The sequence below is a fragment of the Electrophorus electricus genome, chromosome 15, assembly GCF_013358815.1.
Source record: "Electrophorus electricus isolate fEleEle1 chromosome 15, fEleEle1.pri, whole genome shotgun sequence".
NCBI classification, from domain to species: Eukaryota; Metazoa; Chordata; class Actinopteri; order Gymnotiformes; family Gymnotidae; genus Electrophorus; species Electrophorus electricus.
In genome coordinates, this window is record NC_049549.1 from 4,574,340 (window position 1) to 4,701,716 (window position 127,377).

The window sequence follows — 127,377 nt, forward strand, 5'->3', positions numbered from 1 at the left end:
ATGCCCATTTCTGAACACTTTGTCTGGTTTGACAGAGCTTGTATCAGATTTCCATGCCATATTTGGGCAGTCATCCTCTACTGTGGGACAAATGCAACCAGTATATATTGTTATCAGGTATAAAGTGGCCATCCCAGCTCTTCTCAATCACTGCAGAAAGTTTTATTTGATATTGGATTTTTTGATAATAACATTTGCATGATGATCCTACTATAGATCAGACTGTATTAAGATTCCAAACACCTTAAACAATGGTAGCTATTGACCAGACTAAAGAGGAAAGTTCCTCATAAATGCCAGTCAAGGTATTGCATTTTGTTTTATTTAACGTTATTTGAATATCCAGAACCCACCTCTCTGAATTATCCAAAATCCCTTGAGGGGATGTTATATTGGTACCTTGACATAAATACATGAGATTCAGATCATCCATGTATTTCCAATGATTCTCAAAGTGCCTAGCTGTGCTATTTATAAGGGTGAGGATAATCGGGAGTCCCAGTAAGATTCCTCGGGCCACGCCTCTGTTGAGCTCTTGCCAATCAGAGTGACTGTCTTGATACCAAAATCATTGCCTTTGGCCAGAGACAAAACGGCACACCCATGTGACTTTAATGTAGATCTGACACCTAGCAGCGAGATGCGCTTCATGGTAACACTGATTTGCTGTCAAATGTAAATATGGTGTAAATATGTCACATAAACAGCCAGAGCAGATATGGTCCTTAGTAGGTAATGAGGTTACACCCATACCCACTGCAGGTATTGTTGGACTACACTTACAAGAGGATATAGTTTCTTTAATATAAACTGAAACTCCGCCACTACATCTATCTATATAAACATCTATCTGATAAAAAAGTCTCAAGACGATCATGAGGGAACCAGGTCTCTGATACTGCTATAATATCAACATTATTTGTTTGTAAATTAGTGTGAAATATATCATCTAATTCCCAAGACATCTGGGGTTTGTAAGCAAAAAGGTTGGCGATGCTTGTTTAGATCTAACATCTGAAGGCCAGTCATTGAACAGTCATCAAACAGGAGTTACTCACCACACTAACTGATTGTGGCTTTGATTTAACTGCAGATAATTTTTTTATTTGCCTCTGTATGTTGACACCTCCTTTTTTAACTCTTGGTCGAGTGTCCTTCCCCTGGACTGCTTCCTAACAATGGGCACACAATGCTAAATTACTAAATCTCAAATACTTAATCTAACACTCATAACCCAAATAAATAACCTTTGTGAAAAGCATTTATTGAAGCCTAAAAAGCTGGCACTTACTTATGTCAGTGAAGATTTGAATACTTGCAATACTCTTTCAAATAACACATACAAGAGAAAAAAAAAAGCACTCAAGTCAAAATGTAGTGAATTAAAATGTAATGAATACTAAACTATGAAACAAAAAAAGAGACATTTATCTCATTCATAACATTTGCTAGCAAATTATTATTAAGGCTTATATTTACTTAAAATATTTTAGACGTTCCATGTGCAAATATATGTTTGCATATGGAACCTCTAAAACAGTCAGTGATTGTTAAATTACACTTTTATCAGTCACTAGCTTGCCACTTCCTTTTATATCAGCACATATGTTTACATTATGCGAATCACGCCTTTAGTGTTTTGGATACCACAGAGCACTTGGCACCAGTGTTAGACTAAAACAACAACAACAACAACAACAACAACAAAAACAAAGAGAAAGGTGAAAGGAAGCTCATTTGACTCTCTCTTATGCTAAAGAAGATTTAGAGCTGACCATCCTAGCTTTAAGCCAATAGCTTGCTTATGCAGCATCATTTTATGACATTTTAATGTCAACACTATATTAAAATATTCCTTGTCTTCAAAACTTTGAGAAACCCAAATAATCATAGACACTGCAGGATTTCTGTCATTGGTAATTGTGAAGTAGCCATTTCCAGAACATCTTCCAGAATATCTTCCAGTAGGCGGAACCTCCCTGCTCAGAACAGGCTGCGGAGCTGGTAGAGGAAGTGCTCGTGCTTGCTCTTGTGATTCTGAGCTCGTGAGTCCACGCAGGCCCAGGCCAGACGCTTGCAATAATTGTAGAAATGTTCCTCAGCTTTCTTCAGGCTGTGGTTCAAGTCCACCGTGCCCTTCAGACTGCACACATAGACTAACTTTAACTCCAAACTAGCCACGCATGCTAAAATGCATTTTGAGCAATTACCTGTATTTTATATAGTAAATATGTAGAATATGTTTCAGATTTTACTGTATGCATGTCATACACTAAAGTCACTAAAACACTAAGGTTGGGATAATCAGCGAAAGCAACACTAAGAAACAGAATCAAAAGAACTGATTCCACAGAGGCCAGCAACCTGTTAGTGAACTTGATGAGTTGGACCTCATTCTTGCAGCTAAGCAGTGCTTCCCTGTTCTCCAGCAGGACAGTAGCGCAGATGAAGAGGTCGAACGTGAACTCTGTTGTGATGGCCTGAGGTTCCATTACTGCTTCGTCCTCTACAGTATTGTAAGGACAAATATTATAACAGCCTAATGAAGCAGGTTATTGTTAAGGTCATTCAGCACACTGCATACCAGCCCAGACATGGGGGCTGAAAGCCCTAGACATGACTAATATAGGTTGCTGCACAGTGACCAATCAGAATTAAGCATTCAGAACTCCTGAATGAATCACCATATTAATGTTGCATGAAATATCAACCATTTCACTACGAGTTATACTGTGTATGACTATGTATGTGACAAATAAATCAAACTTGAAACTTGAATATGGACCTGGTGGCATAACAAAGGTATGACCTACCACCCCTAAAGCCTAAGAAAAAGAAGATGCAATTCAAATGGACACTTTCCAGAAATTACATAACTTACAATATCTTACACTATGTTTTAATTATTCTCCTTTATTGCTTTGCAGCTTTTTTATATCCATCTAGTTTATTTAACAGCTTTATTTATCCATGACCATTCTCTTTATATTTGTACCACACACAAACACACATGGGGTAGCTTGATTCTCATGCACTTTGTAACAATAGTGAAGAAATATTGAGGTCTAGGTTTGTAGTTTCTTATTATAATAGTCATTAAAGTTAACAAATAGTTTGTCAAAGATTTTTTTTTTAACTATTCGCCACCAAGAACATTAGCAGAAGCCCATGCTGTCATTATCAGGACCGAGGGCATGTTGACCCTTACCAAGGCTCCGCGTGGAGGCCAGCCTCTCCTGAGAGAGTGCCCGGCCCAACTGCTGAGAGATGAGCTCCAAGTGATCGCAGCTGAGGATCTCCAACAACCGGAGTGCATCGCTGTGCTCAAACTCCCGCTGGAACCCCAGCAGAAGCCACCTGCAGAGGTAGCCTCACGCATGGAGGCGGTCGTGTGTACTTTTAGGACGAAGTGACATGGGAACAGGAGGAAGAGGCTCTAGAAGAAGCAGTGCAGAAGCAGACAGAAGGGTGAGAGAAGAGGTGGGGGTGTACAAACCTGTGACAGAACATTAGTCTGTCCATGCTTTCTGTGACTAGGTGAGAATGGAGGAGGGGATCCAACTCTTTCAGCAGTGCTGCTTCCAGTTCTGGAAAAAAACCCAAACAAAAGCAGGACCACTGTTTACAGAGACACAAACAGCAGGAGGAATTTCAAGTATTTTACACAAAGAGAAAATATGTTTACAACTTTGTGATTTTTATACACATCCTATGCAAGCAGATTTGATACACGACAAATGAGGAAAATTGAAATTAGTTACATTTGTGGGGTTTTTAAAAAAAATGTTTGGTTTTTTTTATGAGCAAACAAACCGATCTTGCGGTGTAGGCCTTCAGCACAAAAGTCCTTAGAAAACTTTTCCATGTAACAGGAAAAGCTCCAGAATGTGTCCACTTCTGCATCAAGAACCTCAAGGAAACGACTACACAGATCACTCATACCCTGGGCATAACTAACCTCTGAGAGAGAGGGAGAGAGAGAGAGCGAGTAAGAGAAATAGCGATAAAGAGAAACAGATAATCAATATACACCAGTGGTAACACTAGATGTCTCCATTGCGCAACTATATAGTCTTATTATCTAGACTACATCAGAGGTTAGTCATACAAGAGATTTTCTAAAGGCAGCATGATTAATCTATGACTGCGAACCTGCAGTCTAACAGCTTCCAAACTGGCTCGAAACATAGGGCGCTTTACCTGGGTGAAAAGCAGCATAGGTAATGAGGATATCTCTCAGCACTAGCAGGTTGCCCAGACCTTCATGCCTGTAGGATAATCACCTGACACATTATAGGACTTTAAACCTTATGGCTTTTATTGAGTCAAGCCAAATGTGAGCAAGCAGCAATAAACCTAAGTATTTCAGTATTGGGGAAAGAGCAATAAAGAAAATGAATGAATGAAGAAAAAGAAAATGACAGACACAAAAACTGAACATTTTAAACAATCAAGCATTGAGGTTAAAGCTATTCTGACATTTAGAACAAGGCTCAGAAATAAACCTGGTCGTGAGAATCAATGAAGGAAAATACTGCGACTGAAATGCCTTGATCTCCAAAACACAATTACATTCAACTAAATGTAATTAGTAGTTGACAATTACATCCAACTAAATGTAAATTGGTAGTTATCTGTTATTTAACAGATACAAAGTCAGTTTCTATATCTGGAATTTTAAACCAATGTATATCCTTAGGGTCATCACAATAATTTTAACCATATACATATGGTCATTTATCAAACTATACAATCCAAATCCACAATTACCAACTCAAGTAGCAGCTATAGTTAACACAGTTAATCTGTTAAATCATAGCCATAACATGTATCAACAGCCATAAAATTATGGTAAAAACAATTACTGGTATCAGACACTGACATAAATGAGGCCATTTAAACCCTCAGCATTATTAATCTCTGGCATAAAGCATGACGCAAAACAAAGGAAAAGAGAAGGACTGAAGCGTCCAGGAATAACCCTTAGGTGTTGTTCTTTACCTAGTAAAAAACAACATACACCTGCAATCCTGAGACGTTTTTACACTTTATGGTGCAACAGTCTGTTAAAAATGCTAAATTATCTGTGGAGGTTTACTTTAGCAAAATGCTTTAAATTACTTTAAGCCCTTAATTTCTTTATATGTAAACTGTGTTACTGAAACATGGCTATTTAAGATTTTTTAGGGCAGTATACATGTTGCCAAAATAGTTTTGAAGTAGAGAATCTTTCAAATCATTAGTCTGTTTATGTCTAACTATCTTGTAGTGCGATGTGAACACATTTTCTTTGACATGGGAGACTGGTACTTGCTATTTTAAGCCTCAAGGTTGTTTGATAATGTGGAGTGGCAACAAGGACATCTTTATGTCAATAAATGTTGTTTGCAGTTCAACAGTTACCATCACTACACATTTTGTGCTTAACTACATGCAGCATAGTTAGATTTTCTGTTCCAGTTGTACCAAAATAGGAGCAAGTTAATTGAAAGACATGTTTTTTACTTTTCCCATCTACCATTTTGCCTGTGTTCTCAGTTAAGATTTTACTGACCCTGGACATACAGGATATGATTGTTTTAGGGAAAAAAGCACTTTGATGATTTTAGGTAGAAAAACAGAAAGACTTCTACTCAAACGTGGGTTTGCTGGTATTGAGGGCTTTGTGTGTTCACCTTTAGGATAGTGCACAGGGGAGTCACACAAGTGGCCTAATATTAAAGGGTATGCAGGCTGTGACATTTAAAGAGAGCCCAACAAAAATACACCATTGCTTCTGATTAAAATTCAAATTATAGATACAGATTTCAAAGGAGGTAAAAATCAATAAAAATAAGGAAGCAAGAAAATGATAAATGACCCACACTTACATGTAGTATGCAACATCTCTGTCAGTTCGAGGTACATCTTTATCAATGATACGTATAGCCTCTTGAAGCTCTTCCAGATCAAAGGTCACCCGTTCAAATAGCACCTTCAAGTAAATGCCCCAAATACAAACAACACAAATAAGTAGCCAAATTTCTCATGTCTGAAACATCATAATTATTGTAAAAGGATAATCAGAAACAGAAACACACAACAGGTTGTCTTTAATTTTTACAGAAAGAGCCTAAGCCCAGGGCAAAATTTGTGTCTAATAGAATTTGCTGATATGAACAATGCAAAAATAACAAGAAGCAATCATTAGGGATTTTCAGTTGGCTGCTGTGTTAATGGCAATAAAGGCAATAAGGAAAAGGTACAATGACCACACATGTACACTAATACCAGCTTCTTGAAGTGCAAATCAAAGCTTCAAAATGATATGGAAGAATTAAAGTACAAACATGCCCTGATTCTTGCCAATCATCATTTTTCACCTCTCTAACACAGAATAATAAAAAATAATCATGGTTTCCTGTGCTCATTAACTGCCCTAGTCCAAATCCAGGTCTTATCTGAAAATGGCTATTGCTGACATCATGCTGAGAGCTTCAGAGTTTCGCAGAGGTTGGTAGTTTTACATGTGCCTGAAGCTCCAGGAAGGAAAGCATTTCCCTGAGCTCTTCCGACTGGTGCTGCTGCTTTCCTTTCTCCGTCTCCTGCCTCTTCTCAAAATACTGTACTGCTGCTTCCAGCTCAGCTGACAAAGAAAAAGAAAAGGGGAGCTACACTTATGCGAAACGACATCTGGACGTTGATGGCGAAACAACAAGATCTTTCATCAACACTGACAGTAAATAGTCACAGCTAACTGTGAAGCCTTTTGGAACGAGGCTCACCATCAGTGCCGTTGAGATAAAGACGAACGGCTCCAGGAAGCAGTCGTTGCCATCTCCTCTTCATGACATGGTATCGGACAGCCATCTGCTCCAGCAGCAGGGGGCGCTCCAGAGCTGTGGAGCTGCAGGGATACATCCCAAATAGGAAGCGCCATACTGGCCCCCGCTCTGCCGGCGACAATCCTCCTAAAGCATTCAGAAAGGAAAGGTCTAGTACTTTATGGTAGGTGCAGGTTGGGTTCAGTTATACATTGTTGCTGGAATTCAAAAGTGGTAGATAAATGGCATACAACAGTCAACATAAACTGTTTGGAAATTAAGCTTGAAATGAATCAATGTAGACTGAGAAAGAAAGCAGCAGTACCTCAACAAAGCAATAGTGGAAAATAAACTGGAATAAGCAACAAAAAGAACTTGCCACAGAGCAATTTTCATTCAATTGATTATGAGAAAAACCATCATCAGTCAGGATAAGAGCAAAACAAAGCATTTGGTAATAAAGAACAACTAAACCTATACAGAAATATACCTTATTGGCCCTTAAACTGGAATTTGCATCAGGTGGAATTTAATGAATGAATTACAATAGGAACTTTTCAATTTTGAGGTTCCTTTACACTGAATGAACCCTGTAATGAGGACATTCTAATTGGATCATTCTACATAAAGACATTGATCCAATTCAGCGCTTCATTATGCCTGTATCGTCTACTGAAAATGAGCTCTCAGAGAATAAAACAAAATATAAGCCCCCTTGTCTATAAACACTCCTCATCTTAAAGATCTTAAAACTCTTATTACATAAAGTTGTTGGACTTACATGTTCAAACATAGCTAACGTAATGTTGTCATGGCAGAGGACTTATTTCAGGACTGCAGGCCACTGTAAACAGCATGTGCTGTGCTCTGAGATTTGCACGCTAGTGTGATGCTCTAAAGACCAAACTGAGAACTGCCAAAACAGCATTGTGCCCAGCATTGGCAGAGACTCCCGACAGCTTCAAAGCACACAAAGCTTACTTTGGAACACTAGGCCCTGTTTGTATACAGCTTTACAGATTGCTAAAATAGCATTAAGGAGTTTGCAAATCAAGTGATGTTTGGATGGCTGTATCACCCCCCACCCCCGTCCGTACCCTAAAGCAGTGTATCACTTGACTAACTTTTCTCTAGAGCTGAAGAATGAGAACTGTTGATACATTTAAGGAAGACGCTAAACATCTTAAAGATCACAAACATTTTTGCAGCAGGTGGAAGTTTTCCTGCACTGATGCAAGAATTCACAATTCAGTTCACAATTCACACAGAATTTCTCACATGCATGTTTGTTGGATATAAGGAAGGCCTACATGACCTATATTCATTCTTTTTCTTTGTTGCAATTTAATTAAAATCAGCATATTTCCATTTTTGTTATGATGCTCATGGCAACTAAAGTATCGCCCCAGTATCTCCCAGCTACCAGTGGACTGTGCTGTTTCTGTGGGATCCATGTTAAAATGTATTTTAGACACCCATCTTAAAAGAGTTATATGTGTTGATTAGCCATAAATCCGCTCAGTTTACTCAGGAACTGTATGGCTCTACTAGCTTCTTATCATGGTTTACATTCACACTCTTAATCGGGGCTCGCAGTTACAGGTCTGAACAAGGTTCTAGGAGATTTAACTTTAATTTTTCAAATTTCTGAGAGAGAAAAGATTCTCTAAATAATGTCCTTTTACAGTCTATGCAGAATATCGTGTTCACATTACAGATTTATTCATAGAAAGAATATTTTTCACAAAAAAAAGGTCACTTCTCACAAATTAACTGTATATAATAGCAGCCTCTTGCATTTGAAGTTCCTTCATCATCATCTTATATAAGGAAAACAAAATTATAGAGCAACTGGGAAATCATGTTTGGACTGGATACCGGATGCATGCGGAATAGACATCATGCACTCGTTGCAGGTGTACGATGAGTCTACATGCCACTTTGTGATTGACATTTTCTAGAGCTTGACTAATAGTTGGTTTTTGACCATAGGACTTCTGCTGCAACCCCAGCAACACTTCTGTGCTTGACAAATTTGTACTCAACACCCACAACGTTTATTCCGTGTTGAGTATAGTTCACTACTGGAATAGTCTAGTTGTGAGATATGGAGCAGTGATGATCATAGCAAACACAGCACAAGCATGCCGATGAACTGTGTATGCCTACAGACAGAACACAGTCTGCTAGCGGACTCGGTAGCATACTCTACCTCCGACTATTTCAAACTCATTTTTCGAATATCCAACTGGGGAAAATGTCGGTTCTTTATTTTCAGTAACGTGGGAATTACAATTACCGTTTTTAAATATGTACATGCGTAATCTTGACTCGTCCACTCTTCCCTCGTCGTCCATCACACCTGGAAGTTTGACGTGCTGAGAAGACGTTGCAGGTGATTTCACGGGTGCAACGCGTGAGATGAACACGTCGTGGCTGTGGGAGTTGCAGTCGATATTCGATGACTTCTCCGAAGAGAAAAGTCCGTTCATTTTCTTCCCGTCCCATATAGGAATAGAATTGTCCGAACAAAGATTACTTTTCCGTTGCTGTTTACAAATATCACTAGGTGAGGTCATCCTGGTTTCACCGGTGCATTTCATATTTCCCCTGACTGAATAGGCAGGAACCTAAAGACCATCACACTGTACACTTGGATTTATATAAATGTTCACTGCAATTTGAGAACAAGTGTCTCCACAAAAACAAAGAAGTTGCGCTCACAATGACAACCCAGTAGCGTTACGTTCATTCTGTGAACGGGCGTACAAACTGGCAAGTTTCCATTGGTAAACTAGACAGTTGGCACAACCCACTTTCCGTCATATGACTACAAAATGCTATTTGCTAAGTTTTAACTGGGTTCAAAGCTGGAAAATGCTATTAGAAATATTCTATCCCCCTCTTGTGGTGAGATATTTCACCCGTTGTATGTGTAAGTTGTTTCTCATTACGTTGTTTCATCGATCATGTATTCATAGTAAATTAGTTTATTCAGTAGGCTGTTCATATAGACATTTAATGCAGTACAAATCTAGTAATATTTAGAGAACTCATTATCATGGTGTCCATTTTAGTGGCCTATGTCTAGACAGAGGCGTTGAACTCGAATTCATACCTGGCGAGAGAAAATCAGAAGTCAAACAAGGAAATTAAAACTTTTTAATTTTGTGTATATGCTGCATATAAGGAACATCTGACACAATCTGTGGGTGTTCATAAGTTTGTGGGTGGTCGTACGTTTCAGCAACAAAGGAAAAGTGTCACTTGGCGAGAAACAAAATACATCGTTGTGTAACAGAGAGAAGAAACCTTATTCTACCTTAAACTACAAAAAGGTCACCTTAGACTATCACATAAATGGGACCACTAAATAACAGCGGTTGTAATATGACAACAGTGTGTAAGTACATATAACCAAAGCTGTCACTAGCTTTAATGACACTAGAACAAAAAAAGCAACGTGAAAGGGGCGTCATCTTTTTCTTTTCGTTAACTGCGTCTGTTAAAAAAAGTAAATCATTAACAGCAACACCAGCGCCAACAACAGTAGCAACAATTACATCTTGCAAATAAAATGTCACGTTGTTTTAAATTCTGGTTATCATTACCGAATATCAGAACCACACAATGTCCAGTTTATAGAAGCATGCGATTTACCAGTCTGTACTGTAGTAACCGTGATAGCACTGGCCATCGTAGTCTCTGCATGGACGGTAAGATTTATTCCAGTGCCGGTGTGTTGAAATGTCCTGTGATTAATCCGGCAGAAGAAATTGCAGTAGTACAAGCCGGAGTCGTTAAGGTCCAGCAAGGGGAGTTCGAAACGAGCGCTCTACAGATTGCTGCCGGTATGCTCACCAAAGCGTCCTCTGTACTGCGAGATGTGCAGACGCCCATCTGCACTGCGCCTATACCAGGCCACGAGGCACTTGGTAATCCTCTCACCTCCATCTGCGTGCGTCTCGCACGACGTGGTGGCGTTTTCACCCGCCGTGCGAAGCGCCGTTTTGGGCCGCTGTTCCACGTGAACTTCACCGCAGACCCATGTTATTTTGCATAAAGGACAGAGGATGTAAGAATATAACAAAGTCAAACACATTGCGGTTTACACACAGTCACACCTGTCTGGCCTCGCAGTTCCCCGCTCCTCATCGCATGAATTTATGTTCTTAAACTCAAACCTTGATTTAGCCACTGGTTACTTATAATTAACTATCAGAATTTGGTGGCTGGAACTTCCTGTTAGATCTTAGAGTGAGATCGCAAAAAATCATGTTTTAGAATAGCATAATAAGAAACTGTGTATCTTATTATATTTTCATGATCTTATTCTCAGCCTTAAGAGACATTCTGCTCTACTACCTGTAGAAACGGATTAGAACGTGTCATAAAGTGTCTTACAGCGCAGGAATAAAAGAGATACCATACTGATGCATAATAATTATTATTTTTAATCAGTAACCAAACATGTATATTACCTGCGAGATGGACTACAGCAAAGAAGAAATATGTATGGTAACATATCTCTGTAGAGAGTCATCAGGAGTCACGACTTGCATTACCACTTCATATATTTTTCACCAACTTACTCTTTAGACATCCACTTCTGCTGATAGTATTCTCCTATGGGTGACATGCATAATTAATTCAAATAAACCCCAATACTATTTACCTTCCTCTTAGAAATTGTGTTTTCATAGTACGTAGCGGTACAGCTATCTACAGCGGTGCTTTCACATATCTCTCAAAGCGATCACTTTTTTCTTCACGTCACATTTCATGTTACATTGTTTCTGGTGCCACATAGCGATAAGAAACATCAAATTAGGCACTTGTATAGAATAATCATTTTCTCAATTTTGTGCTGGTGTACCCAGATTGAGTAGGGATATCTACATGATATCTACAACGAACAGACAAACAAACAAAAGACCCTGCCTTTTTTTCACATAAAAAAACAACCCAGTGTTTCCTAACCCTTACTGATTATGAAGCAACAGGAAGTCTACAACATTAAAATTGCTAAGCTAAAATTCCTTCCTGTGTTCTCCAAGGTATCAGTTCAGTGCCGTAGGGCTAGAAAGAATGGTATGGTAGTTTTTCCTCCTCAATGTGTTTTCTCTTACAATTCTGCTTTTAGTCAAATTCATGAATACCATTGTGTCATTTATCTAAGGGTTATACAACCTTATTAGTATTAGTTGTTGCAGTTGTTAGTACTACTATATATGTAATTTCAGGTTACTTGAGCAATAGGTTTTTGAATCTTTTAAAAATTCTATATAGCTCACTGGTTTTGTGCTTTTGATTATCCATAGATGGTACCTTTACAGTGGATAAGAATAGTTTTTTTATGGTGCATGCTAATAGATGTCACTATCTCCAAAGGTAAGACTTTTTATTAACCTTTTTATTTTTTATTTAAATACAGTATTTTAAAACTTAAAAAAAATACAGTATGAATATTCAACACATTATATGTTCCATATAAGGAAAATGGAATATCACGTTGCAACCACAGACAATTAATGCCACAAAGTCCAGTAACATCAGTATTACCTGCCATGTGACATATCCTGAAGAATGCAAAGAAATTCAAGGGTTCTGGAAGGAACATGGAAACGCAAGTATGATAATAAACAGCAAGGACAAAAGGAGGTTTATTCTGCATCATAATGACTCATTTGTGATTAGGCATTTTCGGGGAAGAACCAAACTCCTTGGAAATCTCCAAAACAATAACTGTTCTTTGTCAATCATCAATATCCAAGAAGAAGATAAGGGGAAGTACTACTTTAGACTGGAGAGTAAACATGATAGTTATAGCTTTCAGAAAAACCTGGTTATAATTAATGGTAAGTGAATCTATAAATTTGTCTGCAAAACCCAATATCCACTGGCAAATTGTTAACCATAACCCTATATATATATATATATATATATATATATATATATATATATATATATAAAGTAGCAAAAGTGTATAATCTACAATTAGAGTTCTTAGCGTGCACACACACACACACAAATGCTAAGAAAAGTAATATTTAATTAAAATTGTCAAACTAATAAGGTGTACTCAGACTTTTGACCACTGAAACAATTAAATAATTGAATTGCATTTACATCTATTAAAATATTATTACATCATTTCTTATGTGACATCATATTTTGTATCCAGTCATAGGTCTTACTCCTGATTCTACAAAGCAGACCTTTCCCGGTTAGTTTCATTTGGTTATTTTACACTGCTTTACTTAAGGCTGCACAATCCTCCAGTCCCCCACCAAAATAATAATTTGTTGCCAAAATAAATCTATATTGTGCTTCAAGTTTTTTGAGCACTAAACTCCAAATAACTAAAACTGGCACGACAGCAAAATCCGACCAATTAGAACATTTAAAATTCTTACCATGTAACATTTTACACTCATAGTTAGCCCTATTTTTAAGAATTTGAAATACATTTAATAATATTAATAATCTTTAGATCCATTTGTCCATTTTTATGATGGTGTTAATCAAACTGTGTCTGATTCATAGTACTAAAATATAATTTCTAAAATAGCAACATTCAGACATTCAAGTTCATTTATTTTCCTGTATTACAGACCTTAAATCAACTATGGATCCAATTTCAACTATGGATCCAATTTCAACTATGGATCCAATTGAGTGTAAGCATTCAATCCACCACAGAGTGAAGTTAACCACTCTTCTTTTTAAGCCACTGGCCATGCAGCACTGACCAGCATGGGGATCTTCAACTCTGCATCTGAAATCGAAACTTTAAATGCATTCTTCATACTGCATTTGAGATCCATACTTAATCACCTCTGGCCTATCATTTTAATATTAGTTCATCATAAAGGATTTCACTATTTGTAACAGTCAAACTATCCCTTCACATCCCTAGTATCTACATGATGTTTCACTGTTCAGTCCATATCTGAGTGTAGCAATATCATTTAAGATCATGCCCAACTGGTTATTCTTGAACACTGATGGCATAAATGATTCCTCAGACTGTACTGATGATGAAAGCCTAGATTGCAATCAAATTTGATTAAGTACACAGTTGTTATGGAGCTGTTTGTATCTGTTGATCTTTGTATCTGTTGAACAGCGACTCCAGTGTCTATTGTCATTTCTGTGTCTATTACCATTATTGTGGCTGGAATTGTAGCTGTGCTTGCATTTCTCTGCAGACGAAGAAGAAGGTGGGTCTACTTTAGACAATCTTCTGTATTTTTTAACTATAGAAATTATTAATTAATTCTGTTGTTATGAGTGTTTAATACTTTTGAGTGATTAATACTTTTCTCTTACTGTACTTTGGGTGATTTAATTGCAGTTGTAATATAACCAATTATTGTATGTTTAGCAAATTAACATTATAAGAATTATTATCTTTCAGAGGAAGGAACACTTTCAAACATGACTCAAATTACTACAAAAATTTTGAAATGCCTCATGGAACACAACCTGATATGTGAGACACTACTTTCATAATTTGAAATATCTGGTAAATCTGCATATAGCCTTGGAATTTATAGCCTCGGAATATATCAAGGGACATAAGTTATCACTTTAGTAACTGCAAGCTTGCTGCAACATAGTTTGAAATGAAGGATTTGCTGTCTATCAAGTGTGATCTCCCTAGCTGCAACCTGTCTTCATCTCTCACAGCACAACTCAAATCTAAAAATATAATACATTTTCATATCATATTATTTTTAATCTTTGCATTATGAGTAATTAGTAATAAAACTAACCTGACTGCAAAATAATCATAATCATCCTCACACAGGCAAGACATGAACGAGAAGGATAACAAAGAACAGGAGCCACCACACACACCTAAAGATGAACCTATTTATAACAATGTACAGGTAGTCTATTTAAATCCAACATCAGCCATAACATATTCAACTCAAAGTAATGTTATTTAACAAAACTAACCAAACACAGACCTTGAAACAATGACAATGTACTTATTATAAAGTGAGAGGTAAGGAGATCACATATGCTGAAATATACATTCTATAACATTCAGTGGAATTGTTATGGATCACCTTGAAAATGAAATGTAAATATAAAAGCAGATCCCATAGGGATTCACTGTTGTATCTGGCATGTTTTCTTGACAGGAGTATCACGAGGAGGCCATGCTGGACTGTGATGAAATGGACACTTTATACTGTAATGTTGGTGTACTGATGTCTGATCTCATAAGCTCCAAGAACTACAGTGGTCAAGATATATAGATATGATTCTACTACATGCACATCTGCTGTATACTGAGTAAACACATCTATTTTAGAATTTACTTTAATCTGCATTCTCAAATGGTAATTATTTAATATTATGTAAGTATTAAATATTACTTGCTTGCTAGTACTCATGCATGTATGTCAACGTAGATGACATTTTGTAAAATGATTACTGTATATTTTTAAAATATTGTTTAATCTAGAGTGTGTACTTTTTTGGTATATTTCTCATGTTTATCTACTATTATTATATTTTTATGATGTATCTTAAGCTATGTGAAATAATACATTAATCAAGAGATTTTAAATGTTATGAAACAGAACACATCTAATTGATGATTGCATATTGTTTGTTGAAGTTCATTGATTACAAAATTCAAAGAGGACTGAAGAGCATATTGCAATGTTGTTAAAGGTTTTTCATTTAATAATAAAAATGAGTGCACGAACCATGGTGTATATTCAGTTGACTCAATATTGACATTATATATCATAGACTGTATAGAATCACAGTGTCCCAGTCCTGAATCAGACTCTGTTCTAATGGTCTCATCTACTGGCAAGATCTACTGTTCAACTTTAAACTCTGCCCACTGGTCCAGACTCTCTTTTCTCATTCTTGTACCTACATATCTTTCACATTAATTTTAGTGCTACCATTACTTAATCATTCACAGTAGCTACTGAATAATGTGCTTTAATACTAATAACTATATAATAAAACTGGAGTTTAAGAGGTTTGTCAGACTTCAGTCAGTTTTACAGGGTCACATCCCTTTTTTAACTTCATCTGACTTCACACTCACCGCCTAGAAGTGTTGAAAAACAGTTGTCTTTTTCTTTACACTTGCAAGATTATTGGGCAATGAGGATATTTAAAAAAAAATTGTTAATCAACTGTCTCAAATGTATTGAGTCCTTTAAAAGAGACAAATACTTGTTGAAATGACTTTAAAATAAAGGTTTATGACTACATGTTGCTTTTTATAGCCCTTGGACACAGACCTGAAATTACTGCACATTTTGCTGTTGTGCTGCAGAATGAAGAATGGCAACGAATAACAAACTTCGTATAATTTGAGGCCCACTGACATTTTCTGATGAAGCCAAAGAACAGAAACCAGGTAATAGTGTTAGGCAGACGCACTGATGGACCCCAGGCAGTGATCACGCACTTGCCCTTTTGACCTCTGAACAGATGAGTGACCCTTTTTCCCAATTTTACAGTTTAGTTCGCAAGTTTGACGCATGACATCAATTCTCAGTTAAAAGCATGTAATGCCTGCCAACAGCATTTGAGTTCTAATTCTGTGAGACGCAGGAGCCTTTGGCTCTTCCTTGTCAGAGACACCATGGTTAGCACACGCACATCGAATGCCTGTAGTGTAGCTTTCACGCTTGTGGGGTCGCCTTGTCCTGTCTTCACCGCTGACAGCTGCAGAGCGAGAGAGTTTGCTCTAAGACTCAACACTGTCACTGTTGTGGAAAAAAATAAATAAATCTAATATTAAAACATCCCAATACAACCAGCCTGCTGTATGCAATGTAGTGCTCCACTAACAAGCAAGCTAATCAGGCACAGAATAGCATTATTAAATGAAACCAAATGTACTGTAGACCGGTAGGCTAGTTCCTTTGTCATGCAACTAAAACAAATAAATATGTGTTATGTGGTTAATAGTTTATGCAATCATTTGGATACTTACTCCTGTCATACGGGTAGATGTAGACGTAACGCGTGGTGGCCCGAGTGCCGCAGGCCGAGGGGCAGGACGCACAGACTAGCGACTGGGACATACATTTATTTACATAAACGACAGTGGCACTGATACGTATTACAAACAATAAACACAAACGTAACGATTGACATTAAACAAACACGATGAACACACATACGTTTCAACAATAAGGAAAGAACATTGACACGCTACGTCAACATTAACCAACACTCTCCACACTTTGACACGGGTTTATAGACATTTAGATGAACGCAGGCGCAGGTGTGTGCAGGTGTGGTTACAAACAGAACAGCCCTCCCACTGCATGTGGCTGGCCAAACCCTGTGACTCGGGGGAGGTGAGTGTTCCGTGACAGTAGACAAGGCAAGCCAACTGATTATCATTTTAATACAATAGTTCAGGGCCATTACAATTTTAAATCTGATTAAAATTAAATTAAAACTAAGTAAAGATAAAGTTCATCAAATAACCCATTAAAAATTGTTTGCAGAAAAAAGTAGCTTGAAGTTGAGCTACTCTACTGTCAGTTACAGTCTGATGGGGTTTACTTAATGTAGTGTCTTTGTCACCAAGCAGTCCTACCAAAATAAACATGATATCATAATGTTGGTCTATTTTTGGAAGATTAGCCCTTAATTGTCATGCATAATGTTTATTGGTCTCATTTACCAATATCAGTTTAAAGCCAACAAAGGACAGGCTAAGAAAACAGAAAGAAAGGAAAAGCTTCAGCGGGCCGCCCAGGGTAGCTCTCTTCTCTTCTGGATCAGGCCATCTAGCATTAAGGAGAAGAAGGAGGAGGGAATGATATTGCCACCTGATACAGAAGCCATCACAGATGAAGAAGAAAGCACAGAGTCCAGAGCAGAGTCAGTTTCAGGGACAACTACAGAAACAATCTTCTGACACATTAGATCAAGATGAGGGTGAGACGGAGGCTGGACCCCTTATAGCACAGGGAGGATATGAGCAAAAGCAAGCTGTTAATGCAGGAGAGGAAGTACATCGCAAACATAGTTGATAAACATTTCACATCAGGTGCAATGAGAATTACATTTCTATGTGCTGCAACACAGTCCTCTGTCTAGAGGCTGGTATATGATATGGTAACTAGACATAGCATATCTCAAAAATGCTGAAAAACATTGGTTCTCTGGAAAAGTATGTCTGGAGTACTCAAATACTCTTTTTTCAATACACTGTTTTAGTTGTCAGCTTTCAACCAGCACTCAGTCACAGAAATCCTCATGACAAGCATGGTCAGGCCAACTACCAAAAAAGGCACTCCAGACATTCTTTGATGTATAGCAGGAAGAATGCATTTCCTGCCATGACAGTGTCAATGTAGAATGTAGAATGAATGCAGAGTGAAAGTCACCAAGACAAAGCCCCAGGTGTCTGTGCTGTCTAACAGAAGCCAAAAAGACATATTTGCAGCACTGGGCCCTTACATCAGGAAGGCGAGATACAAAGTGAAATAAAAGGGGTGGGAATGTACTCCATCCTATTGGATGAAACCTCTGATGTTTTAAACCATAGGCAAGTGTTATTTGTAGTATGATATCTTCATCATATACAAATAAAGGGGAGACTCATTGGGGTGTGTAATGTTGATACAACTACAGGCCAGGAGCTGGAAAGTGCTATGCCTTCCCTTCTGTAGAAGACTGGTCCAGAGATAAAGAATACATGTGGCCAAGGATATGATGGAGCAGCCAACGTGAGTGGCATGTATAAAGGTCTTCAAGCCAGAATACATGCATGCAACAAAAAACAAAGTGCACTATTTGAATCTGGTCCTGGTGGAAGCCTCAAAATCTAACAAGCAGTTTGTGTATACTTGTTGCATACTTTTTGCACTGGCTCCCCAAAGTGCCTAGCTGCACTGATGAAATAGCAGCAGTCTTTGCATCCTCTACACTGAAGCTCAAGAAGCTCTTAGATATCTGATGGGCCTTCAGAGAGAGAGCACCGAAAGTCCTTCGGAATATTATGAAAGCTCTTACGAAGCTCCTTGATGACATCAGTGCAAGTGATTCACCTAATCTGGCCCTAGGGGATGATGAGATGCATAGAAATGGGATCAACTTTATTCTCTGCCTGGAAAGCATCACGTCAGAGACCACTGTCAGGGCCAAGAGAATGTTCTAAGATATGTAGACGTTAGCTGCTACATAGATAGTTAACCGCCTTCACAATCTGAGTTCTGCTAAGGATGGTGACCTGTTTGATGAGAAGTTGTAAGCATTCTTATCTACAAGAGGATTTGAACTAAGTGGACAAGCAATGATGCTGATGTCATTGCTCATCTGCTTGCTGACGCAACAGCAGGGAACAATGAACTGTGGCTTGCTCAGAATCAATTGGATCAACAAGAAATAACTTTGTGTCTTTGTTGGTATTGTATAAATGCTGAACTGGATTACAGATACAAAGTCACCTACCATGTGTCACATATATAGTGTTCTGGTGAAGCAATATGACCATATTGCATACATCACCTCCTTTACCAGTGGAGCTAAGGAGATTGTACAGCATCTCCAGGACGAACTTAGAGACTAGAATGACCCACACTTACCGGAAGAGCTCCGGAAAGCCTGGATTATATGTGGAAGAGAACTGCAATACCTCTCACAGCTCACATTCCCACAGTGCTATTTAAGCCCAGAAATGGATATTCCAGAATCACATCACGCATGGCAAATCACTATAGTCTCTTTAGGGTAAGAACCCTTCACATAATGGTCCTTCATTCCTCTGCTGCAGAACATTAAACAATGTGAATTTCTGTGGGGCCTCATAAGAACTTATCTCTTCTGTACCAAAGGCAAGAGCTACTAGAGAAAATGGCTCTTCGTGAGGCAGCAAGGAATGTGCCATCAGTTGGCAACCATAAAGCGACAAAACTTACACTCCTACATTTCACCATGTATCTGATGTATTTGATACAAAGCATCCTGTGATTAAACTCATTATTTCTGAATCTGATGACAAAGTGAAGCATCTACATAAGAATAAGTGTTCAGACACTTCTGAAAAAAAAAAAAAAGCTGTGAAATGTCATCAGCACAAATGCAGTGTTCCAAAGGTGGAGAGCAAAGCCACAGCCACCTACAATGACAGCTCTTCCCCCATGTAGACTTCAACTTTTTAAGCCTGCTTTCTTTTTCACTGACACTATTTTGGCCCATTTGTAATCAAAATAATCCAAAGGAATGAAAAGAGGTGGGGCATCTTGATCAAGTGTCTAATAACACTTGCAGTATACGATTCTGTACTCTCTAGTACTGATACATTCATTCCCGATGGCCTGAGACAATTTAGTTTCTCACAGAGGAATTCCATCAGAGCGGTACTAACTCCACCAGAGGGACTAACTTTAGAGGAGGAGAACGCGAGTTGAAGCTTTCAAAGAAATGTGTGCTACATTACAAGAGAAGCATGTCAAGCAAAACATCACATTCAACTTCAGTCCTCCTGGAGCGCCATACTTTAGAGGAATGTGGGAGCATGAAATATGGTCTATTAAAGTAGCCTTGCAAGTATCATTTAGGACCCAGACCACACTTATCCCAAGTAGAAAATCCAGATAACAACAAATGACCATGGTCATGATTCTGATTGGACAATGGGAACTGGCCCATCAGCCACTTTACAGAACTTTTGTCAGGGGAAGATGGAGCAGAACTGCTGCTCATGTGCGGGACAAAAACTTACGTCAGATGAAGGACAAGGCTAGTTCGCCTACCTGATTAGATTTGAAAGTAGAAAAATGTTCATGTGCAGTCAACAAACTGTTCAGTGTGGCCAAGCACCATCTAGAGGGCATTGTCAGGAACTGCACTTTTAAATTCAGGCTTTTTGGTCTTGTGTTACAATTACTCTAATGTGTATTTGTCATTTCTTAAAGACAAGCTTCCTCACATGGTCACACAGATAACCAAAATAAAGAAAGGAAGTTTTACATTATACATGATTTCTTCAACTCTCTGAAATAATTCGTTGAATTTTACAATTTAAAAATGGCATCCAATATGCACAAACAAGCCTAGATTGATTGAGATCAACCTAAACATAAATAAAGATTTTTCTTGAAGTCTTGCTCTCCTTCTCCAAGTGTCCAGCTCAGATTCAGTTCACTGGACTTCAGATGTTGGCATAAATGGCATCATCAGTAGCACATTCGTATGGATTGTCCTCTACATCCAGCTGCAAGAGTAAGAAATGGTTACGTTTATATGGATAGAGCACACAAAATTACAAGCCTCTGGTCACTAAATTATTTAAATAAATTGAGTGGCGGTAAGAGTTAGTTTCTTCTGTTTCATTAGTGCCTTTTTGTATAGTTTTATGTTGTTTTATTTATTTTAGAGCCTCCATGACTGTAATTGTGATCCTGGGATGCTGGGAGGGTGTCCAGATGGTAATGCATTGTTACTGCATTGTAATATACACTGTATTGCCAAAAGTATTCGCTCGTCTGCCTTTGCATGCATATGAACTTGAGTGACATTCCAATCTTAATCCATTGGGTTTAACATGATGTCAGCCTACCCTCTGCAGCTATAACAGCTTCAACTCTTCTGGGAAGGCTTTTCACCATGTTTAGGAATGCGTTTATGGGAATTTTTGACCATTCCTCCAGAAGGTCAGAGTGAGGTCAGACACTGATATAGGATGAGAAGGCCTGGCTCTCAGTCACCTAATTCATCCCAAAGGTGTTCTATCAGGTTGAGGTCAGGACTCTGTGCAGGTCAGTCAAGTTGTTCTACACCAAACTCGCTCATCCACATCTTTGTGGACCTTGCTTTGTGAACTAGTGCGCAGTCATGTTGGAACAGGAAGGGGCCATTCCCAAACTGTTCCCACAAAGCTGGGAACATGAAATTGTCCAAAATCTCTTGGTATGCTGAAGCATTAACAGTTCCTTTCACTGGAACTAAGAGGCTGAGCCTAACTCCTGAAATCAACCCCACACCATAATCCTCCCTCCACCAAACTTTGCACTTGGCACAATGCAGTCAGACAAGTACTGTTCTCCTGGCAACCGCCAAACCCAGACTCGACAGAGAAGTGTGATTCAGCACTCCAAACAACATGTCTCCACTGCTCTAGAGTCCAGTGGCGGCATGCTTTACACTACTGCATCTGACGCTTTGCATTGCGCTTGGTGATGTAAGGCTCGGATGCAGCTGCTCAACCATGGAAACCCATTCCATGAAGCTCTCTACGCACTGTTCTTGAGCTAACCTGAAGGCCATATGAAGTTTGGAGGTCTGTAGCGATTGACTCCGCAGAAAGTCAGCGATCTCTGCACACTACGAACCTCAGCATCCGCTGACCTTGCACTGTCATTTTACGTGGCATACCAATTCGTGGCTGAGTTGCTGTCATTCCCAATCACTTCCACCTTATTATAATACCACTCACAGTTGACTGTGGAATATTTACTAGCACGGAAATTTCATGACTGGGCTTGTTGCAGAGGTGGCATCCTATCACAGCACCATGCTGGAATTCACCGAGCTCCTGACAGAGACCCATTCTTTCACAAATGTTTGTAGAAGTAGTCTACACGCCTGGGTGCTTGGTTTTATACACCTGTAGCCATGGATGTGATTGGAATACCTGAACTGAATGATTTGGATGGGTGAGTGAATACTTTTGGCAATATAATGATTAAAGTCTCATCTTTTACAGTACAGTTTTGCAGTTTCTCTTGCTGATAGTGGTGGAACCCACTGGTATATAGGAGTGCTATGTATTGGTGTTTTTCCTTTGTGTGTATTTTCTTTAGATCTGTTGTGGACCTCATCATTTTTTATTGGTTTGGTGGTGTCACTGGGTTAAACTCCTCATGGTGGTGATGCCGAGTTAAACTGCTCTCATTAGACGTCATAACAGCTGATGTAAAGACAGCTGGACAGAAGTCGTTACATTACTTAGGACAGGATGTCCTTGAAATTGGTGTGATATGAAATGACCTCCATATTAGAGGAATGGTGTGTGCGTGGGTGTATGTATCTAAAGAAAGCTCAAAAATGATGCTTCAACAAATGCACTCATTATGTGAACCAGTAGTTTTCTTTGTACTGATACATCAAAATGTATTTATCACATGGCCAACCTTGTGTGTCACGTGTCACGGACTGTCGCCAGATCAGTAAGCATGAGCACCTTTGCCTTGTTTATTCTCTCTTATTTAAAGCCCATAGTTACTGTCCTCCAGTGCAGTGCATTGCTCGCCTGTACAGAGCCTAGAAGGCGACGCCTGCAAGCCAGCTTCCACATCGCTGTACAATGAGTGGTTATTGTCAGCTGCTTGTCAGTTTCCTTTCTATTAATGGAGTTAGCTCTCCGCTGGGCATATTTTTGTTCTTGTTATGGAGAATCAGGACTTTGTAAGTGCACTTGCTTCTCGTTCTCTCCCTGCTGCCGTCACAAAATGTTATCCTATCCTGACTGCTTGGTGTGATGCTCTTACAAATATCCGTACATTTATGATAAATGCCCCCTATGTTCAAACATCACAAAATGACCATGTAGTGAATTTGAAAATTCAAAGTCATTTTGTGCCGGACTTGGCTTCTTTGATGAGAACTTTCCTGTCATGCTCTTTATTGTGTCCCAGAGTGTTTTGGGCTCTTTGTTGTAACAGCATCTTCCAGAGAGTTCCTCCATTTTACACTGTCAGCTTCTCTCTTAGGTTTCCCCTCAGTTTGACAGGACCTCAGTACTGGACACTAAATGCCTTCCTCATGGGATTTATCATCTGTTTAATATTCTCACTAATATGCATCATCTTGTTTAGGTGGCACAGACATAGACCTTAATATTTCCTGTAGGAATAACTGTTCCGCACACACGTATTGTCACTTGTAATTGTGGTAATCCAATGTACCCTGCTGACATGTGTTCCAATATGTATTTTCAAACCAACCTTTTAGTTGACTCATACTGTCTTGAGTCCACAACCTAACCTCTCTTTCCAGGGTGTTATTGTTTTAAAATTTTGATTAATGTTAGAATTAAGTAGACCACCAAATAAAGTTGTTCCCTTTAAAAAAAAATTCCGCTAAATACACTGTTTACTTAAATTCAACCGTATCCCTACTCTTATGAGACACATTGTGCGTATTTAGCACTACTGTAAATGCTGTGACAGATTAGTGTGGTACATGTTTTAGACTCCTTAACATTCCACAAAAGCAAATGACTTTCAACAAATGCAAAGATGATTTGTTGTGATCTGCCTACCGCCATGTTGCTATACACATGCTGCGTTCCTTTGTAGTTTGGGGGGGAATCTTCACATTTTCTGCAAACCGAAGGACAAGTTATTATGATATGAATATACCCAATCCATGTAAAGTGACCTCTGAAACCAAGAGCAATGCTAGCATGCTGACTAATATGCTACTGATATAGTGACTTTTCATTTACAGTAAACATCACTGGACAAATGTCGTTAATTCAAACTGCTTACAGCTTGCTCTGTAACAGGTAAGTATCTCTGCTGCAATTTTGACACAAGGATGTCCTTGCATGTACCTTTGTGAGTCAGCCTGGCTTGGGGTGACATTCATTTCTGTCTTCAGGTGTGTTGCATTCTGCTCTATTCTGCTAATTTCTCACAAAAGACATGTAGCATTATTTTCTCTCCCACAGCTTGTTCATATATTTTTAGAAGTGTGTTAATGTAGTTATTTGAAAAGAGTGATTCATTCTTACCATTTTCTTTTCATTATCCATATGGAGATGCCAGTTATGGTTACAACAAGTGCAGAGACAGCAAGTGAAATGTATATAAGGTTTCCTATCAAAAAGGAAACACTATTAACACTGTCAGGTTGGAGATGAACACTTGAAATTCTATATTATACTAAACTTCTCACATGGTGCATTCATCATCTAGAAGACTGATTTGAAGTCTCACCATTGTGAGGCACTTGTAAAGTCAGGGTAGAGCTGCCCTCACTGTTGCTGGCACTGCAGTGCACAGTGTCTGTGAAGCCTAGTATCCCCTGTAGAGTTCCAATAGTAAGAGAGCCATTTGTCTCTATGCTGGTATTGTGGAGCTCTTTGGATGGGTCTGAACCCCACCACTTGATGTAGCTGGCAGGATGGGAGTTCACCTTGCACAGACATGTTACTACTAAGATCGCCGAAGTACACGAGGAGGCAACTTCAATTTGAGGAGGATCTGCGAAGGATAATTTCAAAAGGTGCTTAAATTTAGACTACTGGTGACATAAAAAGGTCAATGATGGTGATTATTTCATAATGTAACACATATATAAGTGTATCTGCCTTAATTGTATCTACAGATTTGTGAATGTGCAATGGTGCTCGAACCCAGGTCAGGACACCAACAGCCTACTGGGTGAGCTACCACGCTTTAACAATGGTGTACCCGTGTGCAAAACAGTTAGATCTAAGAACAGGTAGAACAGGAGAAGTAAAAAAAAGAAAAAAAAGAAAAAAAGTGGGGAGTTGAACCCTGGTCACTTTGCTGCAAGGCAAACGAACTCCAGCTAGACTGAGGCCGCCATCATAATGACCTGCGCGTATATCGCACTTCAAAGGAATGGAGCATGACAAAACGAGAGGAAAAACTAAACACCACGCTGAGCGTGGAAAATGGGAGAACAAAAGATGCTACGGAAAGAATGGCAGTACCGATGCACTGGGGAAAACCAAATTAAAACTTCCCAAACAAAACCAGAAAACAGGGAGAAACTTTAATGGCTAAGGGGAGCGACAGACTCGAGAGGGGAAAACTGGAGAAGGGAGGGGACGTGTACAGACACAGACACTCTCACAGAGGTGTAGCACAAGGGCTCACAGACCTCAGATCCCAAAGTTACCAGCTAGGAGCTTGGCTCAACACTTTAGCAAAAGCCCAGCACTGAGTGACTGGGTCACTGGGCTTATACAGATCTAGCACAGCTGTCAGGCATCAAGCCTGATAGTGTGCCTGACTCAAGGCCTCCCTCTGGTTACTGGAGGGGGCCACGGCCTGGTGCCAACCCTTACAGAATGAAAGTGTATGCAAAGCACTAAGGATTCCAAGATCACCTCAACAATTTCTGGAGGATCAATAATACATATATACTGTGTAGCATCAGTCACTATATTCTGAAAAAATTTACGTACAAATAAACAGAAACAAAGGCTCCATAATTTAATATATAATCAAATGCTGGGGAGTTGAACCAATAGGCCTTCTTAGAGATAAAGGCAAACTGGAATTTTACATGTATTATTTGACAGTTAAAAGCCTGCTGATGCTCATAAATGTTGATTAAATGCAGAAATTCCCCAATCTCTATTTCATAATAGATGATTCCGACAAAGATTTGCCATATAAACATACACTAGATTTTATGTTTGACTCACATTTGACATTCAAAGTTGTCTGGATGTTTACTCTCTTCCCTCCTGGAAACTCAGCTGTGCAAATGAGAGGCTGGTTGTGGTCCACTTTGGAGGGTATAAAGCTCAGAGTTGAAGTCATTGTCCACTGACCCTTGGTCTGCTCCTGTGATTGGCTATTAAGTATTCCTCTGTAATTCCATGTGATGTGAGGTGGGTCTGATGGACAGGAGTGAGACACAGAGCAGGAAGTTGTCACCTTCTTCCCTGACCTCATTTCCATCCCTGAAGATATGGTTGGGCGTGCTGGAGAATCTATGCATGAAAAATAAAATAAAATTTAAAGGTAGTGCCATGAAAATAAATCATAAAACAAAAACACAAACCTCAATGCCAAGTTCAACCACACATTTCACAGACATAAAAATACGGGCCAAACAAAATTTGACCTATATAAACATAAGCACCTGTAACATATATACACAATTTTGGAACCTCAAACATTAAATTGAAACAAGTAATTGCAATGAATTTTCACCATAGTTAATCTGGAGCAATTATTTTGAACCCTGTTTATCCTTCTTGGTTTGATTTCTTTGGGTGGATGGGAACACTGGTCACAATAGGCTGTGGGCCAAATCCAATGAAAAGAGACTATGTGGACACAGTGGTCTTGTTCTGGTTCCAAGAATATTCTGACTCCAGTTCAATCCAGCTAGAATGTAATGTGCATTGTGGCTGAGACATACACTAATATTTCCTTTGATTGTTATTTAAACCTTTGTCTGACACCCACCTTTTACTAAAAGGGAGACTTTACTTTGAGTAAAGGAATATTTGTTGTAATCTTCGATCTCAATCCGGAACATGAAAGTGCCTTTATCTGTGTGATGCAGTGGGTTGATTTTCAGCGAGCAGTTTCTGTGGCTTAAGTCACCCGTGAGGCTTGTACGTCCCTGGAACATTTGACTGATTTTGGAGGTTACTGAATGGAAAACCTTCTCATTAAAGTCTGTTAACCAGATTCCAGTGAAGTCCGAGGCCTTTTTGCTTGGACCAGGATAATTAAAGTGGCAGGGAATCACCACACACGAGCCTTCCAAGCCAACCATCAAGGGAGGTATTTTAACTCTCCATGAGTCACTCTCAATGGGGGACACTGAAATGACACACAATGAGTATATGAAGTGTTCACCGTGCTACAACATGTGAGTATGAGCATTCAGGAAGACCAGACTGTGACATGACAAATCAGTAATCACCACATGCTTCTAAAATCATGCCTGAAAATCCAGCCTTTTTCATTATCATAAATAATGCAGCGTCAAGTGGGATCTTGAAATTAAGGTTTAACAACAACAAAAGGCTTAATTAAAATTAAGATGCAGTTTTATAACTGTTGGGGATTATTCCATTAGCATTGCTTCAAATGAAATCCAAAAACTTCTGAAACTCAATAAGTTAAATAGAATACAATTTTAAAAATATTAAAACACTGTTTAAAAGTTGTTGTAAGGACATTTAAAGGTGTCACAGAATGGAAAACTGTATTTAGCTTGGCACATTTCAATAAGGAGAGCTCAGTACATGAACTCACATTCTGTGAACCTCACACTCTGTTGTCACCCCATTCAAATGTTAATCTCACATAAGCAAAAGTGGGTTGTAAAACAAACCAATTCCATAAATATTAGACTGTTAGTCTTGATTGATTAAAATATTGCACCTAAAATGTGCATACATCAGCCCAAATTCTACTCCAGGCAAACCTTCTGCTGTTCTGCAGGTATACAGATATCAGAGAACAAATTAAAAATACTGAATAAATATATTCTATGGTATCTTTAATATTTGGTGAGGTTAACATTTCTTTGATGTTTATTTTAAAAACTTGTATAATTTTCTCTACTTACCCTTAAGCCAGAGGACATAAAAACACAAATACCACCAGTAAAAGAACATCTTCCTGTCTTACTGTTCACCTGGGAAATAGTTATCATAGAATTTCAGGAGCAATACAGGGCAATTGGAATTATACATCATTATACATATACATAATAATGTAATTACTTTATTTGGAACAATAATAAACAAAAACTCAGGTTTAAAATTTTCTTTGCTGTTCTGGTACTGCAAACCATATGTGTAGTTTTCTTGTGGGGTCCAAATTTACATACCTGCTCAGAAAGGTTTTGTCTTTATTATATTTATACTATTTATGATAGCTAAGGATACTTTTCTGAATAGACAACTACAGCACTTTTAAAAGTCACTCTGGACAAGTGCATCTGCTAAAGTCCCTAAATGAAAATGTAAATAAAACAATCAGATACCTTTTGCACCCAGTGATTGGCAGTATTCTTGAATTCAGAACATAGTTGTTATCCTTGGGTGCTTTGTTCCCTTTTTAGGGCCAGTGTTATGTCTTTATTTTAGGCCTTAACACTTCCCGTTTATTCTAGTCTTAGTTTCCCTTATCATTCATCTAGCCCATGCAAATGTGTCATCAAATGAACCCTGAGAGAGAGTAATAGTATACACTAACAGTCAAAATGACTTATTTGTTGATTTGATTGATTGATTTGACATCTGTCAATCACCCCCACACATACACACACCACCCCGACCCCCCCACCACCATATTTCTTATAAAATTCATATATATATATAAATTATTATTATTGTCAAGCGCAAGGCACGTGGTTTGGCCAGCCACGTGCAGTGGGAGGACTCTCGTTTGTGGCCACGCCTGCACACACCTGCACTTCGTTTTAGTCTGTGTGTATTTAAACTCACGTCAGGGTGTGCGGCGTTGCTGGTCATTGTCGAAGTAACGTGTCGATGTAACGTGTTGATGTAACTTGTTAATGTTTCTTCGTCATTGTGAAAGCTTAAGCGTGTTCATTATGTTTGTTTAAATGTCACTCGTTTCATGTTCATGTTATCATTTGTAATACGTGTGAGTGCCGCTGTCATTTATTTAATAAATGTTCGTCCTTGTCGAGGAAGTCTGCGAGTCTTGCTCCACGCCCTGTGGCACTCGGGCCGACACGAGTTACATGACACGAGTCATGATATGATGTGACATAATATTATATGAAAACATGTAATAATTTATTGAATTGAGAAATAATCAAGTGATTAAAGTAATTAAAAGTTATGAGTCTTAAATGAATACATACCTCCCAGTCATTAATGTCCGCTCTGCTCCGCTGCCGGTCATGTACGGATACTCAAACATGCGTATGGGTCTCAGTTGTGTCTCTCTCTCTCTCTCACACTCACCCACTCACTCACTCTTCCCCCCCATTGGCTGATTCTCTAAGGAAGTCACACCTCCTCCCAAGTCCTTCCTCCTAACATACAGGAATACACCTTCTGTCAAAAATTGACATAAGCCCCCCTCATACAACCCTCCCCACTCACACATCCCTCCCCCTTCTCCTACCCATACAGGAATACACTTTCTGACAAAAATTGATATAAGGTGTCCGTCCCCCAAAAACCAAACTCCTCCCAGGGTCAGTAATACACTAGGCCAGAAAGTTCAAATTTTACCGCCTTTTTTTTTTACCCAACCAAACAGACCTGTGTATTAGAGGTTTCTTTAACTGAGAAATATTAACGTGATTAAAGAAAATTTAAGTTTTCAGTCTCATACTATACCAGTCTTTCTCCACTTTCTCTGTCTGTTCATTATCCTCTCTGACACACACTCTGCAGTCAGGGGTCATTGACACTCTCTCTCTCTCTCTCTCTCTCTCTCTCCTCCTCCTCCTCACATCTTATCTGCCATATGCACTCAAACAGGGCAATAAGCAAACCTTTCACAAAACATCATAATGTTTCCATTTATTTTATTTTTTTTTCTGTGATCTCTCACCAAATGTGTTTACTCTATAAGTTTTATCACACAAGGTTCTTGTCCATTTTGTCCATTATCACACATTGGGCCCTTAACATTTTTCAGTGCATTCCACATCTGAGAGTGGTGTTGGGGATGGGTGGATTGTAATTTACAGCTTTTGTCTGAAAACCATCTCTTTTCCCCACCGACCTTTCTTTCTTAAAACTGTGAAACTCTTTTGATCGATGGCTGTTCTTATTCTCATGGCTAGCTAAATAGAGAAACTTTAACTTTGAAGTAGGTGATTCTATTTATTTAATTTATGCATTAAATTATGTAACATCAATGCGTTTTGTTATAAAGGACACCATCATGATGATCTCTTCTGCTCACAGTCTATAATTCTGTTCTATGTATTTCCGTAGGTTCAGATGTTCACGAGTTCCTGTTGAATCTGTGGAGAGAATTGCTGACCAAGGTAATTTCTTGAACTTTTATACATTTTAATTTGATGTAATTTATTTATCATTTTAATTTTTGTTATTTTTTATCAGCAGATATAAGGACACAAGATGATGAAACAGTTCATATACTGAATGAATTGATACAAGGTAATCCATTCTAGAGCACGTCTAACATATGTTAAAAGACTGCTTTTTGTCGAAAAGCTTATACAGTGCTTTAATTTGTCACATAGAGGCAGAAGGGGTGAATCCCTCTACCGTCATCCACTATTCATCGAGCCCCCCGACGGAGCTCACAATTCTTTCATGGAACCTCGTACAACCGGCGACGTCTACACATATGCGTATGCAGAGGTCACTGTGGCTCATAACGTCTAAATAACTCTAGGCCTATTCAAGTTGTTCAACCACTAACATGTAGGCCACTATCACCACGTAAGTATCATTATAAATGCATGATTAATAATCACATATATACTAGAATGATTGGATCAGTTTTTTTTCCCTCTAAGATGGCTCAGACGACGAGGATCAGGAGTTGAGTCTGTTCGACTGGGCGGCTGAACTGAATCAGTGCTTGGCTGTGTTAAATGAGAGACTCTTATTTGGTGAATGTACTCAACAGTCGAGTTCACAGAATTCTTCTTCAACCAGTTTTAATAAGGATGAACAAGAGTCCTAGAACATATGAAACTGATGTAGAATTTCTCCCTTCAGATAATGATGAAAACCGTACGGAAACGGAACAAACGGGGTATGGGGTAGATCCTGACATTAGAATAATTTGTAGAGAAAAGTTCAATAACAAAAATTAGGAGGAGAGTTCATTTTGTCTCAATGGATAACGTTAACAGTTTTGCAGAATTTTACAATTATATTCTAGAGATTATAAACGGCATGATGGATACCGTTAATGAAATAGCTGGTCCGAGAGATGCTGTACATTTTCTAGTTCAAGGTCCTAATGTGAATGTTTCATTACAATTTGAGTTGAATAACAGAGCCGTGGAACTAGACTCTTTTCTAACCATGCTCAAGAAAGCTATGCAGAGCAATCTTGAGATAATGGCAAGTGATAGTGTGGAACTGGTGATCCAAATAGTGCACCCACCCAAAGGCTGTGTTAGGAGTAAAATAGCGCACCTCTTCAGATCAGACGTTTTCCAAAAGAAGATGAGACATCTGTATGTTTTTCACAACACTAACAACAATCTATGCTTTGCATTATGCATTGCACAGCATTTGAATCCTCAGGGAGTATCCCAATACATTGAAAATGTTGTTAGTCAGATGCAGCGGGGTGTAAGATTATTCGATAATGATGCAGTTAGTTTTAACGATATAAACCGATTTGAGAAGTTATTGAATTGTAAAATAGTTGTGTTGTATCACACGTTCAACAAAAGTGGCTGCTCTTTGTTTTTAAACTAGGAGGACACCCCACGAGAATACCATTTTCTTATTCAAACACGACAACCATTACTACGGTGTTAAAAATATTGAAGGTCTTCCTCATCGGGTTTCCTTACGTCTGTCGTTTCTGTTACAAAGAGTTCACATGTATGAGAAAACACAAATGCGAGTATTACTGTAACGTATGTCTTGATCCTGAATGTTATAGTTATACTCAGAATACATTGCAGTGTTCAGATTGTCTAAGACTGTGTAGGTCAGATTACTACTACGATAAACACAAAGAAGAGATGCGAAACTTGTTGGGAGATACATATTCGTTATACAGAATAGGATTCTACTGCCCGAAATGTGGAATGGTAGAACATCTGAGCCCCTTTAGCAAAGGTCAAAAAGAACATAAATGTGCTCAGCCTTGGTGCAGAGTTTGTAGAGAAAAAATAGAATTAGAGGTTAAACACGAATGTTTCATACAACCGTTACAGGTAGAGATGGCAGACGAACGTTACATATTTTATGATATAGAGTCCATACAGGAAATGGGCGTGCATATAGCTAATTCTTTATGCTGCGTGGGGTTTAATGAGGGTGTGTGGATGGCTTAAGGGGATGTGTAGATCGAAGCCTTTTTAAAAATGTTCCGTCAAAGAAAATTCGAAGGGTACACATTCGTAGCATATAACACTAATGGTTATGATTCCTATCTTTTGTTGAATTATCTGGTGAAATCATAGTGTTAGGGGGGAAAATTTTGTGCTTTGAAGGTACCGCTTATCAGCAGAGATTCATAGACTCTCGTTCCTACCTATGAAACAGCGCTATTTCAAAAGCCATGGGGTTTATAGACGCAAAAAAGTGTAAGGGTCGGTACCAGGCACATTACTAATCAGGCTTGATGCCTGACAGCTGTGCTAGATCTGTATAAGCCCAGTGACCCAGTCACTCAGTGCTGGGCTTTTGCTAAAGTGTTGAGCCAAGCTCCTAGCTGGTAACTTTGGGATCTGAGGTCTGTGAGCCCTTGTGCTACACCTCTGTGAGAGTGTCTGTGTCTGTACACGTCCCCTCCCTTCTCCAGTTTTCCCCTCTCGAGTCTGTCGCTCCCCTTAGCCATTAAAGTTTCTCCCTGTTTTCTGGTTTTGTTTGGGAAGTTTTAATTTGGTTTTCCCCAGTGCATCGGTACTGCCATTCTTTCCGTAGCATCTTTTGTTCTCCCATTTTCCACGCTCAGCGTGGTGTTTAGTTTTTCCTCTCGTTTTGTCATGCTCCATTCCTTTGAAGTGCGATATACGCGCAGGTCATTATGATGGCGGCCTTAGTCTAGCTGGAGTTCGTTTGCCTTGCAGCAAAGTGACCAGGGTTCAACTCCCCACTTTTTTTCTTTTTTTTTTTTTTTACCTTCTCCTGTTCTACCTGTTCTTAGATCTAACTGTTTTGCACACGGGTACACCATTGTTAAAGCGTGGTAGCTCACCCAGTAGGCTGTTGGTGTCCTGACCTGGGTTCGAGCACCATTGCACATTCACAAATCTGTAGATACAATTAAGGCAGATACACTTATATATGTGTTACATTATGAAATAATCACCATCATTGACCTTTTTATGTCACCAGTAGTCTAAATTTAAGCACCTTTTGAAATTATCCTTCGCAGATCCTCCTCAAATTGAAGTTGCCTCCTCGTGTACTTCGGCGATCTTAGTAGTAACATGTCTGTGCAAGGTGAACTCCCATCCTGCCAGCTACATCAAGTGGTGGGGTTCAGACCCATCCAAAGAGCTCCACAATACCAGCATAGAGACAAATGGCTCTCTTACTATTGGAACTCTACAGGGGATACTAGGCTTCACAGACACTGTGCACTGCAGTGCCAGCAACAGTGAGGGCAGCTCTACCCTGACTTTACAAGTGCCTCACAATGGTGAGACTTCAAATCAGTCTTCTAGATGATGAATGCACCATGTGAGAAGTTTAGTATAATATAGAATTTCAAGTGTTCATCTCCAACCTGACAGTGTTAATAGTGTTTCCTTTTTGATAGGAAAGCTTATATACATTTCAATTGCTGTCTCTGCACTTGTTGTAACCATAACTGGCATCTCCATATGGATAATGAAAAGAAAATGGTAAGAATGAATCACTCTTTTCAAATAACTACATTAACACACTTCTAAAAATATATGAACAAGCTGTGGGAGAGAAAATAATGCTACATGTCTTTTGTGAGAAATTAGCAGAATAGAGCAGAATGCAACACACCTGAAGACAGAAATGAATGTCACCCCAAGCCAGGCTGACTCACAAAGGTACATGCAAGGACATCCTTGTGTCAAAATTGCAGCAGAGATACTTACCTGTTACAGAGCAAGCTGTAAGCAGTTTGAATTAACGACATTTGTCCAGTGATGTTTACTGTAAATGAAAAGTCACTATATCAGTAGCATATTAGTCAGCATGCTAGCATTGCTCTTGGTTTCAGAGGTCACTTTACATGGATTGGGTATATTCATATCATAATAACTTGTCCTTCGGTTTGCAGAAAATGTGAAGATTCCCCCCCAAACTATAAAGGAACGCAGCATGTGTATAGCAACATGGCGGTAGGCAGATCACAACAAATCATCTTTGCATTTGTTGAAAGTCATTTGCTTTTGTGGAATGTTAAGGAGTCTAAAACATGTACCACACTAATCTGTCACAGCATTTACAGTAGTGCTAAATACGCACAATGTGTCTCATAAGAGTAGGGATACGGTTGAATTTAAGTAAACAGTGTATTTAGCGGAATTTTTTTTTAAAGGGAACAACTTTATTTGGTGGTCTACTTAATTCTAACATTAATCAAAATTTTAAAACAATAACACCCTGGAAAGAGAGGTTAGGTTGTGGACTCAAGACATTATGAGTCAACTAAAAGGTTGGTTTGAAAATACATATTGGAACACATGTCAGCAGGGTACATTGGATTACCACAATTACAAGTGACAATACGTGTGTGCGGAACAGTTATTCCTACAGGAAATATTAAGGTCTATGTCTGTGCCACCTAAACAAGATGATGCATATTAGTGAGAATATTAAACAGATGATAAATCCCATGAGGAAGGCATTTAGTGTCCAGTACTGAGGTCCTGTCAAACTGAGGGAAACCTAAGAGAGAAGCTGACAGTGTAAAATGGAGGAACTCTCTGGAAGATGCTGTTACAACAAAGAGCCCAAAACACTCTGGGACACAATAAAGAGCATGACAGGAAAGTTCTCATCAAAGAAGCCAAGTCCGGCACAAAATGACTTTGAATTTTCAAATTCACTACATGGTCATTTTGTGATGTTTGAAAAAAGGGGGCATTTATCGTAAATGTACTGATATTTGTAAGAGCATCACACCAAGCAGTCAGGATAGGATAACATTTTGTGACGGCAGCAGGGAGAGAACGAGAAGCAAGTGCACTTACAAAGTCCTGATTCTCCATAACAAGAACAAAAATATGCCCAGCGGAGAGCTAACTCCATTAATAGAAAGGAAACTGACAAGCAGCTGACAATAACCACTCATTGTACAGCGATGTGGAAGCTGGCTTGCATGCGTCGCCTTCTAGGCTCTGTACAGGCGAGCAATGCACTGCACTGGAGGACAGTAACTATGGGCTTTAAATAAGAGAGAATAAACAAGGCAAAGGTGCTCATGCTTACTGATCTGTCGACAGTCCGTGACACGTGACACACAAGGTTGGTCATGTGATAAATACATTTTGATGTATCAGTACAAAGAAAACTACTGGTTCACATAATGAGTGCATTTGTTGAAGCATCATTTTTGAGCTTTCTTTAGATACATACACCCACACACACACCATTCCTCTGATATGGAGGTCATTTCATATCACACCAATTTCGAGGACATCCTGTCCTAAGTAATGTAACGACTTCTGTCCAGCTGTCTTTACATCAGCTGTTATGACGTCTAATGAGAGCAGTTTAACTCGGCATCACCACCATGAGGAGTTTAACCCAGTGACACCACCAAACCAATAAAAAATGATGAGGTCCACAACAGATCTAAAGAAAATACACACAAAGGAAAAACACCAATACATAGCACTCCTATATATCAGTGGGTTCCACCACTATCAGCAAGAGAAACTGCAAAACTGTACTGTAAAAGATGAGACTTTAATCATTATATTGCCAAAAGTATTCACTCACCCATCCAAATCATTCAGTTCAGGTATTCCAATCACATCCATGGCTACAGGTGTATAAAACCAAGCACCCAGGCGTGTAGACTACTTCTACAAACATTTGTGAAAGAATGGGTCTCTGTCAGGAGCTCAGTGAATTCCAGCATGGTGCTGTGATAGGATGCCACCTCTGCAACAAGCCCAGTCATGAAATTTCCGTGCTAGTAAATATTCCACAGTCAACTGTCAGTGGTATTATAATAAGGTGGAAGTGATTGGGAATGACAGCAACTCAGCCACGAATTGGTATGCCACGTAAAATGACAGCGCAAGGTCAGCGGATGCTGAGGTTCGTAGTGTGCAGAGGTCGCCGACTTTCTGCGGAGTCAATCGCTACAGACCTCCAAACTTCATATGGCCTTCAGGTTAGCTCAAGAACAGTGCGTAGAGAGCTTCATGGTTTCCATGGTTGAGCAGCTGCATCCGAGCCTTACATCACCAAGCGCAATGCAAAGCGTCAGATGCAGTAGTGTAAAGCATGCCGCCACTGGACTCTAGAGCAGTGGAGACATGTTGTTTGGAGTGCTGAATCACACTTCTCTGTCGAGTCTGGGTTTGGCGGTTGCCAGGAGAACAGTACTTGTCTGACTGCATTGTGCCAAGTGCAAAGTTTGGTGGAGGGAGGATTATGGTGTGGGGTTGATTTCAGGAGTTAGGCTCAGCCTCTTAGTTCCAGTGAAAGGAACTGTTAATGCTTCAGCATACCAAGAGATTTTGGACAATTTCATGCTCCCAGCTTTGTGGGAACAGTTTGGGAATGGCCCCTTCCTGTTCCAACATGACTGCGCACTAGTTCACAAAGCAAGGTCCACAAAGATGTGGATGAGCGAGTTTGGTGTAGAACAACTTGACTGACCTGCACAGAGTCCTGACCTCAACCTGATAGAACACCTTTGGGATGAATTAGGTGACTGAGAGCCAGGCCTTCTCATCCTATATCAGTGTCTGACCTCACTCTGACCTTCTGGAGGAATGGTCAAAAATTCCCATAAACGCATTCCTAAACATGGTGAAAAGCCTTCCCAGAAGAGTTGAAGCTGTTATAGCTGCAGAGGGTAGGCTGACATCATGTTAAACCCAATGGATTAAGATTGGAATGTCACTCAAGTTCATATGCATGCAAAGGCAGACGAGCGAATACTTTTGGCAATACAGTGTATATTACAATGCAGTAACAATGCATTACCATCTGGACACCCTCCCAGCATCCCAGGATCACAATTACAGTCATGGAGGCTCTAAAATAAATAAAACAACATAAAACTATACAAAAAGGCACTAATGAAACAGAAGAAACTAACTCTTACCGCCACTCAATTTATTTAAATAATTTAGTGACCAGAGGCTTGTAATTTTGTGTGCTCTATCCATATAAACGTAACCATTTCTTACTCTTGCAGCTGGATGTAGAGGACAATCCATACGAATGTGCTACTGATGATGCCATTTATGCCAACATCTGAAGTCCAGTGAACTGAATCTGAGCTGGACACTTGGAGAAGGAGAGCAAGACTTCAAGAAAAATCTTTATTTATGTTTAGGTTGATCTCAATCAATCTAGGCTTGTTTGTGCATATTGGATGCCATTTTTAAATTGTAAAATTCAACGAATTATTTCAGAGAGTTGAAGAAATCATGTAGAATGTAAAACTTCCTTTCTTTATTTTGGTTATCTGTGTGACCATGTGAGGAAGCTTGTCTTTAAGAAATGACAAATACACATTAGAGTAATTGTAACACAAGACCAAAAAGCCTGAATTTAAAAGTGCAGTTCCTGACAATGCCCTCTAGATGGTGCTTGGCCACACTGAACAGTTTGTTGACTGCACATGAACATTTTTCTACTTTCAAATCTAATCAGGTAGGCGAACTAGCCTTGTCCTTCATCTGACGTAAGTTTTTGTCCCGCACATGAGCAGCAGTTCTGCTCCATCTTCCCCTGACAAAAGTTCTGTAAAGTGGCTGATGGGCCAGTTCCCATTGCCCAATCAGAATCATGACCATGGTCATTTGTTGTTATCTGGATTTTCTACTTGGGATAAGTGTGGTCTGGGTCCTAAATGATACTTGCAAGGCTACTTTAATAGACCATATTTCATGCTCCCACATTCTTCAACTCGCATTCTCCTCCTCTAAAGTTAGTCCCTCTGGTGGAGTTAGTACCGCTCTGATGGAATTCCTCTGTGAGAAACTAAATTGTCTCAGGCCATCGGGAATGAATGTATCAGTACTAGAGAGTACAGAATCGTATACTGCAAGTGTTGTCAGACACTTGATCAAGATGCCCCACCTCTTTTCATTCCTTTGGATTATTTTGATTACAAATGGGCCAAAATAGTGCCAGTGAAAAAGAAAGCAGGCTTAAAAAGTTGAAGTCTACATGGGGGAAGAGCTGTCATTGTAGGTGGCTGTGGCTTTGCTCTCCACCTTTGGAACACTATGCATTTGTGCTGATGACATTTCACAGCTTTTTTTTTTTTTTCAGAAGTGTCTGAACACTTATTCTTATGTAGATGCTTCACTTTGTCATCAGATTCAGAAATAATGAGTTTAATCACAGGATGCTTTGTATCAAATACATCAGATACATGGTGAAATGTAGGAGTGTAAGTTTTGTCGCTTTATGGTTGCCAACTGATGGCACATTCCTTGCTGCCTCACGAAGAGCCATTTTCTCTAGTAGCTCTTGCCTTTGGTACAGAAGAGATAAGTTCTTATGAGGCCCCACAGAAATTCACATTGTTTAATGTTCTGCAGCAGAGGAATGAAGGACCATTATGTGAAGGGTTCTTACCCTAAAGAGACTATAGTGATTTGCCATGCGTGATGTGATTCTGGAATATCCATTTCTGGGCTTAAATAGCACTGTGGGAATGTGAGCTGTGAGAGGTATTGCAGTTCTCTTCCACATATAATCCAGGCTTTCCGGAGCTCTTCCGGTAAGTGTGGGTCATTCTAGTCTCTAAGTTCGTCCTGGAGATGCTGTACAATCTCCTTAGCTCCACTGGTAAAGGAGGTGATGTATGCAATATGGTCATATTGCTTCACCAGAACACTATATATGTGACACATGGTAGGTGACTTTGTATCTGTAATCCAGTTCAGCATTTATACAATACCAACAAAGACCCAAAGTTATTTCTTGTTGATCCAATTGATTCTGAGCAAGCCACAGTTCATTGTTCCCTGCTGTTGCGTCAGCAAGCAGATGAGCAATGACATCAGCATCATTGCTTGTCCACTTAGTTCAAATCCTCTTGTAGATAAGAATGCTTACAACTTCTCATCAAACAGGTCACCATCCTTAGCAGAACTCAGATTGTGAAGGCGGTTAACTATCTATGTAGCAGCTAACGTCTACATATCTTAGAACATTCTCTTGGCCCTGACAGTGGTCTCTGACGTGATGCTTTCCAGGCAGAGAATAAAGTTGATCCCATTTCTATGCATCTCATCATCCCCTAGGGCCAGATTAGGTGAATCACTTGCACTGATGTCATCAAGGAGCTTCGTAAGAGCTTTCATAATATTCCGAAGGGCTTTCGGTGCTCTCTCTCTGAAGGCCCATCAGATATCTAAGAGCTTCTTGAGCTTCAGTGTAGAGGATGCAAAGACTGCTGCTATTTCATCAGTGCAGCTAGGCACTTTGGGGAGCCAGTGCAAAAAGTATGCAACAAGTATACACAAACTGCTTGTTAGATTTTGAGGCTTCCACCAGGACCAGATTCAAATAGTGCACTTTGTTTTTTGTTGCATGCATGTATTCTGGCTTGAAGACCTTTATACATGCCACTCACGTTGGCTGCTCCATCATATCCTTGGCCACATGTATTCTTTATCTCTGGACCAGTCTTCTACAGAAGGGAAGGCATAGCACTTTCCAGCTCCTGGCCTGTAGTTGTATCAACATTACACACCCCAATGAGTCTCCCCTTTATTTGTATATGATGAAGATATCATACTACAAATAACACTTGCCTATGGTTTAAAACATCAGAGGTTTCATCCAATAGGATGGAGTACATTCCCACCCCTTTTATTTCACTTTGTATCTCGCCTTCCTGATGTAAGGGCCCAGTGCTGCAAATATGTCTTTTTGACTTCTGTTAGACAGCACAGACACCTGGGGCTTTGTCTTGGTGACTTTCACTCTGCATTCATTCTACATTCTACATTGACACTGTCATGGCAGGAAATGCATTCTTCCTGCTATACATCAAAGAATGTCTGGAGTGCCTTTTTTGGTAGTTGGCCTGACCATGCTTGTCATGAGGATTTCTGTGACTGAGTGCTGGTTGAAAGCTGACAACTAAAACAGTGTATTGAAAAAAGAGTATTTGAGTACTCCAGACATACTTTTCCAGAGAACCAATGTTTTTCAGCATTTTTGAGATATGCTATGTCTAGTTACCATATCATATACCAGCCTCTAGACAGAGGACTGTGTTGCAGCACATAGAAATGTAATTCTCATTGCACCTGATGTGAAATGTTTATCAACTATGTTTGCGATGTACTTCCTCTCCTGCATTAACAGCTTGCTTTTGCTCATATCCTCCCTGTGCTATAAGGGGTCCAGCCTCCGTCTCACCCTCATCTTGATCTAATGTGTCAGAAGATTGTTTCTGTAGTTGTCCCTGAAACTGACTCTGCTCTGGACTCTGTGCTTTCTTCTTCATCTGTGATGGCTTCTGTATCAGGTGGCAATATCATTCCCTCCTCCTTCTTCTCCTTAATGCTAGATGGCCTGATCCAGAAGAGAAGAGAGCTACCCTGGGCGGCCCGCTGAAGCTTTTCCTTTCTTTCTGTTTTCTTAGCCTGTCCTTTGTTGGCTTTAAACTGATATTGGTAAATGAGACCAATAAACATTATGCATGACAATTAAGGGCTAATCTTCCAAAAATAGACCAACATTATGATATCATGTTTATTTTGGTAGGACTGCTTGGTGACAAAGACACTACATTAAGTAAACCCCATCAGACTGTAACTGACAGTAGAGTAGCTCAACTTCAAGCTACTTTTTTCTGCAAACAATTTTTAATGGGTTATTTGATGAACTTTATCTTTACTTAGTTTTAATTTAATTTTAATCAGATTTAAAATTGTAATGGCCCTGAACTATTGTATTAAAATGATAATCAGTTGGCTTGCCTTGTCTACTGTCACGGAACACTCGCCTCCCCCGAGTCACAGGGTTTGGCCAGCCACATGCAGTGGGAGGGCTGTTCTGTTTGTAACCACACCTGCACACACCTGCACCTGCGTTCATCTAAATGTCTATAAACCCGTGTCAAAGTGTGGAGAGTGTTGGTTAATGTTGACGTAGCGTGTCAATGTTCTTTCCTTATTGTTGAAACGTATGTGTGTTCATCGTGTTTGTTTAATGTCAATCGTTACGTTTGTGTTTATTGTTTGTAATACGTATCAGTGCCACTGTCGTTTATGTAAATAAATGTATGTCCCAGTCGCTAGTCTGTGCGTCCTGCCCCTCGGCCTGCGGCACTTGGGCCACCACGCGTTAAGTCTACATCTACCCGTATGACAGGAGTAAGTATCCAAATGATTGCATAAACTATTAACCACATAACACATATTTATTTGTTTAAGTTATAGAATGTATATTTCATCTGTGATAATGTATAATTCAGCATATGTGATCTCCTTACCTCTCACTTTATAATAAGTACATTGTCATTGTTTCAAGGCCTGTGTTTGGTTAGTTTTGTTAAATAACATTACTTTGAGTTGAATATGTTATGGCTGATGTTGGATTTAAATAGACTACCTGTACATTGTTATAAATAGGTTCATCTTTAGGTGTGTGTGGTGGCTCCTGTTCTTTGTTATCCTTCTCGTTCATGTCTTGCCTGTGTGAGGATGATTATGATTATTTTGCAGTCAGGTTAGTTTTATTACTAATTACTCATAATGCAAAGATTAAAAATAATATGATATGAAAATGTATTATATTTTTAGATTTGAGTTGTGCTGTGAGAGATGAAGACAGTTTGCAGCTAGGGAGATCACACTTGATAGACAGCAAATCCTTCATTTCAAACTATGTTGCAGCAAGCTTGCAGTTACTAAAGTGATAACTTATGTCCCTTGATATATTCCGAGGCTATAAACTCCAAGGCTATATGCAGATTTACCAGATATTTCAAATTATGAAAGTAGTGTCTCACATATCAGGTTGTGTTCCATGAGGCATTTCAAAATTTTTGTAGTAATTTGAGTCATGTTTGAAAGTGTTCCTTCCTCTGAAAGATAATAATTCTTATAATGTTAATTTGCTAAACATACAATAATTGGTTATATTACAACTGCAATTAAATCACCCAAAGTACAGTAAGAGAAAAGTATTAATCACTCAAAAGTATTAAACACTCATAACAACAGAATTAATTAATAATTTCTATAGTTAAAAAATACAGAAGATTGTCTAAAGTAGACCCACCTTCTTCTTCGTCTGCAGAGAAATGCAAGCACAGCTACAATTCCAGCCACAATAATGGTAATAGACACAGAAATGACAATAGACACTGGAGTCGCTGTTCAACAGATACAAAGATCAACAGATACAAACAGCTCCATAACAACTGTGTACTTAATCAAATTTAATTGCAATCTAGGCTTTCATCATCTTCAGTCTGAGGAATCATTTATGCCATCAGTGTTCAAGAATAACCAGTTGGGCATGATCTTAAATGATATGGCTACACTCAGATATGGACTGAACAGTACAACATCACCTAGATACTAGGGATGTGAAGGGATAGTTTGACTGTGACAAATAGTGAAATCCTTTATGATGAACTAATATTAAAATGATAGGCCAGTGGTGATTAAGTATGGATCTCAAATGCAGTATGAAAAAGAAGAGTGCTTAACTTCACTGTGTGGAGGATTGAAGCGCGATATATGTGCAGGTCACTTTGATGGCAGCCGCAGTCTAGCGGGTTCAAAGCGGCCAGGGTTCAACTCCCCACCTTTGGTTATTTACTTTTCTTGTTTTATATGTTCTACGATCGAACTGTTTTTGCACATGTGCCCACCATCATTAGAGTGTGGTTTCTCACCCAGTAGGCTGTCGGTGTCATCACTTGTGTGACCTGGCTTCGAGCCCGTTACAAATAAGAACATTTCCCCACTTTTACAACAACCTAGAGAATCAGAACTATGTGAGGTTGTATCCTTAGCCTGGGTTTTACAATGTGGATACGATGAAGCCCAAAGAGAGGCAGGATTTCTTTGATTGGTATAAAATGGTCTCTGATAAAGTCTTTGATTTCAGAAAAGATATAAAGAATACTGCTGTAACGATGTAAAGATTTTGAAAACAGGGTGTAAAATTTTCAGAAGTGAGATTCTGAGAGACACAAGCGTTCAAGTTGACCCGTTCAAGTCGATTACCATAGCATCCGTCTGCATGAAAATATTCTGTACCATGTTCCTGCCCAAAAACACTTTGGCCTTCCTTCCCCTAGATAATTACATTAACTGTTTTTTTTTTTGTTTGTTTGTTTGTTTTGTTTGGGGGGGGGAGGGGTTGGGCCGTACAAATGCCCTACAGCTGTATTACACAGTTCGACCTGGTAAAAGAATCGATTACTACGACTTCACCTACCTTTATGTGAATAAGGTAAAAATGTACCCCATAGGTCACCCCGTTATCTTTTGTCATGACTTTGGGCCCTTGGAAAACTACTTCGGTATCATCAAGGTAAAGGTTTTACCTCCCAGGGGGTTGTGGGCCCCTGTTCTTCCCTACCGGGTAAAAAACAAACTCTTGTTCCCTCTCTGTAGAACCTGCGCTGAGCAACAACAGCATAGCTGTGATCATGGGGATGATGAGAGGGCCCTGACAGGTGTGTGGTGTCGTATGGAGCTGATGACGGCCCTACAGAAGGGGTACAGTGTGCTGAAAGTATTTGAGATCTGGCACTTTCCTAATAGAACAGATGAGCTGTTTTCAGACTACAAAAATGTTTTTGAAAAGCAAACATAAGAGCTCAGGTTCTCCTTCCTGGGTGGTTGATTAAACCACAAAAAAGGAGTATGTTCAAAAATATGAGGAGAACGAATGGATTAAGCTGGAGGAAGAGAATTTCCGTCAACCAGCCAAGAGGTCCATAGCTAAACTCACGCTGAATTCTCTGTGGGATAAGATATGTCAAAAACCAGTCAGGTCAAACACGGTTTTAATCAGAAATCCTGATGTGTTTTTAGAGTACATATTCTCAAACCTGTACGATGTAAGCCATTTCTCTTTTCTGAACGACGAGGTGGCAATGGTGCAGTGGCGTCACAAGGACATCAGGTGCTGTAAACCGGGGAACGCTAACATGTTCATAGGTATTTTTACAACCGCATATGCTAGGCTCAAGCTGTACAATTTGATAGATCGTTTACAAGACTGTTGCTGGTACACAGACATGGATAGCATCATCTTCAAAAGTCATAAGGGTGATTTGGTGATTACCTGGGGGGGGTCTTACAAATGAGTTGGACTCTGGTGACAAGATCGTAGTATTTGTCAGCTAAGGACCTAAGACATACAGGTATAGGACTCTCAAGGGTAAAACAACAATGAAAGCCAAGGGTATCACTTTCAAATGCTAAACTCGTAAACTTAAAATCTCTGACAGAACTGGTTGACAAATGTGTGAAAAACGGTGATCAGACTAGAGTACTTATGACCACCCACAATCAAATCGTAAGAGCTAAAAAGGGCTTTCTCTTGAAAAAACAAATCACAACTGAAAAGATTCAGGACTGATTATGACAAACATGTTTTGTTGCCCGATTTCAGGACTCTGCCGTACGAGGATTATGAATCTGTTTGTATATAGGATTTGTATTTTTTAGTGTTACTGTAAAATATCTGTAACTCATTGTTTTGATGCTAGAATACAAGTACCATTTTCATGTATCGTTTGTGGTCCTATCAATAGTGGAAAATACTTGAAAATTGTAATGAGTCATTGTCTAAAGTTCCTGATAACATTGTATGGTGTTATACGTGTTGGCAACCTCTGTATGATGAGCTGATGAACAAAATAAACATTAATTTTGTTCAGGAAATAGCAGAATCTTTGTGTGATTAACTGTTTCCCCTCAGCTAGACTAACCTTCTAATTCTAGATGATTTGATGAATAATGCCAGTAAGAACGAAGAAGTAGAAAAGACTTTTACAAAATATACTCATCACAGGAACCTGAGTACTTTGTATTTGGTACAAAATCTGTTTTTTCAGGGTAAGACCAGCAGAACTATCGACCTCAACGCAAACTACATGATTTTATTTAAGAACCCCAGAGACAAGTCACAGGTCAGTGTATGTTTTGAATGTTTTCATGACACCACCTCTAGACCTCTATTTGTAGACTTGAAAGCTCAAACGCCAGAAGAGCTTCGTCTTAGACCCCTGCAGTGTACATTCCTAAGAAAAAAGTTTTAAAATATTGAAAGAAAAAAAAAGTCTACATGACTAAAGTCAAATCTAACAATGCTGATGTATCTCCACATTCTGGTTTTCAACGTCCTGTTGAACCGTTGACACACTGATGCTTTTTGTCCCATTCCAGTAGCAAAGTGATTGACGTTATGTTTTTTCATTAATGTTTTGAAGCTTTTATTAAAAAATTATTTATATGTGTATGTGTTTATTAAAAAATCTGAAGTTTTTTAGGAACTCTGGCTTGTTTTAGAATAGAAAGAAAGGCTTTGGTAACCTCAGCACCTGTCTTGTTTTTCATCACACATACTCAAGCATACTTGGAAAGTATATCTATGTTGGTCATGTCCACCAAATCGGCCTGCCATTGAATCATCTGTTTTTTGCAATGACTCTCTTTTAAATTTCACAGATTGGTTTATGTAGTTTGTACGCATCCTGAGCTGCTAACCAGTTTTTGATTTCCTTATCAACCCTTTTACCGATTTCATCTACCATGGACCTTTGCAGACTCTCGACCCCGTTTAGTCATGGAGAAATTATTGAAGCACAATGAAGAGAGTGCTAGAATGGATTATGGTTTTAATAGCAAAAGAGGTTACGTTTATGTTACGTTCAACTAAAATGAAAGCATTCAAAGGTTTTATATACATCAACCTTTTCATCGTTACTTAGTTTCAAAACACATGCATCTATTACATAGGTGAATATACTTATAAGATGCCCGTTTTTACATTAATCTGGGTTTTCAAACATGGGAGTAAGAATATACACTTTATATATATATATATATATATATATATATATATATATATATATATATATATATATATATATATATATATATATATATATATATATATATATATATAGTGTGTGTGTATAAAGGATAACATGTATTATTGGCTTCTGATACTAGAGAACTACACTGACTGCTAGACTCATGTACTACACACATCAGCTTTTCCAAATTATATGCAGATTTGAACTCATCAGTGACGCTTACCGATCTGACTCTATTTTCACGGGTTTTACAGAACAGCGTGATCAACTCCGTACTCTTTTTTTCTCGGGTGAAGGACCGGAGCGGTTGTCGATGAGATTTCCCATATGACCTGATCACCATGGTTCAGGTTTTCATGCAGATTTCAGTAGTCCACCACGTCTTCGTATACCTGCTCCCAGTACACCCTATCGTTTTTTCTACGAACTCTTTGAGAGCGTATTTGATATTCTGTTCCTCCTGCAGGTCGGTTACCACTACCTCAGCTATAGCCTGAATCTTGTGAATCTTGCTAGAGGATGGAAGTATCTGACTTCCGCACAGCTTCAAAGCTCTGGACAGCGTGTGGGTGAACCACGGCTTGAACAGTTTTTTTTTTTTTTTTTTAGCAGTTTAGGCGCGTTTAGGCTGAAATAGGATTCATCCGGATCTCACAGGCACGTGTGTTGACGCTGACTAGGGTGATCAATAGCATAATGTAACAGTTTTCTCTCATATCTTGAACAATAATTCTATATATCAGATTCCCGACCACAGCTCGAACGACCGCCAGCACCGTTGCGTTGATGCACCCATCGGTTTCGTTGTTATTCATGTTTTCACTAAAGCTTGTTTCAGAGGGTCCGCTCTCATTGTCATTCACACCTGTAAGAGCCGCTTCTTCGTGATATGAGATCATCATAGGAGTATAGAATATGAGACCTGTTTCTAGGCTCATCCTTTCAAGCTGTAATGTTTCGGCTAGTCCATACCCCCTATTTATATTAGATGGGCAGGGTGTGTGGGGTGGGGGTGGCGTTATTGATTTTGGCAGCAAAACCGGGCTCAGTTTCCCTTTGACACGTGACACTACCTTCTATAAATGGGTATCGAATGTCCGCTTCAAACTGATCAGAGAGCCTTACTTTTAAAGAGTCAATACCTAAAGTGGGAGTGGGTAGGGTGAGGGGTCTTTTATCAATTTTTGTCAGAAAGTGTATTCCTGTATGGGTAGGAGAAGGGGGAGGGATGTGTGAGTGGGGAGGGTTGTGTGAGGGGGCCTTATGTCAATTTCTGATGTGTATTCCTGTATGTTAGGGGGAAGGACTTGGGAGGAGGTGTGACTTCCTTAGAGAATCAGCCAATGGGGGGATATATATATATATATATATATATATATGGGATGATTGACAGCTGTCAAATCAAGCAATAAATCATTTTGACTGTTAGTGTATATTATTACTCTCTCTACCCTTTATTCCTAATACATTTAAGCCCAGTTTTGTAGAGTTAGACTCAGAAATAGTCTTAAGAGTGATTCACCAAATTCTTCTCCTGAGAACTGGCCCTATATCTTTATATCATGTATCTATTAGGCAGTTGGGGGTCTTCTTAGGGACCAGCATATAAAGGCAATTTAGTTCTGCATTAGTTCCATTATTTCTTAAAAACCTCTGGCAAACATTATTACAGTACCACAGCACCACTTTACCACAGTAACACTTAATAGCCTCCAGGTTGTAGTTGATACTATGTAAAGATTTTTAACTGCCCAAGATAAATGTTAGCTACTAACAGTTCCTTAATAAAAAACATTCAGCACATTTTTTCGAAAGAGGGATACTGATTTGTGGTGTGTATGTGGACTGCAGTATGGTGCCTCATGACAAACAAAACCCCTTTATCAACGAGTTCATGTTTTAATGTAATTCAGCAAAAAATTATTTTAATTACCCTCAGTTAATATAAATGTGCATATGTATAGATCCATAATTAACAAGACAAAAGCAATAGGGTCAAGACAAATGTGAGGCTATGAGAAATAAATGTTGAGAAGAGACTCAAAAGTAAGGATTCAAAAGCATTGGTCTAATGTTCATCTTTGGGAAAGGTAAAGGCTGGCCAAACATACAGCTACATCTGTAGCCCATGTGAGAAGAGCCTGGATGAAAGAACAACTTTCTATTCTCCTTCTCACTTTGTTCCACCTGTCTGAATTTCCTTTAAATGTGTTTGATCAGAATACTTAGTTTCATAATGTTCTATCTAAACTTACCAAAGCTTTCCATTAATAATCTGTAGTCAAAAAGTATGCATTGTAGATATTTTGAATGTTATGAAATGATCTTTCTAACAATGATCTTTCTAATCTCAGAATCTAGAAAGATCATCATATATGATATCATTGATTTCAATCTATACTCTTGCCTTTCGCTAACTGAAGGGTGAAGGTATATTGTCATGTCTGTGGCGTCAAGCCTGCCCGAAGAGGACTACGTTTCCCATAATCCCCCAATCCGTTCCCTAACCTCAATGTATTAGTGTAATCTGTGTCTAAAAAAATGAAGAACAAAGGACGCCACGGGAAGAAATGGCAGCCCCGATGCACTGGGGAAAACCAAACTAAAACTTCCCAAACAAAACCAGAAAACGGGGAGGAACTTGAATGGCTAAGGGAAGCCTCAGGAGAGAGACAGACTCCAGTTTGTAAGTGCCCACATAAAAATACCCCTCTAAGATAGATATACCTGTAAGAGGGGGGACCCCATATTGTTTATTGTGTTTTTATTAATGTTGTACTGAGTATTAAATACTCCACTTGCCAGCATCCTTTGACATTTCGCGCCAGCTTTCTGGTTGGAACAGCCAGCCTTTGGCCAAGCTGAGCAATCAGAGGACTGCGAGGAGTGAGTGACATTTTCGCTGACCTACCCGTGATAAGGAGGAACAAATAGACTGGAAGTTGGGAAGCGTTTTTCCCCTGCACTTACGATGTTTGGAGACTTCATATAGCCCCCAGCTTTCTTTTAAGTCTAATGTTGTTTGTTAGAATGAAAGAACAGCCCTCTTTTCGCTATATGCGTTGTTTGTTTTGTATTCTCCACACTACTGCCCGTGTTTCTGGGCTAAGAGGACCGGAGTCTCAGCAGAAACCGGCGCCCTTGTGTGCGAAGCGAGAGGAGACGCGGTCCGTTGCTTGTTCCGGCGCTACGGCTCATCTCCGTTCGTGTCACGGACTCGCGCGTTGTTGTTAAGGTGTAACTTTACATAATTCCGTTGGGTTTATTATTTTTGAAATAAAATTGTCAATTTTGGGTTACTTACTAACTTGTGTATCGTTAAGCACTTAGGGCTTAAAAGCAGTTTAGTAAAATTTTTATGTTGTTACATTTCACAACAAAATGCTCTAATAAATAGTAACTCACTAATTATATCATTGGTTTATAGTCATTGATAAATGCTATAATTTAAATGACTAAACATTTATTTGTACATCTTGGCAATAACATGCAGTAGCCTACTACTCAGCATTTATGGCAGTCATGAGACACCCAGTGATCATAGATTAATTATATTAAGTAGATTAAGATCATTAAATAGATAGTGGTGAACGTTTTATGTATTATATTATGTATTTATTTATTATTGTAATTTAAGCTGTTTAATTCAGTCCTACTATTTAGAATACTGCTGACTGAGAAAACCACCTTCTTACAGAACTATGATGATGATTACACCAACACAGCTGATCTCAACATATATGGCAACCTGTAATGGCGTAGAGACAACCATTCCATCAATGTTGTATGTTGTTTCTGTCTTATTTTGTGTTAGTTTACTGGTGTCATGTCACATTTCATTCATAATATAATCATGTTCAAAAGGCTGAAATATGAAACTAATATCTCCCCACACATTTATTTATAAAGAAACAACAAATGTAAATGAAAGCAATGTAAATGATCATGAAAATGCAAGCAAATGTGTGGTATTCATTAGTAGTAGTATTAGTAAAGAATATTTTAAAAATAGGCTTATCATTTTATCATGTTAAGCCCATTTCTCAGACAAATGTAAAGTGTACTGAAATAGGGTGTCAGTGTATCTATAACATAACACTGAAAATTTTTATCTGCGCATTTTTTACTAGTTCAATATCCCACACTCACACACACACATATACTCTCTCTCTCTCTCTCTCTCTCTCTCTCTCTCTCTCTCTCTCTCTTTCTCTCTCTCTCTCTCTCTCTGATCTCCAGTCTCTGTCTCTAATACTCTTTAACTGTAAACATTTTAAGAAGTCATTTATATTTTCTGCTGTTTCATTTGTTCTATTTTTGCCTTTCTTCAATCTCTTAATTATCATATGTGTTTCCTGGTTTTCTATTACATTACATTTACTGGTCCCATTTTTGTGCATGTATTAGAATTTATTATGTTAATATAATGAAATAGCTTTTTATACATGTTTTACTTTCTCATGCTGTCTTTTTTTTTACTGTGCACTCTCCTAGAGCAATCATACCCAACATGAGAAATAAATTTATACCTGGTAATTTCACTGCAGTTCTTTAATTCATTGCAAGAAAAAACAACCATCTGGGGTTGTTTTTTCCCCCCTGTTTCAGATGTCTCCTTCAGTGTACTATGAATTCATAAATGCCTACCCAACACCTGATAGAGGACCTCTCCAAAAGAGGCCTTTCATTGAGACAGCTTGCTATAAGATAAAATAATCAGGACAGGATTACAATTAAAGTACAAAAGTACAAAATTAAATATTTACTGTTTAATTCTGACTTCTACAAGTGGTGTTTAAATGTTGTAATTTTACTGGGTGTACTTACAGTACACTTTATGGAGCGATTAGTGAACTGCAGAACGTTCATCCAGACGGACTGTTTATTGTCACCGGAGACTTCAACCATGCAAATCTCAAGTCAGTACTGTCTAAATTCCATCAACATGTGAACTTTGCAATGAGAGGAGCGAACGCGCTGGATCTCGTTTACACAAACATTTCCGGTGCGTACCGGGTGGAGCCCCGCCCCCACCTCGAATACTCTGATCACATGTCTGTAATGTTGATTCCTGCATATAGACCGATCGTCAGACGCTCGAAACCGCTTCTGAAGCAGGTGAGAACCTGGCCAGCAGGAGCCATCTCTGCTCTTCAGGACTGTTTTGAGCAGAAGACTTGGATCACGTTCAAGGAGACTGCTACTGACTGTGCCACTGTTAACCTGGAAGAGTATACAGCATCAGTGATTGGCTACATCAGCAAGTGCATTGATTATGTTACTGTCTCCAAGACCATCACCACACGCCCCAACCCGAAGCCGTGGATGACTGCTGAGGTGTGCATGCTACTGAGGACCTGTGACTCAGCCTTCAGAACAGGTGACAGAGAGGCTCTGAGGAAAACAAGAGCCAAACTGTCACGTGCGATCAGGGAAGCAAAGCGTGCACACGCACAGAGGATCCATGGACACTTCAAAGACACTGGTGACACACGGCACATGTGGGAGCGCATTCGGGCCATTACTAACTACAGGAAAACATCACCTTCCTGTGACAGTGATGCCATCCTCCCAGATGCACTGAATGACTTCTATGCACGGTTTGAAGCGCAGAACAACATTGCAGCAGAAAAGTCCATCCGTTTGCAAAATGACCAGGTGCTGTGTCTGACGGCGGCTGATGTGAGGCATATTCTGCGTGGAGTTAACCCACGGAAAGCTGCTGGACCAGACAACATCCTGGGTCATGTGCTCAGAGAATGTGCTGACCAGCTTGCAGATGTCCTGACAGACATCTTCAATATCTCTCTGAGCTGCGCCGTGGTCCCGACATGCTTCAAGACCACCACCATCGTCCCCGTGCCTAGGAAGCCCACAGTGTCGTGTCTCAATGACTACCATCCCATTGCACTCACATCCATCATCATGAAGTGCTTCAAGAGACTCGTCATGAGACACATCAAGACCCAGCTTCCCGCTTCTCTGGACCCCCTGCAGTTCGTGTACCACCCCAACTGCTCTACAGATAATGCCATCTCTACCACATTTCATCTGGCACTCACACATCTGGATAAAAAGGGCACCTACATAAGAATGCTGTTCATAGACTTCAGTTCAGCATTCAACACCATTGTTCCTCAGCATCTGATTGGAAAGTTGAGCTTACTGGGCTTGAACACCTCCCTCTGCAACTGGATCCTGGATTTCTTGACTGGTAGACCTCAGTTTGTCTGGATTGGGAGCAGCACTTCCAACACCACCACACTGAGTACTGGTGCTCCCCAGGGCAGCGTACTCAGCCCTCTGCTGTTCACACTGCTGACTCATGACTGTGCAGTGATGCACAGTTCGAATCACATCATCAAGTTTGCTGATGACGCGAACGTGGTGGGTCTCATCAACAAAGACAACGAGTCAGCATACAGAGAGGAGGTGCGAGAACTGGTGAGCTGGTGTAAGGTCAACAACCTGTATCTGAATGTTGACAAGACAAAAGAAATGGTTGTTGACTTCAGGAGAGCAAGGTGAGATCACTCCCCGCTTGCCATCAACGGCTCCTCAGTGGAGATCGTCAAGAACATCAAGTTCCTTGGTGTTCACTTAGCAGAGAACCTCACCTGGACCCTGAACACCAGTTCCATCACCAAGAGAGCCCAGCAACGTCTTTACTTCCTTCGGAAGCTGAGGGAAGCCCATCTCCCATCACCCATCCTCACTACCTTCTATAGAGGTACTGTAGAGAGCATCCTGAGCAGCTGCATCATTACCTGGTTTGGGAACTGCACCGCCTTTGACCGCAAGACCCTCCAAACAATAGTGAGAACAGCTGAGAAGATCATTGGGGTCTCTCTTCCCTCCATCACAAACATCTACATAACATGCTGCATCTGGAAAGCCACCAACATTGTGAAAGACCCCACACACCCCTCACATGATCTGTTCACCCTTTTGCTATCTGGAAGAAGGTACCGCAGCATCCAGTCCCGCACCTCCAGACTGTGCAACAGCTTCTTCGCAGAAGCCGTTAGACTCCTGAACTCTGGCTAACTCCAATTCCAATTCAGATTCCAAAATGGGCAATTTTATACATGCTTATAGACAGTCACACACACACACACACACATACGTACATACATACATATCTACACACACACACATTGTTTTGCATCGGACTAGTGCTGAAGTCAAACCTCACACAAATAAACTATGCACTCCTGTTGCAGTCTTGCACATTATCCTACTTGCTGCTAGAGTACTGTACTAAACCAGCACTGTACTCTGAACTGTTCTGGCTGCTATCGGTGACTGCTATGTTCAGGGTAGCATGTCACTGATTGCTATGCACAACTCGCTTTACATATGCCCAGTACTGTGTACTGTACTAAATAATTGTCTACTGTCTACACTGTCTACTCATTTTGTATTTGTCCTGTCCTGTATTTATTATTGTTTATTTAATGTTTATTTAATGACATTTTACACTATATTGGATTGTTTGCACTCGTGTAGCATGTTGTCTGTTGCACTGTTGTTTTTGTGTTGCACCATGGTCCTGGAGGAACATTGTCTCGTTTTTGTTGTGTACTTGTATATAGCTGAAATGACAATAAAACCTCTTTGAACTTGAACTTGAACTTGAACATGGGTCTCTGTTCCAAATTTTCTGTGAGCCTCAACAATAAATAACAGTGAAGTTATTTGAATGTGAGAAATATGCCTTTCAGTGTGTATTTATATTGGTACACTTCAGAAAGCAACTTTGGTCCAGTTAGGGTGTTTTTCTTTCTTTTTTACTGTGGAATCTAGTGATCACAATAAAATACACCTGGTAATTTCTCTAAAGTTATTTAATTCATTGCAAGAAACAGGGATTTTCTCCCTAACTATTCCAGATGACTCCTTCAGTGTACTATGAAGCCATAAAGGCCAAGACCTGACACAGAAGACCTCTCTAAGGAGGCCTTCCAGTGAGATGGCTTACTATATGAAAAAATAATCAGGACAGGATTACAATGAAAGTCCCATTTATATCTTTACTGTTTAGTTCTGTATTCTGTAAGTGGTGTTTGAATGTACTTAGCTTACCAAAAAATGGTCTCTGTTTTCTGTGAGTCTCAACAACAAAAAACAGTGAAGTTATTCGAATGTGAGAAATATGCCTTTCAGTGTGTCCTTATATTGGTACACTTCAGAAAGCAACTTTGGTCCAGTTAGGGTGTTTTATCATATATGTTTTTATGATATGTTTAGTCTTTCCTGTCATACTGACAAATACTATGACTCTGTTGAAGTTGACAGGGAGCAGAAAACATCCTTAATGAAACAACTAAACCAGACAGAGTCAAACTGACTAGTCATTTGTAAATAGTTAAATTTTGATTATTGCATGTTAAGCTTTCAAGCTAAAAATCCAATGGAAATCTCCAGTGAAAAATTTTTACTCACACTAACTTTGTCTAATTCTGGCCTTAAGTGGCACAAACTACAAGAATGAAAATGTCTGGTAAATGGGACAAATATATTAAGCCTAATCAGGGACACCTCCAGGAGTTTTGGGACCCATGAAATCATACCATGTTGGGCCCTACCACTTCAGCACTACAAGGATTTTTTGGGTCATCATCCAAACTCTGCCTCCCTACAGTGCCCCTGAGTCTAAATCTGACTGAAAAAAGGAAGCTGTTGAAATGGTCTTAGCAGCATTCTATTTTATATCACCTATTTAGGGCTGTGTGGTATGAGCTCTTGTTTACAAGTGGCCAAAGCATTCAGTGGAACTTAAGTCCCACACATTTCTAACAAATTATAAATTCAACACTATATGTACATGTGACAGATGAGGGTTAAGCAGGATGTGGGGACAAGGCACGTCGAACACAAACATATGTTTTTATTAGCACAGGAAGCAAACACGTCTTAACACAGACTACTTAGATCAAACACCGACAACTTTGACAATACGACATAAGACTTATATACACTCATGACAATTACACACGACAAGGATCAGGTGCACAACACAAGAGGGTGTGGCAATACGAACACATACAGACACACATGCACAGACACGCACATGCATGCACACACACATGCACACATTTGGGGGGGGGGGCGTACCGTGACAGTACATTTATGCATAAATTACAAAATGTATTAAATGCACAACAATATGCCTCATAGCACATTTATATGTGGAAATGTAGAAACCTAAATTAACATGCTCATTGCCCACTAGAACACACGTGATTTACACATGTGTATGTATAAGTATGTAGGATACTTGATCACAAAAGGAGAAAGCACTTCAGGCGAGTATATTGACTATCAGGCTGCTGTATAAAGAGATTGTGCATTCACTAAATTCAGCTCTTTGCTCACCTTCCCCTATCACAATACATATTTCCTGAAATGGTCTAACTTCCTGTTTAAGATACAGCTAATTTGAGGGCAGGGCTTCAGCACTTAGTCTGGAGAGGAAACAAAGTAATACTTTCTATAATTAATGTAGAACTGAAGTGGGCTGTTTACTCAGAGATTTAAGACATTGACTTTCTACACGCTGAAAACACCAAGTAAGTTCCATTGCCTTTTGTTATTTGCTGGAATTTGCCATTTTAATGCATTTAGTTGACATGAAAATATATTTTATGCGATATAATAACCACACGAGCTGCTGGTGCACCATAAAGACAAAATTAATTATAATTACATTTTTAGTTACATTAAAAAAAAAATTACTTACAATCAGGAAACCAAGAAGTGATCATCTTATCAGAGTATCTGTAAATTAAACATGTCCTAGGCATACCAATTTGTGTAGTTAATAGCAGGTGTCTCCTGTGGAAGAGCATATTTATTCATCACACAAAAAAGACTTGTTGAACATTTAAATACCCACTGCACAACAACTAATATTTGTTTAATGATAAAATTATTGTGAAAAATGATCTTGTATGAAGTTTACACAAACATATGAATGAGATTGTGTTTTTTCTGTCTGTTAGTGTAAATGATGTGGTGACAATTGTGTGACACCCAATTATCTGCTCAGCAAGTGCCCACATAAAAATACCCCTCTAAGATAAATATACCTGTAAGGGGGGGGGGGGGGGGGGGGGGGTATTGTTTATTTTGTTTTTATTATTGTTGTACTGAGTATTAAATACTCCACTTGCCAGCATTCTTTAACGTTTCGCGCCAGCTTTCTGGTTGGAACATTTTCGCTGACCTACCCGTGATAAGGAGGAGCAAATAGACTGGGAGATGTGAAGCCTTTCCCCCCTGAACTTACGATGTTTGGAGACTTCATATACGCAGTGTATAGATCCCAAACTGTAACTTTCCGCCCCCCGCTTTCTGTCCAGTTTAACGTTGTTTGTTAGCGTGAAAGTACAGCCCTCTCTCCGCGTTGTTTGTTTTGTATTCTCCACACTACTGCCCGTGTGGCTGGGCTAAGAGGACCGGAGTCTCATCAGAAACCGTCGCCCTTGTGTGCGAAGCGAGAGGAGACGCGGTCCGTTGCTTGTTTACGGCTCATCTCCTTATGTGTCACGGACTCGCGCGTTGTTGTTAAAGTGTAACTACATAATTCAGTCATTCATTGTACTTCTGTTGAATCCTTAGAGCCACGGAGCACATACTGTTGTTTGGTGATTTGTTTTCTGTTATTTTGCTATTTCTTTCTTTTTTGCTGGGTTTATAAAATTGTCAATTTTGGGTTATTTACTAACCTGTGTATCGTTAAGCACTTAGGGTTTAAAAGCAGTTTAGTATCGGATTAATTTACTGTTGATTTATGTAAATACGCAGTTATTTACTACTTCTGATATGAGACACATTTTTTAACAGTCTGACAAGTTTGCTGCTCCAGAATGCATGTCCACAAAAGATTGGCATTTTGCTGGCTGTATCTTCAAGGTACATTTCTAACAATTCATATTTCTGAAACTTTGTTGTTATGTTATACTTCCATTTATTGCTGTTTGCAATAGTGCATTAGTAATAAATAAATAGCAATAAATGAGGCTCTCTTTACTGTTTTAACCACTGCATGCCTCAGCTGACTGATATTCATCTTTCATCTTCCAGTGATCTTTGCCTCTGTGCTTTCTGATGTATGGAAGGCAGAGGTTGTTTCTGAAATTGAGGCACTGGTCACTTCTTGTGTTGTGATACCCTGCAAATTCCAATACCCTGGCACCCAACTTCCGGACTCACGAGTGAGAGGAATCTGGCACAAACAGAAAAATCAGAGAGAAATCATCTATCACGAAGATTCAACAAATGTTGTAGAGAATTTCAAGGGGCGCACAAAACTGCTTGGCAGTTTGGGTCAGAAAAACTGTACCTTGGAGATAGATGACATTAGAAATCATGACAACGGCCCTTTCTGTTTCAGGGCTGAAATCCCAACTATAGACAAATATTCTTTTGAAGAAAAATGTGTCAGCCTCTCAATGTTGTGTAAGTAGAGTCCCCCACATCATTGTCCTCTGTTCAATTTCTGGTTCACAGGACGTGGTCTTCCATCCTAAAATATCCAGAGTGGTCTTGCGGTCAGAAAACAAGCATCAATGAAGAACTGGCGACACAAAATGTGCATGTCAAAGGATTTCTAAATTTGGCTTGATATTTTTACATTTTTTGCCTGATTAAAATATTGTGGATATTTATAATGGGGTTTTACACAACCCAAATAATATTAAAATGGGATATTATTAAAATATAAACAATCTGCTAGCTTTATCTTTCACTTATCAAGACAAAGAAATTTGGCTGATGGCAATATTAGTAGATGTGGTTATTCATTTAATTCATTTTTCCTCATATTCTTTTTTGTTTTACATACAGGAAATATGACTTTGAAAAGCATGGAGGAATAAAAATAGCTCAAAGTTAAGAAAATGCCCTCGTTTATAGTTAAAGATTCAGTAATTGCAGATATTCTTTCACTAGACTGCATTGGCCTGTATTTTATAAGATAATAATATTGATTATTGCAATTTTTTTCTAGTGGATCAAACTGATAAAGCAAGATATTGACAATCATCTTTGTAGTAGTGATAGTGTCTATTAACAGACAATCTGGGTTAGTTTTAATATATTTAACACTATATGAACTTTAATAGATTAATTTAACATGCATAAACTAAATATCAAGCAAAACCAATCCATATAAATTATTTTATTTCACTTTGACAAAACAATTTCATGAAAGCTATATTCCCACTAAAGCAGTAGCTATGGCATATCTACTTGAGGGGCATCACAGCTTTGAGACTCTGTAACCCTGGGTTTTCCTCTTCTATGTGGCTACATTGCAATACGTTTTTGTTCCCTTTTGTTCTTGGTTCTATTTTCATACTAAAGGCTAAATATTAGGCTGTAAAGGAGATGGAATCCTTAAATGGAAATAATAACCATGTCATTGTACTCGTTTGTAGCAAATCCCAGAGAACCAGTGCTGGAACAAAAGAAAATGTACTTTGTGGAGGGACAACATGCCCTCTTCAAATGTTCTGTGAGGCACACTTGCCCCTCCCACCCCCCCAAACTCACTTGGAGCCGTTCAGAAGGTGAGGTCCATTATAGCCACAATAAAATTCATGAAGGCACTTGGCAGGTGGAGGCTCTTCTGTCCTTCACAACAAAAGAGCAGGACCATAACACAGAAATCAGATGCAAAGCTGTTTTTCATGGAAACAAGGAGACTGAATCTAAATTCGAGATGTTTGTTAAAGGTAAGGCAAGAAAAGCTCTATATCTTTCAATCATCATCTTTGTGGTGCTGTTTGCTTCTGTAAGACAAGCTGAGAATAGAAGAGGAACGAATATAGTATCCTAATAAACAATATGCATATTAAAGACTCCCCGCTCGGGATTATTCTTGGATATTTAGATTTAAAAAAATTAACAGAAGATTAACCACACCTGTTCCAGTAATAACTTAAGGGTTATTACTTGACTTGGATGTTAAATGTGCCCTGACAGTGGTGATTGGTTGGCAGTAGCGTTCACACTTATAAAAGGTTTTCGCTGTCTTCTTAAAAAATAGTAGCAGAAACTCCGAATGATTAGCATACCATTAATGTAATTTTTTTGGAGCTCTGTGATGATTTTAGTTTAACTTTTGTGTTTGCAGAAAAACCAAATATCCTTCACTTCATTATTCCAGTCATATCTGTGGTTGGAGCTATCATTTTTTTTGTAGTGATGGGTTTCTTTGTGATCAAGAAGTACAAGTGAGTCTGAAAAAAATCTGATTTCACCTCTAAATATTGTAAACAGATTATTTTATGTATACAGCACTGATTCATGGCATTAGTTATATTTTTGTTCCTCCTGCAATCCAAATGCCTTGTTAAAGTACATTAAGAAAATGTAATCAAATGACAGTAATTTGTGTGCTTTTTTAAAATGACTAAACTTACCACCAGGAGACAGATTCAAGAGCTCCAATCTAGAAATGAGAATGGGTAAGTAAACAATGATTGCAATGTAGTTTGAGTGGTCTTGCTACATAAATTCTATATTTCAATTCACAAATAATAAATTGTTTGTTTTTCTTTTAAGTATAATGTTTGTTAACCTTTCTGGTACACAGATTATGGAGTCGCATCTCTAGAGTGTCCAGAAGGTAAACATAGACATAAAAAGTGTAGCAGTTGATCTGATTCCTAATACATAGCAGGCAAAATGCATATATGTGTGTGTGACTTTCTGACTGTTTTGTCTCACTGTGTAATCACCAGATTCAGGTCAGTGAACTAGACATTTCCTGGAGAGAACTACAAGGATCAAGGCCTGGTCCACTAAAAACTAACCTCATGGGTCTTGCAGGTGATTTACATCCATGGACATAAAACAGAAACCAAAAGCAATGGTGAACTCCAAAATACATCTTGGGCATAACACGTTCTATATCTTGGTCCTATTTAAGTACAGGTGTTCATCAGTGCGCTGTGATTCTCTGTAGATGTAGTCTTAACTCAGTAGTCATGGCTGTCCTTTTAGAAGTTGGTAATATTCAGAAATTTTAAGTAAGGAAAAGAGCATGCAGATGTAGGAAGAATGGAATGAAGAAGCAGTGGAGGACTAAATTGTTGTACTTTTGCATTTATTCCTAGATATTTACAGGAACACATCTATAATGAAATATGAAGTAGAAGAAGCCCATCTCATGTGTTTTTTCCACTACTCTGATTGGTGTCTGCTTAGAATTCTGAGATATTTCTACTTGCTGACATTTACAGTAATTATATCTAACATGATCTCTGCTCAGAACTTTTTCTGTTCCTCTTTTAATGCAGGGGAGGATAAAGATGCCACTTAAAAAAATTATTTGTTTGTGAACGAGCACCCAGTCCTACTTCCAAAATTGCAGACATGCAACCAGTTACAAAGACAACAAATATTCCTGACACTATATTCTAAAAATTGTTTATATAGATGCTTAAAATGTATATGTTGAAAACACAGTTATCATGGATTTGTAATCTGATGTGGTTAACCCAATGAAAGGAAGCATCTTCTAAAGAAGTCCATAAAGAAAATATACGGACATATTTTTTCAAAATCTGATTTCATTGTTTGCACACAAAATAGATTTCATGCCAATAGCTTCAACTGCTACAGTGGTCCAACAGAGGTTTATCCTTATTGCATTCATCAGGGCTTTAAGGACAATATCATATGTTATCTCTGTATGAATTAGGACAGTGTGGCTTGAATTGTTTGTTTGTTTGTTTGATCTAAGAATTGTTCTAGAATTATTAGTTGAAATAAACATAAAAATAGAAAAAGGGACAGAATATTAACTTTAATCTAAACATATTTGGGGTCATATAAGGTTATCTAAAGGGGAAGGTAAAGAATTCTAAAATTGGGCTTCTCATTTTAACATGTTAACATAAGCCCACTTCACATACAAATGCAGAGTGTACTTTGTTACAGAAACCACAGGAGGCCGGAGACTGGCATGGATGTTGTCAATAAGTAAGTATACTGATTAGTTTTACATAATTGATAACTAATATTTCTGAGGGCCCTCAATAAGTTAAAGCCTTCTGTAAATGGCACATCTAAGTGTTTAGGAAACATTAGCTTCAGCTTACACATATGTACTGATACCACACTTTCAGTCTTCTTTAAAATCGCTATCAGAATGTAAATGAAGGTTTTATGTTTAAAATGTGTTATTGGTGATTAAACATCAGAGGAACTTAAATTTAAAATACCACCTAGTCTCACAGGTAATAGAATTAAGAATTGTAATTTGCTGTTACTTTGGTACTTGTCGTGGAATCAAAAATAAAATCACATATGACTTTGGTTTTGTTTTTCTAAACAATTAAAATCATATATCAGCTGTCTGCTAAGAGATTTTCTATATTATTTCTGGTTAGAGATAAGCTAAAATCCTTTAACAGTGTTTGTAAAAGTATTATATGCGTCTCATTTTCTTAAAATTAAATTGTCTTATAATGCTCATAGATCAAACAACTGTATGGACACTATGTCTGGAATGACTGGATTCTCAAAACCTCGCTTTCCATCTCCAAAGAGGTAGCGTGCATTTTCATTACTTGAACTAATGTTGGTAATTAATACATGAATACCACAAACATAAAACATAAAAGCACATGTATTAAAACTATATAAACAAACAAATACATAAATGCACCAGAATATAATTACGTTCATTATTTTTCCTTTAAGAATTTAAATCTTTTTATGTTTTTTTTTTCCATTTATTTTTATAAATGTCACAGTGAGCAAAAAAATTACAACAGATCAGAGGTCACATGTTCAGCAGTAAGTGATTAAAAAACAAATCTCTTCACATTCAGCATTTTGTGTTTCTGTGTTAATGACCTTTTACTGCATTTTTTTTTCTAGCTTATCATTTATATGTGGTAAAATTTTATGTTGTTACATTTTACAACAAAATTCTCTAATAAATAGTAGCTCACTAATTATATCATTGGTTTATAGGCATTGATAAATGCTATAATATAAATGACTAAACATTTATTTATACATCTTGGCAATAACATGCAGTAGCCTACTACTGGGCATTTATGGCAGTCATGAGACACCCAGTGATCATAGATTAATTATATTAAGTAGATTAAGATCATGAAATAAATAGATAGTGGTAAACTTTTTATGTATTATATTATGTATTTATTTATTACTGTAATTTAAGCTATGTTTAATTTAGTCCTACTATTTAGAATACTGCTGACTGTGAAAACCACCTTCTTACAGGACTATGATGATGATTACACCAACACAGCTGATCTCAACGTATATGGCAACCTGTAATGGCGTAGAGACAACCATTCCATCAATGTTGTATGTTGTTTCTGTCTTATTTTATGTTGGTTTACTGGTGTCATGTCACATTTCATTCATAATATAATCATGTTCAAAAGGCTGAAATATGAAAGTAATATCTCCCCACACATATTTTTTTTTTATAAAGAAACAACAAATGTAAATGAAAACAATGTAAATGATCATGAAAATGCAAGCAAATGTGTGGTATTCATTAGTAGCAGTATTAGTAAAGAATATTAAAAAAAATGGGCTTATCATTTTATCATGTTAAGCCCATTTCTTAGACAAATATAAAGTGTACTGAAATAGGGTGTCAGTGTATCTATAAAATAACACTGAATATTTTTTATCTGCGCATTTTTTACTAGTTCAATATCCCACACTCACACACACACATATACTCTCTCTCTCTCTCTCTCTCTCTCTCTCTCTCTTTCTCTCTCTCTCTCTCTCTCTGATCTCCAGTCTCTGTCTCTAATACTCTTTAACTGTAAAAATTTTAAGAAGTCATTTATATTTTCTGCTGTTTTGGTTGTTTTATTTTAGCCTTTCTTCAATCTCTTAATTATCATATATGTGTTTCCTGGTTTTCTATTACATTACATTTACTGGCCCCATTTTTGTGCATGTTCTAGAATTTATTATGTTAATATAATGAAATAGCGTTTTTATACATGTTTCACTTTCCCATGCTGTCTTTTTTTTAATGTGCACTCTCCTAGAGTGATCACACCCAACATGAGCAATAAATTTATACCTGGTAATTTCACTGCAGTTCTTTAATTCATTGCAAGAAAAAACAACCATCTGGGGTTGTTTTTTCCCCCCTGTTTCAGATGTCTCCTTCAGTATACTATGAATTCATAAATGCCTACCCAACACCTGATACAGAGGACCTCTCCAAAAGAGGCCTTTCATTGAGACAGCTTGCTATAAGATAAAATAATCAGGACAGGATTACAATTAAAGTACAAAAGTACAAAATTAAATATTTACTGTTTAATTCTGACTTCTACAAGTGGTGTTTAAATGTAGTCATCTTACTGGGTCTCTGTTCCAAATTTTCTGTGAGCCTCAATAATAAATAACATTGAAGTTATTTGAATGTGAGAAATATGCCTTTCAGTGTGTATTTATATTGGTACACTTCAGAAAGCAACTTTAGTCCAGTTAGGGTGTTTTTTTCTTTCTTTTTTACTGTGGAATCTAGTGATCACAATAAAATACACCTGGTAATTTCTCTAAAGTTATTTAATTCATTGCAAGAAACAGGGATTTTCTCCCTAACTATTCCAGATGACTCCTTCAGTGTACTATGAAGCCATAAAGGCCAAGACCTGACACAGAAGACCTCTCTAAGGAGGCCTTCCAGTGAGATGGCTTACTATATGAAAAAATAATCAGGACAGGATTACAATGAAAGTCCCATTTATATCTTTACTGTTTAGTTTTGTATTCTATAAGTGGTGTTTGAATGTAATCAGCTTACTGAAAAATGGCTTACTGAAAAAAGATATTCGAATGTGAGAAATATGCCTTTCAGTGTGTCCTTATATTGGTACACTTCAGAAAGCAACTTTGGTCCAGTTAGGGTGTTTTTATCATATATGTTTTAATGATATGTTTAGTCTTTCCTGTCATACTGACAAATACTATGACTCTGTTGAAGTTGACAGGGAGCAGAAAACATCCTTAATGAAACAACTAAACCAGACAGAGTCAAACTGACTAGTCATTTGTAAATAGTTAAATTTTGATTATTGCATGTTAAGCTTTCAAGCTAAAAATCCAATGGAAATCTCCAGTGAAAAACTTTTACTCACACTAACTTTGTCTAATTCTGGCCCCAAGTGACACAAAATACAAGAACGAAAATGTCTGGTAAATGGGACAAACAAATATATTAAGCCTAATCAGGGACACCTCCAGGAGTTTTGGAAACCATGAAATCATACCACGTTGGGCCCTACCACTTCAGCACTACAAGGATTTTTAGGGTCAGAGGTCCTTAGAATCATCCAAACTCTGCCTCCATGCGGTGCCTCTGAGTCTAAATCTGACTGAAGAAAGGAAGCTGTTGAAATGGTCTTAGCAGCATTCTATTTTATATCACCTATTTATGGCTGTGTGGTATGAGCTCGTTTACAAGTGGCCAAAGCATTCAGTGGAACTTAAGTCCCACACATTTCTAACAAATTATAAATTCAACACTATATGTACATGTGACGGACGAGGGTTAAGCAGGATGCGGGGACGAGGCACGTCGAACACAAACATACGTTTTTATTCGCCCAGGAATCACACGCGTCTTAACACAGACTGCTTAGATCAAACACAGACAACTTTGACGATACGAAACGAGACTTATATACACTCATGACAATTACACGCAACAAGGATCAGGTGCACAACACAAGAGGGCGTGGCAATACGAACACACAGACACACATGCACAGACACGCACATGCACGCACACACACATGCACACATTTGAGGGGTGGGGGGGGGGGGGGGGGCGTACCGTGACAGTACTTTTATGCATAAATTACAAAATGTATTATATGCACAACAAAATGCCTCATAGCACATTTATATGTGGAAATGTAGAAACCTAAATTAACATGCTCATTGCCCACTAGAACACACGTGATTTACACATGTGTATGTATAAGTATGTATAAGTATGCAGTATGCGCGTCTGTTGAACTGTAGGCATACTTCCATACTCTACTCCAGAAAAAGAATATTGGAAATAATGTTGAGGATACTGTAGACAGGTATATTATGTAATTCTGAGAAACAGGCAAAACTAAGATCAGACCCAACAGTTACCATAACACAAAATATGAATCAAAAGAACATGGAATAGAGCTGAACACTTTTGAGAGACCCCATATAGATTTTGCAAAGAGCTAACAGGGGCTACATATTCAGCGACGGATAAACGGAATCACCAACAAGACCCAGAGGCAGGGAGTGGCAAGAAAAGGAAAACTGCTGGAGAAGGAAAGGATTTGACAGAAGTGAGCATGGTGGTGCAGTAGCTCCGGTTAGGGGCTCTAAAGCAGTAATGCTGAAAATCAGTTTCAACTGCTAGATGAGCTCATTTGGTACAGTTAGATGTATATTTTTGTGAGGATACTTGATCACAAAAGGAGAAAACACGTCAGGCAAGTATATTGACTATCAGGCTGCTGTTTAAAGTGATTGTGCATTCACTAAATTCAGCTCTTTGCTCACCTTCCCCTATCACAGTACATATATACAGCGAATTTGAGGGCAGGGGTTCAGCACTTAGTCTGGAGAGGAAACAAAGTAATGTTTTTATTAATGTTGTACTGAATATTAAATACTTGACTTGCCAGAATTATTTGACGTTTCGCGCCAGCTTTCTGGTTGGAACTGCCACCCTTTGAGCAAGCTGAGCAATCAGAGGACTGCGAGGATTGAGGGACATTTTCGCTGACCTGCCCGAGATAAGGAGGAGCAAATAGATTGGGAGTTGGGAAGCGTTTTTCCCCTGAACTTACGATGTTTGGAGACTTCATATACGCAGTGTATAGATCCCAAACTGTAACTTTCCGCCCCCCGCTTTCTGTCCAGTTTAACGTTGTTTGTTAGCGTGAAAGTACAGCCCTCTCTCCGCGTTGTTTGTTTTGTATTCTCCACACTACTGCCCGTGTGGCTGGGCTAAGAGGACCGGAGTCTCATCAGAAACCGTCGCCCTTGTGTGCGAAGCGAGAGGAGACGCGGTCCGTTGCTTGTTTACGGCTCATCTCCTTATGTGTCACGGACTCGCGCGTTGTTGTTAAAGTGTAACTACATAATTCAGTCATTCATTGTACTTCTGTTGAATCCTTAGAGCCACTGAGCACGTACTGTTGTTTCGTGATTTCTTTATTTTTTGCTGGGTTTATTATTTTTAAAATAAAATTGTCAATTTTGGGTTATTTACTAACTTGTGTATCGTTAAGCACTTAGGGTTTAAAAGCAGTTTAGTATCGGATTAATTTACTGTTGATTTATGTAAATACGCAGTTATTTACTACTGATGATATGAGACACATTTTTTAAGTCTGACAAGTTTGCTACTCCAGAATGCATGTCCACGAAAGATTGGCATTTTGCTGGCTTTATCTTCAAGGTACATTTCTAACAATTCATATTACTGAAACTTTGTTGTAATGTTATACTTCCATTTATTGCTGTTTGCAATAGTGCATTAGTAATAAATAAATAGCAATAAATGAGGCTCTCTTTACTGTTTTAACCACTGCATGCCTCAAGAAGCATGTGGAGGACTAAATTGTTGTACTTTTACATTTATTCATAGATATTTACAGGAACACATCTATAATGAAATATGAAGTAGAAGAAGCCCATCTCGTGTTTTTTCCACTACTCTGATTGGTGACTGCTTAGAATTCTGAGATATTTCTACTTGCTGACATTTCCAATAATTATATCTAACATGATCTCTGCTCAGAACTTTTTCTGTTCCTCTTTTAATGCAGGGGAGGATAAAGATGCCACTTAAAAATTTTTTTATTTGTTTGTGAACGAGCACCCAATCCTGTTTCCAAAATTGCAGACATGCAACCAGTTAAAAAGACAACAAATATTCCTGACACTATATTCTAAAAATTGTTTATATAGATGCTTAACATGTATTTGTTGAAAACACAGTTATCATGGATTTGTAATTTGGTGTGGTTAACCCAATGAAAGGAAGCATCTTCTAAAGAAGTCCATAAAGAAAATATAAGGACATACTTTTTCAAAATCTGATTTTATTGTTTGCACACAAAATAGATTTCATGCCAATAGCTTCAACTGCTACAGTGGTCCAACAGAAGTTTATCCTTATTGCATTCATCAGGGCTTTAAGGACAATATCATATGTTATCTCTGTATGAATTAGGACGGTGTGGCTTGAATTGTTTGTTTGTTTGTTTGATCTAAGAATTGTTCTAGAATTATTAGTTGAAATAAACATAAAAATAAAAAAAGGGACAGAATATTAACTTAAATCTAAACATATTTGGGGTCATATAAGGTTATCTAAAAGGGGAAGGTAAAGAATTCTAAAAATTGGGCTTCTCATTTTAACATGTTAACATAAGCCCACTTCACATATAAATGTAGAGTACCGAAACATGTTGTCAATGTACTTACAGCATGACAATGTATTTTTTTATCTGCACATTGTTTTCCAGTTTAAGCCTATTATCTTTGGAATCAATTTGATCCCATTCAATATTTAATGTCTTTAAATAAATGATTGACAATTTTTTAGCTTCATATTTTATGTTAATTTTATTTTATTAAGGGCAAATCCAGAATAAGAGTCTTCAAAACGGTCCAGGGCCATAGAGCCAACTTGGAGAGTACGGGAACACATAGTAAGAAGGCAAAACATGAAAAGAGAAAGGATCATCGGACACAGAAAAACCCAGAACACTGGCTACGTCCAAAGAAATACAGGCAGTGTGAAAACACAGAGGCTAGAAAACAGCTATGTAAAGCAAACACAGAGGGCATATTTAATTTTAATATGTCTGTTTCAACTGAAAATGACTTCTAAGGAAAGGTTTTCTGTCAATGAGGTTTTGTCACAGCTCTTTGACCATGAAAGTGACATAGAGGAGGATGTGTCTGAGACAGAGGATGATATTGAGGAGGACCTGATTATGAGGCATCCTCCTCTGATGAGAATGAGACCCTCAGTGTTGACCCTCCTTTTGTCTCTCAACCACCAGCAAATACACTACCTTCCAAAAATGGAAACTTATTATGGTCCGTCTCCCCACTTGAACAACATGGTAGACTTAATTACCGTGTCGTACGCTTTGATGACAGAGAAACAAGGCAGAGCCGAGGAGAGCAATACAAACTCGCAGCAATACGGGATGTATGGGACAAGTGGGTTTAGTGATTACCCTTTCTTTACAATCCAGGCCCCACGTGACTGTGGATGAATGTCTGATTGCATTTTGTAGGTGCTGTCCCAGACAATACATGCTGTATCAAAATATGGGCAGCGTGTGATGCACAGTCCAGCTATGTCTGGAATATGCAGATTTACACTGGTGAATCCCCAGGGGAAGCACCTGAAAGAAAATCAGGGCATGAGGGTGGTACTTGACATGGCTGAAGGACTGAATGGTCATAACATTACATATGATAATTTTTTCACATCGTACACGTCGTAACAAATAGTTTTTAATTCCAAATGTTATATATAGCGAAAATATGTACTTAGAAATAATATAAAGCAATTAAAACACCAAAAAGATCTCTGATTTAGGTCAATCAGTAAGATTTCATGGTGATCTGCATTTTCTCGACAGTCACATAACAGGTATTCTGGATGTATAAGGGGGGGGGGGGGGGTGGAGTGGGGTGTGCTGAGGGTTAAAGGCTATTTAAGTAGTCAAAAAAAACAAAACAAACAAAGTATGTGACATAAACTTGGGTAACAATTTTAATTATAATCATTTTCTGGAGGTTTAAATTGCTGGGGTGAAATTGACCCCAAGGATAAAAGATGTTAGTAAATTTGAAGGTGACAGGAGGGTTAATATCTCACACTCACACACACACACACACACACACTCTCTCTCTCTCTACCCATACTTCCCTCTTTAACTGTTCACTCTTTAACTGTAAACATTTTAAAAAGTCAATTATGTTTTCTGCTTTATGTTTTATTTTGTCCTAATGTGCCTTACTTTAATGTCTCATTTCTCATATATCTCTGTTTTCTGGTGTTCTATTGCATTACATTTGCTGCCTACATTACTGTGCATTTGTAAGAATTTATGTTCATTCTTAAGAATTAATTGGAGAAGTTAGAAACCATGACAATGGCCCTTTCTGTTATAGGGTTGAAATCCCATCTCTAGACAAGCATTCCTTTCTGAGAAACTGTCACTATCTTGATCATATGTGTGATTATAGATCTTTGCACATTTAAGCCTGCCTCCAATACCACTTCATTTTTTAATTCTTATGAAGAATCAATCAATTTTACTGTAGTCAATGCAATAAAATAAATCCTTAAAGGCGGGACAAACAGCCATCTTCTACTTTTGAATCACACACACCTGTTCCTCCCACCCTGCCTGCCTCACCTGGAGACATCTAAACAAGCTTGCACGTGTCCATCACAAGGTCCAGCATGGGGATATATGAGAGGTGGAGTCTATCTTGACACAGACATCACCTGCAAAGCTGATTTTCTCACAAGACTGAAAGATACCAGACAGTCAGTACATGTCAAAAATGAGCTGAGGATGTATCAGGACCTCAAAATATGTTAATAAACTGCAACATCTCAGGAAAAATAATGTTTCCTCTTTTTTGAACATTAACATGGGACACATACATACACACACACACACACAATCAGTTTTGTGACAAATTAACTTTTTTTTTTTCTAAAGTGGGCTGTGTCCTGAGAAATTGCAAATACAAAATAACAAAATAGTATGTATAGGCCTATTTTATCAATACCAATAGTAAACTTTTTACAGTCCAAGTAAATGTTCATTTACATCATTACATCATTTCTTGGGCTGCTGTAGTCTGAACCTTGCTACATTTGAGTGATGCTCTCGACCCAGCAGTGAGCCTATCACATGTAAAAACTCCAGAAACCCCTCTGGGCATAATTACACTCAGATCAACACAACATCCACTACCATGTCTTTGTCTCAGCCTTGTTGAGGCTTGTCTACTCTCCAAAAAATATTTGACCCATGATAATCGAGTGCCATAGGTGTATGCTAACAGTTCCTTAAAACACATTCAGAACTTCTTTGGGGAAGGGGGATGCTGATTTGTGATGAGTCTTGTTTCCAAATTTTGGGGTGTGGGAAGATGATGATATCTCCCCTCTGACCCCTCGTCCTGGCTCCCCCTTGCCATAGAATTTGTGTTGTACCTTGTCAATAGAACAATTGAACAAGGTGCTAGTAACACCAACATCGTTGGTTCATTTCTGAGGGAGAACATACAAGGTTGTAGTGGAAGCTGCAGCCCCACTCTTAAGACTGCAGTTAACCCTAAAGTAACCCCAACACCCCTTGTGGAAGATCTCCTGATCAAGATACTAAGGAATACCTCTGGTCTCTGTTCTACTGCTCAACCGGACCGGACGAAAAGCCTTCTCATGAGCATGACAACGAATCCAAATTCACAAACGGAATATGTCTTCATTGACTCCAAGGAATGCAGCAAGATTTATTTGATTGTGTGAACTATGAATCAACAGTGCCCCTCAGTGACTATTACAGACTCCCCCATCTGGACTTATTAACCATGTATGGTCGAATAATGAATTGTGATATACATAACAGTCCCAATACGTTTAATTCTGAGTGAAATCTAACTAGCCATCATCACTGAACTATTATGAAACCCACTCTCTCCAAATTTATATTAACTTTTCTTATATCTTATCTCAGCCATTCATAAAATTAATATACCTGTCTTAGCCCTATTATACTAGTGTTTGCATATTAACCTTTATACTTATACTACTTTGTGATTTCCTTCTCAAGTATAACAGAGGAAGATTATTTAAATTAGTAATGTTTAGAACAGTTATAGCGCTTGTGTAATAATCACACTTTCTTTTTCTCTCTCTTTTCTATGCGTGTCTATCTTTATATCCAAGTCACACTCTCTATCCCTATGTAATGTGTCTCTTGATGGAAAATTTTCTGTTTTCTTTCATATAATTGGGAGCTTTATATTGATATACTGATAACATTTATACTGATATTGATGACGTTTATATTAAAAACGCTGACTTTCTATTTCGAAATACGCGGACTAAGGGCTCAGTTGAAATTAGTGTGATAAAACTTTCCTCACTTGTTATTGCTTAAAAAGACAACTGTCGCATAAGCCAAGTATCAATATTTAGTTGTTTTATTTCTGTTTCTTTCTGTTTTGTTTTGCTTCTTTTTTTTTATCTTAAACTTTTCCATCAAAGAGACGAGACAACGAAAGAATGAATGTACATGAATGATTCCTTCTCACGTAGGCGCTCACGAAACGGGCTTATAAAGGTAGATTATCTGGGACGCATTTGAAGTTGGATCCAGAAAAGGTGAATTTGGACAAGAATTAAGTAGTTAGAATAGCGTCTTATTTTATGTCTGTCTTGCATCTAGTGTGTTAGTTTCTCTTAACTTGTTTAATTTGCCTCCCACTTCCCCGTCAACGTAGTCAGTTTTTCTTTTTGTCGTTGGTATAATTAGAATGAATCCTGTCTGCTAACAGTAATTAAGGATAGTTTAGCTAACCTTAGTTTATACAGGTTAGCTAAACCTCCAGGACACGCTACAGCAGCAGTACACCTGTGGGCTACCTGGAACATCTACACACCAGCTTGGATTTCTCGAATTTCGGGGTAGACCTCAATAACTTGGACTAGTTCGCTTCGCTAATTCGGAATAACCTCTGCTGTGGATCAGGTTCAGAGGAAGGCACACGCTCGGCCTGAGATCCGTCGAACCGAAGCTCGCTCTTCGTGAGTGAACTGACCAGCCAGCTCTCATTAAGAGCTGTGGTTTCCATTCATATGCTAACTCTGGAGTGCGCAAATGAGCTGTATTTCCTGTAGATAATTCAGTCCAGATCAATATTTCCTCCCTTCCCCTCCAGTTAGGCTATATAGAGATGGGAATCTCATCTCCTCTCAGCCAACTCTTCAGTAGCCAGCTCTGTTAGCTCTTTGGATAGGTTAGTCTTAGTTAAGCTATAGATCGAAACCCTCTAGTTTACGCAAATATTTCAGTACCAGTCTCGTCCTCTGGCCTATGCAAGGGGTTACTATCAGTTATTCCTCACTAATCATTTTATTTCACATCTTATTTTATTTATTTGTTTTGTTCTTCTCAACAAAATAAATAAATACGAAGCAAGATTTATTAAGGGCAAATCCAGAATAATATTAATCAAAACGGCCCAGGGCCATTGAGCCAACTTGGAGAATACATAGTATTGGAGACACATAGTAACAGAGCAAAACATGAAAAGCAGAAAAAACAGAAAAACCCAGAACACTGGCTACGTACAATAAATAAATAAATACATAAATAAATAAATAAATAAATAAATGAATGAATGAATGAATGAATGAATGAATGAATGAATGAATGAATAAATAAATAAACAAATAAATAGAAACAGGCAGTGTGAAAACACAGAGTCTAGAAATCAGCAATGTAAAGCGAACACAGAGCCAAATAAATAAAAAGAAAACCAAGCAAAATAGTACATTTTTCTACAAACATGTTCCTGTCAGATCGATTAGCAGCAACACGCACATTTGGCACAATAAAGCCATCATGTGATTTGGCTGTGAATTCTAAATGTACCACTAGGTGGGGTGGTAAAACAATCATGCAAAAAGGCAGTTCACCATGACGTTTATCTGAAAGTTATTTTAAAGTAAATCTGATGTCATCTTCTAGAATCACACCAAGGTTGCTGTTGTCAGAAGTGGAGCTAGATTTCCGAGAAGTGTTTATTATTTAGCTCATTTTTCTTTTATTTCTTTCTGTACTACTAGGCTACAAATTAGAAATTCATCGTGTTCTCTTATTTAATATAGTAACATCAGGAAGTTATTAGAATATAAATTTTACATTGCTGAGCACAGGATTGAAAATTTAACTAATATCAATGGCATCATGTGAGCCACTGTAAGGGAATGGATATGTCTGCCCCTCACCCCTGTTTATTGCTTGTTAACACATAAAATTCAAACACAGTATTTCTATTTAATGTGTCCCCATCAGATATGCAAGAATGAAAATTATTGTAACAAAAATTGTTCCTGGGGGACAGATAGAAAATACTTCAGGCAACGGCACAGCTCCTAAATTGTATGACATCGAGGCATGAAGAGAATGAGAGATTTTACAGAATAATATGCCATAAATTGCCTCCTTCTCTGGTGATGATATCAAACTACACCAGAGTACAATAGTTGTTCCCTCCACTGACAGTTGGACACAAGCTGTATCGACTTGTGTGTGCCAAGGAGAGTAGTTACTGGTTTTGCTATACCAGCAAATTAATACACTACTAACATTTAGCCTATTTATGTCTAGAACTTTCCTGAAGCTGTGACTGTGTAGCAGTTCTTAAATATAAATCTATAACCACAGATGTGAGTTGGCTGTATATAAATTGCTATATAAACATTTGTATAAATATATAAACATAGCTTTATATTGTAATAAATACAGACATCATTAAATATTTTTCATGTCTAAATAACTTTAAATGTCAACACTATGGGATGTGTGTATGTGAACGTGTGATTGTTTTTCTGTGTGTTGAGTTCAAGAACAATTTCCCTGTAGGACAATTAAGATCATGCCATGTGATGTCATACACAGGAACCAGAGGCGGTTAGATGTGTATAATCTCTTTATTTAATCTTATTTCAGATAATTGTGGTCATAAACATTTGTAAAGGCCAAAGCACAGGCATACAGGGATACGATAGACAGGTGCATTATGTCATTCAGAAACAGGCAAAACTAAGATCAGACCCAACAGTTACCATAACACAAAATATGAATCAAAAGAACATGGAATAGAGCTGAACACTTTTGAGAGACCCCATCTAGATTTTGCAAAGAGCTAACAGGGGCTACATATTCAGTGACAGGGATAAACGGAATCACCAACAAGACCCAGAGGCAGGGAGTGGCAAGAAAAGGAAAACTGCTGGAGAAGGAAAGGATTTGACAGAAGTGAACATGCTGGTGCAGTAGCTCAGGTTAGGGGCTCTAAAGCAGTAATGCTGAAAATCAGTTTCAACTGCTAGATGAGCTCATTTGGTACAGTTAGATGTATATTTTTGTGAGGATACTTGATCACAAAAGGAGAAAGCACATCAGGCAAGTATATTGACTATCAGGCTGCTGTTTAAAGTGATTGTGCATTCACTAAATTCAGCTCTTTGCTCACCTTCCCCTATCACAGTACATATTTCCTGAAATGGTCTAACTTCCTGTTTAAGATACAGCTAATTTGAGGGCAGGGCTTCAGCACTTAGTCTGGAGAGGAAACAAAGTAATACTTTCTGTAATTAATGTAGAACTGAAGTGGGCTGTTTACTCAGAGATTTAAGACATTGACTTTCTACACGCTGAAAACACCAAGTAAGTTCCATTGCCTTTTGTTATTTGCTGGAATTTGCCATTTTAATGCATTTAGTTGACATGAAAATATATTTTATGCGATATAATAACCACACGAGCTGCTGGTGCACCATAAAGACAAAATTAATTATAATTACATTTTTAGTTACATTAAAAAAAAAAAATTACTTACAATCAGGAAACCAAGAAGTGATCATCTTATCAGAGTATCTGTAAATTAAACATGTCCTAGGCATACCAATTTGTGTAGTTAATAGCAGGTGTCTCCTGTGGAAGAGCATATTTATTCATCACACAAAAAAGACTTGTTGAACATTTAAATACCCACTGCACAACAACTAATATTTGTTTAATGATAAAATTATTGTGAAAAATGATCTTGTATGAAGTTTACACAAACATATGAATGAGATTGTGTTTTTTCTGTCTGTTAGTGTAAATGATGTGGTGACAATTGTGTGACACCCAATTATCTGCTCAGCAAGTGCCCACATAAAAATACCCCTCTAAGATAAATATACCTGTAAGGGGGGGGGGGTATTGTTTATTTTGTTTTTATTATTGTTGTACTGAGTATTAAATACTCCACTTGCCAGCATTCTTTAACGTTTCGCGCCAGCTTTCTGGTTGGAACATTTTCGCTGACCTACCCGTGATAAGGAGGAGCAAATAGACTGGGAGATGTGAAGCCTTTCCCCCCTGAACTTACGATGTTTGGAGACTTCATATACGCAGTGTATAGATCCCAAACTGTAACTTTCCGCCCCCCGCTTTCTGTCCAGTTTAACGTTGTTTGTTAGCGTGAAAGTACAGCCCTCTCTCCGCGTTGTTTGTTTTGTATTCTCCACACTACTGCCCGTGTTTCTGGGCTAAGAGGACCGGAGTCTCATCAGAAACCGTCGCCCTTGTGTGCGAAGCGAGAGGAGACGCGGTCCGTTGCTTGTTTACGGCTCATCTCCTTATGTGTCACGGACTCGCGCGTTGTTGTTAAAGTGTAACTACATAATTCAGTCATTCATTGTACTTCTGTTGAATCCTTAGAGCCACGGAGCACATACTGTTGTTTGGTGATTTGTTTTCTGTTATTTTGCTATTTCTTTCTTTTTTGCTGGGTTTATAAAATTGTCAATTTTGGGTTATTTACTAACCTGTGTATCGTTAAGCACTTAGGGTTTAAAAGCAGTTTAGTATCGGATTAATTTACTGTTGATTTATGTAAATACGCAGTTATTTACTACTTCTGATATGAGACACATTTTTTAACAGTCTGACAAGTTTGCTGCTCCAGAATGCATGTCCACAAAAGATTGGCATTTTGCTGGCTGTATCTTCAAGGTACATTTCTAACAATTCATATTTCTGAAACTTTGTTGTTATGTTATACTTCCATTTATTGCTGTTTGCAATAGTGCATTAGTAATAAATAAATAGCAATAAATGAGGCTCTCTTTACTGTTTTAACCACTGCATGCCTCAGCTGACTGATATTCATCTTTCATCTTCCAGTGATCTTTGCCTCTGTGCTTTCTGATGTATGGAAGGCAGAGGTTGTTTCTGAAATTGAGGCACTGGTCACTTCTTGTGTTGTGATACCCTGCAAATTCCAATACCCTGGCACCCAACTTCCGGACTCACGAGTGAGAGGAATCTGGCACAAACAGAAAAATCAGAGAGAAATCATCTATCACGAAGATTCAACAAATGTTGTAGAGAATTTCAAGGGGCGCACAAAACTGCTTGGCAGTTTGGGTCAGAAAAACTGTACCTTGGAGATAGATGACATTAGAAATCATGACAACGGCCCTTTCTGTTTCAGGGCTGAAATCCCAACTATAGACAAATATTCTTTTGAAGAAAAATGTGTCAGCCTCTCAATGTTGTGTAAGTAGAGTCCCCCACATCATTGTCCTCTGTTCAATTTCTGGTTCACAGGACGTGGTCTTCCATCCTAAAATATCCAGAGTGGTCTTGCGGTCAGAAAACAAGCATCAATGAAGAACTGGCGACACAAAATGTGCATGTCAAAGGATTTCTAAATTTGGCTTGATATTTTTACATTTTTTGCCTGATTAAAATATTGTGGATATTTATAATGGGGTTTTACACAACCCAAATAATATTAAAATGGGATATTATTAAAATATAAACAATCTGCTAGCTTTATCTTTCACTTATCAAGACAAAGAAATTTGGCTGATGGCAATATTAGTAGATGTGGTTATTCATTTAATTCATTTTTCCTCATATTCTTTTTTGTTTTACATACAGGAAATATGACTTTGAAAAGCATGGAGGAATAAAAATAGCTCAAAGTTAAGAAAATGCCCTCGTTTATAGTTAAAGATTCAGTAATTGCAGATATTCTTTCACTAGACTGCATTGGCCTGTATTTTATAAGATAATAATATTGATTATTGCAATTTTTTTCTAGTGGATCAAACTGATAAAGCAAGATATTGACAATCATCTTTGTAGTAGTGATAGTGTCTATTAACAGACAATCTGGGTTAGTTTTAATATATTTAACACTATATGAACTTTAATAGATTAATTTAACATGCATAAACTAAATATCAAGCAAAACCAATCCATATAAATTATTTTATTTCACTTTGACAAAACAATTTCATGAAAGCTATATTCCCACTAAAGCAGTAGCTATGGCATATCTACTTGAGGGGCATCACAGCTTTGAGACTCTGTAACCCTGGGTTTTCCTCTTCTATGTGGCTACATTGCAATACGTTTTTGTTCCCTTTTGTTCTTGGTTCTATTTTCATACTAAAGGCTAAATATTAGGCTGTAAAGGAGATGGAATCCTTAAATGGAAATAATAACCATGTCATTGTACTCGTTTGTAGCAAATCCCAGAGAACCAGTGCTGGAACAAAAGAAAATGTACTTTGTGGAGGGACAACATGCCCTCTTCAAATGTTCTGTGAGGCACACTTGCCCCTCCCACCCCCCCAAACTCACTTGGAGCCGTTCAGAAGGTGAGGTCCATTATAGCCACAATAAAATTCATGAAGGCACTTGGCAGGTGGAGGCTCTTCTGTCCTTCACAACAAAAGAGCAGGACCATAACACAGAAATCAGATGCAAAGCTGTTTTTCATGGAAACAAGGAGACTGAATCTAAATTCGAGATGTTTGTTAAAGGTAAGGCAAGAAAAGCTCTATATCTTTCAATCATCATCTTTGTGGTGCTGTTTGCTTCTGTAAGACAAGCTGAGAATAGAAGAGGAACGAATATAGTATCCTAATAAACAATATGCATATTAAAGACTCCCCGCTCGGGATTATTCTTGGATATTTAGATTTAAAAAAATTAACAGAAGATTAACCACACCTGTTCCAGTAATAACTTAAGGGTTATTACTTGACTTGGATGTTAAATGTGCCCTGACAGTGGTGATTGGTTGGCAGTAGCGTTCACACTTATAAAAGGTTTTCGCTGTCTTCTTAAAAAATAGTAGCAGAAACTCCGAATGATTAGCATACCATTAATGTAATTTTTTTGGAGCTCTGTGATGATTTTAGTTTAACTTTTGTGTTTGCAGAAAAACCAAATATCCTTCACTTCATTATTCCAGTCATATCTGTGGTTGGAGCTATCATTTTTTTTGTAGTGATGGGTTTCTTTGTGATCAAGAAGTACAAGTGAGTCTGAAAAAAATCTGATTTCACCTCTAAATATTGTAAACAGATTATTTTATGTATACAGCACTGATTCATGGCATTAGTTATATTTTTGTTCCTCCTGCAATCCAAATGCCTTGTTAAAGTACATTAAGAAAATGTAATCAAATGACAGTAATTTGTGTGCTTTTTTAAAATGACTAAACTTACCACCAGGAGACAGATTCAAGAGCTCCAATCTAGAAATGAGAATGGGTAAGTAAACAATGATTGCAATGTAGTTTGAGTGGTCTTGCTACATAAATTCTATATTTCAATTCACAAATAATAAATTGTTTGTTTTTCTTTTAAGTATAATGTTTGTTAACCTTTCTGGTACACAGATTATGGAGTCGCATCTCTAGAGTGTCCAGAAGGTAAACATAGACATAAAAAGTGTAGCAGTTGATCTGATTCCTAATACATAGCAGGCAAAATGCATATATGTGTGTGTGACTTTCTGACTGTTTTGTCTCACTGTGTAATCACCAGATTCAGGTCAGTGAACTAGACATTTCCTGGAGAGAACTACAAGGATGAAGGCCTGGTCCACTAAAAACTAACCTCATGGGTCTTGCAGGTGATTTACATCCATGGACATAAAACAGAAACCAAAAGCGATGGGGAACTCCAAAATACATCTTGGGCATAACACGTTCTATATCTTGGTCCTATTTAAGTACAGGTGTTCATCAGTGCGCTGTGATTCTCTGTAGATGTAGTCTTAACTCAGTAGTCATGGCTGTCCTTTTAGAAGTTGGTAATATTCAGAAATTTTAAGTAAGGAAAAGAGCATGCAGATGTAGGAAGAATGGAATGAAGAAGCAGTGGAGGACTAAATTGTTGTACTTTTACATTTATTCCTAGATATTTACAGGAACACATCTATAATGAAATGTGAAGTAGAAGAAGCCCATCTCATGTGTTTTTTCCACTACTCTGATTGGTGTTTGCTTAGAATTCTGAGATATTTCTACTTGCTGACATTTACAGTAATTATATCTAACATGATCTCTGCTCAGAACTTTTTCTGTTCCTCTTTTAATGCAGGGGAGGATAAAGATGCCACTTAAAAAAATTATTTGTTTGTGAACGAGCACCCAGTCCTACTTCCAAAATTGCAGACATGCAACCAGTTACAAAGACAACAAATATTCCTGACACTATATTCTAAAAATTGTTTATATAGATGCTTAAAATGTATATGTTGAAAACACAGTTATCATGGATTTGTAATCTGATGTGGTTAACCCAATGAAAGGAAGCATCTTCTAAAGAAGTCCATAAAGAAAATATACGGACATATTTTTTCAAAATCTGATTTCATTGTTTGCACACAAAATAGATTTCATGCCAATAGCTTCAACTGCTACAGTGGTCCAACAGAAGTTTATCCTTATTGCATTCATCAGGGCTTTAAGGACAATATCATATGTTATCTCTGTATGAATTAGGACAGTGTGGCTTGAATTGTTTGTTTGTTTGTTTGATCTAAGAATTGTTCTAGAATTATTAGTTGAAATAAACATAAAAATAGAAAAAGGGACAGAATATTAACTTTAATCTAAACATATTTGGGGTCATATAAGGTTATCTAAAGGGGAAGGTAAAGAATTCTAAAATTGGGCTTCTCATTTTAACATGTTAACATAAGCCCACTTCACATACAAATGCAGAGTGTACTTTGTTACAGAAACCACAGGAGGCCGGAGACTGGCATGGATGTTGTCAATAAGTAAGTATACTGATTAGTTTTACATAATTGATAACTAATATTTCTGAGGGCCCTCAATAAGTTAAAGCCTTCTGTAAATGGCACATCTAAGTGTTTAGGAAACATTAGCTTCATCTTACACATATGTACTGATACCACTCTTTCAGTCTTCTTTAAAATCGCTATCAGAATGTAAATGAAGGTTTTATGTTTAAAATGTGTTATTGGTGATTAAACATAAGAGGAACTTAAATTTAAAATACCACCTAGTCTCACAGGTAATAGAATTAAGAATTGTAATTTGCTGTTACTTTGGTACTTGTCGTGGAATCAAAAATAAAATCACATATGACTTTGGTTTTGTTTTTCTAAACAATTAAAATCATATATCAGCTGTCTGCTAAGAGATTTTCTATATTATTTCTGGTTAGAGATAAGCTAAAATCCTGTAACAGTATTTATAAAAGTATTATATGCGTCTCATTTTCTTAAAATTAAATTGTCTTATAATGCTCATAGATCAAACAACTGTATGGACACTATGTCTGGAATGACTGGATTCTCAAAACCTCACTTTCCATCTCCAAAGAGGTAGCGTGCATTTTCATTACTTGAACTAATGTTGGTAATTAATACATGAATGCCACAAACATAAAACATAAAAGCACATGTATTAAAACTATATAAACAAACAAATACATAAATGCACCAGAATATAATTACGTTCATTATTTTTCCTTTAAGAATTTAAATCTTTTTATGTTTTTTTTTCCATTTATTTTTATAAATGTCACAGTGAGCAAAAAAATTACAACAGATCAGAGGTCACATGTTCAGCAGTAAGTGATCAAAAAACAAATCTCTTCACATTCAGCATTTTGTGTTTCTGTGTTAATGACCTTTTACTGCATTTTTTTTTCTAGCTTATCATTTATATGTGGTAAAATTTATATGTGGTTACATTTTACAACAAAATGCTCTAATAAATAGTAGCTCACTAATTATATCATTGGTTTATAGGTATTGATAAATGCTATAATTTAATGACTAAACATTTATTTGTAGATCTTGGCAATAACATGCAGTAGCCTACTACTGGGCATTTATGGCAGTCATGAGACACCCAGTGATCATAGATTAATTATATTAAGTAGGTTAAGATCATTAAATAAATAGATAGTGTTGAACATTTTATGTATTATATTATGTATTTATTTATTATTGTAATTTAAGCTATGTTTAATTTAGTCCTTCTATTTAGAATACTGCTGACTGTGAAAACCACCTTCTTACAGAACTATGATGATGATTACACCAACACAGCTGATCTCAACGTATATGGCAACCTGTAATGGCGTAGAGACAACCATTCCATCAATGTTGTATGTTGCTTCTGTCTTATTTTGTGTTAGTTTACTGGTGTCATGTCACATTTCATTCATAGTATAATCATGTTCAAAAGGCTGAAATATGAAAGTAATATCTCCCCACACAAATTTTTTTTATAAAGAAACAACAAATGTAAATGAAAGCAATGTAAATGATCATGAAAATGCAAGCAAATGTGTGGTATTCATTAGTAGCAGTATTAGTAAAGAATATTTTAAAAATGGGCTTATCATGTTAATAGGGTGTCAGTGTATCTATTACATAACATTGAATATTTTTTTCTGCGCATTTTTTTCCAGTTCAATATCCCACACTCACCCACACACATATACTCTCTCTCTCTCTCTCTCTCTCTCTCTCTCTCTCTCTCTCTCTCTCTTTCGCTCTCTCTCTCTCTCTCTCTCTCTCTTTCTCTCCCGCTCTCTCTGATCTCCAGTCTCTGTCTCTAATACTCTTTAACTGTAAACATTTTAAGAAGTCATTTATATTTTCTGCTGTTTCATTTGTTCTATTTTTGCCTTTCTTCAATCTCTTAATTATCATATATGTGTTTCCTGGTTTTCTATTACATTACATTTACTGGCCCCATTTTTGTGCATGTATTAGAATTTATTATGCTAATATAATGAAATAGCGTTTTTATACATGTTTCACTTTCTCATGCTGTCTTTTTTTTACTGTGCACTCTCCTAGAGTGATCACACCCAACATGAGCAATAAATTTATACCTGGTAATTTCACTGCAGTTCTTTAATTCATTGCAAGAAAAAACAACCATCTGGGGTTGTTTTTTCCCCCCTGTTTCAGATGTCTCCTTCAGTGTACTATGAATTCATAAATGCCTACCCAACACCTGATAGAGGACCTCTCCAAAAGAGGCCTTTCATTGAGACAGCTTGCTATAAGATAAAATAATCAGGACAGGATTACAATTAAAGTACAAAAGTACAAAATTAAATATTTACTGTTTAATTCTGACTTCTACAAGTGGTGTTTAAATGTAGTCATCTTACTGGGTCTCTGTTCCAAATTTTCTGTGAGCCTCAATAATAAATAACATTGAAGTTATTTGAATGTGAGAAATATGCCTTTCAGTGTGTCCTTATATTGATACACTTCAGAAAGCAACTTTGGTCCAGTTAGGGTGTTTTTATCATATATGTTTTTATGATATGTTTAGTCTTTCCTGTCATACTGACAAATACTATGACTCTGTTGAAGTTGACAGGGAGCTAAAAACATCCTTAATGAAACAACTAAACCAGACAGAGTCAAACTGACTAGTCATTTGTAAATAGTTAAATTTTGATTATTGCATGTTAAGCTTTCAAGCTAAAAATCCAATGGAAATCTCCAGTGAAAAACTTTTACTCACACTAACTTTGTCTAATTCTGGCCCCAAGTGGCACAAACTACAAGAATGAAAATGTCTGGTAAATGGGACAAACAAATATATTAAGCCTATTCAGGGACACCTCCAGGGGTTTTGGGATCCATGAAATCATACTACGTTGGGCCCTACCATTTCAGCACTACAAGGATTTTTAGGGTCAGAGGTCCTTAGAATCATCCAAACTCTGCATCCATACGGTGCCCCTGAGTTTAAATCTGACTGAAGAAAGGAAGCTGTTGAAATGGTCTTAGTAGCATTCTTTTTTATATCACCTATTTAGGGCTGTGTGGTATGAGCTCTTGTTTACAAGTTTGCCAAAGCATCCAGTGGAACTTAAGTCCCACACATTTCTCACACACTATAAATTCAACACTATATGTACATTTATGCACAAATTACAAAATGTATTATATGCACAACAAAATGCCTCATAGCACATTTATATGTGGAAATGTAGAAACCTAAATTAATCTGCTCCTTGCCCACTAGAACACACGTGATTTACACATGTGTATGTCTAAGTATGTATAAGTATGCAGTATGCGCGTCTGTTGAACTGTAGACATACTTCCATACTCTACTCCAAAAAAAAAAAGAACTTTGGAAATAATGTTGAGGACATTAATGAGTCTCTCTTGCTTTTTACTCATTTTAAATCATTTTAGTGAGCTGTTCTAATGAATAGGGGTCAATACACTAGTATAATCACCTTACGTTATACTGCCATTACTCGCTTGATATTGATTGGCGAAATCACTGCAATATATTTGACTACAACCCTTGCAAATATATGCTATGTTAATTATGTGTAGTAGGGTGACTAACTCTGACCTAGTGGCCCAGCCCAGGTTGGGCTTTTACATCATGGACTAATTTGTAGCCAACTGTATTATCTCCAAAGTAACATTTGTGTTGATTGAATTGCAGCTTCAGCTTGTACATTGCTCTTTTCACAATATGTACTTTATATTCCAATATAAATGTGTGCATATTACAGTGCACACATATATTCTTCTCTTTGGAATGCCATGTAGGTAAGCAAGCAGAATTTCCATGTAGAAATAAAAACACTCTATTACAAAAACTGTTATGACATGTAATACATAAATTAAAAGTGCAGTAGTCGTATTTATTACTGTTGTTCTTTAAGCAGGTTACTGGATATATACTAGTTCACTTTCTGTCAAACTTATGTAAATTCCCTTGTAATCAATATCTGCCATATCCACTGTCAAGCACATCACAGATGTACAGTGGTGTTAAAAAGTGTTTGCTCCCTTCCTGATATCTTATTTTTTTGCATATTTGTCACACTTAAATGTTTCAGATCATCAAACAAATTTAAATATTAGACAAAGATAACACAGTACTGTATTTAACTGGGTTTAGATAATTGAGTGGTTAAAGGCTAGAGAAACCGCAGAGAGCATGTGTTTTCCAGCAGAGAGCTCTGCTGTACAGAATCTCAAGTTGGTTTTTTTTAATGGAGTGGGTTAGGGGTATCACTTCCTTTTATCTCTGAACTCTGTTTCTCCGACAAAGACAATTTAAGCAGCAAACATGTTCACACATGCATATCAATGCATGTAAAATGTGGAAGTTATTAGGAGAAAGGTCAGGAGTTTAAAAATAGGCCTATATTTGCATTATATTTGCATTAAAGAGAAGTACAAAAATGTACTATGTACTGAGATATAGATTTGAAAGATTATTGCTAACTATATGTGATATCAGTGTGTGTTCAGAGAAAGCTTAATATGTTTTTGTGCTGTCAGACCTAGTATTTACTCTTGAAAAAGGCTCATCTCAGATCGCAATGGATTTTTTCCAGTTCCCTTTAATATTCATTGCCTTTTTATTGAATTCGCCATGACAGATGGGTCAGAGAATTGTCTAGAAATAAACAAATAAACAATATTTCAAATAAATAAAGAAGCAAAACAGTTAACACTAAATATCGTAGTTCTTAAATGTTCCGAATACACCCTTCCTTACAATGTTAAGTCATAAGAACATCTCACAGCTGACACTCCAGATCACATATGAAAGCTGTGTAACGTGGAACAATCACGAGGATGCATACGCTGAGGTTTATTGATTTATTGAGGGCAAATCCACAATCAGAGTCATTAGAATGGCTAGGAGGGGCCAACTGTGACAAGCTGAGCCCACCATCAGAAAGATTTACATCTCATCCCATGGCTTAGCTAACTGTTCTTCTGGATCAGTAAAGATGATGCTGTGGTGGTAGGGCTGTGGCTCAGTGTCTATGGGCCAGACAGGCAGCCTGGGTGAACCATCTGGTGATTCAATACCGGTTGCTCTTGTGTGGGTTAATAACAGCCCACTTGTGAACCAACTTCTCTCCCAGAAGACTGCCAAATATCTGAAAGAAAAAGAGACCCTTTCCTCTGTCAGAGCAACAGAGAGTTGCAAACCAGATAAAAAATACTAGAAAGCCAGTTTGTGTCTTTTTTCAATTATTATAAAGAGCTACCAGTCCACCCTGCCTCCCTTCCCACACCTGGAGAGATACTCTGGTAACTTATGATTCTCGGTTCAGGCATGGGGCATCTAAAATTCCTTAAAACCATAATCAACAAGATCGATAATATGATCAATATTAAAATCAGTACAATAATCAATAATGTATTATATTAGAGTACTGTTGTGGCTAATATAATGCTTTATTATAATACATCATGTCTCCATGATCTGGAGACATAATGTCTCTGCATTACAGTACATAGTGAAAATGTACAATTCTGGGTGACTTGGAGCCAATCACATCCTTTTGCACACTCTTTACAAGGGTCAGGTAAATCAGTAATAAAAAATCTAATAGAAAGAGGAGTGGGAATGAAAACTTGTTGATATTGAGTTTAGACTGATCACTTTGCATTAATAAATCTGTTTGACCAGTGTTCTGACCATCACAAAACAGTTAAGCCACAGCAACTTCACTATTCAAAAAAAAAAGAAAAAAAAAAGGTAGATGTGCTAAAAATGGACACAATTTAACAAAGATGGCATTTACAACAATAAACAAGTTTGTGTGCTTGTTATGATTTCATCTAGGCTGTGAGACTGTAACAAGGCATGAAATAATGTCTACCAAGTGTGTGTTGAATTAAGAAGTGAAACCCAGGAAATGGATTCACATACAGCTAGTGTATTGTACACAATATATATATATATATATATATATATATCTATATTGAAGCACTTTGCTCGCACAGCTCATGAAGGACCTCTATCAAAACATTGTTTCTCTGGAAGCTCTGTGTACTTTACTGCAAGTTTGAATCTCTCTCGCTCCAGTTTGTACCAATTGTGTAAACACATACAACTAGTACAAATCTCTTTGAAAGTGATCCTAGACCAAAACAACTAACAAACCCACACAAGAAACAAAACACATTATTACACTCACTCCCTCACACAAAAACAAGGGCAAAACCTCAAGCCCAACCAAAAACTGCAGCCACTCCCTACCCACAGTACACAACACCAAAACACTCTATACAAATGTACAACAGTTGCCAAAGTAAGAAGGGGAAATGCAAACTCAGAGTCCATGTAATGGTGAGTGGTAAGGGGGTGGACGCATGTGCGGAGAAGAGCGAGATTTATTCAGGGCAAATCCAGAATCAGAGTCCTTAAAGCAGTCCAGGGTCAAAGAGCCAATATGGATAGTATGTGGATACATAACAAAAAACACACAAAGGCAAAAGGGAAGCGCGCTATAACAAAGACTAGGGAAACTCGGGGCTAAACAAAACAGCATAACAAAAACGAAGGCTTTGGAACACAGATTCAAACAACAACCACAACACACATTCACATTCATTGAACAGCCGCGACCAAGGCACACAACAGGGTTTAAATACATGAACTAAAGGTAGAAACGAGGGACAGGTGTAAGCAATCAAATGACGGGCGGAGAAAATGAAACTATGGCATGGAACTAAAATACACAAGACAGGGAAAACACTGAACAAGGAAGCTAGGAGGGACTGGTCGTGACAGTACATCCACCCCCAAAGCGCACAACACTGGGGCACGCAAAAACAGTAACCACCAAAACACAGGACTAGGACAAGAGACCAACAGGAACAGAACGAGCAAGATGCCGAGCAGGGACAGGACCCAGACGAGACACAGGAGCAGACAGGCCAGAAACAGGAACCAAACACGGGACACGACGAGGAACAGGCACTGGAACAGGAGCAGACACAGGAACCTGGGCAACAGGAGAAGACTGAACAGGAGCAGAAGCAGGAACCGACACAGAAACCGAAGGAACAGGAGCAACAGGAAAAGAATCAAGAGCAGAAACAGGAGAAGCAGTAGGAGCAGACGTGGAAGCAGAACCAACAATAGAAACAAACTGAGGGCAAGAAAATTGCCAGGAGGAAGGACGAGGAGTACAAAAACGCAAAACAGACCAGGCCAGGGACAAAGGGACAGGAAAAACAATGGACACAGGCACCGGAACAGACACATGGTCGGGCTCAGGGACAGAAACAAAGGGTGACACAGGAACCAAAACGGGCAAAGAAACGGGCACAGGGACAGACAACACAAAAGGAGCAAAAACAAAACCAGGCAACGGAGAAGGCAAAAATAATGGAGCAGCAGGAACAGACAACAACGGAGACACAGGTCGGGGCAGGACAGGCGGGAACCCAAGGGCAGAGGCAGCAGAAGACACAGGTTAGGACGGGATGAGCAGGGAACATGAAGCCTGAGAAACAGGAGGCCGGTCTGCGGACACATAGGAGTCAGACAACATGGCAGTGGCAGTCTTTTGAGGCACAGAAGAGCTTAGAGGAGCAACCACTGGGACAAGTCTGGCACAGGAACAGGAACCGGTGGGTCCAGAGGTGCAGCTGCGGCCAACAGCAGTGGTGGGTCTGGAGGTGCGGCTACAGGAACAGACCTCCTAACAGGACGGGCGGTGTCTCTCATGCCGGGAACAGGCTCAGGACGGGCGGCGTCTCTCATGCCGGAAACAGGCTCAGAACAGGCGGCGTCTCTCACGCCAGGAGCAGGCTCAGAACGGGCGGCATCTCTCACACCGGGAACAGGCTCAGGACGGGCAGCATCTCTCATGTCAGGAACAGAAACATACTGGGTGACTTGTGGGATAGCCACAGGCACTGGTGGGGTGACCCTGGAGGAACACACAGACACAGAACCCTCTCGGCGGCTCCCAAGGCTCACACAAGCGATAGGGAGCTCACAGTAGTGCTTTAGTGCACACCGAGTGCCTAGCCATGAATTGTCTGTGCATTCTCTCCGCCTACTCATGTCTTGCGCTGCTGGCCTCTCCTCCTGCAGCTTTGGTCAAGACGGGCAGACTCTGGGCGCTTACCTGGGATCTCGTTGTTGTCAAAACACACCTGCTTTTTCCGGAAACAACGAGATGCCTGTGTACCCACAGCGCCACGGTATTTGCTGTCTCTGGTTTGGTGGCGCTGAGACGTAACACACTCAGACTGTGGAAACAGCCGGAGTTTCGTCCCAGCGGAACAACCACCTCCCAGAGTCTCGCTCTCTTGCTGCATCCGTGTTGGGCTGTTCATTCTGTAACAGTGAGAGGTAAGGGGGCGGACGCATGTGCGGAGAAGAGCGAGATTTACTCAGGGCAAATCCAAAATCGGAGTCCAAAGAGCCGACATGGATAGTACGTGGATATATAACAAAACAAAAAACACAAAGGCAAATGGGAAGCAGGCTATAACAAAGAATAGGGAAACTCAGGGCTAAACAAAACAGGATAACAAAAGGGAAGCTGGGAGGGAATGATCATATCAGTCCAAGTGGGAAACAAGTAAACTACAATATTCCAGCTCTCCCTCTTTTCTCTTCCTCTTCCTCTCAGCCTCTCCTTCTTCTCCCCAGGATATTTTATGGGATGGCTGGCTGGCCTATAGATCTGGTGAGGAACAGAGTGGAGTTCTAGAGACAGAGGGCACTGGACCTGAAACTGAAAACATACTACACACACATATGTTCATGACAGTGCTTAACAAAATGACTTAAGAGTACTCCAGTTCTCCTCACACCAAGGATTGCAAAGAAAGGTATCTGCTTGGCAATGATTGGTTTATGACCTCGGATTTATTTGAAAAAGAGTGAATTGTTCATAGGTTTGTTTATTCTTTAAGCTCTTGCTGAAAGATTCCACTCTATTATTTCTTTATCATTCCAATATCATACATCAAAAACAAACAAGCAAAAAATGAGGGCAGGGCTTAAACTCACAGCACCCTTTATATACAGAGATTGTAGTGGGCAAGGTACATTTTAAATAAAGCATAATAGAGGTCCCACTCCTAAGAGGTACAGGATACTCCATTTCTACAGTAATACAATAAGATGTAAGTTTAACAATTTTTCTAATATTTGCAATATTCCTTTCCTATAATAAATCAGATGATATGTTAATGCTATATGTAACAAAAATGGATGTCTGTATGCAGTTTCTTATAAAAACATTTTTATAAAAATGTTTTATGAATGTTGGTTTTTAAACATCTGTGGTGGATGGATAATTACTGTTTATAACATCATATTTTCCCAGTGAAATTCTGCACATTATATATTACACAAAGTTGTGCAAAGCAAAAGGCAACATTTTTGGAAACAAGGCACAACTGACCCAAGGCACTTTTGTTGTTCTAAGATTTAGTCTTTTTTTTGTTATCATACTTGTGTACAACGAAATTTCATAAAGCATAATAAACTAAAAGGTAACTATATGGTTCTGAACAAATTTATTTTTTCACCTTCAGAAACTTACTTCACAAATCTAGACATCATAAGCAGGACATCATAAGAGTCTGAATATTTTTTTTTAAACAAACTGAATATAGTAGTAATATAAAATACTATATATTTCTCTAGACAACTTTTTTATCCATTAATTCTTCTTTGCTGTTCCAGTATGGATGTACAAGCAAGATTTGTGTTCTGCTGGATTTGCCTTCAGGGTTAGATTTATTGTTTTCATTCACTAATTTTACGTAATGCTGCTTAATGTTTCTTTATGCATATTGCTTCATGTATTTGCAGTAGACACATATCTCTTGCTCTAGAGTTTTAATGTCTCCATCACTCAACTTACTGATATATTTATCTTTCATCTTCCAGTGATCTTTATCGGTGTACTTTCTGATAAGTGGAAGGTAAATGTTGCTCCTAAAATCGAGGCACTGGTTACATCTTGTGTTGTGATGCCCTGCACGTTCCAATACCCTGGCTCCCAAGTTACAAACTCAGGAGTGAGAGGAATCTGGTACAAACAGAATAATCGGGATGATATCATCTATCACGAAGATTCAAAACGTGTTGCAGATAACTTCAAGGGGCGCACAAGACTAATTGGAGATCTGGGTCAGAAAAACTGCACATTGGAGCTACTTGATGTTAGAGACCACGACAACGGCCCTTTCTGTTTCAGGTCTGAAGTCCTAACTATTGACAATTATTCATTTGAACAAAACTGTGTCACCATCTCGATGATATGTAAGTATGACTATAGATCTAAGTAGTACAATGCATATTTAAGCCTGGCTCCAATAGCACTACAATTTTTAAAATAACAATAAGCAATCCATTTTATATGTATTCAATACCATGATCATCATGGTATTGAGGCTGTGTGGAGGTAAATTTATATCTTATGTCAACAGTAATAACCTTGCCATTGTACTTGCTTTGTAGCAAATCCCCCCCAACCAAAGCTGCAATACATGAAATCCTTAGTGTTGGGACATCCAGACATCTTCAAGTGTTTCATCAGGCACACCTGTCCCTCCCACCCCCCCAGCCTGACCTGGAGCCATCTAAACAAACTAGCTCATGTCCATCACAAGGTCCTGCACGAGGGCATATGGGAGGTGGAGTCTATCTTGGCTTTCATTCCAACAGAGCAGGACGATCACAGAGATATCACCTGCAAAGTTGATTTCTACGGTCACAAGACAACGAGCGTTACAGAGCAGATATACATTAAAAAAGAATCAGGTAATGTTCTAAATACCAAAATGACCGGTATGTTAGTTTGTCTACTTGAAATGAGCTGACAATGTATCAGGACTTCAAACTATTTTGATATACTACAATCAGGTCACAAGAACACCATTTTCCTTTCTCTTGAACATTTTTAAATAAAAAGGCAGCATGAATCTGTTTCGTGCATTATAAGTATTGCAAGTATACTACCAACACCAATAGCAAACTTCCTACAATCAAAGTAAATGTTACATTTTGTCTTCTTAACACAATGACTTATTAACTTCAGTGAGGTTTTTTCCAGATAAAAAGGTCTTTTACATCGTGTCTGCTGCTGTGGTAGGAACCTCCATTTTATTTGGAGTGGCGTGTTTCTTCATGGCCAAGAAATATAAGTAAGTTATAAGAAATATATGTAAGCACAAAGGTGCTCACATCACAGGCATTGATGTACTACAGAATTTCCAGCCTCTCAGAAATCAGTTGTCAGTGTGACCACAAATGTAACTATTCAGTTAAATACAAGTGATCACAAAATTCAGGACAGGGTTTGAATATGCGGTGCAGGTTTGAATCCCTATGGTACAGTAGTTATCTACTGCAATATTGGTACATTTGGTACATAAGTACCTTATGTAATACCCACTAGCAATGTACACTTTATAATCTTATTTTCTTTTTAAAATCACTAAACTCACTTTCAGGCAGCAGATCCAAGAGCTCCACTCAAGAAATGAGAATGGGTAAGTAAACAATAATATTATTGATTGATCATTCTTACCATACAATATAGAATTTTTTTTTGCATAATCTTTAAATAGTGATTCCATTGCCACTTTTGCCCTATCAGTATCTGTCCTTTCATATTTCGTAGATGCCATGATTCCAAAACAATTTAGAATTTACATTAATTTGTGTAACTAGCTATGCTATAATTGACTACATGCGGAACATGACAAAATCTTACAGCACGCCACTTTTGTTTACCAAGATGGTGTCCCAGTATACTACTGGACGTGAATGGACAAATAACAAACAACAACAAAAAACCCTCTATGCAGTAAAATAATGATTATTAACACCTAAATCTATATTCACTAAACACTACACACTTCAATGAGGGCACAACTCTCTATGGTTCTATGGTTCTCTGAGGTTAAATACTAGATAAAAAAAATTAACAGGTTGGTAGCTGTGTCCATATTATGGTATTCAAGTTCAAACATGGCAAACTTCTCTCCAGGCTAAACAATGACAGACCACCCTTTATATTCGTAAAGAGCAAGAGGATATAATTTAAACCCCAAGGTGCTAACATCCTTCTTGTCACATAGTATGACCGGCTGTATTTGAATGCATTTATTTGACAATAATCTACCTACAACCTGTCACACCAACAACTTTTTATTTTATTTCAAACAACAATCCTGCGTTTGTATGGCGCATGTAACCACCTCAAATAACATGAGTACCAGAAGCCACATGTTTTATATGCTTCACAAAATTAAGAAAACTAATAATTAACTATCAATAAAAGAAATAAAAACGACAAACCTCACACCTACATCGTACCTAGTGCTGCCCCTATTAATTTATGGTACTTTTTTATTAGTTGGATGAGTTATTGTTCAATTTCTTAAAATGTCAGTTAGATTAGATGCAGTTTCAGTAACCACAGTGCTCTTAAGAGACATAAAAGGAATTTTATTATCCAGTACACCTAAATCATTGGGTCAGGTGTGCAGGAATCAGAAGCAGATTCAGTTGCAGGTAGGATATAGGGGGTTTAATACACAAAGACCAATAGATATCCAAAAAACAAAGTCCAGGAACAAGTGCAAATTGGAAACAGAGCAGGCAAATAACAAAAGCTAACAAATCCAAAGGGGCAGGAAAAATGACACAGTCCCAATGAACAGACAAAAGATCATTGACAAAGAGAAAGGGAACAGAGAGACAGGTAAGTATACAAAACAAGCTTAGAATCACTAGAATGAAACTTTGCAAACACTAACATGAACAATATATATTATATACACACACAAATCAGGAATTAACAAAAAACAGGTGATATTAATATTTAGAGCATTGGAAGCGAGTCAAATATTTCTGGCGAATGTAATTAGACCAAGGTGAGCTGGAGCCGTCACAGACTGACTGACTTGTTCTTTCTTGTACACAGACTTTGGAGTCGCATGTCCAGAATGTCCCAAAGGTGCGCAGGAAGCATTCTTTTCCATTAAGACCCATTCCCATACACTCCAAAGGATCTGTTGCAAACCAGGCTTGGCTTGTGTCTGCAATATAGAGCATAACAGTAGCCATATTTTATGTAGCTTAGTATCACCATCCACATTATTAGAAACAACTGCCTTGTTACAACACTCACTGGCCAATTTAATAGGTACATATATATCCTAGTGTATTTTCTAGGTTTACAATTACAGTCAATCAATTGATCTGCACAGCTGTTCAGGTCCAATACTAAACAGCCATTATTTGGGTAACCATTCTAAAGATGGGATAAGTATAGAAACATGTGCAATGTTTTCATGTACAGTAGCCTTGCTGGGGTTTTGATATGTGTCATTACCAGTTTGGTCAGAAACTGGTCATTGATAAAGACCTAGGACTAAAATTCTAAATGTAGGAAATATAATTATAATAAAATAGCTGGTAGGCACATTTTACATTGTATTTATATATCTTGTACATATGGCTGAGTCAATGTCTATGTTTAATTCACATATTCTGTCCTAATATCTGATTATTGTGATCTGATCAACAGGTTCAGGTCAGTGGACTAGAACAGATGCCAGCAGCTTCTGGACTCATACTCTCATAACTGGTCTAAATAGAATTCTATGTTGAACACCTGCAATCTGGACATTACTGTGATAAGAATTAGGATTGGAATTAGGTTTAAGGCAAGACATTTAAGATTAATACTGGAATTGGCACTTTAGACAAATTTACAGCTAAGTATGTCATAGCTTTGCTTTACATTTTTGTTACCCTTTAAAAATATTGATCGGAGGTGATTAAGTTAAGCATGTTTAATGTATTCAACCATACTGCTTTATAATTAAGGAACACTAGCAAAAGTGTTGCATTGCTCTTATGCCATTGAAACTAATTCATTGTAAAAATCCTTAACCACAAGTATGTGCGTGGACACAGCCACTCATCAGTTAACAGAGTCAACTAATCTATGAACATAATTAATCAAATCAAATTCAGTTTTATCAACTATTTTATATGATTATGGTAACATGGAGCGCTTTTCTGAAATGAAGACGACCCATGTATATAAGAGAAAATCAGACTAGGGCAGGGTTATATGGGGTTATTCTTATTACTCTTAGTATTGGCTTAAGGTCTATATTCAGTTGCCTACCTAAAATGTTCTTGTATTACAGAAGCCGTTATAGGCGAGACACAGACATGCACATTGACAATCGGTACGTATCCCTATTAGATATGATAGATAAGATAGGTAAGTTGTTCAGTTGATCTTGTTCCATAGTAAATTAGCTGCACAGTTAGAGATTATAAACACATATACCGCACTTGTATTTGGAGCCTAGGTATCTGTAACCTATAAGCTGTCAGAATATAAGTGTGAGATTGTTGTTTAAATGCTTTCCATCACCAAAGTGGTTAAGTAGCATTTCACTAATAGACCTAATATTGATCATAATGCCATAAATTCAATTAGATTTCTATTAAGTAAAACTCATTTTGCTAACGCAACTAATATATTAGAAGTAACCATGCATAGAAATATATGAACTAAACTGTGAATTTTGTTTTAGTGTGAATTTACAATTACAGTTATTTTATTTTCTCTCCTTTTATAAATAGTGCATCACAGTGAACAAAAGGACTACAGCAAATCTGGAGGAGGATGTGTAGATGTAAGTAAATTCTGCCCTCTTTCTATCTAGCTAAGTCTCTATTTGTCTATGCCTTTACTTAAAAAATTATATTCAAACACGCATAAATACTTTATATATACACACATACCAGTCACTTTGTTAGGTACACCTGTTCAACTGCTCATTAACACAAATATTTATTCAACATGGCAGTAACTTAATGCATTTAGGCATGTAGACATGGTCAAGGTGACCATCTGAAGTTCAAATTGAGCATGAGAATGGGGAAGAAATGTTATTTATGTGACTTTGAATGTGGCATGGTTGTGGTGCTAGACAGGCTGACCTGAGTGTTTCGGAAGCTGCTGATCTACTCAGATTTTCACACACAATTTTCTGAGAATGGTCAGAAAAAGTGAGCAGCAGTTCTCTGGGCAAGAATGCCTTGTTGGTGCCAGAGTAAAGAAAGAATGGCAAGACTGGCAAAGGCAGCCAAAGGAGAATGGCCAGAAAGGCAACAGTAACTCAAGTAACCACTCATTACAACTAAGGTATGCAGAAGAGTATCTCTAAGAGCACAACCCGTTGAACCTTAGTAGAAGATCACCAGGTGCTACTTGTGTCAGCTAAGAACAGATAACTGAAGCTACAATTCACACAGGCTCATCAAAATTGGACAGTAGAAGATTGGAAAAATGTTGCCTGGTCTGATGAGTCTCGATTTCTGCTCTGACATTCAAATGGTAGGGTTAGAATTTGTCGTAAACATGAAAGCATGGATCCATCCTGCCTTGAATCAATGGTTCAGGTTGGTGATGGTAGTGTACTGTTATGGGGATATTTTCTTGGCAGACTTTGGGCCCCTTTAATAACAATTGAGCATCATTTAAATGCCACAACCTACCTTAGTATTGTTGCTGACAATGTCCATCACTTTAGGACTACAGTGTACCCATTTTATGATGGCTGTTTCCAAAAGGATAATACACCATGTCACAAATTTCAAATTATCCCAAACTGGTTTCTTCAACATGGCAATAGAATCACTGTACTCCACAGTCAACCTCCATAGCCAGCTGATCTCATTCCAATAGAGCACCTTTGGGATGTGGTGGAACAGAAGATTCGCATCATGGATGTGCAGCCGACAAATCTACATCAAGTACACGATATCATGTCAATATGGACCAAAATCTCTGAGGAATATTTCCAGCACCTTGTTGAAGCCATGCCACAAATAATTTAGGCAGTTCTGGTGGCAAAAGGGGGTCCGACTCAGTATTATCACAATGTACCTGCCATGGGTGCCCCCTCCCAGTGTCCTGTCATCTTGGCAACTCTGTCTCTGTGTCTTTGTTTTTCTTTGCTTCCTGGTTCCGTTTGTTCCACCCCTCATTTGGTTTTCCTCTCTCATGATTAGTTTCACCTGTTAGCTAGTCCATTTATTTATCCTTTTGCTTTTTGTGTTTTGCTTTGTCATGTTTCCTGGACATGTTCTTGTTGGCTCTTTGACCCTGGACTGCTCTACGTTACAGAAACTAATAAAGTGCTCTGTGTGTGTGTGTGTGTGTATATATATATATATATATATATATATAATAAAATTCCAGAGTACTGTAATAAAAGATGTAGAAATATTCAAAATTGTAATGTAGTACACAAGATTTCCAGTGGGACATGTGTTTGCATTTGCCTTACATTTCCGAATACTTCTATAAAGAAATACTTTAATACAATGCAATGTCCAGTCTATGACATGAATTTGGACAACATGGTGGAGCACATGTCTGCTGATTAGAAACAATATAGTCCTGATGTATTTTTTTCCCATTTCTCTGCAGGACAATGACAAAAACAAGGATTGCTACATATCTGGGAATTACTGAAGATCAAATTACCACTGTGTTGCTTCTAATTTCTTTTTATTTTCATAAAATTATTGACTGATTATGAAGCTACATTAGTTACACAAGAATGTAGCATGAATTAGGTAATGTCTAGATAATGGTAGCATTTAAAAGTGCTCATTGCTCAAAAATAAATGTAACTAACTGATTTATGTACCTTTCCATAACATATTGACTTTTTTTTTAGACTTTTATCCACTTCCTTTATCTGAAAATTAAAAAGCATCTAATTTGCTCACACATACATTCTAGGTTAGAAACATACCTAGATACATACCAAAACAATGTATTTATATATCAGTGTTTACCATATACACTACATAACTGAATAGCCAGCCTGGGGAAAGGGTCATGGACATCAAAGAAAAGAAATAATCATCAAAACTCCTATTCCCTGAGAGAATAAACACTTGTCCTACCTAACTCAAATCCAAACAGAGCAAAATTACCCACCCTCTTACCTAATGCGTGGACCTCCTACATGCTGTAAAATGTACAGGTGTGCCCCTGGTCATTTGCTCCTTCCTCTAGGTCTTAAGAGCTATTCAATGTGCAGGATACTCTTACAAAGCTGGAAGGCAATCTGACATAGAACATTAAGTACAGAGCTCTAAAGAGGACAGATCTAAAGTTCATGGAAAATATGTAAAAAAAAAAAAAAAAAATAGCAGTAGTGTATGCAAAGTGTGCAATGAAGTCCTAACCACTGCATACTGGAAACACCCCACAAGTCAATTTGAGATTGAGAATTTTGGAGATGCCTTGATCCAGTCATAATCATCACAAAATTGCTCAGATCCTTTCACTTGCCCATTTTCCCTGCTTTGAACACATCAGCTTCCAAGAACTGACTTCACTTTCTGCCAAATATATATCCCACTCCTTGACAGGTGCCATTATAATGAGATTCACTTAACCTGTCATGGTTTTAATGTTATGGATGATTTGTAAATGTTAACCAATAAATCAAATCAAATGTCTCCTAAAATGAAGTTGTGTTACAGTGCAATAAATCAACTGTTTAGTTGATACAGGAGCAGAAATCTGAATGTTATAACAAAGTGGCCAAAAAGTGAATGATGCCTGTCAGACATTTGTCTAAAATGTTAGAAATTAGTGTTTCATGGATGCTCAGGGGCATTAATGCCACCCAATTCTGCAGGACACATGCACATTTATTGCCATTTGTAAATTTGGTGGACAGAAATATGCATCTGTGAAAAGGGGATGGAGGAGCACAGCAAGGTCTGACATTTAAAATCCACTGGGGAAACATTAGTTTTGAACCAGTTAGTGTGGAGGGAAAAAGGAAAAAAAATGTCTTAATCAATTTAAAATTAACATGTTAAGCCTGTTATTGTAACGATTTCCCTAATGGAACAGGCGCAAGGCCGAACGCATGTGCAGGGGGCAGTTTATTAACACAGGAAATACAAACACTGAGGTTAGAACAAACCGAGGCGAGGAGAAAGCACTGAGACAAAATGATACACAAACTAAGTAATGGTGACGACAGTACAAGGAGCGTAACTTACCAAAAATAACCGACAAAGTAGAAGATCAAACACAGGGTACAAATAACCAAGATAATCACCCGCGTCTGTTTAGTGCATGAACATTGGAACAGGGAGAACCAAAAACCCGGACCGGAACCAAGGAGCGGACGAGGGGCGGCAAAAACGAAACCAAGAAACAGAACAGAGACGCAAAGGAAAGCAGACACGACCGGGAAACTACAGAAATAGGGACGCCAGGAGGGCAGCCATTCCTTACAGAACCCCCCACTAAAGCACGCAACACCGGGGCATGCAAAACGAAACACAGGACTGGGACAAGGCACTAAGAACCAGACTAGACACAGGAACAGACAGGAGTTCAGGTTAGACAGAGATGATGCAGAGGGTTACCTCAGTGCAGAGACAGGGCCAAAGGGAGGAGCCAGGGACGACAAGACAGGACTGGAAGCAGACGGGGAAACAAGGAGCAACCAAGGAAAGGACAGGACCAGAGGCAGGACTATAGCAAGGCTTAGTGGCAGGGCCCAGGGCACATAAGGGATTCCATGCTAAACTCCGGGCCAGCACAGGAGTCAGGGCAGACCTAGGGACAGAAGTAGGAAGGGGAAAAGCAGGCGGACAAGCAATGCAGCTGGAACAGGAGGTGGGTGCAGAGTCAGGAGAGGAGAGGAGACATGCTGGTAGTGGGCACAGATGTGTGAACAGGGACAGATATAGGCACTGGGGCAGGTAAGGAAATACTAATGCCACAGGGCAGGGTAACGGATCTCACCAGGTTCACATGAACAGGCTTGGATCCACAGACAGGAACCTAGACAAAACCAGCAACAGAACAGGCAAAACAGGAACAGAGTATACAGAGGCAGACAAGGGAGCAGTATTGGGGGCTGATGCAGAAGCCTCAGGGAGCAGAGAGGTTTCAAAAGTGACTTCCGGCATAACCAGAGAGTTCGCATGGGTCCGGGAGGTTGACAGAGGGGCCTCGGGGGTCATTGGCTTGCCACGAGGCATGACTGAGGGAGTCCCAAATGTGGGGTTGTAGCAAACCGTGCTATTAACAGCTGGAAGAAACCTTCCACCGTTCTAGCCACCTGAGCTCTGTGCTGGAAGATTATCTCCACCCACGCCAGTGCTTTACCCTGAAGAAAGGTCTTTATGAACAGCACCTTCACTAGTTCAGGGGGTGTAGGGTAGGTCAGGTACTGGAGATAGATGCGGCATGGCATAATGAATCTCCCTACCAACTTGTCTGTCATACTCACTCGGAGTCGCCTTATGTGAGGGCAATACCAGGGGCCTCCCATCCTTGAGCATGGAGAGCAGTCTTGATATAATCCAACTCCGCCTCAGGGAGTAATCCGGCAGCCCTCGTTGTGAGGCATGAGGGTTGCTGAACCGAAGAGGACAGACCGAAGCCCTCCCACTGCACTCTCTTAATTGGGTCGGTTATTCTGTAACGATTTCGCTAACGGAACAAGCACGAGGCCAAATGCATGTGCAGGGGGCAGTTTATTAACATGGGAAATACAAACAAACTGAGACGAGGAGAAAGCATTGAGACAAAATGATACACAAACTAAGTAATGGTGACAACAGTACAGGGAGCGTAACATAGACTTGACAGAGGGAACATGACTTACCAAAATAACCAACAAAGTAGAATGAAAATGTAGGTGGCTGAGGTCCAAGGGAATTTCCAACCAAAAATATTTTACTTTCTAATAGATACAAACATTAGAGTCAGAGTTACCATACACCCTAGAAATCCCCTTTGCAGAAGGTAAAAAAACCCCTAGGCAACTACAATGCACCATAGCATTCATTCAGGAGTAAGTAGTCTATGAGTTATTAAGTGAATGGGGTGAAGAGCTGACCCAAAAATCTGTCGATGTGTGTCAAGTGCTTTGGAGTAAGTACTGGACAGTAATGTTAAGGGAAGAGCAAAAATCACTTTTTTCAAGTATACAAATCCTTTCTGATCATTTCTTTGGTGAAAAATGTTGATGCGTAGGTGGAAAAGGGCCCATGTGTACAAAAGTGTTTCAAATCCTCTGACAGGACTAAACTGGGAAGAGTAGAGGTTTGTCCTCCATGAATCTTGAAGGTTGTTGGGGCCAGCCAGGCCTTACTTGAAGCTTGAAGGGCTTGAGCTGCAGATCTGATAGAAGGGAACAAGTCTAATAAATCCATCATTCCATATTCCCAATCCATATGCATCTTAAAAATGAGACCTTTTACACACTGCTGCCAGGAAAATTACATGGACACACATGCAGTCCCAGTTGGTCCCTCCTAGAGTCCATGTTTCCATGGTCTCCCTGTCTTGTGCATTGTTTTGGTTCCAGTACTTAGTTTCTTTTTCTTCACCCCTCATTTGGTTTTCCACACCTGTCATTACTTTCTTATTTCTAGCCTTGTTAAATTTATGTATTTAAATCCTGTCTTGTTCTCTGTATCTGGGCTGTTCATTGTATATAAATTTGTATGTCTCTGAAAGCCCATATTTGTCTTGTAAGCCTAGCTGTTTGAAAGTTGAACTGTTGTTTTGATTATCCAAGTTTATGTAATTCATAGCCTGTATGTTATTCTTAGTCTGTGTTTATTCTAGCCTTCATGTTTCTTAGTCTCTGACTTCTTCCTAGCCTCTGTTATAGCCTCCTTCCCCTGTTTGCCTTCGTGTGCTTTGTGTGTGTTTGTCATGTATTCTTGGACTCTCTATTCTGGTTCAGTGACCCTGGACTACTCTGAAGACTACGACTCTGGATTTGCCCCTAATAAATCTTGCTCTTCTCCGCGCATGCATCCGCCTCCTTACCGCTCACTATTACACATGCTTTGTCCATGCATCACTCGGTTTAGCTAAATATATCAAGGCATAATCTGTGTCAGGGAATATTTTTATATTCTACATCTGATTTCAGAATAAACTTTCTTTGTCTTCACTGTTTTTTACGTAGGTTAGGTTTCACTTCCACTTTCTGAATAACTGAAAAATCATACACTCTTTTTTAGTCCCATGGTCACAGCTATTTAAGCAGTACATTTGTGGATGTTATAAGACCAGATTCACTATCTGATTTGTTAATGTTTGCAGCAGACTAATGTTCTAAGGAAGACGGCAAGAATTTACAAACCAATTTAGTGTGCAGTGAGACATGAACAACTATTATAAGCAATTTTGCTAATATGGTTATGGTATTTAAATAAATTTCCATTTCAAAGAAAGTGTTGAAGATTTTGAGCCAGTGCGTCAGAATTTATACTTGCTATTTCCTATTGAAGGCATGGATCTTTGACTTGAGTTTGAGTGACTGAACATCTTACAGCTCATATAAGGCCAAGATGAGGGGGGGAAAAAAAATAAAATTAAAATTAAAACGGATACTGTAGATTAAGAACAACTTTAATAATTCTGACATGTGGAAGAGCATTTAGGACTACAAACCAAACAACAGCACCCTTTCATTCAGTGACATCGGGCATCATCTGCATATTCAATATGTTTTCACAAGTAAACTTTCACGGCCCGAGTGCTGCAGGGCAAGGCGCAGTACACACACACTCCCTCAACGGAGACAGACATTTATTGAAAAACACGGAAGACAAAGGCACTCATATATAATATCAACGGTGAACATGAATACACATACAACTAACATTAACGATGTGAACATATAACAAAGACACCATGAACATGTTCAATAACCGACAACAAACCACACGCCCACAGCGGTTTAAGTACACACAAACATTACCCGACTAAACCATGTGCAGGTGCGAGCTAGGTACACAGGTGTAGTGTACAAACAAGACGATTAAGTCCCACTGCATGCGGTGGGCCGTACTAAGTGACTAGTGGGGAGGGGACCATTCCGTGACACAAACTTGCCTTGTCGTCACTATATTTTCAGAGGATGAAGTTTTCCTTCCTCTTTCTGACTGATGACAAATGTTAGACAATCTTTACCTCAATCTAATGTTCACACCTATTTATGGAGTAAATTTGTGGATTTGCTATGCTGACTGTTAATGTTTGCGGCAGGCTAATGTTCAAAGGAGGAAGGTAAGAAATTACAAATCAATTTAGTGTGCAGTGATACAGGGACAACTATTATAAGTATTTTTACTAATTTTACTGGTTATGGTGTTTAACTGCATTTCCATTTCAAAGAAGATTTTGGTCCAGTGCTCCAGACTTGGTAGAATGAGCAAAAGAATGTTTTGCGCTGGTTTCCTGTTTACTAAGTTTGGTAACAGAGGTAATATCTGGTTTCTGAGGGTTCTACTAAGGCTTTTTGTCATTTGGTAGAGGTTGGTAGATTGGATCAATATCAATGGCTTGTTTATTGAATTTTCAGTAGAGAACCATGCTTCAAAAACCTCTCTTTCTTTCCTTGCCCTTGCTCCCGTTATAATTTTTGATGTGTCCCAGTTGAACTTATGCCCTTCGTAGTCTTCATGTACTGAAATTAAGGAGAGTGGATTGTGTCTTCTAGTGGCCAACTGATGTTCATATAATCTTGTTGATAATTTTCTCCCGGTTTGACCCACATACTTTTGGTCACAGTTGTTGCATTGGATTTTTATAGATAACATTAGGTTTTTCCTCTTTTATTGGTTATCCTTTTGGTTTTGACAGTGTCATTCTTATGGTTTTAATTGGTTCGTGTGCAACCGTGATTCCATTTTGGCGTAATAACAGCACTGGCATCTCTGAAATGTTTTGTATGTATGGCAGGGCATTTGTGACAAGGATGTCCAAAATGCGAGATTGTTCTCTTTTTGGGTTTCCATCATGAATTGGATTTCAGCGAACGTGTTAAGTAATTAATGTGTATAAGATGTCCAACATGTTTGCTGAATTATCTAATCTAATCACTGAATACTTTAGATGTTTTGTATTCAGACCAATTCTTTAAGTTTAGCCACACATTAAGACCACAAGATCACTAGCAGTAAAAGCAGGACAGAACAAACTGTAGATATATTGTATCATATCTCTGTAGATATATTGTATCATATTACTGGCAAATCCAGCTGACATTTGATTATATGTTTTTCCATTAACATGATCAGCAATAATATTAACATATCCATTGTGAAGTCAGGAGGTCTCTTTGTCTGCCCTCATTTGGTCTGAGAAGATGGCAAGGCTTCTAATTTTCCATATCATCTTTCATGGTACAGTGTGACTTTTTCTTACTGTTTATGCAGTGCATAAGAAAAGGGTCTTGCTCATAGTATTTGTCTATAATGTAGCAGACATGGTAGCCTATGTAAATACAACATTAGTTATATTTACTTGAAACTAATTTACTCCATTCATTTTACCAAATTGATCTGATTTCAGAGAATCTGTGACATGGATTCAAACTTTACAGAAAGTACAAACTGCATTTAGTAATTATAAAAACCTTATATTCCAGCTATCACAAGAATCTAAAACCATGTTTTTTTTTTAAAGTCAAATCATGGTATTAACCTAGACAGCAATACAGTATGATGAAATTTATACAATGTTTTAGTTATATAAATTGTTTCCTTGTAAATGACTTTTGCTTTTGTAAATGACTTTTGTAAATTAAATCCTTTATAACTCTCTTTTATTTTTAATTTTGCTACACAGACATCCTGTTTAGTGGTACCTGGACCTGGATAGTCAGAATGCCCAGTAGTATTCAGGGCTTGTCAGGTTCCTGCCTGGTGATACCATGCTCATTTGATTACTCAAATTCAATTCCACACCCTGATCATATAGTGTGGTATGAATATGATAAATTCTATTATCCTGTAGTGTATGATGCTTGGAAAATTTCATCAGTAATGAATGAGTTCCGAGGAAAAACATTTTTATATAAGAAGTTGGATTACTGCATAGGAGAGGACTGCGTAAGGGACTGCAGTCTCTTGATTACGAATCTCAAACTAATCCACAATGGAAGAAGAATATACGCTTGGATTGACCCAGATAATATTGGGAAACATACTTACAGATTCTTTGATGTCACGTCTAGAATATTTGTCAAAAGTAAGTGTTCTATCCTCTCAGATCTCTATGATATTCTCATCTGTTTGTCAACAATATTTAGCAGTAAATGAACCACGGCTAGGCAAAGATGTAAAAAAGCTTTTCCTGCGGTCTACAGTTTCAGGGCTAAGTGGGGAGTTTCCTGCACCTAAAGTGTTGGATTTTCCTTTGCACTGCTAATGGATAATTGTCCCTGTTGCAGCATCAGCAGAGAAGCCCATTATTCAGATTTTGGGAGGTAACCAAATTGGGGACCTCATCAGTGTTCAGTGTTCCACATACCATTCCTGTCCTTACCAGTCTCCCACTCTGAGCCTGAGTGGGTTGGAAAACAAAAAAGGTTTAAATGATCACATGGAGACAATTTACCGTAATGATGGCAAATGGGAAACCATACTAACGCGTAAAGGAGTTGTTCAGTCTGTAAGCCAGACAGTTCGCTGCAATGTCAGACACCAGGGTGGCCTTTCTGAATCAGCTACCAAAACACATAAAGCATCATGTAAGTGACATACCTACATACTACTTTTCTGAGCTGTTAAAAGAAAAGCATTGTGTTATGCGTGAAAAGGTTCTGAACATTGGTGTGATACCTTCTTCTGATTTGTTTGTTTTCAGTGTCCTGTACATTTGATTTTTGAGTCACAAATTTACATGTCTGTCTCTTTCGTGCTATTATTAGTGAGTAATAATGTCACTATATTTCACAGGTGCCATTTACCAACCTCAAATTACTCCTGATGCAAACACAGAGTTTCTTGAGGGTGTGGAAACAGAGATCCTTTGCTCAGTAATGTACATTTGCCCAGAAAACCGGCCTTACATCACATGGAAAGGTGTAGAGATCCCAGCCAGCATGTTCTTTGTTAAAGATGAGACTAGATCCATATTAAAATTTATGGCTAAGGCAAGTGACCAAGGAAAGGTCATTACCTGCCAAGCAGAATTTAAAGGAAATGTTCAAAGTGCCAGTATTACTTTAAGAATAAAACGTGAGTTGTTGTTGTTTTTTTTTAAATCACCCCTACCCCTGTGTCCTTTCATTCACTAAAAGTTTATATGTGTGTGTCCTGTCATTTGTACTTCTTGGACCGGAAGCATTCTGAACCTTTATGTGTAATTTTCTTTGAAGGCTCAATGTTTTCCCGAGACTGGACTTTCTCAATGCCTAAAGCTATCACAGGGCTCCCAGGTTCCTGTGTGGTCATACCTTGCAGTTTTGACTTCAAAACATCCCAACCCAAGAATGTCAAAGTGAAGTGGTACAAATTTTCCAGTACGGAGTACCCCTTAGTGTATGGTGAATCAACACAGAATATCATTGGCAGTTTTAGAGATAAGACAAGTTTGTTTGGAGCTCCAAATGAGGGAAACTGCAGCCTGAAGATCCAGCCTCTTGAAAAGCAACATAATCAGGAGCGACTATATCCCTGGATGGACCCAAACTCTATTGAAACATACCACAGAGAGAAGTATGAAGATGTAACCATTACCCTTGCAGTGTCAGGTAAAGCTCAGTGCTTTTACTGGTTATATTTTTTGGTTATAAAAAATTGTGACAATGTGTATGCAATTATGTATTAGGTCATAATGCAGGTACTGCATAGAAGTGTAAAACCATGTTTCAGCGTTCTAACGTGTTTGATCTAGTACAACATGCATTATTTATGCTTTATTAAACCTACTTAATATTAATTAAATCTTAATAATAATTGACAAAATAGCAGGGAACCACCATGGCAAAAATAATATCTAAGATAATGTACTGTGATAACCCAGTACTTAAAAAGAATTGCATCTGCTCATTATGTAATGAAGCAATTATCCAAATTTTGACATGCACATTATTAATGTATTAATACATTTAATAAAACTATCTTGGTACAAGATTTCATCAAGCTGTTTATATCTACATATAAATTATGTACAAGGTAGCAGTAGGTTACCTTGGTTTAAATGTTTCATATTGTGACATATTGACACACAAGCATTTCCCCCCCCCCCCCAGCTACTTGATGTATAAACTGTTTCTTTGAGTTAAACATCATTTGGACTCCACAGTCTGTGAAATTCCTGTCTTTATTATTAAAATAATTTGATACTTGTGGTCATTTCAATAAATCTTTCAGTGAGCTTGAAATAGTCTGAGCTTAAACATTAATTATGCAGGGTTTTATTATTCATACACTAACAGTATTTCAACTTGAGTTTGGCCTTTGAATACTCAGCAATAAATGATATTTTTTATTTACAGATGTTATTGAGAAACCACAGGTAGACATTATTGGCATACCCAAGGTTGGAGAGCAGATCACTTTGTCCTGCAGTGTGTCACACACCTGTCCTCCTACTCCACCAACATTAAAACTCAATATCTCCCGTGGGACTGAAAGTCTCATGCACATACCCTTAAGTGAAGGCAAATGGAAGACAGTGAAAGAGGCTACATGGGATGTCCAGGAGGATGATAATTCTGTTTCTTGCACTGTTAGTTACCCAAGTGGACAGACCTCTAAGGCTGAAGTCAGTCTTAACCCTTTATGTGAGTCTGGCACTGAAGGCATTGCTTGTCATGGCCTAGCTGTTCATTTTAGTTTCTTCAATTAACTTTCACTGTTTTCTTAGGTGATTTTGATAGTCCAAAAATAAGTCCAAGAGAAGATGAGACCATGGAGGGAATTGAGAAGATTTTTAATTGTTCTGTGCAACACACATGCGAAAAACAGAAGCCAATTATCACCTGGAACTACCAACATATGGAATATTCTGCTGAAACACAACAGATTTCCTCCAAAACTTGGAAAACTGTTTCTGTATTAAAATTCAAAGCATCAAGAGATGACCATGGAAAGAAACTGATATGCACAGCTCAATCTGTAGATGGACAGAAGGTGGATTCTGTTGATTTAAAAGTGAAAAGTAAGTTTATTTTCATCTTTTAGATTACCCAGAAAGACAAGAGTATTATGTTTATTATTACCCAGACATGTGCAGTAAATCATCTTTAATATAATTTTGCAAATTTGTGGAAAGTTCGAAATAGTATTTGTGATTCAGTTATGTTCTTGCATAGTTCATTTTGAGGTATGAGTAGACATTCCTAGCTAATTTTATCACAAGATGTTACCATATGAATGCTGGGAGTGAAACTTTAAAACATTCCAGTTATTTGACAGTAAATACTGTCTCTTTTAATAAAGGAGGAAGGAGTTCGGTGGACTGGACTTATTCCATGCCAATCAAGATCAAAGGTCTCCGGGGTTCTTGCATGGTCATCCCCTGCACATTTGACTTCAAAACCACACAGCCAGGTAACATCATAGTGAAATGGTACCTGGACTCCAGTAGAGGCTATCCTTTAGTGTATGCACAAAATGGTGAGAATATTGTTGGCAAGTACCATGGGAAAACAAAACTGTATGGATTGCCGAGTGAAAGAAACTGCAGTCTGGAGATCAACACACTTGAGCTGGATCATAACGGGGATAGGCTATATCCATGGATGGATCCAAAACCAGTTGAGGCATTCCACAAGGAGAACTATGACAGTTCTGTGGAAATTCAAGTAACAGGTACTGGAACTAATTAGAAAGATGAAACACAATTTATATTACAAATGACAATTTATAGTTTACTTTTCATTTGTATTAACCACATGTGTCTGAATTTTGACAGCACAAGCAGATAAACCGAAATTGAGCATCACCGGCATACCCAGGGTGGGAGAGCAAATTACGGTGTCCTGCAGTGTATACCATACCTGTCCATCCAGTCCCCCAAATCTGTTGCTGGGAGAAGTGCCACTAAATATCAGAACTGTGCACACTCCAATGCAGAATGGCTTGTGGGAATTCATCAGGCATTACACGTTTAGCATAAGAGAAGATGATCACCATGTTACATGCAAAGCCACATTCCAAGGCGGGCAGATATCAGAAGCTCAAATCAGTCTCAATGCTCAATGTAAGCAGGAAATCAAAAGTGAAAAATAAGGCTGCAGCTTGATCTGTATTTTCAGATTCCTCTGTTTTTTTAAATAACTGTACATCATCTTTATTGTTCTTGCTTTAACACTCTCACACCTGATGCCCCACAAATATTCTTTACAAACTATCCTAAACTGCTATACAGCATCAGGTATCATCAAACACCAGTGCAATATCACCCACAATATAGTGACAGCCAAGTGTGATCTATGGGCGAGAGTTATCATTCAATTTGCCACTATTTAAGTTAAAAAGTATTTTAGCCTTTTATTGTTTCCATTTTCCCCCCAGTAATTTTCACTGATACAAATTCTTCAACTAACATTTCAGGTATCCATAAAGATATAATCATTGATCCAGAGGAGGCTGATGTCATAGAAGGTTTTGGAAAGAACTTCACCTGCACCGTTTTCCATTCTTGCAAGAAAGAACCTCCAACGATTTCCTGGAACTATAAAGACATGCCAGAGACTTCAGGGATCAAAAAATATGGGCTTAGCTGGACCACATATTCTAATATATTATTTTTAGCCTCAATGGAGGATCATGGCAAGAAACTCATCTGCACTGCAAAGTTTCCTGATGTACAGATCACAGCTTCTGTTGTTTTACAGGTTTTAAGTGAGTGACAGCAAATTTTAAAGGAGTAAAAACATTTATCCATCATGTGTCCATCTACCTCATCATATCACCTGTGCACTTTGTTCACTTGCAGAGTATGAGCCCAAAGATGTGGATCCATTTGAGAATGACAGTATGCTTTTCCTATTGCTATTCCTATTGCCATACATAATAACAGTTTAAAATAGAAAAAGTGTTCTCAGTATAAAAGACTTATGAATTGCTTCTGTTTAAAAATGTAAATGTCTAGATTTTTTAAGTCTTTTGTACTATTTTCTATTTCAGCTGTCCACGTTTTGGAGGCAAACGTGTTTCCCAGAATCAGTGCTTTGACGCGCTCTTGTGTAGTGATTCCATGTAGTTTTAAGACGGGTGACGAGCCTCTTACCCGCCTCCGTAGCCTGTGGATCACCAGGAAGGGGGAGTATGTTTTCCACACTGGACAGAGCAATGTTCTGGACAATTTTAAGGGTCGCACACAGCTCCTCGGGAATCCAGACGAGCAAAACTGCACCTTGGAGATAGACAATGTCCAACCGCATGATAATGGGCCCTTCTGCTTTCGTGCCGAGAGAGGAAATGACAAGTACAGGTTTAATCACAGCTGTGTATTTATCTCCATGAAAGGTGAGAATCAACAAAGTCAGCAATGACTTTGCATCTTGAAAAATTCATCATGTTATTTATATTTTAAGAACTGTTAGTGGCACAGAATTTAGTTGCTTCCATGACTATTATAAACCCTATACAGGACATGATCAAGAAACATGTTTTAATGGCTATGCTTCTCTTTGTACGCAGCGTCTCCTAACAAGCCTGTGATATCGGATCTCCCTGAGGAGATGGAACCAGGCAAACGATTCAAAATACAGTGTTCCATAACCCATACATGCTCCTCGCACCCCCCGACAATCACATGGAATGTTCCCGCTGCCAGGGAAGTGATGAGCCACACGGACATAGGTGCAGGTCAATGGGAGACAACCTCCACCATTACTTTCATACCGACAGGTTATGAAAAGGAAGAAAACCTCATTTGCAGTGCCTTATTTTGGAGAGGAAAGAAACAAGAAAGTGTTACCTACCTGAGTGTGAAGAGTGAGTGTGGAGCAAATATGTGAAGCTTCGGGCTTATTGAGGAGTTGTTTGGAAGAATGCTGTTACAGAGTGGTGACAAGACCATGCATGTTCTTTTTAGGATATGAGGGGCTTGGAATGGACACCATAGGACCTTATATCATTGTACCTCTGTTGCTTCTTTGCATCATCGCTGGAATTCTGTTCATTATTTATAAGAGAAGGAGAAGAAAGTAAGTTTTTTTTATTCTCTGTGTAATAATGTTTTTGTTTTTTTTACATATGCAGAATTTTGACACTCTTTTCCTACTTTACTGAATTATAGACAGACATCTTCCACAACTGAAAAGAGGCAAGCATTTTTCCCTTTTTAAAATATTTTGCTTGTAGACATTAGATTCGCAATCAAGTTAATGATTCCCCCCCCATCCCCACCCCACTTGTATTTTTTAACAGGGCATCATTGTGGAACCAATTTTCGAGGTCAGATGATAATGTACTTAACTACAAAAAGTTGGTCATATGCTCATACACTGGTAATAAATGATATAGAATGGCTATTAAAACATCTATTGCAAGGAGGTTATTTCAGTTTAAGATTGTTTTTACATACAATTATTTGAGAATACCCAGAATTATTGATAGCCTCATGTAGAAATATTATTGGATAAAATGCTCAGCAAAAAGAGAGTATGACATTATGACTCATATGACTAATAAATAAAAGTCTTCATTCTAAATGACATTCTCTACAAAAGGAGATTTGATGGAGGTGCAAGATGGATAAACTCTGTCAGGTAAGTACTTATGAATGTAATTCTGAATGCTTTGAATGATTTTTGAATTATAGATTTTGCATTTGAATCCTAACAGTTACTTGAACAAGACCATTCAAATACTGTTCTTATGATACACAGTAAACCCAGTAGGCCACCAAAACCTGAAAAAAGGTAAATACAATTTTTTTTAAAAAACTAATGCACTTGAGTACCTGGAATAAAGCAAAAATAAAGCACTTCAAATACCTCCAGCACAATAACCTGAATGTATTCTATCCCGTCGGAGTAGGCGCAGTTTATGGAACAGATTTTCAAGGTGATTTTCTTTTATATTATTCAGTTTCCACTTTCTATTATTATTGCACAGGAAAATATTTGAACAAAATTTGAATTCCATTAGAAAATCTGTTATTTTCTAACCTCAGGAAAGATCCTCTCAACAGTTCAGATGTAAGAATGGAGTGCATGTAAGTGATGCATCAATAACGCTATAATTACATATCTACAATGGGGCAGTTTGTCTGACCCGATCCACCCATGTAGAGCACATCTGAGTCCACTGGCATAATCAAATGGTGTCTGTCTTCAAACAATTGATGACCTATATCACGTGAACTCCTGCTCAGTTAGAATGAAGACCTGTACACACCCTAACCTTTTGGGAATAAGATTTTCGACTTCTGACCTAATGCATTCAGCTGTCAGCCAGATCTAAATACAACTACTTTAGTATCTGTGTAATGACTGTCCTTGTGTGGGAACCCAGTTTTCACATAAACAATATAAGTTTCTTTGTAACATTGATTAGAACACTGTATGAATATCTCTATACTTGAAACTGTAATAAGGAATGAATGATGAGAAAATGAGGAGAAAATAGTCAAATGTTTTTATTTCACAAATATTTGCCAATGTTTTAGACAAATTCAAACACATTTCTTTATATCCAGTGGAAGTTGTGCAGCAGGTCATCTCTGTGTAGACAGGGAGTCAATGAACATGGAATTTTTGTCTTCAGGTTAAACAATACAAGTACAGGGGATAGAAGCTCAGGATTCTCCAAACCTCGCTTTCCATCACCAAAAAGGTAAAGTGGCTATTCATGATTAGGCTTTGCCCTTTTCCGAAGTCAGGGAAGGTTGTTAAGAACAAGACTTAAAATAGTTCAGTGTAGATTTAAAAATTATGAGGTACCCTGTTATAATGCAACAGTTGTAATTGCTAATGGTATTGTCCATTTATAGATTATGTAAAAATATAAAACAGGAAACCACACCCCAAAAATCAGCCAATCATTGCAGCTGCACTTAGTTTAAAACCACTCATTCATATCAATCTATTACAACTTCACATTCTCATTTGTCTGTCACACCACACCACACTCCATATCAGCATGAGCATCTGTGACACTAAGTAGAAAGTATTGTTGCAGGTGCAGTGGTTTAACAAACAATCTCTGTCTGTGTGTGTGTGTGTGTGTGTGTGTGTGTGTGTGTGTGTGTGTGTGTGTGTGTGTGTGTGTGTGTGTGTGTGTGTGTGTGTGGGGTTTTTTTCTGTCTCTATTTTAATCTATGCATCATAGTTTACCAAAATCTTACTGCAAAGGTGGACATTCAGCGGTAAGTAACGTATGAAAAAAAAAATAAATAAATTTTACACTCTACCAATTATCTTATAAACACTACCAAATATACTGCGACACTCAATTGAACTATTTTATTTACGCAGCTCACTTGGCTGTACCTTCACCTTTAATTTTCACTTGGTCATGATTTAGCTGAGATAACTCTGTAAAGGTAGAGCTACTGATTTTACTAGAAGTTTCACTGTCTTGTCCTCAAACTTCTCTACAGCATCATTATGATAATGATGATTACACAAACACTGCTGATCTCAATATTTATGGAAATATCTGATGAAGGATTGAAAAGTCTATGAAGGACAAAGAAGTGCATACTTACGTTTTTGTCATCAGAAAGGATCCAAAAATTTCATTTCTGGCCTAATGTAAACACAACTACCACCCCCTAAAAGATCTGACTTCTGTTTGATTGCTGACAGCTGATTATATTTGTAATGATTAATGTATTGATGAATACAGTCAATTTCAGTGCACTGATATTTGACATATCTCTAGGAATTTATATGAATGCAGCACATGGTTTTGTACTGAACAGAGTTTTAAAATTATTTTAAAGCTCCACTCAGATCTGTCAGATGATTTTTAAGTATGTCCACACCGGAAAAATGTGAACATCGGTAATGTCAAAATAATGTCCACACTCAAATGGACAGTTCAGTGTATTGTTTACCAGAGACTAATCAACTCTGGCCATTGAATTAACTTTAGTGCTTCATGAGCTGTATAAGACCTATTAGTATGTATCTAATTTACTTTATTTGGACAGCTTAATTTTTAATATAATGGTGTTATTAACTCTGTTTATAAATTACTATCTGCATTTTTTTTACTACTTTCATAGGTTACTCACCACTGTGTAAACATTTAGGACTAATTATTTTCTGAACTCCTTTTTTTCTTTTTGCTTATAATACAACAGTATGCTTTGACTCATTTGACTTGTAATTTCTTATATTGTTAGTGAACAATTTAATGATTGTATAAAATGTTATTTTCTGCTTAAAATTGCTTTTTTAAATGAAGAAACAATAAAGCAAAAAGTATACAGTATATAAATTACTGAAACCTTTCATCTCAGAGTCAAATGTATCTTTCTCTCTCTCACACACACACACACATAAAATATATATATATATATATATATATATATATATATATATATATATATATATGAGCAAAATAAATCTTCAATGTTAATTTCAATAGGGTATCACTTCCAAGAATAACATATTGGCAGTGGGGTAATGTTTACACAATATTAGCATAAAAAGTCACACTCAACAGGTAAAAACAAGAGTTTAAAAAATTTAAAACGTGAACAAATGACATCACCCTCATTCCTTCCCATCCCCACATTTCTCTCATCCACTGCCTGACTGGATACCTCAGCTGTGTTTTGAGCGGACTTAGAAGAATCAAAAATGTCATCTCAGAAAGTAATTTGTTTTGTGTCACACGTTTGACCTGACAGTATTCGATTTTGACAGAATGAGTGGACTTCGGCACGTGTTGTCTTGGATTAGGACGTGGCGTTATAGTGCAGATGACTGTGAAGCCATTTATTTCATCTTCCTCCCCACCACTCTCCGAATCCCAGTTCATGTTTGTGACAGCAGGTTTAGAGCGTCAGCACCAAGATTTGATTTCATAATCTTCCTTACCACTTTGCACACTCTGAAAGAAAGGCACACTCTTAGGTAACTTTTCTCTACACAGCTGCCACTGATCTAACGTTATGTGCAATTGTGAATGTTAAAACGCCCCCATGTGGTCAAAATTTTTTTAATGTAAATAAACAGTAATGTGTTTCCTACATATTTAAAGTATATTCTAGTCTGGCACAACTATACTTAATTGTTAGATCAACTGTTAATTGTTCCAGTTCACATGAAATTACCTTTCATTTGGACCACTGCGATTCTTGAACTGGAAGGTAACAGTTTATAGTGTATGGGGTTGGAATATCCTCTACGCATGCAGTTTCTTCTACAAAGTCAGTGACATGGGATATGATGGCATTAAAGCCTGAGGTCTCTTGGGAACAAATGTCAATCTTGAAGACATCATCCCATCTGTAGAGTACTTGTAGGGCGAGGAACTACAGTTCTGAAAGAAAACTATTTGCTCAGGGTGCATCCAACACTGTGGGCGCGCACGTGTGCTTTGAAAGTGAATACCTTTCCCAAATTATAATTCTTAGAAACACAATAGTCCATTAGATTAAAATGCCTTTATTACTATTAAAGCCATACATTCAGTCATTCGTTTCCAAACATTTGACCACATGTATAACTTGCGGCCCGGCACAGCTCTCCGTCCAAAATGAAACGGAACAGTTTAAACAATAGAAACAATGCCACCTGGTGACTACTTTTAAACATTGGAATCGTTTCCCCCCCCCCCCCCAACCGCTTTCTCGTGGTTGTCTATTGCTAAATGCTGGGGCAGCATAAAACGGCTATAAACAGGTTCATCCAAGGTGTTCAGTGGTAGCATGTGCTTCTCAAAACCATCCAAGAGTCCAAAAAAACAAAAAAAACCAAACAAACCTTGAACATAGGAAATATAACCCAGAAATAATTATGTAGAGAAGTCCTCCTCACTTGCAGAGGATCCTCGAACGGAGTGAGCATTTGGCAAACACCGCCCTGCTCCAGCAGATCAGGAGAGCTATGGCCTAACCATTTCTGTGTCTGAGGTGGTCAGACCCTTTAGGGCAGTTAACCAAGGCACCTGATCCGGACGGCGTCCACTGGTGGACGCTTAGAACATGCGCCAACCAGCTGGCTGAAGTCTTCACCGAGGTCATTAACTTCTCGCACAGCTTCTCAAGTATTTGACATTCTTTAAAACTAAATTTCTTTATACCCAGTGGAAGAGGTGCAGCAGGTTAACATGGGACTTTTGTCCCGAGGACAGAGGTGCAAGGGCTAGAAACTCAGGATTCTCCAAACCCCACTTTCCATCACCAAAGTAGTAAAGCGGCTTTTCATGATTAGGCTTTGCCCTTTTCTGAAGCCAGGGAAGGTTGTTGGCAATCAAGAACAAGACTTAAAACCGTTTAGTATAGATTTAAAAATGATGAGGTACCCCGTTTTAAAGCAAAAGTTAACTGCTAATGATATTCCTTTGATTAAGTAAAATTATGAAACGGCAAACCAAACTCCAACAGACGTATTGCAACAGAACTTAAACCTAGTTGTAACGAGCTAGAGCGAACACACTTGGGAAGTGCCGGCACTTTGGAGGTTATGCGAATGGGATGCCATAACGAACGAGACTAAGAACATAATAGATTTAATAACATACAAACAAGAGCAGAAGAGGACAGACAGAGCAGAAGAGGACAGACAGAACAGGCTAACAAGGTGATTGCGAGAACTGGGTAAAGGGGGCGTAAACACTCCGGGGAAACTAACGGAGAATAACGATGATAACGAAGACACAGGTAGGTGGAACTAAAAAGGAAAACCAGACAACACTTGCGTACATGAACAGGGAAAGAGACACCTAAACGAAGCTAAGAGACAAATACGGAACAAAACTTACACGAGAACGTATTACATACAGCAGAGAACTAGCGAATATGAATAGGAACATACCAAACCACATGCGCAAAGGAGCAAAGCTAAACGGGATCTTATCAAAAACAACCTTACCACAACCCAGGAACGTGGTTTACACAGGAATGCAATTAGGGACAAACTCGGAACAGCTGGACACAATGGGGAGGAGACACGGAACCATGGAGACTGACGAAAACCGGGACGTGACTCGGTTGCTATAGAAACGGGGAACGCTCAGGTCTGCGGACGTGACACTCATCTAATTTATATAAATTTATTTTCATATAAATGTACAACTTCCCATTTTCATATGTCTGTCACACTACACCACACGTAGAATTTGAATTTGTGTACAAAACACATAACAGTACGAAAAAGAGGACTGACGAATCACGGATATGTGTGGCAATTAATAAACTCAGACGATTAACAGAGATGAGCCATTTTTGTCACTGAGGTGGATGCTGTTTTTTTAGCGCTGAAATTAGAGAGTGAAGTGGTTGACGTCATACCGCAATCCACTTCTCTCCACCAAAGATGCTGATAATGAAACCTTTTTTTGGTCTTAGTTTAGTAACAATAAATGTCATCAATTTTTAAAAACAAATATTTGTTTAAAAGACAAATGCTTTTGTTTTCTGCTCTTTTAAGAAGATAACTTGAAAATGTCATTTACTTTTTCATGCTACAAAATCCACTGTGAATAAATAAAATATTATAAACAATCTTACCCCTCAGAAAAATAAGCATGACATTAAAAACCTTCATCCTGTCATGTTATGTTTGTACGTCTCTAATTTCCTGTCACTAACGAGTGGTAAATAAACCGCACTTCCTTCTGCTGACATGATACAAAGAAAGAAAGAAAGAAAGAAAGAAAGAAAGAAAGAAAGAAAGAAAGAAAGAAAGAAACAAACAAGCAGACAGTTTTATTGTGCATTAAAAATACAATCTGCCATAAAAACAACAAAAGAAGAGCAGTTTAACTACTTTAACCAAATAAAAACCATGCAAGAACATTTTCATATTCTTATCTTATATTTCTCATACATTACTATAAATTCATATGCCTGTGACACATCGGATTCAGCAAATACTCTGTTTTTGTTGTTTGTTTGTTTGTTTGTTTGTTTGTTTTTAGACTATAGGTTGTACTGTGGAATTCATGGACAAAACTGAGTTTGGTCACAGAGGCCATATCTTTCAAAAACTCATGATGACTGATGCCAGGGGTTTGTGTTGGGGATTAGTAACCATGTGACAGAGAGAGATAGGCAGCTGCAAAAGTAACAGGAACCAAAGCATTAAAGCTGTCGTCCATATTACAGGTGCAACCTATAACCCCACCCCCACCCCTTCACATAGGGGGGAGAAAGCGAACTCATACAGAGGCATGAAGTTGTAAAAGAAAGTAGAACTTATACTACACAGCCTGATATTTTTAGGAAGAGTTATTCCAAAGTTAGAGGTGTTTTTCTTTAAAATTTCATTTCTAAAGTTACAATTGCTTGGGTCTCTATCGAGATCCCTTGGCTGTTAGTAGAGAGATCAGTTACATGGAAAAAAATGTGGTATTTTGCACTCACTCAGAAAGAGATGGGTTGTAAAGCATAAACAATACTGGGTTTTGCCAGTTATCGTTCCACTTTAATGGGAAAACCAATGCCACAGCCATTGGTAGCTTAAGAGCAAAAAAATCATCCCAGAGCACAAGGTTGCTGTTGATCAGTGCAGCCAAACTTCAAATGTACACTGATAATGAAGTGCTAATTGGTTATTTAAGCGGCTACTTCAGCAGGGTTATGGAGTTAGGCGAGGGATCGGTGGATGTGAAAGGGCACTTCGACATCCTTGGCTTGTAGAGAAAAAATTATGCTAGGCTTAGTTGTAACATGACATAATGAGAGGAGAGACTGGGATAAAGACAGGATGGTTTGGGATTTAAAGAGGGAAGAGGGTAGGATGAAAAAGAGGATTGAAAAGGACAGAATGGAGTAGGCAAGAACTGGGTGTAATCGAATTAGCAGTTGTGACAATTTCAGACAAAAATCTAAGAATAAGGCAAAAAAAGGAGACCTAGCAAAGAGCAAAGTTTTCTGATGAACACTTGTATATGTGAAAAAGGATGAAGGTGGTGGAGACAGCGAAACATTAATCAAAAGGGGATTGCTAGTGGAGAGTCACAGAAAGATGGCTTACCAATGTGGTGCTGTCAAGTAGTCACAAGTGAGTCTAGATAATGTACATTATCAAAGGAACTGCCAGAAAGTGAAAATAAGATAAACGATGGCTGTTGGTCCACGGATGGAGCTTTCTGCCCCGAGTGAGCAAGGCACCTGCTGAGCCACATCCAGCTGGCCACCCAGACGCCGCTGGTGCTGTACGTGATTTTGGCCGCATTTGTGACCTCATTGTTCCCACATTTGTTCCCTACCAGTTTCCTCATTTTACTTTCAATGTTAAAATTCTCCTGTTGTAAGTACTCCCATGTCCAATATTAATAGTGTTATGATTTTTTAAACATTATTTTACCTTTATTACTTGGAATTAAACAATTGGAATTTCCTTCTTGGAATATGGAAAGAGATAATCTACTATTATTGTTTACATACATGCTAAGTGCATTTAACAGAGGTGGGTTGTGATATTTCTTATCTTTATTTTTTAATCTACAGAGCAGCCCACACATAATTGATCATATCACTGATCAGGAGTGCCTGTACTGAGTCATATCACCACACAGGAGTGACTGTGTTGAGTCATATCACCGATCAGAAGTGCCTGTGCTGAGTCATATCACCGATCAGGAGTATACAGACACATTCAGTCTGCACACACATGAGGGAGAATGGTAGGAAAAGTATTAGCTGAAGGGGGGATTTTCAGCATGGTTTAGCTATCAATCTATAGTTCTTTCATAACTCCCTTTTATGAGGCATCCTGTTTTTACATTATGCTTAGTGCTGTTAGGAGATGATGATAAACTGTGGTAACATGAGAAAATTTGCACCATTGTCTCTCTTAACATACTTTTCATTTGATTGACTTTCTTCTGGATTATTGGTTAAACCAAAAACTTTACACATGTCATAAACATATAGTAGTCAGGCAGAATTAGCAAACTAAAGTATATAAAATAAAGTATATAAAAGTATAAAATATTTTTGGTTAAGTGGCTCTTTTTTTTCTGAATGGGTAGCACTTGAGAAAGCAGTATTATTCAAAACATTCACAAATAACTACACAGGTTCAAACACACAGTACTTCTACCATCTCCTAATTGAAACTAGAAGCCTAAAACTCAGCAGTGCTGCTTGCAAACAAAATATCCTGTTTTTATATCTCACATAGTGTGAGATATATACACTGGGGCTGGCCATGAGCAGAGTATATAAACAGGTAAGAGGAACAAGGCACGGCTGAAAATGATTCATTAAGGGCAAGGAAAAGAACACGTGACAAGTGAGGAGCGGGACAAATGTAAGCACTCCTAAAAGTGAGGCACATTACTAAGGTGACAGACTAGACAAACACCATATAACATTAAATACAAGAAAGGTCCTGAGAACGTGTCAGCGGATGCCCTGTCAGGGTGTTGAACTTATGCTACGTTTATTGTGGGACTTCTTCCTGGATGTCCACGCTTATGGGTTTGCGGTTTTATGTCCGTATGGACGTGCTTGTGTTGCTAGTTTCTTTTTCTCCATGTGCATTCCAGATCTGGTGCCAGGTTTTCTCCTCTTTTTCCGGATTCGACTGTGCTCCGTCCCTCTCCAGGTCATAAAGGCCACGCCCACGCAAAGGCAACACCCACACGGAGCCACGCCCAGAGGCAGAGAGAAAAGCTGGAGAGGAAGGGAGGAGAGCTGTTGCATTGTTTGCTTTGTTTTTACGTTCGTGTGATTTGCGCATGACAATGTTTTCCCAATTTTGACCTTTTGCTGCTATTGTGTATATTGTATTTATTGGAAATATTGTTTGGTGGGCGGTACTTTGGTGTTGGACACTGGTGGTGGAAGGAAGTGAATGCCATTTCTGTTGGCTGTGGGTTTTCCCTCTGTTTTGTGTTAGGTAGTTAGGGTAGTCCTCTGTATGTTTATTTTTAATTTGATTATTTAGTGTGTATTTTCTTTCATTAGTGTGGGCTTTGTTTGTTATTTTGGCCTGGGTCACTCCTGAAGCGAATTGTACCAGTTTGTTTGTATGTAAATAATTGCCAATGTATTATACACTAATACACTGGTAAAGGCTACTCTGTTGTGTTTCTTTTACTTTCACAGTTACATTATACATAAGATAGCCCTTTCCTTCCTTGTTACTGACTCACAGCCTGGACGGGGTCGTAACAAGGGGAAAGAGACTTGGGAAAACCTAACTCAGACCGCAAAGATCCTGCTTATTACGCCCTCTAGTGGCGGAAGGATTGCTTTTTTTATGGATCAAGTAGAGAGTAAGGAAACATCAATAATACATGAACAAATGCCATCTGATTTAAAAAAAAAAACGTTTAACAAACAATTAAGTAGATACGTGAATTCCACAAAATTTATGCTGTCATGGACATTAACAATGTACAACTATGGGGTTTATATTGCAACATTCGACGACTATTAATAAATTAGAAGTAATGTCCAAGCAAGCAAGCTATAGCCTCAAAATCTGACATGATGTTGTTCATGTTACCATCAGGCTACCATAAAAAAAAATTCTGGGGCAAATTTAGGAAGCATTAAATTAAAATCTGATCATGTGGAGCAGTCCATGCCAATTCCAATTTATAATCTATCTGTCCATCTTTCAGGATGATAGAGCTCACTGTTTTGGTTTAGACAATGCTAGATAAAACTGCTCCATCACTGTCAAAAATGCAATAAGAGCATAATGTTGTTTATTTTATTAGTAAGCTCTGCAATTGGTTCCAAAGGCAGAAGGGGGTTTCTAGTGTGTTCGGGGTGATGCAATTATTATTTTTTTATTTTACTAAAGCCCACATCTCAAAGATAACTTTGGTATGCAATTGGCCCAACTGAAAAGAGGCAAGCAAGGAGAATTCACTTGTTCCCTCAAAATAACTTTTAGCAGACTTTGGCAAGTGCTTCTTCTGTTGAGGGTATGAAGATTTCTTATGAAATGTTTTATTTATATGGCTCTTGTACAAAAACACAATACCTGTAGTCACAGTTAACAGCCCGGCCCCTATGTGCTGGGAAAACAACAAGATCATCTGGATAATCTAACTTTAAAAAAAAAAAAAGTCCTCCTGGCACCAGAGTTCACAAAGAAGTGCCGCTAATCCTGACAGGTCCATCAAGACAGATGAAACTAGTCCTTCCAGCAGGTCCACCATGGGGTTAGGAGATGTACTACCCAAAGATGCCAGAGGTGGCAGTAGCGTACTTGCTGGAGAGAGAGTTGTTCGGGATCAGTGTTTGTGTAGGAACATGTAAAGAAAGGCCAGACAAGTGCAATAATGCACTGACATCGACAGAGAAAGACAGGCTTTTTCAAAGCTCATTCACCTATAAAATAGGACTGAAAATAGATTTTTTTTTATACCATTCAATTTAAATTATTGAGAGGCAAGACCTTTGATTTCCTTTAAAATGTTATTCCTTAGATCAGTCTTTTTAAAGGTCAAAATCTTTCAAAAGGTCTTATAAAAGCATGATGAAATTCAGCTTGAGCAAGCAAAAAGCTTGATTAATATTGCTCCTAGGAGAAACTGCCAGATTGAACCATTTAGTTTCATAATTGATTGCCTAATGTTTGGGAAAAACTTCGTAGACGTGTGCTTCACATAGTCCAAGCGCCATGTCCTTTCCCCCAGTCCACCAGGGCTTCGTTACCATAGAGATGAGAATAAATTTTTTTGCACAATATCACAAAGTAAAATGTAATACTGGCACTATACACTAATTTATACTAAAAAGAATGGAGAATCATTATACTATCTCAAAGTCATACAGTTTTCAGATGTAATTTGTAGTGTCGATAGTAACCCCCCCACCCCCCCTTAGAAGCAGGTTTTAATTCAGCAGGGCAAAAATCTGCTTACACAGTTGTGTATCACACAAAGCTCTAAGTTGTCACAGAGAGGGCCTAAGCTATGGATTCACATCTCATAAGAGTTGCCGAAAGCTACAGACGGCAGCCTTAGAGAAGATTTGGAAGCCCTTGGGATAGCAGACTGCAGAAGGAAGATTTAGGTCACACTGTCCTCCTGAAGCAGAGGGCAGAGACCAGGATGAAACACTGGACTCAACACTGGCTAGTTCTGGGCCAGGAATGAACTGGGAGAGGTTATTTTAAAACATCAAACTGCAACAAAGATTGCTGGTTGGAAGAACACCAAACGCTAAACTTAAAAAAAGACTGACCGCACTGAATAAGAACATGCAGATCGGGGCTGGGGTTTAGGAGACTCTGATGGATAACTGAACAGCACAGCAGAGCTGAGCCTCATTCCAGTTTCCCTTAGATTATATTCTTAGTATTTTTTTTGTTAGGCTGCCCCCTGGGAAAAAAACAAAAAAACAAAAAACATTGTAATTCTTGGAACACCAACATCCTAATGTTTATTGACCTCTGATATCTAAAAAAAACCAAAAAACCTTACCTCGGTGACCAACATTCAAATCCCTGAGGGCATTATGCATGCTTCTGTCTCCAGCCGTAAAGTAATTGAGTAATGACTCGTGTAGATGTCTTAATTGCAGTGCAAAGTTCACCTGAGGGCTTGTCAGGATAGCCTGGAAATATGTGACCTCAAGTTCAACTCTTCAGCAGGCCAATGCGGCGTACTCTTTTCTTGTTGGAACATGCCATGGAGGACAAAGGCCCCTTTTGTTCTTTTTTAAAGGGAAAGAAATACCATTTCATAAATGGTACTCAGACTAAGGCTCAAAATAGGGGACAGTTAGTAATCCTACTGAGGACTCCATTTATTTATTTATTTAACTCTGTTTAAAGCTGCACATTAGTGTGGGTCCTGCAGGTGGTGCAATTGAGGAGTTACATCTCAGAACTGACAGTTTTCAAAAGTAGTCTTAAAATCACCGTATAACACCGTTTTATGGCACATGCCAGTGACATTTTTCAAAAGTACACAATTTCCAGGTACCACTTAGTTTTTCCTCAATACTGCCTTTTCAGTGATAATTGAGCACCTGATGACTAGTCAACTGTGAAAAGCTAGCAGAAGTGCAAACGTGGTTTTAGAGGGCTGGATGCTCTATCCCCCACCCCCCCCCCCACTTCTCTGTTGTTGTGGCTGTAGTCAAGAGAGCAAGGCATACTTTGTTTTTGCTAGGTGACTCATATATAATGCACAACTACAGTTAATTTTTTCATACCAGGATTTAGCATTAGAGTGTGCTTCATTTAACTTTATATTAAGTTATTTAAGCATAAGCCAGTTTTAACAAGTATGTTTTTAAAGGTTGCTGAAATCCAGTGGAACCCGTAGGCTCACCTTCGCTCAAGCAACTGAGTGATTTGATCTTGAGAACACAGTCTGGGCCCTCTTGGCTAGAAGGAGCTTTGGCAGTTCTCAATGCCAAGAGTTGACTCACTTCCAGCTATAGCTCTTGCTTTTCTACTGAAGAAAGACATGAGTCAGCAGGTTACCCAACCAGCTACAGAGTCTGTACTGTAAACCAAACAGCATTCAGGTGTACTCAACCAAACATTAGCATGGCCCATATTAATCAAGTGTCCAGTGTTATACAGGCAATTCTGGCCAACTACCCAACAAATCCTCCTGCATACATTAATTAGATTATGGGCAAAGGGAGGATCCAAGACATTAAAACCTGGCTAATAATTAGCATTATGGAGCCCTCTGAACAGACAGGATCTGCATTAAGGCTTTGTGCTCAAGACAGGGTGCAGGCATCCACGTGCTGTCTAGGTGTGTTGGGCATGTCAGGGCCGAAGGGAGAACATGGGATGACACACACGGATTAAAGTGATACAAAACAGTTACTCCGTTAGTCAGACTGTGCTGTCTAAACAGGCGCTCCTCCCTTAGCTGGGCAGCATCCAACTAAGAAACACAGACTCAGTGGAGCTACACATAGTGTACACAGCTGAGCAATGCATAAGAGGGGCAGTGAGTGGCACATGATGCAACAAAACATGCTGTTTATTTTACAAGTGAAGTTTGTGTCAAAATGTACTGTAGATTATTTCAGAGCAAAGAGACAATACTAAATGAGTCCCCTTAGCCAGAAAAAATTCTAAACAAGCATTGTACAACTTGCACTGCTCTTTTCAAGTGATAATTCTGTCAAACCAGGATAGACTGCACCCCACATTGCAAAAGGCATACTGCAATGAGCAGACTGTGGGAATCTGGTTGTTAAGAGTATCTTTCATGACACATAATCAAGCTTAATGGGGAGCTGTCTGCCCTGATCTGAATTGCCTGCTTTGTGAGATGGGAGACACCTGCAATCACAAACCAGATGCCACCGCTTATTTACTGTGACTGAGAGACGGGCAAAGACAGTCTTCTTTCACCCTGATGGCACTTGAAGAGTACTGCAGTATCTCTCACAAGAGAGCTGATCTTTGAGAGTTGAAAATTGAGGTGATTTTAAAGGGCAATTCCATCAAACTCCTATTTAGTTTTTTATAATCATCTGTGCAGTAATAAAATGTGTTCCTTGAAAATTATAAGAGTAAAAATAAGGCTGTTCTGGCATGCTGATAGAATCTGCTACTTGACACCGATTGAAAGAGAACACAAAATTTGTATAATTGGCAATTTTTGCATACATCATACTAGCTGGCAAGGTTGTATAGTAACTTTTCTAATTCTGCACCAGTGCAGGACATGGACCTTTGCACCTATATACATCAAAAGCATTTTTTGATTTATTATAATGGTAAAGGTGCTATATTGCGTGGGTTACCTATTGGAAATGCCACTAGATGCCATCAGTGGATTACTTTTACAAATAATAATACTTACAATGTGAACTGCACCAGTGGATAAACAAAAGTGTCCATGTTTGTATTGGGCACTTTCAGGCAAGGGTTCAGGAGAATTTCAGCAATACCACTATTTCACAAAGCCCCACACAAGAACTACATAAGTAAGGTTGCTGTATTCTGTGGGCCAGAAAAGATGAGTCACCTCCTGCTGACAATAATATTACAGAAGGTAGGAGCGTCACAGAAAGAGCAATACTGGGGAGTGAGTGCAGGTAACAAAACTTCAGGGAAAGCATGGAATCAATCTTCTATGCATTTTCCATTAAGGTCAAAAGAACAATGTATAAACTGAGCTTAAGTAGTAAATACAGTGAAAGCTTCAGTGACAGCATGTTAGAAATTCTGAACACTCCCATTTTCTGGAAAATAACAATGGTCCTGAGCTTGCTCGTAATCAGTGTATGTGAAGATATCACTTACACTGTGTTTGTCTTGGAAGTTGCTTACATTAACATAGACATAGAAAGAAGTAAATAAATAGAGCAAAATAGAGAATAAATACAGCAAGTTTGTAAGGTTTAGAACACCTACTGTTGTTATCTGTATGTATGAAATACAACTTAATCCAATACAAATTTTTATACAAGTACTTAGATTACTAGGCTTGGTAGCTATGTACAACTAAGCTCCACTAGTACATTTCCTGAGGTTGATATACTGTTGATACATGAAACCTCTTCCAAGTTTTAGTTCTCCTAACAGGCCCTGCTGCAAAAAACCACACTTAAAGGACAGCCAGTCTTGTAGCCTGGCTTTGACTTGTGTGTTTTTGCCATTTTAACTGATTGTTTTCTGCCAGTTTTTCTTTTTTTACTTTACTAGTTTTTGTTTGATCAAAAGTTAATCTAGTGACAACAATAACAACAAAAAAAGCCTATCTCTAAAGGTTTTATATATATATATATATATATATATATATATATATATATATATATATATATATATATATGTAGAGAGAGAGAGAGAGAGAGAGAGAGAGAGAGAGAGAGAGAGAGAGAGAGAGAGAGAGGCTATAGGCTGGCTATACCATCTGTAGCTGCATGCCTCTATAATACATTGATAAGATATGCTAAAGTTGGACCTAATAAAGCCTCCCATGACTGTGGTACAGGTGATATAGGTGTCTCTAGGTGGGTGCTGAATGTATACTGCATACAGTGACCTGGGAAAAATGGTAGTAGTATCTGTTTTCTGTAAAAGCAATAGTACAACTTGTTTGTACTAAGAATAGTCCTGCAGTGCCTGTCAGTCAGCTGCAAGGAAGTGGCATACACTAGTTGATGAGATTCAAGTACTGCAGAGTTTTATGCCCTGTGAGCCAGAGGGAAGGAACAAGATCACACAAAATGTGCAGATAGTTAATACTCCCATAATGCCCATATAATGTAATGAAAACAGTTGAGATCAGTGCTCATTTATTTGTGCAACATGTCTGCATCTGTAAGATAGGCATCTTTGCTGCATTTCTCCACCTGCTCCTCCACACTTTCGACATGATTACCACATTTTAACTTCTTCCAAGTCTTTCAATATAAAGCAAATATGATGTATCTAAATCTTTGTTCCCCTTATTTGTTAGCATATTTTATTGAACTAGAAAGCCAGTCTTGCACTCTATGACATTCCAGTGATTCACGATCTCTATTCTGTTTAGCGTTAGGGTGGCAGATGCACTAGAGCATATGTATAATACATATCCTAGTTTGCTGAGCTGTTCATTCAGCATAGTGCAGGTGAAACTTGGCTAGGTGTCATATTTCATGAGGCACATCAGCCAATGAGACATCCACACCGCCCTGTTCTGAGGTCCTGTCTGAACAGCCCAGGCATTAAGAAAGTCAGGAAGTTCCCATGCCGCCAGATTTCCCCAAAAGGACAATAGTGAGAAACATACTGTACTACAACAAGCCATCCAACTACTGAAAGTGACTTCAATCTGGTGAGTGTTTTTTTATTATTATTATTATTATCCTTCAAACTCTTTTTCCTTTTTTTTTTAAATTAACAGCTAGTCTGCCTGAAACCTCAGAGCTCTTAAAGTCAGTTTTGCAATAAGAGAAAAATATGTCGCTGTATAGAGCTAAATTAATTACTAGAAAATACACATACCACCTGCAAAATGCACAACTGCCAATCAAAGTGTAATATGAATGCATGTGCATTAGAGTGTAATACACACTCCAAAAAGGTCATTGCACATATAAAAAAACCCACAAGTAAATCATGATACAAAGAGGCAGAGGCCGTATGAGC

General features: G+C 38.3%; 7 protein-coding genes and 3 long non-coding RNA genes across 30 annotated transcripts; 6 read left to right on the forward strand and 4 right to left on the reverse strand.

Annotated features, from left to right (window-relative positions):
• Positions 1-1,373: 1,373 nt before the first annotated feature.
• On the reverse strand, positions 1,374-10,813 carry si:dkey-238d18.4 (GTPase-activating protein GYP7). Of its 2 annotated transcripts, none has more exons than XM_026996484.2 (11): positions 10,464-10,813; positions 9,103-9,921; positions 6,765-6,950; positions 6,507-6,625; positions 5,871-5,974; positions 4,201-4,268; positions 3,814-3,960; positions 3,497-3,587; positions 3,209-3,357; positions 2,365-2,506; positions 1,374-2,143 (listed from the first exon to the last, which is right to left on the reverse strand). In XM_026996484.2, exons 2-11 carry the CDS (start codon positions 9,404-9,406, stop codon positions 1,984-1,986), a joined length of 1,470 nt encoding a protein of 489 aa, XP_026852285.2. In that variant the 5' UTR covers positions 9,407-9,921; positions 10,464-10,813; the 3' UTR covers positions 1,374-1,983. The 2 variants fall into 2 exon arrangements, with proteins under 2 accessions (XP_026852285.2, XP_026852284.2); XM_026996483.2 differs by having other exon boundaries at positions 9,103-10,305.
• Positions 10,814-11,842: 1,029 nt separating this feature from the next.
• LOC113568297 lies at positions 11,843-15,511 on the forward strand. The gene is made up of 9 exons (XM_035534380.1): positions 11,843-11,894; positions 12,125-12,194; positions 12,299-12,661; positions 12,988-13,029; positions 13,418-13,483; positions 13,933-14,026; positions 14,224-14,298; positions 14,617-14,698; positions 14,957-15,511. The coding sequence occupies exons 1-9, from the start codon at positions 11,892-11,894 to the stop codon at positions 15,071-15,073; spliced, it is 912 nt and encodes a 303-aa protein (XP_035390273.1). The 5' UTR covers positions 11,843-11,891; the 3' UTR covers positions 15,074-15,511.
• A 5,179-nt stretch (positions 15,512-20,690) lies between these two features.
• On the reverse strand, positions 20,691-29,449 carry LOC113568565 (myelin-associated glycoprotein-like). Of its 3 annotated transcripts, none has more exons than XM_035534273.1 (9): positions 29,376-29,449; positions 28,107-28,175; positions 26,990-27,352; positions 26,218-26,508; positions 24,755-25,021; positions 24,550-24,634; positions 24,370-24,441; positions 24,076-24,136; positions 20,691-21,027 (listed from the first exon to the last, which is right to left on the reverse strand). In XM_035534273.1, the coding sequence occupies exons 2-9, from the start codon at positions 28,153-28,155 to the stop codon at positions 20,965-20,967; spliced, it is 1,251 nt and encodes a 416-aa protein (XP_035390166.1). In that variant the 5' UTR covers positions 28,156-28,175; positions 29,376-29,449; the 3' UTR covers positions 20,691-20,964. The 3 variants fall into 3 exon arrangements, with proteins under 3 accessions (XP_035390166.1, XP_026852565.2, XP_035390167.1); XM_026996764.2 differs by lacking the exon at positions 29,376-29,449 and adding an exon at positions 28,527-28,611; XM_035534274.1 differs by lacking the exon at positions 29,376-29,449 and adding an exon at positions 27,920-27,973.
• Positions 29,450-33,979: 4,530 nt separating this feature from the next.
• LOC118242591 lies at positions 33,980-34,470 on the forward strand. Its single transcript, XR_004776915.1, has 3 exons — positions 33,980-34,040; positions 34,149-34,220; positions 34,454-34,470. It is a non-coding gene; the product is annotated as an uncharacterized LOC118242591 (long non-coding RNA).
• A 7,526-nt stretch (positions 34,471-41,996) lies between these two features.
• LOC118242597 lies at positions 41,997-42,729 on the reverse strand. The gene is made up of 3 exons (XR_004776922.1): positions 42,616-42,729; positions 42,344-42,418; positions 41,997-42,025 (listed from the first exon to the last, which is right to left on the reverse strand). It is a non-coding gene; the product is annotated as an uncharacterized LOC118242597 (long non-coding RNA).
• A 6,845-nt stretch (positions 42,730-49,574) lies between these two features.
• Positions 49,575-63,496, forward strand: LOC113587868 (myelin-associated glycoprotein-like). 9 transcript variants are annotated; one of them, XM_035534493.1, is made up of 12 exons: positions 49,575-49,601; positions 57,248-57,316; positions 57,488-57,862; positions 58,843-59,139; positions 59,541-59,640; positions 59,836-59,874; positions 60,003-60,035; positions 60,151-60,156; positions 61,352-61,393; positions 61,892-61,963; positions 62,170-62,212; positions 62,669-63,496. In XM_035534493.1, the coding sequence occupies exons 2-12, from the start codon at positions 57,271-57,273 to the stop codon at positions 62,723-62,725; spliced, it is 1,110 nt and encodes a 369-aa protein (XP_035390386.1). In that variant the 5' UTR covers positions 49,575-49,601; positions 57,248-57,270; the 3' UTR covers positions 62,726-63,496. The 9 variants fall into 9 exon arrangements, 8 of the variants coding, with proteins under 8 accessions (XP_035390386.1, XP_035390387.1, XP_035390384.1 ...); XM_035534494.1 differs by lacking the exon at positions 49,575-49,601 and adding an exon at positions 55,815-55,971 and having other exon boundaries at positions 58,843-58,974; XM_035534491.1 differs by lacking the exon at positions 49,575-49,601 and adding an exon at positions 55,817-55,971.
• A 7,722-nt stretch (positions 63,497-71,218) lies between these two features.
• Positions 71,219-82,051, forward strand: LOC113588912 (myelin-associated glycoprotein-like). 9 transcript variants are annotated; one of them, XM_035534455.1, is made up of 12 exons: positions 71,219-71,858; positions 76,198-76,266; positions 76,438-76,812; positions 77,793-78,089; positions 78,491-78,590; positions 78,786-78,824; positions 78,953-78,985; positions 79,101-79,106; positions 80,302-80,343; positions 80,842-80,913; positions 81,119-81,161; positions 81,618-82,051. In XM_035534455.1, exons 2-12 carry the CDS (start codon positions 76,221-76,223, stop codon positions 81,672-81,674), a joined length of 1,110 nt encoding a protein of 369 aa, XP_035390348.1. In that variant the 5' UTR covers positions 71,219-71,858; positions 76,198-76,220; the 3' UTR covers positions 81,675-82,051. The 9 variants fall into 9 exon arrangements, 8 of the variants coding, with proteins under 8 accessions (XP_035390348.1, XP_035390346.1, XP_035390349.1 ...); XM_035534453.1 differs by lacking the exon at positions 71,219-71,858 and adding an exon at positions 74,859-74,931; XM_035534456.1 differs by lacking the exon at positions 71,219-71,858 and adding an exon at positions 74,859-74,931 and having other exon boundaries at positions 77,793-77,924.
• Positions 82,052-89,425: 7,374 nt separating this feature from the next.
• On the forward strand, positions 89,426-97,354 carry LOC113588508 (myelin-associated glycoprotein-like). 2 transcript variants are annotated; one of them, XM_027027714.2, is made up of 12 exons: positions 89,427-89,490; positions 89,694-89,862; positions 90,056-90,102; positions 90,263-90,637; positions 90,836-91,138; positions 91,431-91,521; positions 91,831-91,869; positions 93,309-93,341; positions 93,915-93,920; positions 94,546-94,587; positions 94,991-95,043; positions 96,846-97,354. In XM_027027714.2, the coding sequence occupies exons 3-11, from the start codon at positions 90,057-90,059 to the stop codon at positions 95,001-95,003; spliced, it is 948 nt and encodes a 315-aa protein (XP_026883515.2). In that variant the 5' UTR covers positions 89,427-89,490; positions 89,694-89,862; position 90,056; the 3' UTR covers positions 95,004-95,043; positions 96,846-97,354. The 2 variants fall into 2 exon arrangements, with proteins under 2 accessions (XP_035390146.1, XP_026883515.2); XM_035534253.1 differs by lacking the exon at positions 89,694-89,862 and having other exon boundaries at positions 89,426-89,490.
• On the reverse strand, positions 92,898-98,525 carry LOC113588521. Its single transcript, XR_003411859.2, has 3 exons — positions 98,447-98,525; positions 97,373-97,494; positions 92,898-93,423 (listed from the first exon to the last, which is right to left on the reverse strand). It is a non-coding gene; the product is annotated as an uncharacterized LOC113588521 (long non-coding RNA).
• A 3,859-nt stretch (positions 98,526-102,384) lies between these two features.
• LOC113587700 lies at positions 102,385-113,521 on the forward strand. The gene is made up of 24 exons (XM_027026486.2): positions 102,385-102,491; positions 103,505-103,609; positions 104,055-104,456; positions 104,659-104,958; positions 105,167-105,448; positions 105,589-105,963; positions 106,711-106,998; positions 107,082-107,375; positions 107,657-108,028; positions 108,132-108,419; positions 108,773-109,063; positions 109,158-109,196; positions 109,349-109,690; positions 109,865-110,161; positions 110,262-110,373; positions 110,466-110,492; positions 110,597-110,623; positions 110,899-110,937; positions 111,058-111,090; positions 111,209-111,235; positions 111,345-111,386; positions 111,938-112,006; positions 112,502-112,538; positions 112,773-113,521. The coding sequence occupies exons 2-24, from the start codon at positions 103,573-103,575 to the stop codon at positions 112,833-112,835; spliced, it is 4,083 nt and encodes a 1,360-aa protein (XP_026882287.2). The 5' UTR covers positions 102,385-102,491; positions 103,505-103,572; the 3' UTR covers positions 112,836-113,521.
• The last annotated feature ends 13,856 nt before the right edge of the window (positions 113,522-127,377 follow it).

What these genes read in the sequence shown, in the direction of transcription:
- si:dkey-238d18.4 (XM_026996484.2), bottom strand. Translation starts at nt 9,406, where the DNA reads ATGAAATGCACCGGTGAAACCAGGATGACCTCACCTAGTGATATTTGT. An exon ending in CATGTACATATTTAAAAACG is followed by an intron (nt 6,951 to 9,102) that starts GTAATTGTAATT and finishes TGAATGCTTTAG; the next exon opens with GAGGATTGTCGCCGGCAGAG. An exon ending in AGAGATGTTGCATACTACAT is followed by an intron (nt 4,269 to 5,870) that starts GTAAGTGTGGGT and finishes ATTATCCTACAG; the next exon opens with GCATGAAGGTCTGGGCAACC.
- LOC113568297 (XM_035534380.1), top strand. An exon ending in CATGGAACACAACCTGATAT is followed by an intron (nt 14,299 to 14,616) that starts GTGAGACACTAC and finishes ATCCTCACACAG; the next exon opens with GCAAGACATGAACGAGAAGG. An exon ending in CTATTTATAACAATGTACAG is followed by an intron (nt 14,699 to 14,956) that starts GTAGTCTATTTA and finishes TTTTCTTGACAG; the next exon opens with GAGTATCACGAGGAGGCCAT.
- LOC113568565 (XM_035534273.1), bottom strand. Translation starts at nt 28,155, where the DNA reads ATGTTCTTTTACTGGTGGTATTTGTGTTTTTATGTCCTCTGGCTTAAG. An exon ending in TGGATAATGAAAAGAAAATG is followed by an intron (nt 24,442 to 24,549) that starts GTAAGAATGAAT and finishes GTGAGAAATTAG; the next exon opens with CAGAATAGAGCAGAATGCAA. An exon ending in ATGTGTATAGCAACATGGCG is followed by an intron (nt 21,028 to 24,075) that starts GTAGGCAGATCA and finishes TTACTCTTGCAG; the next exon opens with CTGGATGTAGAGGACAATCC.
- LOC113587868 (XM_035534493.1), top strand. Translation starts at nt 57,271, where the DNA reads ATGCATGTCCACAAAAGATTGGCATTTTGCTGGCTGTATCTTCAAG. An exon ending in GGCATGGATGTTGTCAATAA is followed by an intron (nt 61,394 to 61,891) that starts GTAAGTATACTG and finishes TAATGCTCATAG; the next exon opens with ATCAAACAACTGTATGGACA. An exon ending in CGCTTTCCATCTCCAAAGAG is followed by an intron (nt 61,964 to 62,169) that starts GTAGCGTGCATT and finishes TAAATGTCACAG; the next exon opens with TGAGCAAAAAAATTACAACA.
- LOC113588912 (XM_035534455.1), top strand. Translation starts at nt 76,221, where the DNA reads ATGCATGTCCACAAAAGATTGGCATTTTGCTGGCTGTATCTTCAAG. An exon ending in TTTGTGATCAAGAAGTACAA is followed by an intron (nt 78,591 to 78,785) that starts GTGAGTCTGAAA and finishes ACTTACCACCAG; the next exon opens with GAGACAGATTCAAGAGCTCC. An exon ending in CAGAGGTCACATGTTCAGCA is followed by an intron (nt 81,162 to 81,617) that starts GTAAGTGATCAA and finishes ACCTTCTTACAG; the next exon opens with AACTATGATGATGATTACAC.
- LOC113588508 (XM_035534253.1), top strand. Translation starts at nt 90,057, where the DNA reads ATGGATGTACAAGCAAGATTTGTGTTCTGCTGGATTTGCCTTCAGG. An exon ending in CTGCTGGATTTGCCTTCAGG is followed by an intron (nt 90,103 to 90,262) that starts GTTAGATTTATT and finishes TTCATCTTCCAG; the next exon opens with TGATCTTTATCGGTGTACTT. An exon ending in ATACATTAAAAAAGAATCAG is followed by an intron (nt 91,139 to 91,430) that starts GTAATGTTCTAA and finishes GGTTTTTTCCAG; the next exon opens with ATAAAAAGGTCTTTTACATC.
- LOC113587700 (XM_027026486.2), top strand. Translation starts at nt 103,573, where the DNA reads ATGGCAAGGCTTCTAATTTTCCATATCATCTTTCATG. An exon ending in TATAAGAGAAGGAGAAGAAA is followed by an intron (nt 110,374 to 110,465) that starts GTAAGTTTTTTT and finishes ACTGAATTATAG; the next exon opens with ACAGACATCTTCCACAACTG. An exon ending in GATGTAAGAATGGAGTGCAT is followed by an intron (nt 111,387 to 111,937) that starts GTAAGTGATGCA and finishes TTTTGTCTTCAG; the next exon opens with GTTAAACAATACAAGTACAG.